The following is a 104,343-nucleotide window of genomic DNA, read 5'->3' on the forward strand; positions in this document are numbered from 1 at the left end:
ACCAAGACTGAACCATAATGTAAACTATGGACTTGGGTGATAATGATGTGTCCATGTAGGTTCATGATTGTAACAAATGTACCACTTTGGTGGGGGATGTTGATAGTGGTGGAATCTGGGTGGGGAGCAGGAGCTATATGGGAACTCTGTGCTTTTTGTTCAATTGTACTGTGAATCTAAAACTTCTCTAACAAATGGAAGTCTATTTTAATAAAATTTTTAATGTTTATTTATTTTTGAGAGAGAGACAGACAGACTGAGTGTGAGCAGGGGAGGGGCAGAGAGAGACAGAGACACAGAATCCCAAGCAGGCTCCAAGCTCTGAGCTGTCAGCACAGAGGCTGACACAGGGCTTGAACTCAAGAGCCCCGAGACCATGACCTGAGCCAAAGTCAGACGCTTAACTGACTGAGCTACCCAGGCACCCCCAAAAGAAAAGTGGGAAGTCAGTAATATTTTTCATAAATAAAGGGAGGAGGAAGGAAGGGCACAAAGACAAAGGACATACAGGGATACTATAAGTGAACTAAATCCTCATGTATTGGGGCAAAAATCAATAGATAATGTCTAAACTGATAAATCAACAAATGTCCACATAAGTACATTATTTAGCTATATGGAAATAACAACTAGAAGAAATAGCTATAAAGGTTAGAAGTGGTTGTCATGCCAACTAAACATATGAAGATGCTCTCCTAATAAGACACTGCAAATATCAAAGTACGGAGACACCAGCAAAGGTCTGAAAGGTTGGTTTTTATTTAAATAGAATTGAGGAGGGTGAGAAGAAAGGAACCCTTGAGTACGAAGGTGGTGGGCAAGTACATCCATACAATCTTTTTGGAGGACAGTTTGTCATTAGCTACCAACACTATAAGAGCACATACTTTTGACTCAGGAATCCTTACAGATAGAGGCACTCATGTGCAGGGAAACATTAGAACAAGGTTCTTTGCTACTTCATTGTAATGTCAAAAAGTTGGCGTCACTCTCACTATCCCTGAGTAGGGGCTGGTTAAATCTATCATGATCCATCCCTATCAGGGGATATTGTACAGTCTCCTAAGTTAATAAAGCAGTTGTTGATGTACTTATGTGTTAGATCTTCGAGATTCACTGTGAGGCAAAAAGCAAGGTGCATAGCAATGTAACAGGTCACCATTTCTGTTGTTAAAGTATATTTATATTATATGCTGACATATGCAAAGCATATCTCTGGAAGGGGATGTAATAAATTGGTAAGAATGGTTGCGTTTGGGGAGAGGAGCCAAGTGGTATTTTTGGAAGTGTTTACCTCATGCCTATATTACCTATTCAAATAAATGTGGGGAAAAAAGTGATTGCCTCTAGAGAACTGAATGGGGGTGGGAAGGGTGGGAGGGGGGGTGGTGGATTTTAATTACACATATAATAAGAGATATATAATATGCATATTATATATAATATTGATATAATATAGAATATTGATTTACAAACGTTTTCACTACCAAGAAAGAGAGGCAGAGAGAGAGAAAGAGAGGCAGTCTCTGTTGATGTAAGGGTCAAGTGGGGGCAAGCAGCCACTCCTGACCATGGCATGTCCCCGAGCATGCCCCATGACGAGGACCAGCAGCTTCCTTTAGTTTTCAGTACCCCCCCCCCCTTATGTGGCTTCTCTCTGTCCTGCCGGGTTTGAAGCATCCAAGTAACTGGTGACCCAGTTCCCAGGAAACCTCCCATGCTGCCCTTTTGTGAGGGTCCTGGGGGCTGTGGGGCTCTTGGCAGATGCCACATTTGTGTGCACAGAGAGAAGCTGATTCACCTCGTAGCAGGGAGAAAGGGACACATCAGAATGCAATGAGCTGTCCAGCTGAGGGGTGGCACCCCTCTCCCCACGGGTCTGGGCTGCAGGGCACTGTGCTCTGGGTGGGGGCAGGAAGGCTGCTCAGTCTCCCTTCACCCCTGCCTCAATTATCTATTGTTGCATAATGAACCACCCCAGAATATGCAGGCTTAAAATAACAATTTATTATTATCTTTTTTAAAAAATGTTTATTCACTTTTGAGAGAGAGAAAGAGCACAACTGGAGAAGGGGCAGATAGAGAAACACACAATGTGAAGCAGGCTCTAGGCTCTGAGCTGTCAGCACAGAGCCTGACGTGGGGCTCGAACCCACAGACTGGGAGATGATGCCCTGAGCTGAAATCAGAGGCTTGACCAACTGAGCCACCCAGGTGACCCCAAATGGACGAGGTCATTCTGCCAAACAAAGTCAACTGCTGGATTTGAGCCAAGGGTTTCTGAGGGCAAGTTCCCATCTGGAGACAATGAAAAATGTGCTCCTCAGAACAGGACTTCATTTACACCTAATATCTACATTCCAGACTGGGGCCTGGACAGGATGATTGCCCAGGAAGATAATGGAGTCATTAATCTCTGCCCAAGACTGGGCTCCCCCTGCCAACTTCCCATCTGGATAATTAAATCAATTGGCAGTCCCATGTCAGGTCTCCATGGAGTCTGCGGGGCAGAAGGACAGAGCACCTCTGGCTGCCGCACTTGGCGTCTCCAGAGGGATAGGTTCCTGGGTGACTTTAGGACAAGCCAGCTGAGCCCAGGCTGGGGTTCTTGGCCCTGACTTGCTAGGTTCAGGACTCAGGCAAATATGGACGTGTTGGCATGTCAGTGGTTGGGAACAGTTGTCTGAGCTTCTGTGTTTGTGTGGTTGCCCACGGGGCCCTTCTATTCTAACTTTACCCTAAACATTGGTTCCTTTACACCACAAGAGTTCTGCACCCCACAGCTGGTCCATCTCTCCCCCCCAACTTTTTTCCCTCCTCCATAACTAGCACCAAGATGTTTCAGGGGAATGCCCTCCAATCTTTTTTAAGTTTTTATTTATTGTTAGTAATCTCTGCACCCAACGTGGGACTCGAACTCACAACCCAGAGATCAAGAGTCCCTTGCTCTTCCGAGTGAGCCAGCCAGGCGCCCCGAGAAGATAAGCTTTTAATCAACTTGGCCCTCACTACCCAGAGCACAGCCCAGCCTCGGCATCACCTGGGAGCTTGTTGGAAAAGCAGAATCTCAGGCCCCATCCCAGATTTACTGAGCCAGAATTTCCGTTTCAACAAGATCTCTGGTGATTTAAACACATTAGTTCTCAACCCTGGCTGGGCATTAGAAACACCTGAAGAGAGTTTCCCATAATACCAATACCTAGGATCCTTTGCTGAAATTTCGATTCGGCTGATCTGGAATACGGCCTGGACATCACTATTTTTTACGGTATAACATACATTTAGTAAAATACACTAACTTCAGGTGAATAGCTTAGTATTTTTTACACACGTGTACATACCCACGTAACCACCCGGATAATAACATAACATTTCCCAGAGCACCCCACAAAGTTCCATTTTGTCCCTTCAAGGTAGGGTGATGGGCCGTCCCAGTTTGTCCAGGACTGAGGGGTTTTTCCGGGACATGGGACTCTCAGTAGCAAAACAGAGTCCCGGGGAAAATCAGGACAAGTTGCTCACACTCCTTCCAGGTCTATACTCCAGCCCGCCTCCAGAGGGAAACATTATCCTGCGTTTTATCTAGCAGGATGTTTAAGCATCCCCCCAGATGACTTTAATGTGCAGCCAGGGCTGACCCAGCAACAGAAACACGTGGGGACCCTGTGAAATTATTGCTGGGCCTTTTACTCCTACACTTTCTAACTCCGTAGGTCTGGAGTGGAGCCAAGAATTTGCATTTCTAACAAGTTTCCCAGGTGATGCTGATGCTACTGCTCTAAGTGCCTTCCTTTGAGAGCTACAGGTCTAAGCCAAGCACAGGAATTCTCCCCTTGCCATCCGGGTTTAGGCTTGAACACATTACACACTTCTGGCCAACGGGCACGAGGAGAAGACTTCCCAGCGCTTCTGGGATGCACTCAGGTAGTCTGTTAAAACGGTACCCCTGGATTGTGCAAATCCCTAGCCCTGGGATGAGGGTGGGGGTGTGGGGGTGTGGGTCCTAGGTAATATTTTTTCACCGATGGAGAGATGCATGGAAGGGGATGCTCTCTTCTTTTGAAAGTCCAGCAGCGTCTGGGCATGGCCCCTGGAGCTGCCTCATGACCTTGAAACAACAAGCCTGAGGACTAAACACAAACCAAGCAGGGTAGGGGAGAGGAAGGGGGAGAGAGCCTGAGTCCTCGAAGAGACTGCTGAACTACAGGGTCGACCAATCTTATACGACCTTCTCAGGAATGTCTTTCCTTTTGGTTTCAGTCACATATAATTGGGTTCTCTCTGATTTGTGGTCAAAAGCATGTAATACCCTGCTGTTCAATTTGTGGTCCAACAATCAGCAGCATTGGCATCCCCGGGAAGCTTGTTGGTTTCAAATGATGTCTAATGCCCTTTATTCAAAGCGAAACAGTGCAAGCAGCGGGGCACTGTTCCTAAGGGATTAGGGGCAAGCTCGAGTTTTATAGAGCTTAGAAGAGGCAATGGCAACTCGAAACAGAAGGGTGATGGGCTAGGAGGTCCTATTTCTAGGGTGTGGTAAGCTAACTAAAGCAGAGTTGAAGGATATGGCTGGTGCGTGTTAGATTTCTTGACAGGTGCTTCCTGTAAGTGCAGGCTGGCTTCGGGCCGGATTCGTGACCTGGGCTGGGCCAGTAGGACAGCCTCCATTCTTGTAGGGGGTCCTGATACACGAATTAACTTTACTTCAAGAAATGCAGACTCTTGGGCCCCACCACAGACTTACTGAGCCAGAATCTGCATTTTCACAAGATGTCCACAGTCGGGTCTGAGAAGCACTGCTCTAACTATCAGCAGCACACAGGCTTTGGATTTTCTGCACCCTTCTACGGGCCACCTCCCCCAACTGATCGCTGCATGAAACCACGTCATTGCTGATAATCATATGAAAAGATGCCGTGGCACTGCCTACAGGAGCCCTCTAACTGAGCTTCCTTTGTGACTCATTGGTCAGAACTAGACTACATGCTTCAGCTGCCAGGGAGGCTTGGAAGGCGGGTGCCTGGCTTCATTTCTCTCTATTGTGGGAGACAGGCTCTGCCTGCAAAGACCCAAAGGAGTTGAAAACTTACGTTCACACAAAGACCTGCACAAGGATGTTTATAGCAGTTTTATTCATAATTGGCAAAGCTTGAAAGCACCCAAGATGTCACTCAGTTGATGAATTGCTAAACTGTGGTACACCCAGACAGTGGCATATTTTTCACTGCCAAAAAGAAATGAGCTCTCAAGCCACGAAAAGACATGGAGGGAACTTTGAATGTATATTGCTAAGCCAAAGAAGCCCATCTCAAAACATTGCTGGATGATACTAACTATATGTATGTAGCATACTGTATGATTCTAATTATACGACATTCTGGAAAAGGTAAAAATATGGACACAATGAAAAGATCAGTGGTTGCAAGCGGTGGGGTGAGGAGAGAGGTGGATAGGCAGAGCACAGAGGATTTTTAGTGAAAATACTCTGTGTGATACAATAATGTTGGACATACAGTCAACCCTTGAAAAATGCAGGGGATAGGGGCACTGACCCTCTGCACAGTCGTAAATCTCTGGATAACTTTTGACTCCCCCAAAACTGAACTACTAATAGCCTGTGTGAACCAGAAGCCTTACTAATAAAACAATTGATTGGCACTTACTTTGTATATGTATTATATATGTATTCTTACAATAAAGTAAGATAAAGAAAAGAAAATATTATTAAGAAAATCATAAGATGGGGTGCCTGGGTGGCTCAGTTAAGTGTCAGACTCTTGATTTCAGCTCTCACGATCTCACAGTTCACGGATTCAAGCCCTAAATCAGGCTCTGCACTGACAGTGTGGAGCCTGCTTAAGATTCTCTCTCTCTCTCTCTCTCTCTCTCTCTCTCTCTCTGTCTCTCAAAATAAATTAAAAAAAAAAAGAAAATCATAAGACGGGCACCTGGGTGTCTCAGTCAGTTAAGCATCCAACTCTTAGTTTCAACTCAGGTCATGATCTCACAGTTCATGAGTTCGAAGCCCACATTGGGCTCTGTGCTGACAGTGGGGAGCCTGCTTGAGATTCTCTGTCTCCCTCTCTCCGTGCCCCTTGCCCACTCACACTTGCTCTCAAAAATAAATAAATAAACATTTTTTAAAAATCATAAGAAAACCATGGCTTGCTCAGCCAGTGGAGCTTGCAACTCTTGATCTCGGGGTTGTAAGTTCAAGCCCATGTTGGGTGTAGTGATCACTTAAAAGTAAATTTAAAAAAAAAAGTAAGAAAATTGGGGCACCTGGTTGGCTCAGTCAGTTAAGGGTCTGACTCTTGATTTCGGCTCAGGGCATCATCTCACGGTTCGTGAGTTCGAGCCCCGTGTTGGGCTCTGCACTGTGTCAGCGCAGAGCCTCCTTAGAATTTTCTCTCTCTCTCTCTCTCTCTCTCTCTCTCTCTCTCTCTCTCTCTCTCCCCCTCTCTCTTTGCCCCTCCCCCACTCATGCTCTCTCTGTTTCTCTCTCTCTCAAAATAAATAAAGTACATCTCTTAATAAATAAAAGAAAATCATAAAGAAGAGAAAATACATTTGCAGTACCATACTGTAAAAAATTCATGTATAAGCTGATCAGGCAGTTCAAACCCATGTTGTTCAAGAGTCAACTGTATGTCATTACACTTTTGTCCAAACGCATAGAATGTACAACACCAACAGAGAACTCTAAAGTAAACTACAGACTTTAGGTGATTATGATGTGTCGGTGTAGGTGCATGAGAGGCTGTGCATGAGTGGGGGCAGAGGGCATATGGGATATCTCTGCATTTTCCTCTCAATTTTGTTGTAAACCAAAAACTGCTCTAAAATATTATCCTCTTTAAAATAGCCCCCCCCCAAAATACATATAGTATGTACAAGTACATAAAAGACCTAGAAAGATATACAATAAGGTTTAACAGTGGAGTTTCTGAGTTACATAATAGTGTTTTATTTATTTTTGTTCTACATTTATGGCTTTCTATTATGCCCTTATTCTGCTCTGATAACAATGAAAGGGTTTTTTTTAACTTTTTATTTAAAAACATTTTTTTGGTTAATGTTTATTTACTTTTGAGAGAGAGAGACAGAGTGCGAATGGGGAGGGGCAGAGAGAGAAGGAGATGCAGAATCTGAAGGAGGCTCCAGGCTCTGAGCTGTCAGCACAGAGCCCAACTCGGGGCTCGAACTCATGAACTGCAGGATCATGACCTGAGCTAAAGTTGGGCACTTAACTGTCTGAACCACCCAGTGGCCCCTAAACTTTTTATTTTGACATAATTATAGACTCACAGGAAGCTGCAAGATAGTACATAGACTATCGTGTATCCTTCACCTAACTTCCCCCAAGAGTGCTATCCTGTATAATTGTAGTAGGATATAAAAATGAGGGAATCAACTTTGTTACAATACGTTTAACTAGACCACAGACCTCATTCTGTTGTCACCATTTTTTTGTATCTTTATTTGTGTATGCGTGTACACAAGTATTATTCTATATGTTTTTATTCCGTGATAAATAGATTCATATATTCATGTAACCACCACAAACAAGATACAAAGGAATTCCATTGTGGTATCCACTTGGGATTACACTCCTCTTCCCAGTCCCTATACCCAGGCAACCACTAATCTGTTCTCCACCTCTGTAATTTGGTCATTTCAAGAATGTAATATAAATGATCATACATATGCAATCTTTTGAAATTGACTTTTGTCAATAAGCATAATACCCTTGAGATCAGTCTAGGTTGTTGCATGTTATCATAGTTCATAATAAATATTTTTTAATGTTTATTTATTTTGAGGTGGGGAGGGGCAGAGAGAGAAGGAGAGAGAATCCCAAGCAGTCTCTGTGCTGTAAGGGGGCTCCTGGGTGGCTCAGTGGGTTAAGCCTCTGACTTCGGCTCAGGTCATGATCTCACAGTTCATGAGTTCAAGCCCTGCGTCGGGCTCTGTGCTAACAGCTCAGAGCCTGGAGCCTGCTTGGGATTCTGTGCCTCCCTTTCTCTCTGCCCCTCCCCCACTCTCTCTCTCTCTCTCTCAAAAATATAAAAACATTAAAAAAAAAAAAAGCCTGATGCAGGGCTCGAACACACGAATTGTGAGATCATGACCTGAGCCAAAATCAAGAGTCAAACATTTAACCAACTGAGCCACACAGATGCCCCTTTAATAAGAATATATTTGAGTATATATCCCACCTGAACTCTAATATATATGTTTTTTATTAATTGTTTTAATTCCAGCATAGTTAACATAGTGTATATTAGCTTCAGGTGTACAATATAGCAATTCAACAATTCTTTTTTTTTAATGTTTATTTTTGAGAGAGAGAGAGAGAGAGAGAGAGAGAGAAACAGAGCACAAAAGGGGGAGAGGCAGAGAGAGAGGGAGACACATAACCCGAAGCAGGCTCCAAGCTCCGAGCTGTCAGCACGGAGCCCAACGTGGGGCTCGAACCCACAAACTACGAGATCATGACCTGAGCCCAAGTCAGCCGCTTAACCAACTGAGCTACCCAGGCGTCCTTTTTTTTTTTTTTTTAAGTAAGCTCCACACCCATCATGGGACTTGGACTCACAACCCTGATATCAAGAGTTGCACTCTACTGAGTGAGCCAGCCAGGCGCCCCCGATTCAACAATTCTATGCATTACTCAGTGCTCATCATAAATCTACTCTTTAATCCCCATCACTTATTTCACCCATCCCCCCCTCCCCTCTGGTAACCATCAGTTTGTTCTCTATAGTTAAGAGCCTGTTTCTTCGTTTGTCTCTCTCTCTCTTTTTTTTCCTTTGCTCTTTTGTTTCTTAAATTCCACATATGAGTGAAATCGTATGGTATTTGTCTTTCTCTGACTGACTTATTTTACTTAGCATTATATTCTCTAGCTCCATCCGTGTTGTTGCAAATGGCAAGATTTCATTCTTATTTGTGGCTGGATAATATTCCATTGTATATATGTATATATATATGTAGATATACAGTATTATTTACAGTAGCCAAATTATATATATATATATATATATATATATATATATACCTTCTTTATCCATTCATCAATCAATGGACACTTGGGCTGTTTCCTAATTTGGCTACTGTAAATAATACTGCAATAAACATAGAGTGCATATATTCCTTTGAATTCATGTTTTTGTATTTTGGGGTACACTGTAGTATGATTACTGGATCATTTTTAACTTTTTGAGGAACCTCCATGCTGTTTTCCACAGTGGGTGCACTAGTTTGCCTTCCCACCAACAATGCAAGAGGGTTCTCCTTTCTCCACATCCTCTCCCAACACCTGTTATTTCTTGTATTGTTGATTTCAGCCATTCTGACAAGTGTGAGGTGATACCTCATTGTAGTTTTGATTTGTATTTCCCTGATGATGAGTGATGTTGAGCATCTTGTATCCATTGGCCATCTGGATGTGTTCTTTAGAGAGAGGTCTGTTAATGTCTTCTGCCCGTTTTTTAATTGAATTATTTGTTTTCTGGGTGTTGATTAACATATATGGTTTTAATTCGTGTGTTGTGTGTGTGTGTGTGTGTGTGTGTCCCTGTTTCCAAATGTGAGGATAGGATTTGGAAACCACATGTTTGGTTTTATCCCGCATGATAGTCTAGCCTGAAAAATTAACCAGGGAGTTGGTGACTTGGCTGTGAGCTATTTTAGGGCAGAAACTGACGGATAATTATCCTTCTTGTTGCCTCTTTGGCTCAGCTCAATGATTTGGTCCTGAAATGATTCTAATCAAGCACCTGGGGGAGGGAGTGCAAGTATTCACTAGGAGCTGGCTCCTCAAAACACATCATATAAAACTAGCATCAGTTTGTGTGTATGTTTTTAATAGGGTCATTACACTGGCAGGCATAGAAAGTACATTTAACAACATTGCCTGCAATTGTTGTGGGAAAATGCTAGAAATGAGAGCAGATTATGGTCTGTGCCAAAGGTAGACATGGTGCCTGGAAGGAGCAATCTGCAAGGATCTCTGGGAGACCACTGGCAAAGAGGTTATTTTGGAGTCCTTGGGTTCAAATCCCAGCTCTGCCTCTGTACCAGTCATAGCCCCTTGGAAAGAGAACAATTCCGGCAGACTCTATTTAGAGAATACCGCAAGTGTGTGTGCAGAATATAAGGAAACTACCAGGGCTAGTGAGGAACGCTGGAGCTGGAAATAGAAGGGGGCACCCCCTACGGGGGTGAAGGAGCCAGGGAAAGAGAAGCTACCATAACCCGGAAGAAGAGTTAGATGGAGAAGCACCCTGCAGGGTGAGGCCAGGGGAATGGCCAGCTCAACTTCAATTACCACTCCCCCTTCCAATCTCCTATTGAAGCTCCCAGCACGGGCTCTGGCTGTCCATGCTCCAGGAGCACTGAGCAAGGTAGACTAGGGTGAGGAGGCAAGGGAAGACCTTGGCAGAGCCATTAACTACCTGTTTGGCTTAGGTAAATCACTCCCCCTCTCTGGAGAAAATGGAGAAAGCTCCATTTTCTCATCCATAAAGTCGGGATGATAATATTACCTCCTTTGTAGAATTGAGGTAGGGACTAAATTATAACATGTGAAGTACCTAGTGTGGAGCCCGGCAGGACATTTCAATAAATGACAATTACAGGTGATGGTCATGACAAGAATGACTTGAGTAGGGAGTAATGGGGCTTAGAGAGAGGTATGCTCTCTATGCATCAGGTACTATGACAAATACCACCCCACTCCGTACATAGCTCCTCTTGCTGTAAAATCATCGGGTCAACCTAGGCAGAGCCAAAATTGATGTCAGAACTCCAGACGGCACCAACTGCCACTTTAACATTGGAGAGAAAAAAGAAAAGCTCTCACCTGCTAGGACCACCCCCAACCCAAGCCTTCCCATCTGCAAACTGTGGCCCCGTGGTACAGGTCTGTTTTAGCAAGAGGACCATTTGTTTAAATGAGCCTGCCAAGTGAGAGGATCCAGATTCCTCCTTTTCTCTCTTTTTAAAAAAGCCACAGATATAAATAAGCCCAAGATGGTCTGTTTCTGCCATGACTAGCAGATAAAAGAAAAGACAGTCACCTTCTAAATAGACCAGCAATTAATTAACATTGGGAACTTGGGAAGAATTGATTGGGGGACCCGTCCAATGGGTGGGCCACGGGGCCTGCCAATTCCATCCACCCAGGCTTTGAAGCCAGTTTAGAAACTGTTGGGAAAACCCGAAAAACCCAATTCCCACCCCCTCCCACCCACACCAGACAATCTTGAAGGAAAATACCCAAGTTGACGGAGAAATGAGTTACTCGGAACATACAAAGTCCATCAAATCTTCATCTTAAAGAGTAGATGCCATGTTCCCAAGCCAGGTGCCCCCAAGGAATTAGGTTGACAGATTCAGCAAATAGAAATATGGAATGCCTGGGGTTCCTGGGTAGCTCAGTCGGTTAAGCCACTGACTCTTGATTTCGGCTCAGGTCATGATCTCACAGGTTCATGGGATGATGCCTCACATCAGGATCTGCACTGACAGTGCGGAAACTGCTTGGGATTCTCTCTGTTTCCCTCTCTCTCTGCCCCTCCCCTGTGCATGTGCTCTAGCTCTCTCTTGCTCTCTCAAAATAAATACATAAAGTTCAAAAAAAAAATACAGAATGCCCAGTCAAGTGTGAATTTCAGATAAACAACGAACAATTTTAACTGTGTCCCAAATATTGCATGGGATGCACTTACACTAAAAGATTATTTGTTATTTATCTGAAATTCACATTTAACAGGGCATCAGGTGCTTTATCGGGCTCAGGAATGATGAGGGCGGTCCTGAAGGGACACAGCCCAAACCGAGCCTGTGGACACAGGCTCAAACTGGCAGCCTCCTGAACATCTGAGGCCCATACATGTGCATTTTCTAAGTCTTCGCAGTTAGTAAAATTGGAATCGGTTGAGAACAGTTTAAGGATTTCTGGCTTCCTTTAAGAATGGGAAGCTCCAGCCGTGCTGCTACTAGCCACCCTCCTATGATAACATAATGGGGACAGAAGGGAACGTGGGAAAGTGAAAACTGATCACTGATGTGTTAGATTGAAGGGATTGTGGGTACACTTGTTTCTGGCTGGTTTGTTGCATGGGTCTAGTGGTGGCACCATTAGTAGCCCACGTTTCAGGCCTGGGGAATGTGCCCTTTCTCAGGCTTCGCTGCTGCACTCGACCCCAGAAGTGCTAGCTGCACGATCTGAAAAGCTCGCCCATCTGCAAGGCCACTACCAGGCCATCTTCCTTCTTCCCAGCACAAGGGTGGAGGCTTTGCTCCCACCAGTTGGAGACATATGTGCCCACAGTGCCGCCTAGAGACACAGGCTGGAGTTGCAAGTCCTGGAAGGCACCCCTCTCCATCTTCCCTGGCAATTGTGTAGCCATAATTAGAAATGAGGTAGACAAAATCTAGAAGGAGAAAAGAGGAAGATTAAAAGAAACTAAAAAATAACAAGCGTGTGAGAAGTTCTTTCCATGTTCCAAGCAGAGTTATGTGTTCTTTTATGCCTCGAAAGATCCCCAAAGGCTGGATACCATCCATGTTCCTACTTTGCAAATGAAGAAACTGAGGCTCAGAGATGTGAATCATTTGCTCAAAGCTGCATGGTTGGGGCGCCTGGGTGGCGCAGTCGGTTAAGCGTCCGACTTCAGCCAGGTCACGATCTCGCGGTCCGTGAGTTCGAGCCCCGCGTCAGGCTCTGGGCTGATGGCTCAGAGCCTGGAGCCTGTTTCCGATTCTGTGTCTCCCTCTCTCTCTGCCCCTCCCCCGTTCATGCTCTGTCTCTCTCTGTCCCAAAAATAAATAAACGTTGAAAAAAAAATTTAAAAAAAAAGCTGCATGGTTAATAAAGGGCAGAGCTATGATTCAAACCCAAGAAATGCAAGTCTACAGCCCATGTTCTTTGTTAATATATATGTTTTTAATGTTTATTTATTTTGAGAGGGAGGGAGAACACTCATGCATGTGGAAGCAGGAATGGGACAGAGAGAGAGAGAGGGACAGAGGATCTGAAGCAGGCTCCATGCCGACAGCAAAGAGCCTGAATTCGGGGCTCAAACTCACGAACCATGAGATCATTACCTGAGTCGAAATCTAGAGTCAGATGCTTAACTGAGTGAGCCACCCAGGTGCCCCTGTTGTTAATATTTTTTAATATTATCATACAATAAGGTTGACTTTAGTTTTTCTTCTGGTGCACAGTTCTACAAACTTTGACATATGTATAGGGGCAACTGGTTTTGACTCAATTTTGGCTCAGGTCATGGTTTCACTGAGTTCAAGCCCTGCATCAGCTCCACAATGACAGTGCAGAACCCGCTTGGTATTCTCTCTCTCTCCCTCTCTCTGCCACTCCCTGCCCCCCCCCACTCAGAATAAATAAACTTTAAAAATGTATAAAGTCATGTTACCACCACCACAATAAGGATACCCCAAAACTTCCTTGTGCTATTCCTTTATATTCACATCCCCTACTCATCCTAACTCTGGCAACCACTGTTCCCCATCACTAAAGTTTTTTCTTTCCAAGAATATCAAATAAATAGAATCATGCAGTATGTAACCATTTGAGGCTAGTTTCCCTCACTCTGCATATCTTGGGATTCATCCAAATTGTTACCTGTATCACAAGTTTATTCCTTTTTACTTGGGTGAAGATGGTTATAACTAATTGAACATTTAACCTGTGCCAAGGCTATACTAAGCATTTTGACATTATCTCATTTGATCCTCACAGATTCTGAAGAGGAAGGTAATGTTATACCCATTTTATAGATGGGAGATTGGTAGAAGTCACAGGCTGTATGCCAGGGGTCAGGACTAGTCCCAGACTCAGAACCAGTTATAAAATTGCTCTGTTCCCGGACAACAAAAAGTGAGGTGTGGGGGAGACAATACCATCTCCTTGCTGGAATTCTGCAAGATGATCTGTGGGTCCTTATCTTTCCCCACAGCCTCCCAGAAATGCTTGTGATTCCATTAATGCAGCTAGTGAGGTTCTCAAGCAAAAGCCCTTGCAAGACAGTAGAGCATAGAAACTAGGGGCCCAGGATGGAGTTCAAATCCTAGCTGTCACTCCCAAGGTGTGTAACCTCAAGTAAGCTGGTAAACCTCCCTGAGCCTCAGTTTTCCTGTCTTTAAAATGGGATAGTAAAAATAAAAATAAAATGGGGTAATAACAAGCAGGGTTGGGATATAGATTAAATAATAATTAACAAAATATCACACATGATAAGCACTCAACGAACACATTTATCCCTGTAGTACCCTAACACAGACCTCCCATCTCAGTGTGGCAGGAAGATTTGTTTATTCACTAGATATGTATTGCGTCCCTACTATTTTCCAGGCCTTGGGCTAAATGCTTTGCAGACATGAGTTTAGTGAACCTTACAAATTATCGGAAGTAGATATTGTTATGAACCCCTATTTCACACATGAGGAAACTGAGGCTTGTAGAGGTGAAGTTATTTGCCAGACCCCTCTGCTAGGACAAAGAAGTAAAATAAGACTGAAGCATCAACTGTTTGGTGGGACTGAAGCTAGGGAGACAGGATGCAGAATTCGGGTATCCGAGACCTACCATTGGCCCTGGAGCTCAGGGAAGCAGTGACAGCAAACCCAAGAAACAAGGTGGGTGGGAGATCTCTCAGGAGCTTCTTTGGTCCCTAGCTGGCAGGCATTTGGGGCCACTTCTTCCAACAAGGAAACCCAGCAAAAGCATTTGAACTTTTAAGAGCCAAAAATTGACTCTTTCCTACATCCATTAGGCGGCATACGAGCTATCGGCTGCACTTAAGAGCCAGACGGACAGGGCTCGAATCCTGGCTCTGCCACTCTTACCAGCTGTGTTGACCTTGGGCAAGTTGTTTCACCTGAGACCATTCCTTCAATTGTCAAATGAGGTTAATAACACAGCCTGCCTCACAGGGTTGTTGGAAGAATATTTTATTACATGTAAAGAACTGTAATTAACACATAGTGAGGGCTCAGTAAATGTTAGCCGTGGTTACTATGATTATTACTGCAGGGGCCGGTACCTAAGAGGGAAGCAGACCATGGTGAGACCTGTGGTGACCTGGAAAGCACAAGGGCATCCCTGCCCAAAGGGATGGATGTTATTCAGCCACAGTCATTATTACCAGGTAGGAAAACGAGTCCACAATGACCAGACCTTCCAATTTTCCACTCAAAGCCACACTGGCCTCCTTTCTACTCTCAACACAGCAACCAACAGGCATGTTTTTGCCTCAAGGCCTTTGCACTGGCCTGCAATGTACTATCCCACTGATATTCACACAACTTACCCTCTGATCTAGTTCAGCTCTGTACCCAAATGTCCACCTTGACATTTCCATTCTTATCCCTTTTCCCCACTGTAATGGGTTTTCTCTATTGTATTCATCATTAAATAACAGGCTACTATTTTTTTTTAATTTTTTACTTTGAGAGGGCGAGAATGCGCGAGGGTGGGGCAGAGAGGTGGGGAGAAAGACAGGCTCCACACTGTCAGCAAACCCCGACACAGGGCTCCATCCCACGAACCACAAGATCGTGACCTGAGCTGAAACCAAGAGTTCAACCAACTAAGCCACACAGGCACCCCAACATACTATTATTTTTTATTCTTCTTTCCTCCATTGGCAAGTTCATTTTCCACATTGGCAATAACACCCCCCCCACACACACACACACAATTTATATTCTCACACCTAGAACAGAGCCTGGCACATGGTAGGTACTCAATACTTATGGAATGGATTATGTCTTCATGCTGCCAGTTTGTGAGTGATAATTCAATGACCAAAGGAATCATTTGGCCATTTTTGCCTTATTGAGCACCTACTATATGCAAGGAATAGGTCTGGAAACTGCAGAGGATAAGAACAGAAAACCCTCCTGTTCTAGTAGAAGGCAATAAATTGGAGAGGAAAAAGGAGGGGCGCTTTGGAATCAAACACATCAGTTGGTGACCCAATTCTGTCTCTTGTATAGAGCTGGGGAACTGACTCTTTGAGCGTCACTCCCCCACCTGTACAATTGGGGTAAGAATCATGCCAGTTTTCTCCTCACTGGGCTGTTGTGATGAGTAACAAAGTGTGCATGTCAAGTGCTTTAGCACAGTCCAGCCAAAAGGCGAAGTGTGTGATTCATTCTTTCATTTAACAAATACTTAGTGAGTGGCCTACCACATGCCAGGGACTGTGCCACTTGCTGTGGAGGGGCTACAAAGGGCAAGTTGCTACTTACATGGAGTTCTGGTTTAATAGGGGCGGGGGTGAGGGAACACTGACAATACACTATATACACATACTATGTGTGTATATATATATATATATATATATACACACACATACTATATCATATATATATACACACACTATATATTTTAAAAATGTCACATATGCATAGGTACTATTTATTAGGCAGTAGTAATATGAAAATAAAATACAGGGTAAAGGAATAGAAAGGGAACAGATTATTTTAGATAGGTCCCCAGAGAGGGTGACATTGAATAAACAGCTGATTGAGACAAGGGAGCGAACCAGGCAAAGATACGAAGAGGCTAGGATTGGTCACTCCAGGCGGAGGGAACATCAAGTCCAAATATTTTGAAATAGGAGTGATCCTTAAGTGGAAGGAAGTTTGATGGCTGAGACAAAGGGATGGGAGGTCAGAAATCAAGGAAGATGGTGCGGGCTGCTGACTGGCTTCTACTCTGCGTGAGGTGGGGACGCTGGACGTGGAGTGATTCTTTGGTTTTCAAGATCACTCCAGCTGCGGAACAGATCTTAAGGGGGAGTGGTAGTAGAAAGGACAGTAATGAAAGCTTGGAGGATGGTTTGAATCAGCAGTGACACAAACAGATGGTAAGAGGGGCAAACTTCAGATGTAATCTGAAGGCAGAAACCAATAGGATTCACACAAGCGAAATGTCAAGGGTTAATTCCCAAGGTTTTCAGCCTGAGCAACTAGACTGAAGGTGTTGCCAATACCTGGGATAGGACTGTGGGAGGGGCAGTGGGGAGGGATCAGTTCAGCTTTTGAAGTTTAAATTGAATACAGGAAGGGGAACACAAGTCTGGAAATGTAGCTTGGGGACCAGTTTCTAATGTGCTGACAAGAAATTCAGGAAGGTCAGCTGGCTGAATTCAGGGACTTAATCTTAGAATTTGTCTGGGGAAGGATCTGCTCCCCAATTCAGTCCGTGGCTGGAGTCCACCTTGTTGCATAGATGTTTCACAGGAGAGCTTGCTTCAACAAAGCAAGCAAGCCGAAGACAGATATGAAGGGAACTAGCCAGAGAATTAGCAAATCAGGAATCTAATCTCGTGACCTACCCTCTTCTGTGGTTTTCTAGTCACTGGAATCACTAGGTCCAACACACTCAAGGAGAGGTGATCACCGGAGTCAATACCAAGAGCTAGTTTATAAGGCACAATATAAATGGCCCAGTGTGGAATGCCATCTTTCTCAGGTTAGACTCTTAGGACATTTGTTACAATTATTGGGCAAGGGGAAGAAACACTAGGAGGAGACAAAGGAGAAGGAAAATTGGCCAGTCTGGTATTTTCCAAATCAAGTATAGCCCCAATCCCATTTACTAATCTCATTAAGTCACTTATAAAGCAAAGAATCTACTTGTCCAAGTTTGGGATCTGCCCTCCATTTGCTCTGACCCTGGAGTTTGACCCCTGTAGACATTTTGTTAATTACCCCTGGGTTCAAGGTTTATCTGTTAACCAACTATAAGAGCATTTTTACTTGAAGAATTTTATTTTCTTACTCCAGATTGGGAAGATACAAGTTGGAAATTTTACCACAGTTCAACAATAATTCTTTATTCTTCAAAATGCACACAGGCCCTTAGACAGTCTTCAGGTTACACAAAAGCCTTGTGAGACTGATTCATCCAGAACTATTAATTATCCTTTCTCAGAAAAGCACAAGGTCAAGGCCAATCTTTTTCGAGGCTTGTATTCAAACTCCAGTTGAGAAAATCCTTAAAAAAAAAAAAAAAAGATTACAATCAGTAATACTGACATGTAATTCTGATACAAAATGCTCCTTGTTTAGGATATGAGACATCTGGTTAAGACTTCAGGAACTAGGTGGATGTACAAATAAGTACCAAACATTCTAGAAGCAAGCTGCCATGTTCAAGAGGAGGTCCATGTAGCAAGGATTTTCTTACAAAAAAGAATCCCAATTGAAACATGACCTGGAGCTTCCTGCTTTTTTGTATTTTCTGCCAAGACAGACAGAATTAACTTCATTTTTTCCCCTTCTTCCAAGACCTAGCAGTACCAATAGGTTAACAGTCTTCCTCAATTCTCCCCTCCCACTTGGGAAATGGGTTCCTAGGTTATTCCCTAGCGGGCAAATGCAACACCACTATTGGGGGGGGAAGCACATTTAACCTTCTTACAAGGGGACTGACAAATAATGCCATTTGCAGAAACCTCACCTGTTATGGGACAGACTTGAAACAAGCAGATCAGTCTACATCAATCGACTTACTGCCCTGTGCCTCACAGGGCTCCGGACCTGTAAGAAGTTAGCAGATAAAACCAAGATAAAGGACCCAATTCCTTGGAGGAAAAAAGCAGAGCAAGCTCAAACCCCACTAAAAACAAAACCCACATAGAAGGATAGAGATAGAAGTTATCTCTGGGGCCAAAGCATCAGACAAAACACTGGCTAATGGTTCAGTTAGATCAACAGGGTCGATCTGATGGGGAAAAAAGTTATGTCATCAGCTGCAATGACCAAATTTGAGTTAGAACAGAACACGAGGAGGACAATCCCCACATTTAAAATTAAAGTGAAAGTAGGGGTGCCTGGATGGCTTAGTTGGAAGAGTATGCAACTCTTGATTTCAGTGTCCTGAGTTTGAGCTGCATGCTGGGTGTAGAGATCACTTACAATTTAAAAGAAAAGCAGTTACTACCTCTCCCTTCTCCAGATCCTGTGTCTACTCAGCCACGTGGACATCACTTCCCACTTCTGGTCCACTTGGAAGCCTGCTTTCTGCCAACAGTAAATCTGAGATGAAAAAAAACCAGGAGGTCCCAATCAGCTAGATGCCCAAGGGTGTGGGGAATAGAGGAGCTGCTCCAACTGGCATATCAGACAAAAACTGGCTTAGAAAAGTTAGATCAACATGGTCGATCTGTTGGGGAAAAAAGTTCAGTCATCATATATGCCAGTAGGGAGCTCTTGTTCTCGCAGAAAAAGGACTGAACAAGGAATATTTGCTTGATCTACTTCTAACACCTGCATAGTCAACGTTTGAGCACACCTGTATTCTGTTGGCAGTAACAACTAAGATAGACACCCCTGCTTTCTGAGGGTGTACTTACAGAAACACTCTGGGACTGCAAGTTTTAAGAAAAATCTGTCCCCCCAGTTAAGTCCTGCCCTTAAGAGGTCATTCCTGGACTCAAGTGAATTTAAAGGGTACACAGTGCAAGATTAGCTTGAGCGTCTAGGTCAACACACTTCGCTTTTCTTTAAAAATAAAAAAAAAAATCCTTACGTGGGGCATCGATCTGGCTGGCTGGGTTGGTAGAGCATGTGACTCGATCTTGGAGTCGGAAATCCAAGCTACACAAAGGGTGTAGAGACTACTTAGAATTTTAAAGTCTCTCGTAACTACACCCCCACCCCCGCACTGCCTCCTGCCAGTCTCTCCCTTGCAGTGTATTCCATCTCCCTTGTTCTGCCTTAGGTGAACCCTTTTACCACCAGCACACACAGCCTCGGCCTCCACCGCACCAGGCTGCCCCATGATCGTGTTATCCATCCACTTGGAAATCTAAGTGCACACAACGGTGTATCACAAAAACGAAAACCAAAAAACCCACATCACATGTGAAGGAATGGGACCCAAAAATGTGCTTTCAGGAGCACTAAGGCATTTAACAATGAGCTAGGGGCCCCGGGGTGGCTCAGTCAGGATTCTCTTACCCCCTCTCTCTTGGTCTCACCTCCGCTCCCACGTACTCTCAAAATAAGCCTTAAAAAATTAGCATCTATTCACCTTAAAGAGACCATTCCTTGGATCGTCTGGGTGGCTCAGTCAGTTGAGCCTCTTAACTCCTGATTTCTGCTCAGGCCATGATCTTACAATTCATGAGATCAAGTCGCTCATCTGGCTCTGCACTCAGGGGAATGCTCTCTCAAAATAAACATTAAGACAGAGAGAGGGACCTGGGTGGCTCAGTCCATTGAGCATCCTACTTTGGCTCAGGTCACGACTCACAGTTTGTGAGTTCCAGTCCCGCATGGAGCTCACTGCAATGGGCGCGGAGCCCGCTTCAGATCCTGTCTTCTCTGTTGCTCCTCCCCCACTCACGCTCTGTCAAAAATTAAAATCTTCATTTCTTTCCCCCCAAGTCTGCTTAGCAGGTGAAAAGGCTCCCCACAGCACGCATTTCCTACAATAGGCCAGGAGACCTATGCTTACCCCAAGTCAGGAGACCGAAGGCTGGAGACGTCTACGTGGGGGTCTCTTGGAGGCCCAGCAGCGAGTGCCTCCCTCCTCCAAGATCCATTCGGTACCCTCTGATCGCGCCAACCTGCGAACCAAAAAAGGGGCATCAATCGACATCCTTCCCACGGTTGGAAAAGAACATGGCCGGGCCTCGTGAGGCTGGTGTATCAGAACTAACTGGCAAGTGTTCAAAGACATCACCATTGTCGATCTGATGGGGAAAAAAGCGAAGTCATCATTTACACCAGCCAAGGACTCCTCAGGTCCGCAGGCAGGCGCGGATTTTTCCCAGTTTAAACTCGTCTCCTCAAAGCCTTAAGGCCCATTTAAGGTCAGTAGAGAGAGACCGGGCAGGGGCGACAGCAAAGAGGAAAAAGGAGGAACAGAGATCTCGAAGAGAAAACAACAGGATCTCCACTCACCACACACAGTAGCAAACCCGAGTTTCCGGGCCCAGACTTCATCGGATGGGTCGGATGAGGTACGACCCAACACAAGACAGAAGAACCAGGGCCAAAGACGCAAAGGAACGAGAAACGCCCTAGACCTCTCTTATATAACCAGAGGAGGCTCTCGCGCCTGCGCACTGTGCCGGTGGCACTTCCCGTTCCCTCCCGCGCCACGCGGGGCTCTCTGGGAAATGTAGTCTCGGAGTCGCCGGGGCGAAGGCTATCTTATGGTTGTCAAGGCCGCCCTAGCCCCGCCCCCTTCCCGGTACACTCCGGGCCACAAGGGCTCGTCGGCCTCGCCGCCATGTCGCGCTTCACACGCACCAAGCCACCCGGCGGGTTCCCCCTCCTCCGGGGCGGGCTCAGGCCTGCGACGGCCCTGGGCGCTGTTAACCCGCCCTCCTCAGTCCCCTCCCCTCAGCCGCGCCCGCCCGAGCCCGCCGGCCCCGCCGCCGTGGGGAGCTGAGGCGACACCAGTCCGTCCACCCGCCCCTGCCGGGCCTGAGGGCGGAGGCGCCGGCAGAGCATCAGGGCCCGGCCCCCTCGTTCGCAGCCCAGAGGTCCCCTCCTCCTCCTCCTCTTCCTCCTTTTCTTCCTCCTCCTCCTCTTCCTCCTTCTCCTCCCCCCCCCCCCCCGCTCAACTCCACTGTTTCCCCTCTTCCTCCTCCCCTCCTCTCGGCCCCTCGCCCCGCCCAGTGTCTGCGGGGGGAAAGGAAACCGAAAGTGCGCGGCGCCGGGCGGGGCCGCGGACCAGCCTGGGCCGGAGTCCGAGCACCAGTCGCGGCGGCGGCGGTGGCTGCGAGAAGAAGCGCCGGAGCCGGGTGAGTGACCTCCCCCCCCCCGTCCCGCGCCCCGGCCCCGAACCTGCTTCTGCCCGCCGCGAGCCCCGGCGCCCGCGCCGCCCCGCCACTACATCTGCCGCCACGAGCCCCGGCGCCCGCCTCAGCGTCCCCGCCGCCTCCTCAGCCCCTAGTGCCCCCTACCTGCCTCAGCATCCCCGCCGCCCCCTCAGGACGCCGTCCCATCACCCACCTCAGAGCCCCACGTGCGTCCCTCAGAGCCTCACCACCCCCTCGGCGCCCCCGTCGCCACCTCTGCCTCCGGCCCCATCAGCTAGTTCCGCCTCCCACCCCCATGTCTGCCCTCATTTTCTGCCCCGGCCGCCCCCTTCGTCTTCCTGTGTCCTCCCCGGCCACCGCCTCCTTCACCCTCAGCACCTGGGTTCCTCATCCCCATTTCCAACACCGGCCTCCCCCCCCCCCCCCCCCACATCGGGGCTCAGCCAGACCTTCTTGAAGCCCCCCTACCTCCCTGCCATTTCTGCCCCAGCCTAGCCACTTCCCGGTCCTAACCCTAACCTCCCCCGACCCCATAATATCTCCATCAGAAACTCCTGGGCTCCTGGTTGCCGGTGACCCCTCCGTCCCTCCTTCTATCCTCTGGGGACCCTGGAGAATCCGCCTGATAACCCACCTCCGGCCTCTGGTTTCAGCCTCCTCCATCCTCCCTCCTACCCCCCCCCCCCCCCCCCATTACCCTTCTCTGATATGACCCCTCTACCACCTTGACCATCACTGATTTTCTTCTTCCTGCCCTTTTAGGCCTTGATTCCCAAAGAAACTCACTTTAGTCTGCTTTTTTTCGTAGCATTTCCTGTTCTCTCTGCTCCTCCCTTTTTCTTTTTTCCCATTTCTTTTACCCCTTTTCAGAAAATTTGAGTTTCTATTTTAGTATTTTTCAACCAGAGGAGAAGGCATTTTCTCCTCAGAATTTTTTTTTTTTAATTAAAACACACACACACACACCCAAAATACTGAATGCACTTGAGAGCTGGGTTTGGTAAGATGAGAGAAGAGATTCACCCAAAATATTCCCGGCAGGAAGGAAAAGGACTCCTTTTTCTGAAGAGGATAAAAGCTACTCCTCATATAATGCCAAATCTATTCACAGTTTCCAACTATGAATATTTTAAAAGTCAGTTACAGGGACAGTCTCAAAAATCCCTTTGCTGGGGACTCTGAGTCACCCACTCATTCCCTAGCCTCGGCTCATATGATATGTATGAGTTGCATTGAGAAGTTCCCTTAAAGGGGCTTCCTCTTCCTCTTACAGGATCACTGTCAAAAATCTTTAAGAAGAAAGGAGAAGGAAAAAACTGCAGATTTCTAGCTGGTCCTGGGGAAACAGCATTCTGTAGATGCTAAGCCTCTGGTTATTGAAATATGTAATTTTTTCTCTTTGGTTCAGTAGAACAGAGGGCTTAATCGGTTTGGCTGCATTCCAAACGATAGGATAAGGGATAACTGCTCACTAATTATTTACAAACTGTAGAATACTGTAAGCTATAGAGTTCTGTACAACATAACTGTTGGATGGCATGGTGAATACATGGTTTTTGGATTAACAAAAATGTACTTCTTTCTTCCCTGGCAACAATATTTGTCTGCTTCGTGGGAGAGGAAAATGAAACCTAGCAACCGATTAAGTAACTTGGCTAAAGACATAAACCAAACAGTAGTTCTGAATGGGAATTGATGACACTCCCTCTGCCCCAACGAAGTGCAAGGATAAGAGGGAGGGAGGAATTTGAAATCACCTAAATGGTGAATTTAACATTTTATATCATACTGGGCATTCACAGAGTTGAACACTTGTGCCTGTGATTAAATCTGTGTTTAACTGTTAGTTTACAAATCATTAAGATGTGGAAGCAGGAGGATTGGCTTGATGCTGTTTTGGGTATTTTTCTGCTAGCTGCTGTGTTTCAGGGGCCTTGATCTCTCTCAATCTGTGCAGATTTCCAGATAACCGAAAATAACCTGAGCGTGGAGGAATTCAGGTAACTCAGACATGGAGGACAGAAGACCTTGTTTGGAGGCCAGGCCAAGAAATCCCTATACTAACCACAGAGGTGAGCAAGATTTTCTACTTAATGGGAAGGAAATTGAATTCCTGTGAATGAGCAGACCCGCCTAAGACTAACAGCCTCTCTCAAGTAAAGAATGGCTTATTCCTTAGCCACAGCATGAATGACTGAAAAATAGACAACCCTCTCCTTTTCCTAAGAGCTGATGAATGGGTATAGTTCATATTAACAAAGACAGTGATAAGGTGTCTGAATTGGAAATAATTTTTAGAGCAGTACTACCCAAAAGAAACATAATGCAAGCCAGAAATGTAATTTTTCATTTTCTAGTAGCATCATTTAAAAAAGTAAAAAGATGGGGGTGCCTGGGTGGCTCAGTTGGTTAAGTGTCCCAACTCTTGGTTTTGGCTTGGATCATGATCCTGTGGTTTGTGAGTTCAAGCCCCGCATCTGGCTTTGTGCTGACATCATGGAGCCTGCTTGGGAGTCTCTGTCTCCCTCTCTCTCTGCCCCTTCCCTACTCATGCTATTGCTCTCTCAAACATAAATAAATAAACATTTTTAAAAAAGCAAAAAGAAACACATGAAATCCATTTTAAAAATTTAATAGTAATTTGTTTAACATGTGTTTAAATGAGTATATCCAAATAATGTCATTTATTGTAGTAACTGAATACAAACATTTTATTGTCAAGTACTTTAATAATTTCAGTATTTTTACTTCCCTAAATACTCAAACATTATCATTTTTTTAAAGATTTTATTTTTAAGTAATCTCTACACCCAAGGTGGGACTCTAACTGATGACACCCCCCCCACCCCCCCTCCCCGACATGAAGAGTCGCCTGTTAGAACTGAGCCAGCCAGGCGCTCTTCAAATATTATCATTTTAAGGTGTTATCAGTATAAAGAAACTTTAATGCGATGTTTACCCTATTTTTGGTATTCAGTGTTCAAAGTTACACATCTTAATTCAGGCTAACCATGTCTAAGATTCTTAATAACCATACATGGCTAATGGATATGTATTTAATTTAATGGCATATGTCTAGAATCCTAGTCACCAAAGTAAAGCTCATTCCAAAAACATTACTCTACTGCTATGATTTTTCTATTTGCTTAGAACTTTCAAACAAAACCAAATGGATTCCTGTTTTTCCCTAAGTTTACAACATGTCATCTGAGTTTTAGCTGTAGAATAAATGAGGAAGAACTGTAGAATTTTATTTTATGAGCTGTGTGACTATTCAAAGAATGAGAAACAATACCAATTTTAATTCTTCAAAACATCAAGTCTTTGGGTCAGATTGAAATATTAGAAGGACTTTCTTTTGATATTTTGAGAGTTTGAAAAGTAAATAAGGTAACACTTATAAAATTTAGACTTCAGTAATACAGGGTTTATATTTTGCCAAATGTTCCTTTATGTTGTCACCTCAAAATTTTCTCTGCAAAGTACAAAACAAGGAAAAGTGCACATAAATAGATTTAGCATCTAATGTCATGAAATGGTACAGTCATCTTGAATATGATGTGCATTCATAACATTTTTATTCTCACATCATTGTACACAATCTTACTTTGTATTTAAAAGCTCCAAGTAATTCTGCCAAGTTGGGTCAGCTCCATCAATTTTATAGGAAACGAAAGTGAAAGACAGTGGGCTCTTGGTTAATTTGGCCAAATTTACTTCTGAAAGTTGTGGCAAATTAAGGAAGACAAGTTCAGCTTCATCCACAGGGTGATGTTAGCTTTCATGTGTGGACTTGATATATCTCCTCCTTCCCCCAACAACTTCTTATCTGAGGGCTGGGAGTAAATAATACTATGTGGATGAACTTGTGCTTCAGAAAGGAGAAAAACTTGAGTTTCATTTTTCAGTTTCCTAAAACAAATTTGAGTTTCCTTTTTCAGTTTCATTCTCAATGTATTAACTAGCTCAAAAACATCTTGGTAAAGGAAACCCCACCTTCCCCCTTGCCATCTGATGCTGGACAAATTTCAAGAAGCATTTCTCCTGTAATTTTATCCCACTTGATGCCTGTGTTGCCTGTAACATAATTGTTTAGTGGCAGATCCAGTGGCCTGGAAATCAATAGAGTATTCCCAATGGAAAAGTATTTCTAGTGCTACTAGTAATAACATTAATGAGAACTTTTTACATGTTGGGTATACTATTAAGCATCTTACAAACGTTTAGTCTTTACACCTACATAGATACTTAGGCTTAAAGAAAGTATTTGACTTGTTCAAGGTTATACAGTGAGGAAGTGGCAAGGACAAGATTTGAATCAGGACTGTTTTGCTCTGAAATTCATGCTTTGGCTATTATTTGGTACTGGCAGAAGACTCAGAAGCAATGAGCTGATCTTTTTGACCCTCTGAAATAATCTCAGCTCATGAAGGATTAAATGAGATACTCCAAGTATTTATCCTCTAACACAGATTAGGCACTCAACAAATGTTTCTTTTTTTTTTTTTTAAGTTTATGTATTTAAGTAATCTCTATACCCACCGTGAGGCGTGAACTCACAACCCCAAGGTCAAGAGTTGCATGCTCTTCTGACTGAGCGAGCCAGGCGCCCCAACAAATGTTTATTCTTTTTCCCTTTTGCACCCTTTGAAAAAACAATGTTTTCATAGTATGTGCTGCAACCACAGTAATCTATTTTACATTTATTACATGATTTCATAGGAAGTCTTTTTTCTCTGCAAAGAAAACCTAAGTTCCTTTGTTGTTTTGGAAAATGAGAGTATGTCCCTTGTTGTTCTGTTAGATTTCCTTGTACCTTGACTTTTGTGCTTACCCAGTATTCCCATTGTGTTTAGGGCCTGTGGATGGAGAATTACCACCAAGAGCTAGAAATCAGGCCAATAACTCACCAGTGAATGCTCTCAGAGGAGGGGCTAACCAGCCTGGAAGGCAGCCTAGGGCCACCAACCATGCTGTTCCTGTACGGCAAAGAGAAGAAAGGTTTGGGGCTATGGGCAGGAATCCACATCAGGGAAGGAGAAACCATGAGGGGCGCACTAGTGATGAACCTAGAGGCCAAAGACGTGGTCAGGAAAATGATGCTAGGCGGAGAAATGGCAACCAGGAGGGAAGGAACCACAGACCACCGTGGTCCGATGAAAACTTCCAGCAGTGGCGAACCCCACACCAGAAGCCTGCAGAACAGCCACAGCAAGTGAAGAAACTGGGCTACAAATTCCTAGAAAGTCTTCTGCAGAAAGACCCTTCTGAGGTGGTCATCACTCTTGCCACAAGTTTAGGACTGAAAGAGCTCCTGTCTCATTCTTTTATGAAATCCAACTTCCTTGAGCTCATCTGCCAGGTTCTTAGGAAGGCTTGCAGTTCCAAAATGGACCGCCAGAGTGTTCTCCATGTCCTGGGCATACTGAAGAACTCCAAATTCCTCAAAGTCTGCCTACCAACTTATGTGGTAGGAATGGTCACTGAACCCATCCCGGACATTCGAAACCAGTATCCAGAACACATTAGCAACATCATCTCTCTCCTCCAGGACCTTGTAAGTGTCTTCCCCGCCAGCTCTGTGCAGGAAACCTCCATGCTCATTTCCCTCCTGCCAGCTTCTCTTAACGCTTTGAGAGCCTCTGGGGTTGACATAGAAGAGGAGACAGAGAAGAACCTGGAAAAGGTGCAGACCATCATCGAACATCTGCAGGAAAAGAGGCGAGAGGGCACTTTAAGGGTGGATACCTACACTCTAGTGCAGCCTGAGGCAGAGGACCATGTTGAGAGCTACAGGACCATGCCCATTTACCCTACTTACAATGAAGTGCACTTGGATGAGAGGCCATTCCTTCGTCCCAACATCATTACCGGAAAATACGACAGCACTGCTATCTATCTGGATACCCACTTCCGACTCCTGAGAGAAGATTTTGTTAGACCCCTACGTGAAGGCATTTTGGAACTTCTCCAAAGCTTTGAAGACCAAGGCCTCAGGAAGAGAAAATTTGATGACATTCGAATCTACTTCGATACCAGGATTATCACCCCCGTGTGTTCCTCATCAGGCATTGTCTACAAGGTGCAGTTTGACACAAAACCACTGAAGTTTGTTCGCTGGCAGAATTCCAAGCGGTTGCTCTATGGATCTTTGGTGTGCATGTCCAAGGACAACTTTGAAACATTTCTTTTTGCCACCGTGTCTAATCGGGAGCAGGAAGATCTCTGCCGAGGAATTGTCCAGCTCTCTTTCAATGAGCAGAGCCAACAGCTGCTAGCGGAGGTCCAGCCCTCTGACTCTTTCCTTATGGTGGAGACAACTGCATACTTTGAGGCCTATAGGCATGTCCTGGAAGGACTTCAGGAGGTCCAGGAGGAGGATGTCCCCTTCCAGAGGAACATTGTGGAATGTGACTCTTACGTGAGGGAGCCAAGGTACTTGCTAATGGGGGGCAGATATGATTTCACTCCCTTGATGAAGAATCCCTCAGCCACTGAGGATTCTCTGAGGAATGCCGAAGGCTTAAGATATCCCAGAGTGAATGTCTTAGACCCTAGCCAGTGGCCCTCAAAAGAAGCCCTGAAGCTGGATGACTCCCAAATGGAAGCCTTGCAGTTTGCTCTCACAAGGGAACTGGCTATTATTCAAGGACCTCCTGGAACAGGTAAGAGAATTTTTCAGATCACGTGACCTCTTCCCTATGAGATAGGCAAGGGAGGCTTGTCTCTAGGTTTCTGGAGTGTCTTGATTAGAAACATTCTCCTGAAATGGGCATCAAACCTACTTACAAAGTAGCTGTTCATTGGTATGCATGGTAATAAAAGTCACTAGGTTAGAGAAGACTGCTGAGGGGTCAAATTTAGGAAGATGCATGACCTTTGCTTCATCAAAGGCTATGTTAATTTTTATTTAATTTTATATTACTTTAAATTAAATAATATCAAATAACATAATATTAGCACTGTGTGCCAAGTAGCATTTTACTACTTGCTAGTAGTGTTGTGTCTACTGATTGCATCCTCACAACAGCTCTGTGAAGTAGAAACCATTCTATTTTACAGATGAAAAACTAAGACAAAGAGGTTGAATAATATGTTGAAGTTCATAAAGGTGGTAAGTGATAGACCTAGGACTTGAACTCAGGCACTGACTCTATAGAGTCCTGCCTCTTGTAACTACTACACCATACTTCTCATGGAAATATGCCTCTCTGCACCCTCATCCCCATATGCCACTCTAATCCTACTTTGTGGTGATAATTGCTGTTGTTTGATGTGTATCTTTCCAGATGTTCTCAAAGGTGACCATTGATCTATCTCTGTGTCTGTATTCTTATGTTTACATACATGCACTCATACTTTTTTCTTTCAATAACATAAATGGTCAGTTATTTTTATAACATGTTACAGACATTTTTTACATTCGTTACACTCCAGTCACATTTAGAAATGTGTCTCACTGTTTTTACTATGCCTGCATTCACTGTAAGGAGTGAGTGTACCATGATGTTTTTTGTTTGTCTGTTTGTTTGTTTTGTCATTACATAGAGTGCTTTGGTAAGTGTCCATCATCTATATATCTATGTATCTGGTATGTGTTTATCTTTAGGTATTCTTATTATTTCCTAAAGTGGGAATTCACATTAATAGTTATAGTGTGTACTGCTAAATTATCCTCCATAAAGGATACACACACATGCAAAAAAAACACTGGAAAGAGCTCTTTAAAAAACACTAATAAGGCTATTGACTGGCTGGCTCAGTTAGTAGAGCACGTGACCCTTGATTTCAGGGTTCTGAGTTCGAGCCCCATCTTGGGTGTAGAGTTTACTTAAAATCTTTAGAAAAATAAAAAACACTGATAAAGTAATAGCAACTCACAATAAAAAGTTACATAACCTGGGACACCTGAGTGGCTCAGTTATTAAGCTTCCAACTTTGGCTCAGGTCAGGATCTAACGTCTGTGAGTTCGAGCCCAGCGTCGGGCTCTGTGCTGACTGCTCAGAGCCTACAGCCTCCTTCAGATTCTGTCTCCCTCTCTCTCTGCCTCTTCTCCATTTGCTGGCTCACTCTCTCTCAAAAATAAACGTTAAAAAAAAAAAAGTTATGTAACTGAATGGAAACTTTTTTCTGATAAGAAACACCTATATAATGGAAAAATATGCATAATTAAAGAGATGCTTTCAAGGCTTAAAAAAGAAAAAAAGGATGTACCAGTTTACACTCTCACCAAGAATGAACTAGTGTTCCCATTTCCTTATATCTTCTCCAGTATTGTGTGTTATCTCAATGTTTTTTGCTGATCAGCAGGTTTTGCTGATCTGTGAGGTTAAAAATTTTGAACCATTATTTTTTATGTTTTAGTAAAAATGGTTCAAAAAATTTTTTTAAATCTCTCTTCCCACCATTCCACTCAGTTCCTTTCCCTAAAACAATGTTATCTTCCTGTTGATCCTTCCAGAGGTATTCTGTAAATATTCAAGCAAATGCTTGAATTGAATATATTTATTGTACTTTATGATTTTCTTTCTATTTATTTATTGTAAATTTTTTAAAGTTTATTTTGACAGAGAACTGGGGAGGGCAGGGAAGAGCGAGGGACAGAGGATCTGAAGTGACCTCTGTGCTGACAGCAGAGAACCCAATGTGGGGCTTGAACTCAGGAACTGTGAGATCATGACCTGAGTTGAAGTCAGACACTTAACCAACTGAGCCACCCAGGCACCCCTCTTTTTGTTTGTTTTTTTTAAGATTTTATTTTTAAGTAATCTCTCTACCCAACATGGGCTTGTTTGAACCCACAACCCCAAGACCAGGAGTTGTGTGCTCCACTGACTGAGCTAGCCAGGCACCCCACCCCTTACTTTTTTTTTAACCCATTACGCTAGAAATCATCTTGTACATGTTGCTTGGTCCGTTTAGAAAATATCTTGGTGTTCCTTTCATATTGGTACATAAGTAGTAACTCTTGTTTATGATTGCATAATATTCCATACAGTGGAATAACGTCTTTAACCAGTCCCGTGTGGAAAGATTTATTAGTACAAACAATATTTCAGTGAATAGCCTTGTTTGTGAATCATTTCATATACAAACAGAACATATGCAGAAGAGAAATTTCCTAACCTGATCAAAGAATATATAACTGTGTAATTTTAATAGATATTGCCAAATCACTCCCTGGAAATGTATATCACGGGGGTTAATTTGTATTTTTTTCATTAAGAATGAGATTAAAAGGGCACCTGGGTGGCTCAGTCAGTTGAGCATCCAACATTTTTTTTTTCTTTTTAACGTTTCTTTACTTTTGAGAGAGACAGAGTGAGGGAGACACAGAATCCAAAGCGGGCTGCAGGCTCCAGGCTCTGAGCTGTCAGTGCAGAGCCCAGCGTGGGGTTCAAACTCATGAACCGTGAGACCAATGATCTGAGCCGAAGTCAGTTGCATAACCAACTGAGCCACACAGGCGCTCTAAGCATCCAATTCTTCATTTCAGCTCACGTCATGATCCCCCAGGGTCGTGTGATGGAGCCCTGCGTGAAGCTCCTTAAGCCCTGCTTAAGATTCTTTCTCTCTCCCTCTGCCCCTCTCACCCACTCGTAGTCTCTTGCTCTTTCTCTCTTAAAAAAAAAAAAAAAAATTTTTTTTTTTTAAAAGAATGAAATTAAATATCCTTTTGTCAGTTTATTGGCTATTTATATTACTACTTCTGTGGATTGGGTTCTTTTTGAATGACTTCTTACTGCTTTGGAGGAGCTTTTTGTATATTCAAAATCTACATGTTGCAGTTAATTTCCCTTAATGTTATCACTTGAATTAGGACTCATTAGTTCCAAGTGTAGTAATAATTTCAGGCTAGCTTAAGCCACACACATAAATGCTTACTAGGGAGGAACTGGTGAATATGAGGGGGAAGTAGTAAAGGGGGTCCTTTTTGAGGTGGGAATCCCAAAAAGTATCTATTCTAAGGGGAAGGAAGGAGACAAAGTAAATATTAAATTATAAAGATTTTCTTTCCTTCTGAGGTATCCTTATTCATCCAGTCCTGCAACTAGAAACCTAATTTTCCTTTTCTGTTCCCCACCCTAGCCAAACCATTATCAAGTTCCAGTCAATGTTACCTCTGAAACTTCTCCCCTGTCTGCCTATTTATCTCCCGTCTCCCACTGAAGTCAAGCCTTAGCCTGGAATATGGCAGAAACCTCCCAACCCTATCCCTGTTCCTTCTTGCCCAGTCTTAACTCAGTTTTCACTTCCCCAGAGAAGTCTCTTCTAACCTCTGACTAGGCCAGAATCCCAGTTATCTGGGTTTTTTGGTACTGGGTATTTCTCATTTCCCACATTTATGATTTTACATTTGTTTCTGTGATTAATTATCTTTCTCTTCTACAAGTCTGTAAGTTCCAGGAAAATAAGAACCATAGTTGTTATGCTCACTATGGTATTTCTTGCATCTAACCCAGTGCCTGACACCTGTTAGGCACTCAATACTTACTTGAAGGGGAAAAAGGTGACTAAGCCATCCAGGCACCCCTGTGGAGCACAAGATTCTTGCTCTCAGGGTCGTGAGTTCAAATCCCATGTTGGGTGTGGAGCCTACTTCATTTAAAAAAAAAAAAAAAAAGCCCAAATGAAGGGAAAAAAGGAAGGAAGAAATTGTTGTTATTTATCTTGCTATACTGAAATCTTTGATTTTCTTGTATTGCTACCTCACTCACCTTTGATTTTTTGAAAACAGTGGCTAACTTCTCAGCCTGACACAGTGTAAGGATTTAGCTATTTGTAGACATAATTAATTAATTATTGGCCATTTACTAATGAGCCCATAACTCTAACTTGAATGTTGATTTCTCTGAGTTTTTCCCTCCTTTCACAAAGGCAAGTCTGTGGTATATTGAAAGCATTTCTAAATAATTTGCTAGATGAGAGTTAGCAAGTAGACAGTAAACAACTGGCTAAAAAATACCTTACAGTTGTGAAAAAATATCTTAAAGCTGCAAAAACCAGAAGGGATTCTTTTTATGTGCTGATAGCTATCTCCAAGGTACATTAGGTGAAAAAGCAAGATGTAGAGTAGTGAAAATAGTCTGCAGCTATTTGCATTGAAAAAAAAAGGGAAGGCTAGAGAAAGACTATATTTATTTTTTGTTTGCATTTGCATAGAATGACTAACTCTGGAAAGTTACACGAGAAACTGGTAATACTGGTTTGCTTCCCAGAGAGGAACTGGATGACTGGGAGAAGAGCAGGGACACTTGAAAATACTCATTTGTGCTTCTTGGATTTTTAAACCATCTCAGTGTATGACTTCAGATTTTTTTAAATAATAATTTGCTGTAAGTAATTAATTACTCCTTCTAGAAAGTCTTTATTTTTTTTTTTTAACTCTCCTTTTTCTTTCTTTTTTAGGCAAAACCTACGTTGGTCTAAAAATCGTTCAGGCACTTCTAACCAATGAGCCTGTCTGGCAAATTAGCGTCCAGAAATTCCCCATCTTGGTTGTATGTTATACTAATCATGCTTTGGACCAGTTTCTGGAAGGTAATTCTAGGCAAAATTGTTCTCTATCAAGACATTTATAGTTGAACCATCACCAACTTCGGTAGCTTAAATTTTATTGCTATTTGAACTAAACCTGTAGTCCTATCCATGACCTGCAGGCTCTGTCTGGTCTGCTCCACCCAACTCTGAACCTTATCTCCTTCCTCTTCCCTTGTTCTTCCTAACTCCAACAACACTGATTGTCTGCAGTTCCTTGAATTCCTCCAGCTTCTCCCTTGGGCCATGCTGTTCCCCCATCTCTAGAAGACACTTTTTCTCTCTGCATCTTGACTTCATCTGTCATCTAGCCTGGTTGACTCCAACTCATTCTTTAGGTCTCCCCTTAAATCTCTCTTCAGGTGTATTTTTCCAGTTGCCCCCAGACAAAGTTAAGCCTCCTTTTGTATTTTTTCTTCAGAGACTTACTACATATGTAACAATTTATTGTATGAGTTTCTACCCTAGACCATAAACACTGTGTGGGTTGGTCCTTTTTCTTGCTATATTTATGGATTCTAGCACTCAAAAAAATACTAATTGTATTAATGAATGAATAAATATATGTTTTTCCTTTTCCTTGAATATTATTTTCCATATCTTCCTTTCACCCAGATTAAATATTTTTTATTCTTGGAGTCTCAGTTTAAATATTAGATTACCCCACCCAAACTAGGTAAGTTGCCCTCTTATATATTTACAGCATCATGTACTTACAGTACTTACTGTACTTATTGCTATTATGAGAAATTGTTTAACGTGTATCTTCTGTGCCAGAGTGTGAGACCTGAGAACAAATTAGGAATAGAGTCTGTGCTTTACCTGCTATATCTTAACCTAGCACATGCCTGGCACATAGTGACCAGTTGGTAAATACCTGTAGAGTGAATAACAGAACATTTACTAAGTGCTTAACTTTCAAATCACAGATGAAGAACTGAAGCCTCAAGTTTAGAAACTTGCCCCAGTTTACATAGCAATAGTGGTGAAGTCAAGGTTTGGGTTCCCAGATATCTGATTCTAAACCTATGTTCTGAGGTGCCTGGGTGGTTCCATTGGTTGAGCTCTTGATTTCAGCTCAGGTCATGGTCTCACGGTTGTGAGATCGAGCCCTGCATTGGGCTCCGTGCTGAATGTGAGACCTGCTTGAGATTCTTTCTCTCTCCTTCTGTCCCTCTCCCCAGCTTGCTTTCGCTCACTCTCTCAAAAAAATAAAGCCTGTGTTCATAAGTACACATTTTACTGCTCTGCAGGTCATATCATCTCTGAGGGCTTTTTGGTCATTAATAGGGTGGATTCCTGTAGGTACCAGTTTGTTCCCTAAGGAACCAGCTGAGATAACATCCAAAACACAGACACCTCTCACCTGAGGGAATCCAGCATAGCTCCTCTCACCTCTGCTATGCTCCACTTTGCTCCATAGGCATCTACAAGTGTCAAAAGACCAGCATCGTGCGGGTAGGTGGAAGGAGCAACAGTGAAATCCTGAAGCAGTTCACCCTGAGGGAGCTGAGGAACAAGCGGGAATTCCGTCGCAACCTCCCCATGCACCTCCGGAGGGCCTACATGAGTGTGAGTCCCAGCTTTGGATATCTGAGATAGTTCATGGTAGAAATAGACTAGGTAGCAGTGGCTTTCTGGGTAGGCAGTCCAGAGGAAATAGGTGCTCCACAAAGTGGTGAAGGACTCAGTTCCTTCCAGCATTCCATCTGTTAATCCCATGGTGTGACCTTTGCCCTCAAAATCAAGATGGAAAAAGGGCAGAAAGGAGCATACCACCCCTCCCAGCCCCTGCCAGGACCTTTTAAGGCTACTCCCCCCGCAAACCACCAACAGCCCTATTTACAGCCCATTGGCCAGCGTAATGTCATCTTCTAGCTGGGCAGCAGTGTACCCAAGCAAAACTCTGAGTCCCTATTACCAAGAAGAAGAGAAGTAGTCTCCACAACAGTATCCTTAGCCTGTTTTTCTGTTGTGTTATTTGTTCCTTTTTCTTACTGGTTGGTAGGAGTCTGTTAGACATTTTAGATAGTAACCCTTCAGTTTTAAGATTATTTAAATTAAGACTTTTTTGACTGGTCTATTTATTTCTTCTCTCTTCTTGCTGTTCCTGTTTTAGCTTTGTTTTCTCTCATGGCAGAAACTGAGTTTAGGGGATGATCTCACTTGCTTATCATTTCTTTCCCTCTGTTCTTGGCAGATTGTGACACAAATGAAGGAGTCAGAGCAAGAGCTGCATGAAGGGGCCCAGACCCTGGAGTGTACCATGCGTGGTGTACTCCGGGAACAGCACCTGGAGAAGTACATCTCCCCCCAGCATTGGAAAAGCCTGATGAATGGACCAGTACAGGTAGGGGTCATCCTGGGGGCTGTAAGCATTTCTCTTGCCTCAGTACTTGGAAGCAGTCTCTAGCAGAAGCAACAATGCGAAGCATTAGCTGTTAGGATAATCTGATGCTGCCATAATGTGAGAAGTCCCTTTTCATGAGGAGAGGTGCTGAGTATACTAGTCAAGAGCAAGACTCTGGAGTTAGCATGCTGGATGTGAATTCTGATTTTGCACTTGGCAAGTTACTTAATTGTTCTGTGCCTGCTTCCTTTTTTATAGAGTGGGGATAATAATAACATTAAGTTGAACCATATGAAATTGCTAATATTTGTAAGTTTGACTTGCAGAAATGGCAGTTTGTAACAGATCAATGTAATTGGTATAGGACTATTATTTGGATAAACAAGTTAGTATTTATAAACCACTTAATTAGTGTGCTATAAGAGATTGTTCTATAAAGCAAAATCTTAAGGCAACCCAGCCCCTATAGAGAGCCTGGAAGTCAGGTTTAGTGACCTTAGTGACCTAAGGTCACATAGACTGTGTGCCATGGCCAGTATGATCCCCAACAGTCAACAGTCTCTCAGCAGTCTCTCAACAGTCAAACGGGTAATAATGCCTGCGTTCGAAGGATGTTCTAAGTAGTAACTGACACAATTCCTGTAAAGTGGTTGGCCAGGAACCCATTGAAATGGTAGCTCTGTTATCATTGAGTTGGTGATTTCTCGGGTTACCCAGAAGCCTGAAGGGGTCAGTCAGTCAATCTATAAATGACTAAAGCAAGCTGGGTGTGAGACATTGGAAAGTAGAGAGGACTTGGCAGACTGGAAAAGAAATGGTAGCAACCCACTCTTAGCCATTTGTTGCCATCTCAGATGCAGGCTCATTGCTGCCATAGATCCTGATTTTGTCAAGAGCAGAAATTTTTATTTTTAAAATTCTCTACAAGTCGTATTTAATGATCCCGTTGCCCAAGGGTTGCCAGCTTGCAGCCTCTGAATTTTAAGAGAACTACTTTTGATCCTTCTCAGAAACCTTTCCTTTACACTGGTTGTCATGGAATTCTCATGACTGATAATTAATTCCTTCCTCAGGATAGTGAATGGATTTGCTTCCAGGGCTGGAAGCATTCCATGATGCTGGAGTGGCTGGGCCTGGGTGTCGGTTCTTTCACCCAAAGTGTTGCTCCAGCAGGACCTGAAAATACAGGTAAGAGTGCATGTCTACCAAGAATCACATCTTAAGGTGGAAAATGGTAAAGACCGGAGACTAAAACTTGAAAGTGATACCTAGAATATATAAAGAGCTGTAATCAATTAGAGAAAGACAATAGCTTGATAGTAAAGTAAATAAAAGACACTTAACAAGCACATCACAAAATAGGAAATAGTAATGGTCAATAAACATATGGAAAGGACTCATTAGAAAAGAGCTAATAAAACCACAATGAGATGCTCTTACACATCGGATTGCCAAACATTTTCAAGTTTGCTATATTGACAAGAAGGTGGAGCAGTAGGAACTGTGATACACTGCTAGCGGAGATATTAATTGGTACACCACTTTCAAATAACAGAAAAATAGAAAACTCAAATACTCATCAATATTTGTACAGCACATGGATCAGTTACTGTCCATTCAGATCATGAAATACTGTACAACAGTGAAAAGGAATGAATTACAGCATATATGGCAACATGAATCTCAAAAACGGGCTGAATGAAAAAGCAAGGTGTAGGAAAATACATTATAATATTCCATTTATGTAGAGCTCAAGAAATGAAAAAAAAAGCCAAAATTAGATGTGTGTTGTTTAGAGATGTGTATGCATTATGTATATAGTAAGGTTATTTCAAAAAGCTAGGGAAGGGAATGAGCAATACAAATTCAGGTTAGACAGGCCCACAAGTGTCTTCAAGAAATTGGGGATTTTCTCCTTAAATTGGGTGGGACGTACCTAGTTGTTCATTTTTTTTTTTCTTAATGTTTTTATTTTAGAGAGAGGGCATGAGCGGGGGCGGGAGTGGGGGCAGAGAGAAGGAGACACAGAATCTGAAGCATGCTCCAGGTTCTGAGCTGTCAGCACAGCGCCCAACACAGGGCTCAAACCCACAAACTGTAAGATCATGACCTGAACCAAAGTCGGGTGCTTAACCAGCTGAGCCACTGAGGCAACCCTGGATGTTCATTTTATGTATTTTTATTATCCTTTAAATTGCCCATTTACATCATATATCTTCCTTTGTGTATTTGACATAAGTGAAACCTTTCTTAAAAAGGGATATGTTTATATGATATTTAAAAATATAACAAAAAAGTATATAAGGAAACCTAAGTCTCCCTCCCCTAACACTCATTTCTCCCAGTTTCCCCTGCTAGAAGTAACCACTTAAACCCCTTGAGAATGTTTTCGTACATCTAAGTTCTTATAAGTGTCCCCTTCCATTCTTTGGCTTCAAGAGTTTCACCCCTGTCTTGCCTGCTTTCCTCTTAGCCCAGGCAGAAGGGGAGGAGGAGGAAGAAGAAGGAGAAGAGGAGGGTTCACTGATTGAGATTGCCGAGGAGGCTGACCTAATTCAAGCAGACCGGGTGATTGAGGAGGAAGAGGTGGTTAGACTTCGTCGGCGGAAGAAGGAAGAGAATGGGGCAGTCCAGGAGTTGGCTAAAGTGCTTCTGGCCATGAGGCTCGATAACTATGGCCCCGGGACAGCAGCTGGTCAGGAGCAAACTGGAGGAGAGTGGGAGGTAAGCTCACTTCCTCATGGCCTCTGGAAGCCCTGACAGAATGGGAAATGGGAGTTCAGTTATTACTGCCAGATGGTGGGGGTTAAACTCTCCTGAAACAGGCCTGAGAACATCTGTTCTGACTAGAACTGCAGCCCCTTATTTTCACCCATTTCTGTTATAGCAGCATATTCACCTTGTCCTCACAAGGTATTCACCTTGTCCTCACTATGGTATAAGATGGGTCCAGTTCCCAAGAGTATAAAAATTATGACCCTTCAAAGGGGCGCTGGCAAGAAATTCCAACTTAGAAAAACAGGAAGCAGGTGGCCAAATGGCTTCTCTTGAACTTTCAGAAAAATGCACCACATATGGGTCAGATCAAACACTTACAGTCTCAGTGCTTGATGCTTTCATGGATATTATCTTCTCAAGTACGAATGAATCTATGAAAAATACATTAAGATTTTAGAGAATTCAAGTAAAGCAGAATGAAGCAAGCCTTACAGGCTGGAGGGAATACTCATCCTTTATTCACCCTGGAATTTGATATTTCTCTTAAAGCCAGAATAATGTGAATGCCCAGACTTTCCCTCTGGTCATTCCTTTGGTAGAACCAAGTGGTCCTCCAAATTTACCATTCATTACTATGACGGTAGAGTACTGGATACTCAAAATAGCATTTTCTAAACTCATGATTTAAGAGACTTTCAAAGTCAACTTTGGATGCAATTTTCCCTGGTCTGCTAGCTTCTAACTTGATCTTCTAGTTCAAATCTGATCCTAATACTTGGAATTATGGGTTGGGCATCTCTCTGCCACGTGGCCTCAGGGGGAGTTGATTGGTTTGGTTTGGAACTAAGGGGAGGTTCATAACATTGTGACATCCATCTTTCATGCCAGTCCTTAGTGACAGAGCCAGGGGAGAGCACTTTCTCCTAACTGGTGCCTTTCACCCTCTTGTGAAAGGTACTGCCTCGATATGATGGCATTAAGACCATCTTAGCAGGCCCTGTACAGCGTTTAACAAGAAAGACCTACCTGTATGTATGAAAGACCATAACATGTTTTAGGAATGAGAAATAGAATGTTGTCAAAGGACATTCAGTGATAACAAGTGTCAGTACTATTCTAAGTGCTTTCATGTATTTATTCCTTTAGTCAAGTCCGCAACCCTGCAAAGATGTATTGTTATTATTCCTCGTTTTGTAGCAGGCGATGCTGAGGTACATAAAGGTTGAGTAACTTACTCTAGAGGTAGATGGGGCTTTGAACCCAGGCAGACTGGATGCAGAGCCCCCATTTAGCCACTTTGCAATGGATACGTGTTGGAAGAGTTTGAGACATTCAAGGAAGTTCTTCCGAGGTGGCAGCCCCTTTTTAATGTGCTCTGGTCTCGACCTTGGTCTTAGAACTGAGCCAATTTCTGCTCAGATGGTAACCCTGGCTGTTAATGATGTCCACAGACTCAGCGCAGCCAGAAAAAGAAAATGAAAAAGAAAGTGAAGGTTGAACTTCGCAAACTCAACACCATGACTGAGGCTGAGGCCAGTGAAATCCAAGATGTTTGGCAGCTGGACCTGAATTCTCGCTGGCAGCTATATAGGTATTATGCCCATTGCCTCCTCCCCCCAACCCCCAACCAGTGCATGTGATTACCCCAAAGGGTTCCTTTTCTGTTCCTGCAACATAACCCCCCATCCCTCCACCCCAACCTTCAACAGTGTTAACTAATGATGGGTTGCATACCCCCAGTGAACTGAGTGCTAGGGGTGCAGACGTGGGATAAAATAGACACTTGGCTCTACCTTTAAATGGAGTGTAGAGTTTATCCAGGGAGACAAATTAGTTAATTCCACAAATAAAAAGTTAACAAATGGGCATAACCGCTAAGAAATAAAAGAACAATGAGTGCTAAGAATAAGAACACGGGATTTGAGCTGGTCTGAGGTATCCAGGAAAGTGACAAGGCAAGATGTGAAGGATTAGTAGACATTAGCAAGACCAGCAGGGAATGGGGAGCAGATGAAATTATGGGGACCACATACATAAAGGCCTTGATGTGGAAAGGAGTATGTCTATTTGAGAAATTGAAAGAAGGCAGCCAGCATAGCTGTGGCTCAGAGAAATGGAAAGTGAGGTCAGAGAGGTGGGAGGGGCCTAACTGCAGGGACTCATGGGGCAAAGGTGAGGAGCCAGGATTATCAAAAGCCACTTTTCAAAAAGTACCGAAAAGCTCTTGGAACATTCTGTAGCAGAGTAGTGATGTGGTCTGCTTTACTTGTAAAACGAGACTGGAGAATTAGGGAAGGGGACTCAGAGATGTGCCAAGGAGAATTTGTGAGAAATTCTTGAAGCTTTTGAAGTCCCTTACTCTCTTCTCAATAATTAACCCGTATTCTTTATTCTACTCTCCTCCTTAGCTCCTAGCCACCTATGTACATCTCTCTGTACTTCCTTTTGTTGGGCATTTTGGAATCTTGGTTCCCTGCAAACCTAGGTCTCTCCTTCCTCTCCCTCTGTGGCCCGTAAGCTCCTCAAGGGTCTCGGTTCCACCTCATACACACTGCAGGGGGTTCCTCCACCATCTTAAAGGGCACACATCTTCTTTCTCTGGTTCTTCACATTCTCCAGGCTGTGGCTACAGATGTACCAGGCCGACACCCGCCGAAAAATCCTCAACTATGAGCGCCAGTACCGCACGTCAGCAGAGAGAATGGCTGAGCTGAGGCTCCAGGAAGACCTGCACATCCTGAAAGATGCCCAGGTTGTAGGAATGACAACCACAGGTAAGAAAGCATGGGGAAGTTTATCAGATCCAGCCGTTCACTCCTGGTGCCAAGCTCTTATCAGATTATCTAGGATAGGTGAAGAGAAGCTTCTTTAGGAGGTTAGAGGGAAAGGCCATGAAAAGCTATTGAAAGTGAGTTATGTTTAGGGAACTCATGATGAAATGCACCCACTTGTCCCTGCTGCATTCGATAACCTGACAATGACCAACATGGGTGTTGGTGGTCTGGAGACCACTCATTAGCACTTAATCTCATTCAGTGGCCACCACGGCCCTGGATGGATATGAGGACTCAGTTTTCACAGACTCAGATTCCAGCCTCCAGTGCATCAGCTTAGAGGAGCCTCTTCTCTCTTGACTCCAGGCGCTGCCAAATACCGTCAGATCCTGCAGAAGGTAGAGCCTCGGATTGTCATTGTGGAAGAGGCTGCTGAAGTCCTTGAGGCCCACACCATTGCTACATTGAGCAAAGCTTGCCAGCACCTCATTCTGATTGGGGACCACCAGCAGGTAGGGCAGGTGCCCCTGGAAGATGAAGAGAGAGGGCTCTTGGAGGGTTGCACTCAGACAGAAGACCCTGGCCTCTCTGCTTCACAGTCCTCAAACTTATTAGTAGCTCTCTGTGATTCTTTTCCTCACCTCCCACATTCAATCTAAGAGCAGGTGCTCTTAGATATCGGGTATATTTGAGAGATAGTATCATTCATTTCATAATGACCTTTCAAGTGGACTATTAAAACAGCCTCCTTCTTGTTCCCCTACTTTGATTTTTGCTGTCCTCTAATCTATTCTTTGTAAAGGGGCCAAAGTGAATTTTTTTTAAAAAAGTAAGTCAGATCATGACACTGTATAGCTTAAAACCCTCCAGTGGTTTCCCATTGACTTAATACAAAAATCAAGCTTCTTAAAGTAGCCTAGAGAGGCAAATATTCTCAGGTTCAGCCTGCTTCTCTGACTTCTCATATCACCATCATTTGCTCACTGTGTTCCCACCACCTGCCCTCCTTCCTGCTCCCTCATACCTTGCTTTTCAGATGATAGGGAACTTCCTCCATGCTGGCATCAACTCAGGTGTCACTCTTTAGGGAGGCCTATTTAAGGAACCACCACTCCTGGACACTCCATCACATCACCCTTATTTTCTTGCCTTCATGTCCTTGTCACTCTTTATCCTTAGCCTGTCAGTACCTAGAGCAGTGCCTGGCATATAGAAGGCACTTGAAAAACATTTGATGGGTAGGTTGGTGGTTAAGTGAGTATATGATTAGATGGATAAAATAAGTCAGTAGAGAGTCCTCAAACATGTTTGTTTTCTCAGCTGCGTCCCAGCGCCAATGTGTATGATCTAGCCAAGAATTTCAACCTTGAGGTGTCCCTCTTTGAACGACTGGTGAAAGTAAACATTCCCTTCGTCCGTCTAAATTACCAGGTAAGAAGCTGGCCCTCTCTTATTACATACCACATGTTCAGGAGAAGTCTCCTGGGAGCCTGCCAGTTGCCAGCAAGAAAGGTCTCATAAAAATAAAACTGGCTTAGGGGCGCCTGGATGGCTCAGTTGGTTAAGCATCCGACTCCGGCTCAGGTCATGATTTCAGTTCGTGAGTTCGAACCCCGCATTGGGCTCTGTGCTGCTAGCTCAGACCCTGGAGCCTGCTTCGGATTCTGTATCTCCCTCTCTGCTCCTCCCCCACTCATGCTCTCTCTCTCCTTCAAAAATAAATAAAAACATTAAAAAAATTTTTTTTGCAAATAAAAAATAAAACTGGCTTAGTAATTCAATGACTGTTAGACTTTTTTTCTTTTCTGTTTTAAAATACCACAAGATGAGCTGAGTTTGCGTTGGGTGAAAGAGCTGTTTACAGTCTGCTCTTTTCTCCTTATTCTTTCACATTACCTCCAGATTTTCCACCAGCAACCTAGTCTTTAGAAAACTGTCCCTTTATTCTCTGCCCATGTTTCTTTCTTTTCTAAGTAGGCTCTACACCCTATGTGAGGCTTGAACTCACAACCCTGAGATCAAGAGTCACACACTATACCAACTTGAGCCAGCCAGGCACTCTCTTTCTGCCCATGTTTCTAATGACCTGTATGTCTTATTTCAGCACCGCATGCGCCCTGAAATTGCCCGGCTTTTGACCCCCTACATTTACCAGGATCTGGAGAATCATCCCTCTGTTCTCAAATATGAGAAGATAAAGGTGAGTCTGTCCTATTTGATCTTTCTGTGATGTATCAACAACCAAGGAGGCTGCATTACCTTAGGATGAAAAAGAGTTTTCAGGAGGATCTAGAGCCAACTTTTTTAAAAGCTCGTCACTAAGTAGAAATGGTGTAGAAGTTGAGAGATACAGACGTGGGTTTTGAATCCCAGCTCTGCAGCTGTGTAACTGTTTAGCAAGTGATACACCAATTCTGAATGTCCTGATCTTCTGTACAGTGAGAATAATGGGTACTGCCTCGTTACATTATTGTCTTGAGGGAGATAATGTGTGTAAAGCAATCAGCACAGTGGAGTGCTTGTAAGTTAGCTGCTCACTCAACATCATCATAACTTCTGCCTGTTTGCTGAACCGTAATAGTTGGATTATGGATGGCTGTTGGAAATTATAATATTAAATGTATTAAAAGTTAAAATAGACAAATTCTGTATCCATTTTCCTACTTGCCGTGGTCCCAAAAGAAAACATACAGTAGTGACTGACACCAGAATTAAAGATTATGGTACAAAGTATACAAAAAGCCTCGCTAAGTCTCTCCCCGGAATAGGGTCAGTGGCCAGTACATCTGAAAATAGGAAGAACTGCATGAGTGAACCTTCTGACATACCATTTCTTTTCCTTTCTAGGGGGTCGCTTCCAACCTTTTCTTTGTAGAACACAACTTTCCTGAACAGGAAATCCAAGAAGGCAAAAGCCACCAGAACCAGCATGAGGCTCGCTTCGTGGTAGAATTGTGCAAGTACTTCCTGTGCCAGGAGTACCTCCCCTCCCAGATCACCATCCTCACCACCTACACGGGGCAGCTATTCTGCCTGCGCAAACTCATGCCAGCCAAGACATTTGCTGGCGTCAAGGTCCATGTAGTTGACAAATACCAAGGGGAAGAGAATGACATCATCCTCCTCTCATTAGTGCGGAGCAACCAGGAGGGCAAGGTGGGTTTTCTCCAGATATCCAACCGCATCTGTGTGGCCTTGTCCCGTGCCAAGAAGGGTATGTACTGCATCGGAAACATGCAGATGCTAGCCAAGGTGCCCTTGTGGAGCAAGATCATCCATACCCTTCGAGAGAACAATCAAATAGGCCGCACACTCCAGCTGTGCTGCCAGAACCATCCTGATACCCACACCTTAGTATCCAAAGCTTCTGATTTCCAAAAAGTGCCCGAAGGAGGCTGCAGCCTACCCTGTGAGTTCCGGCTGGGCTGTGGACATGTCTGCACCCGTGCCTGCCACCCCTATGATTCCTCACACAAGGAGTTCCAATGCATGAAGCCATGCCAGAAGGTTATCTGTCAAGACGGGCACCGGTGCCCTCTTGTTTGCTTCCAGGAGTGTCAGCCTTGTCAGGTGAAGGTGCGCAAAATCATTCCTCGGTGCGGTCACGAACAAATGGTTCCTTGTTCCATGCCTGAGTCAGATTTTTGCTGCCAAGAACCTTGCCCCAAGGTTCTGAAATGTGGGCACAGATGTAGCCATCCCTGTGGTGAAGACTGTGTGCGGTTTTGCTCAGAAATGGTCACCGTAAAACTCAAGTGTGGGCACAGCCAGCAGGTGAAATGTGGTAATGTGGAAGACCTCGTGTATGACCTGCCAGTCAAGTGCACCACCAAGTGTGGCACGATCTTGGACTGTGGGCATCCTTGTGCTGGGACCTGCCACAGCTGCTTCGAAGGGCGCTTTCATGAGCGCTGTCAGCAGCCCTGCAAGCGCCTGCTCATCTGCTCACACAAGTGCCAGGAGCCGTGCATCGGCGAGTGCCCACCCTGCCAACGGACCTGTCAGAACCGCTGTGTCCACAGCCAGTGCAAGAAGAAGTGTGGGGAACTGTGCAGCCCCTGCGTAGAGCCCTGTGTCTGGCGCTGCCAGCACTACCAGTGCACCAAACTCTGCTCTGAGCCCTGCGACCGACCCCCATGCTACGTGCCTTGTACTAAGCTGCTGGCCTGTGGCCACCCCTGCATCGGTTTGTGTGGGGAACCGTGCCCCAAGAAGTGCCGTGTCTGCCACCAGGAAGAAGTCACCCAGATCTTCTTTGGCTTTGAAGATGAGCCTGATGCCCGCTTTGTGCAGCTAGAAGACTGCAGCCACATCTTTGAGGTGCAAGCCCTGGACTTCTACATGAATGAGCAGAAAGATGATGAAGTTGCCATCAAGTTGAAAGTGTGCCCTATCTGCCAGGTGCCCATCCGCAAAAACCTGAGGTATGGAACCAGCATCAAACGGCGGCTGGAAGAGATTGAAATCGTCAAGGAAAAGATTCAGGGCTCAGCAGGGGAAATTGCAACCAGCCAGGAACGACTTAGGGCCCTCCTGGAGAGCAAGAGCCTCCTCCACCAGCTGCTTCCTACAGACTTTTTGATGTTAAAGGAGAAGCTGGCCCAGAAGAATCTGTCAGTGAAGGACCTGGGCCTTGTTGAGAATTACATCAGCTTCTACGACCGCTTGGCTGGCCTGTCAGACTCTCTGAAAAAGGTGCATGTCTTAGAACAAGAGAGAGTGAGGAGTCGACTAGAGCAGGTCCATGACTGGCTAGCCAAGAAGCGTTTGAGCTTTACCAGCCAGGAATTGGATGACCTCCAGAGTGAAATCCAGAGGCTCACATACCTGGTGAACCTCCTGTCCCGCTGCAAGATAGCAGAGGGGAAGCTGAGAGGTAGCACAGCAGAAGAGGTCTACAGTGTCCGGAAGATCCTTGAGAGAACATGTAAGTTCACCCAGGAGGATGAAAAGTTTGTGCAGAAAAAGATGGAAGCTCTGAAAACCATTCTTCCCTGCTCTGGCCTGGGCATCTCAGAGGAAGAACGAGTGCAGATAGTCAATGCTATGGGTTATCCTCGGGGCCACTGGTTCAAGTGCCCCAATGGTCACATCTACGTGATTAGCGATTGTGGGGGAGCCATGCAGAGGGGCACATGTCCTGACTGCAAGGAGGTGATCGGGGGCATAAATCATACTCTGGAAAGGAGCAATCAGCTTGCTTCTGAGATGGATGGAGCCCAGCACCCTGCCTGGTCTGACACGGCCAACAACTTGATGAACTTTGAGGAGATCCGGAGGATGATGTAGGAAGATGGTGCACCGCTGCCTTGTGCCTAGCCACCACCTGGCTGGGATCGGCTCCCTTACGAAGGAACCGAAGTTTGTTTTTTATTATTGTCCTTTAGTCTTAGTACCTATTTAAGGATCCACTTTTAGGGATTGCCCACGTTTGTTTCTAGATTTCCCCTGCGCTAGAATAAGCACTTTACCTCCAGAACTGAGAGCAAAGTTAACAGATACCTTCTTTTTTTCTCCTGCAAGTTAGTGGACAGGCTCTCTGGAGCATGTTTGGGGCTTCCACCTAGGGCTACCTACTGGTATCTCTGGGTCCTGACTCAGATATTTTTTCTGCAGTGCTCCGGGGGCACAGAGTATGAACTCAAGTGAAGCAGACTCATTCTAATTGCCAGGCCCTAACTTGTAGACTAACTTTAATTCCAATAAACAGAGGCCCAGAGGAGTTGTTTATGAACTGCTTATCCTTTCAAGGAGCACAAAAATCCCTCCCACTCTCCTCCTGGGGCATCCTCACTCCCGGAGATGGAGGCATGTGATAAGACAAAGACTTCCGTGACTAACCCTGACCCAGTTACATATTCACAGAGTGGGAAAGTGCGACTCCCCACAGCTGGGGGCTCTGCAGCAGGCCCAGGCTGACTAAGGAGTGATCCCTCATACCCTCTCCTGTGACTGGCACTTTGGAATGGTGGTTTCTTTGCCTGCAGGAGTTCAGTAGCAGTGCTGGTTCCCCAAGGCCCTGAATGGAACTAAACCAGCAGCACCTATCCAAAGTGTGACCTGTTGTCCCAACACTACTACAGCTTTTGCCTGGGCAGGGTTAGCATGCCAGCAGCTTCTGCAGGCCTCAGACCCCTGCCAGAAGCCAGCCCCCAGGCCTGCTGCTGCCTGCATACATATTCCCTCAGTCCAGTGTTCCTAGAACAGACACTTAGGCATCTCAGGTCTTTCTAATGTTGGTGAGAAAAATATCCTTTTCCTATGTATGCATTTCCTTTTTTGTCTTTACTATGCACTTTAGCCTATAAAGCCAATTAATAAAAATGATGATTGAGAAAATCAGTGGTCCATGTTTGTCAACTTCTAGAAACAGCTCAGGCAGCCTGAGACCATGAGGATGGGGATGGAGCCACTGCCTACGAGGAGGCCAGTCTGGTTTCTGTGGTACGGAGTTTTTATTTAGCTGGTGAGTCCTCTGTACTTACAGTAAAAAGAATTTTTTGTTGTTGTTGTATAAGAGCATAACTTGAAGTTTGCTTCCCCAGAGGCAACCCTGTTAACAGCTTCATGAGTCCTCCCAGAGGTAAGCTATACATATGCAATGTATGTAACTCTTAAAAAAAAGTACGCAGCTCTGCACTTGGCTTTTTTTAACCCAACAACTTAGCTTGGGGACCTTTCTGTAAGCATATACATATGAGGAGCCTGAACCCTACTCCATCATGCATGTGTGCCATTATTTACTAGAATGAAACCCTCTGCTGGTGACTGTTAGGTGCAGTCTAAGTGAATAGCTTCGAACACACTTTTAATCTCAAGGGTATGTGCTACTGGTAACTATTAAAATTTCTGAGCTGGTGGTGGGGAGGTGTATACTCCTTGAAATTATATAGGACAGAGTACAAACATACAATTTTGTTAAGGGGGATCCCTTCACTCTCATTATCAAAGGAACCTATGATTGAGAAAGGATGAGAACCTCTGTTCTACAGGGTAAAAGCTGGTTTTTGCAACAAAGAGCTAACTCATCCCTTCGGTCCCTTTGAGCTTCCATCTCCAGTAGCACTTCCACAGCACAGTCTGTCAGAGTATGGGTTCAGGTAGACCCTGGTTTCAAAAACCTGAATTCCCAACAGTGTAACTCTGGAAAGTTACTCCCTTGGCTTCTTTATCTGCAAAATGGGGCTAACTACCTCGCTCACAGGGTGTAGTGAATTTAAGGAGACCGTGCTCCGTACACAGAACGTCTGGTACATGGCAGATGGTCACTAAATGATAGCTTTTAGGTCTTAGGACACATCAAGAGAACTTCTAGCAAGAACATCCTCCACATCCACTCCTCTATAAGCATATAAGATGCATAGGAAGTATATGGGGTAGACTATATTGAGGGAAGAGACAGGAATAAAATCTACAATTCAGATCGGTTTATTCTCTCCCAAAATATACTTCCTCTATGGGGGGGGGGGTGTGTGTATAGTATATATTATATATACACACGTACACACATACATTTTTAACGTGTAACTTTTTAAGTTGTATTTAATCTCTATGCCCAACACAGGGCTCAAACTCCCAACCCCGAGATCAAGAGTCACATGCCCTCTCAGCTGAGCCAACCAGGTACTCCCCCATCTGGTATCTCTGTGTGAAAGTTAATCAGTAAGAAGTGAGCCTTGGCTGACTCACAAGGGTGCTTAGGAAATAGCTCTACATATCACCACCACTCCCAACCTTTTTTTCTTTTTTAATGTACAAATGACACACTAAATTTTTAAAAGTTTTTTTTACAAATGGAGAAAAGAGACCAAGCCAGGATGACTTCCCATAAGGAAGAGATCTAAGGGCTGCCCCACGAACTCCAGGCCACCACAGCTACTTCCTCCTCTTGTACCTACAAAGAAAATCAGCAGAGTGAAGACTAGCTCCCAAAGACAGAAACAAGGTGGAGCTTTCCCATGAAAGGTTTGTTCTCCAATCCCAGTCATAACCTCTGGCCCTCCAAAACTGCAAATATTACCTGGATTTAGATTTAAAGTTTCCTCCTCGTCTTTGGTGGTGCAAGCCCAACTGTTTCCTTTCTTCAAAGGAGGGGCTGTGGGTTCAAGAAGGTAAGATGCTGAAATGGCTGCTGGAAAGACAGATGATGTCCCAAAACCCCTACCGCCTGCTCCCACATGAGGCATCACTAATGCATCATTTTCAGGGCCTGAGGTTCTACACGTAGTGTTTTCCCCTGATTAAATATGGGACTGTGGAATTTAGGGCGCAGCTCCAAAAAAAGACTCCCTTCTCATGCATATAAAACTAATTGGGGCACCTGGGTGGCTCACTTGGTTAAGCCTCTGACTTCAGCTCAGGTCATCATCTCACAGTTTGTGGGTTTGAGCCTCGTGTCGGGCTCTGTGCTGACAGCTCAGAGCCTGGAGCTGTTTTGGATTCTGTGTCTCCCCCTCTCTCTGCCCCTCCCCTGCTCACACTCAGCACTCTGTCTCTCTCTCAAAAATTAAACATTTTTAAAAACTAAAACATTTAAAAAACAAAACAAAACTGGAGCACTGGCTTGGCTCAGTCAGTTAAGCGTCCGACTCTTGGTTTTGGCTCAGGTCATGATCTCATGGTTCACGAGTTTGAGCCCCAGATCAGGCTTTGCGCTGACAGTGCGGAGCCTGCTTGGGATTCTCTCCCTCTCTCTTTCTGCCCCTCCCTTGCTCGCTTGCTCTCTCTCCCTCAAAATAAACTTAAAAAAAATTTTTTTTTTAGTTTTACAAAAATAAACTACTTGGGAAGCTTAATCTATCCCCATCCTGGGGTGGGGTGTGTATAACACATTCCTATGAGTAAAAAGGGATTCTCTGCTATTCTATTTCTGAACCAGAAATGTGCTGTTTCTCCTCCAAGGTAGGAGGGCCTTAATTCTTTCCTCCTATTCTCACTCTGGGATCCAGAGATGGGCTGTGGAGAGGGGAAGGTGTCAGACAAGAGCCCTTAAAATTAAGTATTATAAAGCTACAGGTATATGGGAATTGGGGAGCACAGAAGGAGGAAGAAGGTGTATAGCTTTAATCATAATATGAAGAACCCCATGATGACTTAAAACCCTACCCGGCTCGATACTGTTTCAAGGCCTTCTTGCTTGTGTTAGTAAGTTCTTCATCAAATACAGATTTCTTCAGCTGCTTTTGTTTCTTGGCTGTGCAGAGAAAGAACAGGTTACATATGTCCTCTTTGGCCTAAGCTCCCAAATCCAATCCTTAAGCTCAGGGTAATGGTTCCAAATTCAGTGAATGCTCTGGTCTGGTGATTTACTGACATGGAAACAAGACATCAATCAGGTCCCAGCAAAAAAGAGATGAGGAATTCAGAAGTGCCACATCTGAAGAACCACTCCAAAGGACGACTGCAGAATCCCAAAGTAAAAACCACTGAAATGTGAAATGGGCTGAAAGACTGACTTCACTTCTTTCTACCCTGACCCACTCCTCCAAGTAGCAGTTTGTAAGGACATAGGCTCCAGTCAGAAATGCCTGGGTTCAAATCCTAGCTGTCCCCACTAATCATGGGGTCGCTTCCCCACTTGGGAACCCAAAACTGGACAGCTGTACACACTGGTGCACACTCATTACTCAAAAACTACAGGGTCTTATCATCCCTCCAATTTTCTCCCTGACCACAAGTACAAGTTTCAGGGAGAAGCCTCCTACCAGGCAGTCCCATCTGCCTACCGGGGACTCTTGCTGGCTCCTCTTCCGGCATTGCTCGGGCCCTCTTGGCTCTGCGATTCCTCTTGGCCAGCCGCTCAGCAAACATCTGTGCCTTAAGGATTTCAAACTGGGACCTTTCTTCTGCCTGGAAAGAAGGATGATGTGAGTATGGAACAGACCAGGAAGCCCTGACACATGCCACTGGGCAGGGACTCAACTCCGAAGGGAAAGCCACTCACTGTCATCTCCCCCTTTTTCTTGGCATCCTTCATAAACTTCTTCCTCTTCTTCTTTCCTCTTAAGGCCAAGTCAAACTCCTGCAGAGCCTTGGCAACTAGGATGAGGAGACAACATGAGATTTCCGGTACTCTTTTGTATCTTTTTTTTTTTTTTTTAAAGAAATTTATTTTTTCCTCTTAACGTTTATTTATTTTTGAGACAGAGAGAGACAGAACATGAACTGGGGAGGGGCAGAGAGAGGGAGACACAGAATCTGAAACAGGCTCCAGGCTCTGAGCTGTCAGCACAGAGCCCGACGCGGGGCTCGAACTCACGGACTTTCCACAATATAACTATTTTTAACACAGAACTTAACGTACACACACTTTAATTTTTTGTCCCATCAAATATAGGTAGTATTTCTTAAACTGCGGATACAACCTCTTAGCAGGGTAAGTTTTCAATCCCTAACAAAATAATAAATACACCCTCTGACCTACAGTTTCACTTTCAGGGATTTATCCTGCAAATCAAATATACTTGCTTAATTGTGAAAGGGCATTTGTACAGTTATTCACTACATGTTTACAACAGCAAGAAATTACAAACAACCTCAGTGTCCCTCAACAGTAAACTATTATATAAATAAATTATAATTTTATATAAATTATATTATATAAATTTTATATAAATTATAATATATAAAATTATAATCTACCCACGTGATGGAACACCGTGCACCCATTAAAAAAAAAAGTTAACTAGGTACGTACCTGTATAAAATACAAGCTACAAAATCAAGTGGAAAAAGCAAGGCATATGGGGTACCTGGGTGGTTAAGTGTCAGTTGGTTAAGTGTTCTGACTCTTGGTTTCGGCTCAGGTCATGATTTCATAGTTTGTGGGTTTGAGCCCCGCGTCATGCTCTGTGCTGACAGCACACAGCCTGCTTGGACTCTTTTTCTCCCTTTCTCTCTGCCCCTCCCCCACTCTGTCTCTCTTGTCAAAATAAATAAAATGAAAGAAAGAAAGAAAGAAAGAAAGAAAGAAAGAAAGAAAGAGAAAAGAAAAGAAAAGAAAGAAAAGAAAGAAACGAGAAAGAAAAGAAACTAGGTGTAGAAAAATCTGAATTAATTTGTGTGATAAAAAGGGGGGAGTGTAGTGAATACATACAAATATCTTCCCGATCTACTTTTTTTAAATTGTGGCAAAAAGGACAGAACACAAAATTTGCCCTTTTATGCATTCTACATCTACAATTCAGTAGCACTAATTACATTCACAGTGTTGCACAACCATCACCGTGATGTTTCTGTAACTCTTTCATCATCCCAAATGAAAGCTCTGTAACCATTAATAACCCCCTCCCCACAACCCCTGGTAATCTCTATTCTACTTTCTGCATTTATGGATTTGCCTCTCTAGGTACCTCATATAAGCAGAATCACAGATATCTTTCCTTCTGCGTATGGATCATTTCACTTGGCACGTATTCAAGGTTCACCCTTGCAGCACGTATCAGGCTGTACCACGTACTGTCGTTTTGTGTATCTGTTCATCTGCTGACAGACACAGGTTGCTTCTAACCCTTGGCTATGGTGAATCATGCTTTAATGGATACTGGCATAGAAGTATCCATTTGAGTCCCTGTTCTCAGTTCTTTTGGGAATAGACCTAGCAATGGCATTGCTGGGTTCCAGGATAATTCTGTGGTTAGCTTTTTGAGGGACCTCTCCAACATACTTTTTTCCTTCTTTCTCTCTTCCTTGGTCTGGAACCAACTCCTCTCAGGCTCGTGGTTCAGCACCTCTTTCCCCTTCTCCAGGAGCCGTTTTGCTGTGTTGATCTGTGGAAACAGCAAAAAGATGGCTGCCGTGAAACCTACATCTGAGGATACGTAACATGGCAGCTGCAAGAAGCCGCTGCCTGCAAATGTCTGGGGCTCCGATAACATTTGGCAGACACAGCATTTCGGAAGGGCAGAGCCGGCAGGGGCTGCGGGCTCTGCTCTGTGGTCGGCTTTCTGCACTGTACTGCGGGCCACAGCCCTCCACGCGGCCACACCTGGACTTCCGACTGCTGCAACTCTTTCTCCTCAGCCTCGAGCTGCAGAACCGCATACACGTCCTTCTCCATTTTCTCAATCTTGTCCCGGAACTTGAGGATGACATCTCAAGGGAAGGGAACAAAACAATTTTTTAGCTGAGGATAAGTACTGTGTAACTCGTGAAAACAATATAAATGTGTATTTAGTGACAACAGAAAATGGGGATTTTTTACATGTTATTTCTCTGCTTAACAACACCCCCCTCCCCCGCCCCCCACAAAGAGCCTGTTGCTCTTGGAATAATCCAAACTCCTAAGCGTGGCCCCTACCTACCTCTCTGAGCACCTATCTCCACCCTGCTCACTGTGCCCTGGGCCCTCTGGCTCTTCCTTCACTTTAATTTGCACACCAAGTCTGCTGCTTCAGAGGCTTTGCCCTGTTTTCCTCTGCTGGGCACACAGTCTCCAGAGCACTCACGGCTGCCTCGTTCTCCTGATTCAGGACTCAGCACAAATGCCATCTGTTCAGAGGCCTTTCCTAAACAGCTTTCAAAAGTAGCATCTCTCCTCCTGTCATGCTAGATCACATCTATGATTTATTGTCTTTTTTCCACCAGAGTCTCAGCTGTTTTGCTTTCTGCTATATCCCTGATACCTAGAATAAACAGCACGAGGCACTTGGTAGTCCCAGGAACTGTTAGCTGACAGAATGAATGACGTGAAAATGAAAACAAGAGGAAAAAGACATCGTGAATGGAATAAAGGTCTCAAAGGATGTGGCCCAAATGCTAACGGTAAGCTCTTCCACTTACTGTTTTCTAATACTGAATATATATTATTTTTATAACTTTAAAAAACAATTTTTAGAAAGGATGTGCTTTATATGACCCCTACAGAGGAGAAGGAAAAGCATGAAAGATATCTAAAACATAGAAGTGCTGCCCTCTGTCCCCCTGTGAAAGGAAGGAGGGTGATTAGTAGGGATTTTACCCCAAAATGAAGCCTTCTCTTCCCAAAAGATGGAAAATAACCTAAGAGTGGGGCACTCAGGGCACAAGTCTGTCATTATTCCCTTTCACATAGAGAGAGACCAAAGCCCAGAGAGGCAAGGTGAGACCGGCCCAGGATCACTCAGCAAGGAAGGGGCAGGACTGGGATTCAAACCTGACTCCTGACCGCAAGGCACCTGCTCTCACCTATTACCCTCTACCCCCAGCTCTGTCCCACAGAGTCCGATCTAGGACCCTGCCCTGCCCACCCCAACCACCCTGAGCTGCTGCAGTGGTGCCTGCTCACCTTGGGGAAGTATCCGGGCCTTCACAGGGGCTTTGGCGGCTTTTACGATCTCCTTCAGCATCTTCCGCTCCTCTTCTCCCACCAGAGACACTGAGCGCCCAGCCCTGCCAGCCCGCGCCGTTCGCCCCACTCGGTGGACATAATGCTTGATGGTGTTGGGCATCGTGAAGTTGATTACCTGGAAGGTCAAAGTCAGACCTGGGAGTTGGAGGGAAAGGGGACACAAGGAGGCACAAAGACTCCCACCAAAAATTCAAGGAAGATACGAGCTGCTCACCGTTTTGACCCCCTCGATGTCAAGTCCACGGGCTGCCACATCTGTGGCCACAAGGATGTCAATCTGTTCGTCCTTAAAGCGCCTGGAAATAGCCACAAACAGATGTTCACTTGGATACTTAAGCCCAAAAACGCTTGCAGGAGCCTGAGCCAGCAGAGAGAACACCAATCCCTTTGGAGTCAAGCAGCAGAGTATAGATGGTCAGAGTGACCATCTGGACAAGATCCTAAACGTCAGACCATCTAATACTTCACACAACACCTTAAACATCCTGTAACACAGAACAAATGTAGTTTTGTTTATACCACCTTAAGCCCCAACTCTACAAATACGAAAGTCAGGAACCACAGAGCTAGATTATAGGAAGTAGCAGATGCAAATGTCTTCCGCGTTCAAGACAGCCTTTCTTTATAAAAATAACTTGCAGCTGCCTATGATCTATGGGGATAGGTGGAGAATTCTAAAGGTTTCTCCCTGCCTACCAGCATGACTCCATTCTATGAGAATTAAACAAGAAAACACATGGAAAAACAAAGGGCAAGGGCACAGCAAAGTAAATGATGAGGAAATGGCGGCTGGCTTTGATTCCAAATCCCATTCTATCAGACCCAGGTATGCCCACTGCTCTGGAAAACCTATAAAGAACAAGACACATGCTATGTCCTCCCAAGTCAGAATTTCCTGCTGTGGCCTCCTCAGCAGTTCCCACACTCTATCCTAGGGCACGAGTGTCATCTGAGGGACTACAAGGAGTTCTGAATGCGTCTGAGACAACCTTACAGCAGTGAGACTAAAATCTTTGAAGTAGGGAGTCGTGCTATCTGCATTCCATGCTACTGCTCTAACGTAACCTCTGTGTGGGATTTTCCCCCTTTCAAATGAGAGCCCTTTCTGAAGGATGGAGGGGAGCCTCAGGCCCCCGAAGTTTACCGGAGGGCCTCCAGCCGCTGTGTCTGTGACAGGTTGCCATGGAGCTCGCCCACCTGCAGCCCCATGAGCCCCAGGAGGATGTGCATGCGGTGGGCCTGCTTCTTGGTCTGGGTGAACAGCATCACGTGGTCAGTGAAGGTTCTTGTCAACAGAGCTGGAGAGGAGAGAAGAGTGAGCTGGAAGCCACCTCCAATACATACTCCCCACTCCCTCACCTATGAAGTGGCTGCTGTGCCTGGCACTGGAGAAGACAGGCTCACGTTCCAGGGCAGAGAAGAGAAGCCAATTCCCAAGTGTGATAAATGCTGTGGGAGAGTGAAAGCAAGACAGGGAGGCAGCTTTAGGGCTGGCCTCTCTAAAGAGGTGATACTAGGCTGAATGACAAAGTACAAGATTTGGGGGAAGATTTCAGGCAGAGGAAAGAGCAAATGTAAAGGCCCCGAGGCAAGACAAACTTGGTTTCAACGAAAGCAGGAGAGCATGGCTGGGCATCATGAGCAAAGGCACCAAGGCTGAGGACTCCAGGCAGGCAGGGGCCAGGTCCCAGAGGGCCATACGGGACTTGCTAGGGAGTGTAGATTGTGGTCTAAGTGCGATGGGGAGACACCAGAGGGTTGTAAATAGGGAGGTAACGTGAGCAAATGTTCACTAGTAAATGATCACTTTAAATGATCAGCAGTGTGGAGAAAGGGTTACCAAGGAACAAGAGTGGGAGTAGGAGCCAAGTACAAGGCCACTGCCAACAATTCAGGCAAGAGAAGCAGTAGCTTGAACCAAGGGCCAGAGGGGTGGTGGTGGGGGAAATAGCTATGTATTCAGCAGGACCGAAAGAGGACTGGACAGCAGGAAAGAGGTGAGGTGACAGAAAAAGGGAAGGAAGGACCTGTGGCCCACGTGGCAGAGCAAATAAATAAACAGAAGTACCATGCAACAGGTCAGGGGATCCTGAGAGAGGAGGTGTCAGGAAACACCCCACCGCTAGAGTGGGCCACCCACAAGGCCAAGGGAATCTGGCACATTGGGCTTTCACCTGCCACGATGGCTTCCCGGTCCCCTTCCCGATTCGGCCGGATCCGGACAAACTCCTGCCTCAGGAAGGGGGCCACATCCGTGTTGCTGTTCACAAATATTCGGACGGGATTCTTCAAGGAGACAGAAGCCAGATCTTTTACCTGCCCAGCACAAAGACAGGAATGCTCACTGGCCTGCCAGGAGGCAGGGAGGTGGGGAGAGGAGGAGGCAGTGGAGGCAAGCCATGTTTGCCCCAGGCCCCCCGCTGCAGCCCAGGCAGGGTCCTCTGCACCCCTCCGTTCACCCCACCAAGCAGAATTCCTGAGGCCCACCTCGTCCGTCATAGTGGCTGAGAAAAGCATCGTCTGGCGGTGGTGGGAACACATCCGGATGATCTCCTTCATCTGTTCCTCAAAGTACTCGTCCAGCATCCTGATACGCAGGGAGAAGGAATCAAGAGAAATGGACTGAGCTTGCATCTGTTGCAGTGATGTTGTAACTGGTTACGTTGCAGGCTCATTTATTGACTTATGAATTAGTACTGTTGGTTTAGCTGTTCACCAAGATTCACTAAGAACTATCATCTGGCCACGTTTGTTTTTATCTTTTTTTTTTTTGCAGAGCTATTTATAAGTTGCAGACATCACCACACCTTGACCCTAACTATCTCAGTGCACAATCCCTAAGGACCTTCTCCTACATAATCATAATGTCGTTATCACACCCAAAACGTTGAAGTGTTTGAGTAGTGTCTAAACTACAGTCCATATTGAAATATCCCTAACTATCTCCAAAATGTCATTTTATAGCTGTCTTTTTATGTTTTCAGTGCAGGAACCAAAGTTCCTACACTGCATTGGCTGTCATGTTTCTTTGGTCTCCCTTCATCCAGAAAAGTCTCCTCAAGCTTTTTCACATTCTGTCTTTGTCTGATTATTTCCCAGTGACCTGATTCAATAACTCATCGCTGCGAGAACGTGCAGGGATGCGGCTGTGCACCTCCCTCTCCATCTGGAGACAGACAGTCACTGACGTGAGTTTGATCACATGATTAAGGTGGGACCTGCCAGTTCTCTTCACTGTAAAGGAACCTTTTTCTTCTTGTAGATAATATTAATCAGTATAGGATTACATTAACTCCAATTTGTTCAACTGACCAAATCCTCTACAGTGTTTCTCCCTCCAGCTCAGGCTCCAGTCAAGAATCAGGTACCACATTTAGCTGTCATGGTCCTTGGTTGCCTTAATAAGACCCTTCCACAGCCTTTCTTGGTCTTCTGGGACATTAACATTTAAAAAAAACTTTTTTAACATTTATTTATTTTGAGAGAGAGACACAGAGTGTGTACACGCACAAGAGCAGGGGAGGGCGGGAGAAGAGGGGGGAGGGAGGGAGGGGGAAGAGAGAGAGAGAGAGAGAGAGAGAGAGAGAGAGAGAGAATCCCAAGCAGGCACTGCACTGTCAGCACAGAGCCTACCGCAGGGCTCAAACTCATAAACTGCAAGCAAAAAAAAGATCATGACCTGAGCCAAAATCAAGACTCAGACGTTTTAACTGACTGAGCCACCCAGGCGCCTCTAGACATTAACACTTTTTAATACAATTCTTCCCCTTCAAAACCTAAATCAGATCATGTTCCCTTTGCTTAGAAAGATCTCCTTTACCTCCCTCAGGACTCAAGAATGGTTCATTTGCTCAGGGGGATTTAATCCATTATTCAATAAACACTTACCAAGCATCTGCTAGATACCAGACACAATCCTGGACGTAGAGCAACAAGCTCTTCACAAATATGTTCCAGGGGAGAGGAGGGACACAACCACCACGGAACCATTCGGGTGACAATGTAGGAGGTAGGAAAGGTGTAACGCCTCAGAGAATGGAAGACAGAAGTGTTAGAGGGGCCAGCAAAGGCTCTTCCAGTAAGTAACAGCTGGAAGAGAAACCTGAGGAACTAAAGGTTCAGTCCAAGCTGAGAGGACAGCAAGTGCAGAAGCCCCTTCATGGGCTGACAGGACTTCCCAATGGCTGCTTTGTGGGTGGACGATGAGGACACAGATGATGCGAAGAATTCTTCCCAGGACAACTGGAAGACAGGCCTGCCAAGCACTGAGATGGGAAGAGAGAGGAAGGGGCATATGGGGTCAGAAGTTCAGTTCAGGACCTGTTTAGTTTGGAGATGCTTCAACTGGAGAGGAAACCTGAACAGGCGCCTCATTCCCCTGCCTCCACCTCAATCATTAGTCCGGTTCATTGAGGTTCATTCTGTTTGGTCATGAAGGAAAGAGGTAAGCAGATGGGAGCCATATGAGAGAAAGGGAGGGAGGGAGAGAGGGGGAGAGAGAGAGAGAGAGAGAGAGAGAGAGAGAGAGAGAGAGAAAGGAGGGAGGGAGGGGGTCCCCTATCTCAGTAACAGACTGTTGAATCCTCACCGTGCACCTGCCACTTCACCTGTATTACTCCTTGAATCCTCAACACCATGAGGAGGGTATTATTCTTAAAATTTTTTTTAATGTTTTTATTTATTCTTGAGAGACAGAGAGAGAGAGAGAGAGAAACAGCATGAGCAGGGGAGGGGCAGAGAGGAGACAGAATCCAAAGCAAACTCCAGGCTCTGAGCTGTCAGCACAGAGCCCCACGAGGTTCTCAAACCCACAAACCGCGAGACCTTGACCTGAGCCGAAGTCGGACGCTCACTGACTGAGGCACCCAGGCGCCCCTTGGTGGGTATTTATTCTTATCCCTCACTTATATTTCCAAATCTCAGGAAGTGGCAAAGCCAGAATCTGATCTATCCTCCCTCTTCACTGTCACATTATAGAGAGAGAAAAAAAGCAAAATAATCCAGGCTAATGAGGAAGAGGTCCAAATGTGAGCAGCTAAACTGGCATCGCACACATGGCTATGGCAAGATCCATGCAGAATAATGTGGTGGCCACAGGACCTCAGAGCACCTGGGGCCTCACCATTCCAGGTGTACCTGTCAGCCTCATCCAGGATGAGCACCTCGATACTGCTCAGGTGGAAGGAAGGGCAGTTGTGGAGGTGATCGATGAGCCGGCCTGGGGTGGCGATGAGGATGTCAGGCGCTGCCCTAAGAGCTGCTTCCTGAGACTTCACATCCAGGCCCCCTGCAGAGAAGAGCCCCCCCCACACACACACACACGTGGTCAATTCGGTCAGTGGTTCATCGGTATTGACTGGGCCCTGCCACCTGCCATGTCTCATCCCAGATGCAGGGGAAAGAGCAGAGGACAAGACTGGCAAAGGCCCTGCTCGTGTGGATTTAAAAGACACTGGGAGAGGCAGATCATTACATTACAATCGTGCTAAGTGTGAAAAAAGATGATGACAGGAAGACACTTCAGAATAGGTGGATTCAAACACACAAGGACTGACAGAAACAGCTGCTGTGAAAACTAATGCTTTCTACATTACCTCCGACTTCCCCCTGCACAGGGAAGGGAACTGTTAAAGAACAGTTATCACATAACATCATCAGAAATAATTCTGCCCCAAATATTTGATTCTTTATTCATACAAACCAAAAATTACATCCTAAATTGGTTTAGTACCAAGAAAATTTTTTTGCCCCAAATCTTGGAAGTTTCATTTTTTAAGGCTGGTTAAGTCTCAGTTAAGCACCCCCCACTATCTACTTTGACAACACCTCGTCTGCTTTTTCAGTGGGTTTAATCGTAGGAAGGCTTTCCCACCCGCCACCACGTCACAGTCTCTCAGGGACAGCCAGACACTCACCCACAGCCAGGCAGGTGGTAATGTTGCAGAACTGAGCCAGCTGCTTGGTTACAGAGTGCACCTGGATGCCCAGTTCTCGGGTAGGAACCAGCACGAGCACGCGGGTGACAGGAGCCTGGCGGGGTTTGTAGATCAGACGCTCCAAGACAGGTAGGGCAAAGGCAGCAGTTTTACCTGTGGGAAAAGGTAGCAGCAAAGCAGTGAGGGGAGCTTCAGTCCCTTCAAGATTCAGGTATTCACCTGAGCCCAGAAAACCTACGTATCTGTTCAGGAGGAAATGAAGCAAATTTTTTTTTCATAAAGATTTTTTTCTGGTTTTAAACCACAGCATCCATGTAAACAATCTGAGAAGTACAAAAACAAATATGAAAATAATAAAAATCACCCACAATTCAGCCAACCAGAGATAAAGCACCAACATAATGGTATCTATATTACCAATATTCTTCTGAATGGACAGAAATATAAAAAGACAAATTTAATGCAATAACACTATATATTCTGTTCAGTAATCCCCGTTTAAAAAAAGCACCGTGTTAACGGTGCCTGGCTGGCTCAGTTGGCAGAATATGCAGCCCTTGATCTCAGGATCGTGAGTTAAGAGACTCATGATGGGGGTAGAGATTACTTAAAAAAAAATGTATTTCCTGTTTCTTTAAATACGTTTATTTTAATGGTTGCATAATATTCTATCACATGACTATTTCTACTCTATAATTAACTGTACTGATATGAAACACCGTGATGAACATGTTTTATAAAATCCTTACTCCCATTAAAGCAGCGACAAGAAGTCATGGTCACAAAGATACCCTAATAGGATATTCACAGGTCACAGATTTCAGGGGAGTCTGGTGAAGGTCATGTTATTTATACATAAGCCCCAGTCACAGGAGTGAAGATTTTATGAAAGGAGTGTTCATCACAACCTTGTATATTAGTGCAGTTAATTGCAGAGTAAAAATAGTTACATAATAGAATACTATGCAACCATTTTTTAAAAATGAAGAGTATTTTAAAAAATAAGAAAATGTAGGAGCGCCTGAGTGGCTCAGTCAATTAAGCGCTGGACTCCTGATCTTGGCTCAGGTCATGATCTTGCAGTTCCTGGGGTCGAGACACGCATCGGGCTCTCACAGAGTGGAGCCTGCTTGGGATTCTTTCTCTCCCTGTCTCTCTCTATCCCTCCCCTGCTCTCACTCTCAAAATAAATAAATAAACATTTTTTAAAAATAAGAAAATATAATGTTGAGGGTTTTTTTTAAAAGGAAATTAATAAACAGAATATACAGTGTTACTGCATTACAGTTTATATTTATATATATATTTTTAATATTTAGTCATTTTTGAGAGAGAGAATGTGAGCAGAGGAGGGGCAGAGAGAGAGAGAGAAGGGGCAGAGAGAGGGGAACAGAGGATCCAAAGCGAGCTCCTTGCTGACAGCAGTGAGCCCAACACGGGGCTCGAACTCATGAACCGTGAGATCATGACCTGAGCTGAAGTTGGACGTTCAACCGACTGAGCCACCCAGGTGCCCCTGTGTTTGCATATTTAGCAAAGGTGGCCCTTGGGTAAATCAACATAGACCCTTGCTGCAGGCTGAACACCCTCCTTCTGCCTCTTCCTCTTACCTGTCCCAGTGGCCGCACAGGCACAGATATCCTTCCCCAACAGACCCACAGGTATGCATGCCTTCTGAATCGGGGTGGGCTGCTTGAAGCCCATGGCTGTAATGGCCTGAACAGAAAAGACAGGGTCACACAGGAGGGGGAGGAGGAGTCCCAACATGAAACAAGCAGGTGGTGACTGCTTCAATCCCTCCCATTCATTCCGCATTTATCAAGTGCCTACTGTGTGGGAGGCCTGTTCTAAGCATGGAGGACACAGCACTACACCAAAGAAATAAAAACCCCACCTTGGCAATCTTACAATCTGGTAGGAAAAAAAAGACCCGAAAGAAACACATGCCACATGGAGATAAATGCTATGGAGAAAACTACAGCAGACAAGGGGGTCTGGGAGGAGGACAATTTACAGTAGGATCAGGGAATGTCTCACTGAGCAAAGGACACTGAGTAGAACCCTGAAGGAGGTGAGGAGCACCCCAATAAGATTACTGAAAAAATCTTCCAGGCAGAGGGAGCAGGAAGTGCCAAGACCCTGAGAAGAAGACACCTAACCTTTTTGAGGGCCAGTGAGGAGGCCAAAGACTGAGGAGACATATCAGAGGAGACCAGAAGGGGCAGAGCCTTACAAGCCAAAAGGGAACTTTTTGTTTAAGAGGGTTCTTTGGCAGTTGTGTGGACAAAAGAATTCAGGGAGGGAAAGAGCCCAGTTTAGGGCCAGGAGCCTAGTTAAGGGTGACTGCAATAATCCCATGGTTGCTAAAAGAAGCCAATACCTTCAGCAGAGGGCGAGAAAGGTTCATGTCCTGGAAGGAGAGGTTTTCATCATACTGGGATGCATCTTCAAAAAATCCTCCCGCTTCCTACACCAGGAAATCAAAAGATGGACCAAGAATTCAGCAAAATGGGCCTAAGAAAACTAACTGGCCTCAAAAATCCAGTCAGGATGCAAAAATAAGCTGCACGCTATTGTCCACGCTCATACGCACCTGTCCTTTCTTCTTCTTCCGCTCCTTTACTTTGAGTGTATCTGTGGAGAAAAACAGAGCTGACAATCAGGGCTTGTGCTTACTGAGCATGTACAGTCTGCTAGATGCGGTCCTAAGTGCTTTATGTGGATACCTCACTGAATCTACCCAACAGCCTGAGGGAGCTACTGTCATTAGCCTCGGTTCACAGGTGAGGACACCAAGCAGCAAACCGGGCAAGTTCCAGAGACCACCGTGCAGTATTATCATATTTTAGCACTCGTTTCTGCAAGAAATAATTACAGAGCACCCATTTCATGGTGGGGCCCATCTGAGGTGGGATGTGGGGGACCTATCACCCCAAATAGGTCTGAATCTTAGAGGTGCCAGCAGCTGTGTGGGGCTGGGGATGGGGAAAAGGGTACAGTCTGCCTGCAAAGTACGACAACCATAACAAAATCCCAAGAAAAAAGAGAAGCTAGAAGGAGTTTAACAAGGAGATCTTAAATGGAACTGTGTAGAAGAACATAGGAAATCCTACAGAGTAAAGGCAGACCCTTTCCAACTTCCTGTCCCCCGTTCTGACATCGCCTCTGTAGCATCCACCTGCTTTGGTGAGGATGTTCTCATCAGCTGATGAGTAATCAGTCTCTGAGTCTTCATCTTCTGGGCCTTCCTCATCCTTCCCTTCAAGGTCTTCCTGCTCCTCCAGTTCAGAGCCCTCCTTTGCTTCCTTCTCCTTCTCTGACTTCCCAGACTTGGCTTCTTTATCCTGGAAAAAATATTTTAATAAAGCAAGGCAACTACAAAACTTCAGGAAATCCAGAACCTCTGAAGAGCAATCTTATGCTCTCCAGCCTGGGCAGAACTCTATGTGGATTCTTAAGGAATATTAACCACAGACAAAGAGAAGCCTGTCTGCACCAGACATTCTCCAGTTCATACTTAAAGAAAAATGGTGGGGTTGTGTTGAGGGTAAAGCTCAGGGCTTAACTACACACAGAAGTACCTGCTCTGTTTTCTCACCTCTGTTTTCCTTTTCTTGCGAACTTTCTCAATCTTCTCATCTAATGTAGTAGCTGCCCTCTGCTGATAAAAATAGACAAAAAAGAAACACACATATGGGAAAGAGACAAAGCAAGATTTCTCTGAGGGTTGGGTCTCAAATGTTACTACAGAAAAGGCTTGTCTGGGGCGCCTGGGTGGCTCAGTCGGTTAAGCAGCCGACTTCGGCTCAGGTCATGATCTCGCGGTCCGTGAGTTCGAGCCCCGCGTCGCGCTCTGTGCTGACAGCTCAGAGCCTGGAGCCTGTTTCAGATTCTGTGTCTCCCTCTCTCTCTGACCCTCCCCCGTTCATGCTCTGTCTCTCTCTGTCTCAAAAATAAATAAACGTTAAAAAAAAAAAAAAAAAAAGAAAGAAAAGGCTTGTCTGTCCTTGGACAGATTAATCAATCTGCAGATTATTCACAACAAGAACAACAACAAAACATAACAAATAGTCAACTGTGAAAAATCCTGACCTGGAACCAAGAACATCTATATTTTAGAAGGTGTTTACTATTTACAACAATATAATTACCAAGAGAGGTCACATTTGTATCTGAATGCTACTTAGAAAAACCTTCCCCATGCCAATCAGACAGAATTTATTTGTGATTTTTTTCCCCTTTTCAGTATGTTTTTAGAGAATACCTTTCCTAATGAAGGAAATAAGGTATTTCTGATACATTAAAAATAAGATATTTCTGATACAGATTCTGATCATCTGTAGATCAATTCATGTGTTTGTAACTAGTCTGTAATACACCTATTTTGCAATATTTTACACGTTTGTTTTAGTCAAGACTATGGGTTATTTGTGACTGCTTCTCCCCACCCCACGTGTTTATTTCCAAGAATTCCAGTGTCTGTTGAATGTAAGCAAGTGGCAAAAGGCAGTGAGGTCCAGGCTAGACTCTGAAACCTACTGTCCAACTCTACCAGACCTGGAACTGCCTATCTCTGTCAGTTCTCACCTTCTTCTTGAGCTGGCTCATGACATCAGCCATGGCCCAGCTGCCATCGTATGCCCCCTCCTTCTCAGTGAAAACAAAGTCAGGGTTGAAATCGGCACTACGGTTCTTCTGCAAGGCTTTCTGCTTTCTGCCCAGTACAATGGGCCCCTGGGAAGAGGGAGAAACAGAGTGACTATGGTACTGAGATGAAAGAGTATAGAACAGGAATCTACAATTGTGGCAGATTTTAACACAGCTCTCTCAGTAACTGATAGGTTAAGCAGACAAAAATTAAGTGTCTGTAGAAAACCTGAAGAGTACAATAAGCTTCTTTCCAGTGAACATGTACAGAACACTGCACCCACCATTATAGAATGTGTATTCGGAACAAACATGGAATAGGTACAAAAACTGATCACATAGGAGGCTTTTAAGCAAATCTTCAAAGTTCCTTTTTTTTTTTTTTTAATTTTTTTTTTTTTTAACGTTTTTATTTATTTTTGAGACAGAGAGAGAGCATGAACAGGGGAGGGCCAGCAAGAGGGAGACACAGAATCTGAAACAGGCTCCAGGCTCTGAGCTGTCAGCACAGAGCCCGACGCTGGGCTTGAACTCACGGACCGAGAGATCATGACCTGAGCCGAAGTCAGCCGCTTAACCGACTGAGCCACCCAGGCGCCCCGAAATCTTCAAAGTTTCAAAGAATCAATATTACACAGATTATTTTCTCTTGCTGCAATTCAATTAAGTTAGAAATCAGTAACAAGGGGCGCCTGAATGTCTCAGTCAGTTGAGCGTCTGATTCTTGCTTTTGGCTCAGGTCATGACCCCATGGTCATTGTATCAAGCCCTACATCTGGCTCTGTGCCGAGCATGGAGCCTTCTTAAGATTCTCTCTCTCCCTCTGCCCCCTCCCCCACTCATGCTTTCTCTACAATTAAAAAACATTTTTTTAATCAATAACAAAAAACCCATACATGTGAAAACTGGAAAGGGAGGAAGACTGGCTGAACTATGGCTTCCAAGAACTAAAAAGTGCTATGCTGACTTTTTTCCTTACTTGAGTTAAATAATTTCATGAGAACTCTCACGCTAAACTTTGTCAGTAGTAATGATTGCATATCATTTCTTGGATACTCAGTTTAACTATCGATAGCTGTGTAGCACTTCATATATCAACTTTGGCGTCATCATTTTATGATAGTTTTACATTCAAGAAATAAAAAGATACTGGCTGCTAAGCAGAGAACACCCTGGGGGAAGAGGGTGCAAGAGAGGTGGCAAGAAAAGAGCTGGAGATCAAATATGTTAGGATGCTAGGTCCCCAAGCACAAGGTCTCAGTAGCATGGACTACGGTGGGAGCAGTGTGGTTGGAGAAAGGGGGAGAAGCTTAAGAGAGATTCTTGAGCTAGCCTGCACAAGACTGGAGGGGGGTGAGGAGGAAGCTGTCAAGGTTGACACCCAGGTTTCTGGCTTGAGATGGAGCAGATTGAAAAGGTGAGGGAGACCAGAGTTCAACTTTGGTGCTGAATTTGTTGAGGCCCCGGGTCACTCAAGTGGAGGTGTCTGTAGGCAGATGAGGCCACCATGGGGCAAACACCCAGGTTGGATCTTTCAAGGGTGAGCATCTTTTTCATGACACGATTCCTCTTTTAACTGCCATAGTGCTTAAAGTCTGTAACCGTCCCACCCAACATGAGCTTCAGGAGAATGGTGTCCTTGCCCATCTTGTTCACTGCTGTGTCCCGAACGCTTAACACTAGGTGTAGCACACGTAAGTGTTCAATAAATACTGGCTTAATGAACGAATCCCTGATCAGGAATTAGGCCTGGCCTCGCCCCTGGGTCTCTACTACGCAGGGCGTGGATTCAACATGAGGTCAGTGATGGACACTGAGTTCACCAAGACGACACAGCACGCTGCCGGCACCGGAGCGGAGGTGATGAAAAGTTAGTGGCGAGCAAACTGAAGAAGATTTTGGGGCCCCCTTCCAGGGACACTTGCCGGTCTGGCAGGAGGCCGCCGAGGAGTTGAGGGCAGGGGCCTGAAGAAGCATGGAGAAAGGAAGCAGTAACAGAAATATGAATGCGCGCCGCAGCGCCCCGAACCCAGATAGGCTCATACCTCCTCCTCCTCGTCCGCGGAGTCAGACTCAGGCTCCACCGGCACGTCGTCATCTTCGCCTATGGTCCCGATTAAACCCAACTCTGCCAGCATGCTGCCGCAGCACCACTTCCGTAAACCAGCTCGCGCGCAGGCCGGCCCTTAACTTGCCCAAGACCTCCTCGTCGTCACTGCGCATGTGCCGACCTCACTTCCGCTTGGGGGCAGGCCCCGTGGCGCTCCCTTCCCCCATCGCGGAGTGCGCACGCGGCAATCTGGGAGGTAACTTGGGGTGACGGGTGTTGGGTGACGGGCTAGGCGGGGCTGGGCTTCGGTGAAGTCCTTTGTCTTGCTTGGTTCGCCGGTCGAAGTGTGCGCGGTGCGAGGTGGTGCGCCGGCCTAGCCCACTCTGTGCGTGTGTATTTACGGACAGTTGTGGAAGAATGTACAGTGAACTCTTAGCGGGGAATGCCACTGCCTACTAGAATTCATGTGTTTTTATTTTCCTCTTAGATTTTTTTCCACATTAACATTTATCTTCATAAAGAAAAAAAGTTAAAAAGAATAGCTAACACACAGTGCTAGCGGGGGAGGGGCAGAGAGAGAGGGAGATACAGAATCTAAAGCAGGCTCCAGGATCTGAGCTGTCAGCACAGAGTCCGACTCAGGGCTGGAACCTGAGCTGAAGTCCGACTTAGCCACCCAGACACCCCAGATAGCTAACACATAGAAGTTACGGTGTGCCGAGAACTGATTAGAACTGATTACGGTACTTTTACGTGCATTAACTAATTTAGTCCTCATAGCAACCCTAGCAGAAGGTACCATTATTATCGACATTTTACACACGGGGAAAATGAGGCACAGAGAGGTCCCAAGGTCACAGAGCCAAGATTACAACCGAGGCAGTGGCTCCAGAGTCTGGGAAGTAGGTCCCAGAGCTTACCAGGAACTTTTCCTCCTTTTTGCGTGTGGAAATCCTACTGGTAAATGCAGCTCATTGATTGCCTGTTCACTGATTGCCTCCTTTAGGCAACTTGCCCTACACATCTGCTGGAACGGGTACTTCTCCCAGACTACCTATCCTTGGTAGCTATTTGCTTCTTCCATATCAACACCAATTGTTTAGTTATCTTTTCCGTGTGTGTATGCGATTTTTACCATTAAAAAAAAACCTTTTAATGTTAATTTTTGAGAGAGAGAGAGAGAGAGAGAGAGAGAGAGAGAGCGCGTGAGCAGGGAAGTTGGCCCAGAGGGAGGGAGAGGGAGACGCAAAATCCCAAGCAGGCTCCAGGCTCCGAGCTATCAGCACACGGCCCAATGTGGGGCTTGAACTCAACAAACTGAACTGGGAGATCATGACCTGAGCTCAAGTCCCACACTTAACCGTCTGAGCCACCCAGTCTCCCTGATTTTTACCATTTTTAAGTGTACAGTTCAGTGCTATATGTTTACAGAATTTTTTCATGAATGCAAATGAACCCATTCTTCTCTCTCCCCAGTTCTTCATAACCTCTCACCTACTTTCTGTCTCTATGAATTTGCCTATTCTAGGTATTTCATGTAAGTTGAACTACACAATATTTATGCTTTTATGTCTGGCTTATTTCACTGAACGGTGTTTTCAGGGTTCATCCATGTATTGTAGCAGGTGTCAGAACATCACCGTGGCTGATGTTCTGTTGCATGTATATACCACATTTTGTTTATTCATCAGCTGATGGGCACTTGGGTTGCTTCCACCTTTTGGCTATTGTGAATACTGCTTCAATGAACAGTGACATACAAGGGTATATTTGAGTCTCTGTTTTCATTTCTTTTGGGTATATATCTAAGAGTGAAATTGCTGGGTAATACGATAATTCTAATGTTTAGCTTTTTGAGGAACCACTAGCACCACATTGAGTGTTATTTACCTATAGATCTTAATGGAAGATCTACCTCTCATAAGCACATAGACATAAAGCTTTTTATACAGTTACATGGGCCTTTTTGGCCTCCTGAAGTTCATGCACTCATCCCAAGTGAAATCCCTGTTCCAGACAATGGACAGCAGAGGCTTGATCTGATTCACTTTCTGTCCACTTCTATTCACTTCTGCTGCCATCATCTCATTCAAGTCACCACCTTCTCTCAACTGGATATCTGCAACAGCAGACTGGTCTCCCTGATTCTACTCTTGCCTCTTTTCAGTCCATTCTGCACACAACAGAGAGATCTTTTACAAACCCAAATCATATTGCCTTGCTCCCCTGCTTGAACACTACATTACACTTAGAATAAAATCCTGATTCCTTTTGAGCAACATGATCTAGCTCTTGCCTAACCCACCTGCTTCTACTGTTACTTTCCCCCTTGTTTCCTGTACTCCAGCCACGTTGCCCTTCCTATTACCCATATAAGCCAGTCTCATTCCCACTCGAGGACCTTTGTCTGACTATTCCCTCTACCCAGAATGCTGTTCCCTTCAATCAATTCGTGACTGCCTCATTCCCATCCTCAGATTTCAGCTCAGATAGAGAGTCCAATGACCACCCTGTATACCAGCAATACCCATCTTACAGTCGTGCCCTATCCCATCCTTCTTATTTCCCTCCTAGCACTTAGCACTCTTGGAGATCATTTTATTTGTTAACTTGGTGAACTTGTTTACAGTCTGTCTTATTAGATGTGAGCTCCAGCAGGGTGAGGGCCTTGTCTATCTTGTTCACTGCAGTATCTGTAGTGCTTAGTATAGTGCTTAGCACATAGTAGGCACTCAGGAAATGCCAGATGAATAAACAAGTAGATGAGTGTCCTTATGTGTTTTTGAATCATTTTTAGATGTATATCAAGTCTGTATGCCAATGTTTGCTCAACTCAACTAGACCTTATATCAGCTCTGGCTCCTTCCTCATTACCTGAGGGGGGAACCATGTCCAACTCATCCTTGTACCTTGGAGCACTACTGCAAGTTCACCATCTGTAACAAAGGACCAACATTTTAAATGTCCAATCCAGGGGTGCCTGGCTGGTTCAGTGGTAGAGCGTGAGACTCTTGATCTCAGGGTTGTGAGTTTGAACTCCATGTTGAGTATGGAGATTACTTAAAAATAAAATCTTAAAGGGGTACCTGGGGGGCTCAGTTGGTTAACTGTCCGACTCTTGGTTTTGGCTCAGGTCATGATCTCATGGTTCATGACTTCAAGCCCCACATCAGGCTCTGTGCTGACAGTGCAGAGCCTGCTTGAGATTCTCTCTCCTTCTCTCTCTGCCCCTATTGCTCTCTTGCTCTCTCTCTCTCTCTCTCTCTCTCTCAAAATTATAAGTAAACTTAAAAAAATAAATAAAATATTTAAAAAATAAGTAAAAATTAATTAAAAATTAATTAACAATCCATTGCAGACTGGTACTTATGTGACATATAATGAAATTTTATATTTTATAGCAATGTCAGTTTGCTAGAAGACTTTCTAAAATCTTATTCTCAATTTCTGTACTTGTATTGTCCTGAGTAGGTAATAAACAGATTATAAATGGGCATCAGGTACAGTCCATATTTTGAGTCTTACTGTCTTAGAGCTCAGCACAACACATGGTAGATGTCAGTGTTTAGAGCGTTGACTCGAATTCTTAGAAACCCAAGACAACATCACACTGGATTAAAAGCAAAGAGGGACATGGACTTTGTTTACTACAAAACATCAAATAATGCCAATTGTAGAGCAGTGCTGTCCATTGGAGAACTTTCTTTCTTAATTAATTAATTAGTTAATTTAGAGAGTGAGAGAGAGCAGAGAGAGGGAGACAGACGATCTGAAGTAGACTCAGAGGGCCCAATGCAGGGCTCAAACTCACGAACTGTGAGATCATGACCTGACCCGAGGTCAGACACTTAACCTACTGAGCCACCCAGGTTCGTTCTTTCTCTTTCTTTCTTTCTCTCTTTCTCTCTCTCTCTCTCTCTCTCTCTCTCTCTCTCTCTCTCTCTCTCTCTCTTTCTCTCTTTCTTTCTTTCTGTAGGCTCCATGCCCAGCACAAAGCCCATATGAGGCTTGGACCCACTACCGTGAGATCAAGACCTGAACTGAGATCAAGAGTCAGATGCTTAACCAACTGAGCCACCAGGCACCCAGGTCCACTGGAATATTCTGCAGCAATTAAAATGTCATATCTGTCCTTCCCAATATGGCAGCCACTAGCCAAATGTGGCTGTTGAGCACATTATAATATAGCTAGTTGAGGAATGGAATTTTCCATTTTTATTTTAATTAAGTTAAATAGCTACTTGTGGCTAGAGGCAAATACTTTTGATAGTGCATCTGTGTCAAGTTATATCTTTCTCAAATGACTTTATTTTATTTATTTAGAGAGAGTGCACAGCTGGGGAGGGACAGAGAGAGGGAGAGAGAGAATCCCAAGCAGGCTCCTCAGTGTCCACACAGAGCCTGACATGGGGCTCGAATTCATGAACCATGAGATCATGACCTGAGCTGAAATCAAGAGTCGGAGGCTTAACCAACTAAGCCACCCAGGTGCCCCTCAGGTTATATCTTTGAAAACTCAGTCCTCTGTCTCCTTTAGAATCTGATATCCAATCAATTTCCAAGATCTATCTTATTCCACTGCCTAAATACTGGTCCAGTGAGACCTTCCCCCATTCTCCAGTTCAATGGATGACAACACCATTCAAGAAGTCTTACATACTTGATTTCTCCCTCTCCTTCAATATTCTCTCCAACCTCCCGTATCTTCATATCCTCTCAGTATTAATTCATCTTACAGCTCCCTTTACTTCTCCCCATCTCTACCATCGCCATTATCTCACCTGGATAGTAACCTCATAACCAACTTCCCTGCATCCAGTCTGGTTCACCATTCCCATCCCCACTGCTCTGCTGAAAATCCTTGAGTGACTTCCATTGTTTTTTAGGATAAAACAAACGTCCTCCTCTGGTGCCTATAAGCCCTTCTTTGGTCTAGCCCCATTCCCACTCCCAACCAACCCTTAAGTAGGTCAGATCTCCTCCTCCTCCTCCTCCTCCTCCTCCTCCTCCTCCTTTAATTGCACTGTCATGATCAGTGCAATTCTTTGAAGCATCAGACACAAGTTCAACTTTACTTTCATTTGTAGTGAGCTGATTTTTGATCTCTCCCACTAGATTATCAGCTCCACGAAGACCAAGAGTGGGTCTGTTTTTGCTCAACATTTTATTCTACCACCTAGCAAGATGATAACATTTGTTACCAAGGCAGGTTAGCAGAGTGACTGAGTTCACAGCTTGTGACACTAGCTCTCTAGGTTCAAATCCTGGCTCCACCTCTTATTAGCTGTGACTTTGGGAAGTTATCTTCTCTGTGTATCAGTTTTCTCGTCTGTAAAATGGCAAGAGAATAACACCTACTTTTTTTTTTAAGTTTTATTATTTATTTATTTTGAGAGAGAGAGAGAGAGAGAGCGAGCGAGCAATTGGGGGGAGGGGCAGAAAGAAAAGGAAAGAGAGAATCGCAAGCAGGCTCTGCACCAGCAGTGCTGGACCCACTGCAGGGCTCAAACTCACGAACTGTGTGATCATGACCTGAGCTGAAACCAAGAGTCAGACACTCAACCAACTGTTATTTGGTGCCCCAAATAACACCTACCTCTTAAGAGTTAAAATTATTTTAAAATTTATTTTAGAGAGAGAGAGAGAGAGCGAGCGAGCAGTGGGAGAGATGGGTAGAAGGAGAGAGAGAGAGCATCCCAGGCAGGCTCCATGCTCAGCATGGACCCTGATTCTGGGCTTGATCCCACAACCTGGGGATCATGAGCGGAGCTGAAATCAAGAATCAGACGCTTACCCAACTGAGCCACCCAAGCGCCCCACCTCTTAAGAGCTTTGGATTACATGACTTAAAACAGCACTTGGCCTTTGGAAGCACTTAATGTCAATTACTATTAAATGAATGCTTTCCAAAAGTTTGTGTTATACCACTTGGCCTTTATGAAAGACCTGTGTTAGTGCTGTGCTGTGCTGTGCTGACTGAAAGAAAGCAGAAGAGGATGTTTGCTTAAAAAAAAAAAAAAAGCAAAGGCAAAAATAGCTTTGCTGTTACTGAAGCAGTGCCACAGCCTGAGTGGCCCCACCAAGCCCCTTCCCTGGGAACTACACTCGGCATCTTAGCATCAAACCACTATAGCTTTGTGATTTTTTTTTTTAATTTTGAGAGCGAGAGAGAGAGCCAGCACATGTGCATGTGCATGTGAGCAGGAGAGGGGCAAGAGGGAGAGAGAGCATCTTAAGTACGCACCATGCTTAGCACACAGCCGGACATGAGGCTCTATCCTGTGACCCTGGGATCATGTCCCTGTGATCATAACCTGAGCCTAAATCAAGAATCAGACACTCAGCTGACTGAGCCACCCAAGTGCCCCAAACCACCATAGCTTTGAAATGTGTCTGAGCATCCATACTTTTATCTCAATTTATTTTGTGCATCTATTACCAAGATGTGTCCTAAAGTATCAGAAAAGCCTAAGAGGTTGTTTTTGGGGGTCTGGACCACTCACAAAAATCCATATAAATTAACAGTAATTGCTCCTTCGCTTTAAGATATTTCAGCTTACAGTAGGAATGCTCTACTTTCGAATAGCGGAGGAAACCTGTACATGGACTTTGCTATCAGCCTCCCTGTTAGGATCCGCCAGTAGGGGGCGCATGGGGGAGACGAGGGCTGGAGGAGGTAGAAAGGACCTGCTCTATTTGCCTCCTGTTCCTGCGAGTGTCACTCCCAACAGCTCCTCTTCGCCCTAGAATGGCCGATCATTCCAGTTTCCAGTAGATTCTAGTTTGCAGTTTTTTACTGTTCTTTTTAACACTCACAGAAACCAGTTTCAGTGTATCCGCTCAGAGCACCAGCAAAGCTGAGCCGTGATGCCTCCTCCACGGGGACTTTGGATCCCAGCCCCGTGAGAACTTTCTCTGGGTTCAGAGACACTGGCCGCTTAGTGCTTCTCTGCTGCAAAGGTCCCCGCTTCTCGAAACTTGTTAGTGTTGGTGTTTCCAGCCTCTTCCCTTTGTCCCCCCAGCTCATGGCTGTTCCTTGCAATTACTACTTCCATAATACTTAGTGTTCCTTCTTGCCTTTTACGTTGCTAACACCTGGTATGTTACTCTTTAAATACGTTCACAAACTCTTTGATTTCCTACCTTCAAGAGGGAGAGCTGAATCCCCTCCCTTGAGTGTAGGCTGTACTCAGTGATTTTCTTCTAAAGAACAGAATGTGGTGACGATGTTGAAGTTCATAAAAAATTAAGTGGCTATACTTAGTGATTTCTTAAATACCTGCTCTGGGAGAAATTAGCTGCTGTGTGTTGAGGACACCAGCAGCCTATACAAAGGCCCACATAATGAGTAAATGAGATCTCCTGCTAACAGCCGGTAAGAAACTGAGGCCTCTGTCTTGTGAGGAAGATATCCTGAAAATAGATCATCCAGCCCCGGTCAGGCCTTCACATGACTGTAGCCCCTGCTGATATTGTGACCACAACTTCCTGGGAGACCCTGAGCCACAACCCTGTAGCTGCACCAATTTCTGAAATCCTCACCTGTATAAACTGCAAGGTACCAGATGCTTGTTTTTTATTATTTTTTTTTTTTTATTTTAGAAAGAGTGCATGAGAGTGTGCACAAGCAGACAAGCAGCATGCAAGCACGTGAGCAGAGGAAGGGAAGGTGTTTTTTTTTTTTTCAGATTTCACATACAAGTGAGATCATATGATATTTTCTTTCTCTGACTTATTTCACTTAGCATAATGCCCTCAAGGTCCATCCATGTTGTTGCAAATGGCAAAATTTCCTTTCATGTGGCTGAATAATATTCCATTGTGTATATACACCACATTTTCTTTTCTTTATTTAAGTTTTCTTTTGTACCACATTTTTTTATCCATTTATACATTGGTGGACACTTAGATTGATTCTATGTGTTGGCTATTGTTAACAATGCTGCTATGAATATGGGGGAACAGATATCTTTTCATGTTAGCATTTTCATTTCCTTTGGATAAATACCCAGAAGTGGAATTGCTGAATCATATGGTAGTTCTTTTCATTTTTTGAGGAACTTCCACACTGTTTTCCACAGCAGCTGCACCAATTTACATTCCCACCAACAGTGCATGAGAGTTCCCTTTTCTCCACACCCTCCCCAATGTTTGTTATTTCTTGTCTTTTTGATTAAAGTCATTCTAAGAGGTGTGAGGTGATATCTCATTGTGGTTTTTATTTGCATTTCCCTGATGATTAGTGACGTTGACTGCCATTTCATGTATCTGTTGGCTATCTGTATGTTTCTTCGGAAAAATATCTATCCAGATCCTCTGCCCGTTTTTAAATCAGGCTGTTTGTGGGGGTTTTGTTTTTGTTTTTGTTTTTTGCTATTGAGTTATATGAATTCTTTATGTATTTTGGATATTAACTCCTTATCAGATATATAATTTGAAAATATTTTCTCCCATTCAGTAGGTGGCCTTTTCATTTTGTCAGTGGTTTCCCCTGCTGGGCAGAAGCTTTTTTTTTTTTTTCTAAGTTTTTGTTTATTTACTTTGAGACAGACAAGTGGGGTAGGGGCAGAGAGTGAGGAGGACAGAGGATTCAAAGTGGGCTCTGTGCTGACAGCAGGGAGCCCAATGTGGGGCTCGAACTCATAAACCGTGAGACCATGACCTGAGCCGAAGTCAGACACTTAACTGACTAAAGCACCCAGGTGCCCCTGGACAGAAGCTTTTTAGATTGGTGTAGTCCCACTTTTTTTTTTTTTTTTTTGCCTTTGTTGCCTTTGCTTTTAACGTCAAATCTAAAAAATCATCACCAAGACCAATGTCAAGGAGCTTACTGGTTATTTTCTTTTAGGAGTTTTATGGTTTCAGGCCTTAACCATTCAAGTCTTTAATTCATTGTGAGTTAATTTTTGTGTATGGCATGAGATAGTGGTCCAGTTTCATTTTTTTTTGTATGTGGTTGTCCTGTTTTCCCAACATTATTTATTGAAGAGACTGTTGATTCCCCATTGTATATCCTTGGCTCCTTTGCTGTACGTTAATTGATCACATACATCTGGATTTATCTCTGGGCTTTCTGTTCCATTGAGCTATGTGTCTGTTTTTATGCCACACCATACTTTGTAACATAGTTTAAAATCAGGAAGCATGATGCCTCCAACTTTGTTCTTTCTCAATATTGCTGTGGTTATTTGGAGTCTTGAATAATATTTTTTAATGTTTATTTTTGATAGAGAGACAGAATATGAGCAGGAGCGGGGCACAGAGAGGGAGGGAGACACAGAATCCCAAGCAGGCTCCAGGCTCTGAGCTGTCAGAACAGAGCCCAACGTGGGGCTTGAACCCACAGACTGCGAGATCATGACCTGAGCTGAAGTTGGATGCTTAACCGGCTGAGCCACCCAGGCACCCCAAATAATTCTTTACATTAAATTTTTTCTGTTAAAATAACTACTATAGTTTCTGTCTCATAACTGAACTTTGACATACAAGCCAAAAGTAATCCAGACAAGTACACACAATCATATGTACATCAAAGCACTGTTTCTAGTGAAAAATTTGTAAATGATCCAAATGTGTATCAGCAAAGAAATCATTCAGGGGCACCTGGGTGGCTCAGTTGGTTAAGTGTCTCTTTTTTTTTTTTTTTTTAATGTTTATTTATTTCTGAGAGAGAGAGAGACAGAGTACAAGCAGGGGAGGGGCAGAGAGAGAGGGAGACATGGAATCCAAAGCAGGCTCCAGGCTCTGAGCTGTCAGCACAGAGCCTAACACGAGGCTCGAACTCACAAACCTCGAGATCATGACCTGAGCTGAAGTCAGACGCTTAGCTGACTGAGCCACTCAGGCGCCCCAAGTGCCTAACTGTTAATGTCAGCTCAGGTCTTGATCTCAGGGTCATGAGTTCAAGCCCACATTGGGCTCTATGCTGGATGCAGAGCATACAAGAAAGAGAGAAAGAGAGAAAGAGAGAAAGAGAGAAAGAAAGAAAGAAAGAAAGAAAGAAAGAAAGAAAGAAAGAAAGAAAGAAAGAAAGAAAGGAGGGAGGGAGGAAGGAAGAGGAAGGAAGGAAGAGAGGGAGGGAGGGAGGAAGAAAGACAGAAAGAAAGAAAGAAAAAGAAAAAAAAAACAGAAGATATAGTTCACTCAATTGTGTCACATTCCTACAATGGAAAACTGTAGCCATTAAAATGTATGTAGCTTCATGTATGCTGACAAAGAATTATCTAAAATATCTTAAGAAATCAGATTATAAATGCTTTTTTATTTTAGACTTTTTAAAAAGTAATCTCTACACCCAACATGGGGCTCGAACCTACAACCTCAAGATCAAGAGCTGCATGCTCGGCTGACTGAGCCAACCAGGCACCCCAAGAAAGCATCACATATGGTAAGATGGAATCTGATGGGTGAACTATTAAGAAAATAATCAGATTTTGTGCTTTTTGCTGCCGTGGACTTACCAACTGAAAGAAGGGGAAGCTAAACTTCAGGCCCATCAAGGAAGGTGAAATTGAAGAGACCAGAGGTATTTGTCATCGAGGTTATGAGAAGAAGGTTTTGAGAAGAATGCTTCTGTGGCGATACAGATTCCTTAACACAGGAAAGGGGTATAGGCTATTTAAGTTGAATACAAACAACTAAACCAATCCCAGAGAGTTCTTTATGGGGCAGTGTGATGGTTAATTTCATGTCAACTTGACTGGACCATAAGATGCCCAGATATTTGGTCAAACATTATCTTGGGTGTTTCTCTAAGTGTGTTTTTGGATGAGATTAACATTTAGGGGCACCTGAGTGGCTCAGTCAGTTGAGCATCTGACTCCTGATTTCAGCTCAGGCCATGATATCAAGGTTCATGGGATCGAGCCCCACCTCGGGCTCTGCACTGGCAGTGTGGAGCCTACTTGGGATTCTCTCTCTCCCTTTCTCTCTGACTCTCCCCCACTCATGCTTTCTCTCTTTCTCTCTCTCTCAAAATAAATAAACAAGCATTAAAAAAATTTTTTTAAATAAAAGAGAGAGATTAACATTTAAATCATTAGGCTGAGTAAAAGATTGACCTCCATAAGGTGAGAGAGCCTCATCCAAGCAGTCGAAGGCCTGATTAGAATAAAAGACTGACTCTTCACTGAGTAAGAAAGTATTCTTCCTGTCTGATGGCCTTTTTTGAACTGGAATCAACACTTCCTGATTCTACGGCAACTCCCAACCTTCAGACTTGAACTGGGACATTGGCTCTACAAATTTTGGATTTGCCCGCTCCATAATTGCATGAGCCAATTCCATGCAATCTCTCTCTCTCTCTCTCTCTCTCTCTCTCTCTCTCTCTCTCTCTCACCCTCCCTCTGTCTCTTTCTCTATTTCCGTATCTACATAGATATCTCCCTATATAGCTATAGATATCTCTAGAGGAATGAGATAGGTTGATAATCTCCAGACCTGAAGGTTATATCCAGAAACAGTGGCCAAATCACTCCACAGATCTCCTTTGTTCAAGACACTACTGCTGCTTCTAAACATTGTGATTTATCCTCTGCCCATAAGACCAGAGGCCACTGCAGCCTCTGAAGCTGAGAGTTTCTCCTGCCATGCTGGCTAGAGTGGATTCCAACCGTGGCTCTCTGCTTCCTATTGAAGACTGGCACTGATGCTTCTGATTGGCGGAGTCTAGGTCATAGACTAGCTAGGTCACTCTAGCTGCAGAGACCCTGAGAAAGTCATTATCTAGTCTCAGTCTTAGAGAAGCATGAATTGATAAGATGGGATGTTCCCCAACACTGGAAGGGGAAGGAGTCCAAGGATGTTGAGCAGCCATTATTATAACAAATATTCATGGCAGCTAGCCTGGAAGGGCAGAAGGTGTTGAATTTCTGAATAGTTAAGACCTACACCTCTCACTCCTGTAGCACCCTGGGAAGCAGCAAGGCTCTTGAGAGTAGTCCATGCTTGGACAGACTTGGTGCAAAGGAAATGGTTGCTAAGAGGAGTGCCATCTAACTCTAATAGGACATGGTTTTGGACTCAGTCTCTGAGCAAATCAGCAGTGATCATTGAGCAGAAAACTAAAGGGCCTATCCCAATTTTCTTTATTCCTTTTTTTTTAATGTTTATTAATTTTTCAGAGAGAGAGCATGAGCATGGAAAGGGCAGAGGGAGAGGGGAACAGAGGATCCAAAGCAGGCTCTGAGCTGACAGCAGTGAGCCGGAGGCAGGGCTCCAACTCACGAACTGTAAGATCATGACCTAAGCCGAAGTCGGACGCTTAATTGACTGAGTGACCCAGGTGCCTCCCCAATTTTATTGTATTATGGGAAGCTGGGTTGTTATTATTTTGTTTTGTTTAGGTGATTCCAAGAGATGGGAAAGAGCCCCCCAAAAGAGTTGACATTAGATTTACTGCCAGACTTGGTGAATGTATACTGAATCAAAGAAATTCAAAGTTGATTTCTCTTTTGATAAAAGGGCAGATAGGTTGACCCAGACTCCTTCTATCCTCTTGGTCCACATCATCATCACATGGCTTCTACTACACTGTCCAAAATGGCTGCTGAAACTCCAGCCATCAGGCCTCATTCCAGCAAACATGAAGGAAGGGGCAGGGAAAGAAGAACTCATATTCTCTCCTTAATCACACTTCCTGGAAGTCATACAGACAACTTCTGCTTCCATCTCATGGCCAGGACCTACTCTGTGGGCAAAGAGAATGGCAAATATAGATTTTATTCTGAGCAGCCATAGACCCAACTAAACATCTAGAGTTTTACTGCTAAGGAAAAAGTGGATAAGCTATTGAGAAAATAGGAAATTTCTGTTACAGTCAAGAGGCACATAACACTAAAATGTTAGCCACAATTATATCTGGAAGGTGAAATTATAGATGATTTTTAGTTGCTTCTTTTAATTTTCCCTAATGTGTGCTTTTTGTTAAGTTTATTTATTTATTTTGAGAGAGAGTGGGGGAGGGGCTGGGAGAGAGGAAGGGAGAGAGACTTCCAAGCAGGCTCCGCACTGTCAGCACAGAGCCCAAAGAGGGGCTCAAACTGAACTCACAAACTGTGAGATCACCACCTGAGATGGATTGAGCACCCAGGCGCTCCTCCCTAATACTTGATTTTTAAAAAATTTTTTTTTAAATTTTTTTCTAACGTTTATTTATTTTTGAGACAGAGAGAGACAGAGCATGAACAGGGGAGGGGCAGAGAGAGAGGGAAACACAGAATCTGAAACAGGCTCCAGGCTCTGAGCTGTCAGCACAGAGCCCGACACGGGGCTCGAACTCACGGACCGTGAGATCATGACCTGAGCCAAAGTCGGACACTTAACCGACCAAGCCACCCAGGCGCCCTAAAAAAAATTTTTTTAACATTTATTCATTTTTGAGAGTGAGAGAGACAGAGCATGAGCCGGGGAGGGGCAGAAAGAGAGGGAGACACAGAATCCGAAGCAGGCTCCAGGCTTTGCCAGACGTGGCCTCAAACTCAGGAACCACAAGATCATGACCTGAGCCGAAGTCGGACGCTTAATCGACTGAGCCACCCAGGCGCCCCATCTAATACTTGATTTTTAAAAACACTAACCATATATTTAAAACTAATCAGAGGGGGAAGGGGTGCCTGGGTGGCTCAGTCAGTTAAGCATCTGACTTCGGCTCAGGTCATGATCTCACAGTTTGTGAGTTCAAACCCTGCATCAGGCCCTGTGCGGACAGCTCAGAGCCTGGAGCCTGCTTCTGATTCTGTGTCTTCCTCTCTCTCTGCCCCTCTCCCGCTCATGCTCTGTCTCTGTCTCTCTCTCAAAAATAAATAAGCATTTAAAAAACTAATCAGAGGGCAAAAAAGTATTGCCACTCTTTCCAATCTGAAGGGAAAAATACAATATGAATAAAATAAATGATAAAATGATGTATCAGATCTAAGGCGATTTTTAAAGAAACACCTGTGTTCGCAGGAGGGCTAGTACAATGTTCCCAAGGAAATAAAACTTCTCTGAAAATGCAGCTTCCTTTAGCAACCCAATCATGATTCTTTCCACCTACAGATAAGATCTTGTCCTTCCCAGCATGCCGCAAGGATCTGTTTGGACTTGTCTTGGCACAAAGTATGTTTAGCATTGACTTACATCCTGGTACCACGTGACTACATTCCGTGAGTGTTGAGCATCTCCCTGGATCATGAATGCTGCTCCAAGGGTTGCAGCTTTGTTATTAGATGGTGCCAAATCCAGGCTGTCTTTACATCTTAATTCCCCTGTGTGATTTGCAAATGATAAGATCCTGGTAGATGTAGAAACCTTGACAACCTTGCCCAAGAATGAGCAAGACACATGTGAGATGCTTGGTGGTCAAAGATGTCAAGAGCTTTGGAGATTTGCTGCACTTGTCTAAAATACATATTTTTTAAAATGTTTATTTATTTTGAGAGAGAGAGAGAGAAAGGGCAAGGCATGTGAGCAGGGGAGAGGCAGAGAGAGAGAGGGAGAGAGAGATTCCCAACATGGGGCTCAATCCCACGACTGGCTGCAGGATCATGGCCTGAGCCAATATCAAGAGTCGGACATATGCAACTGACTGAGGCAATTTCATCTAATTCCTTATCTCTTCTCCAAACCTGAGTCTAAGAAGCTCAGGCTGGAAAAAAAGACTTATTTTCCTTCTGGGAGGGAGGCGCCTGATATCAACACCAGAACTTGAGCTGTGTTTAGGAGAACTCAGTCTTCCCATCCAATTCAGCACAGAGTTTCTAACTGACTTTATTCTCAGGGAGTCAAGATGGATGTTAATAATTAATATTGAGCAATATTCTACTACCAAACAGTGGCACCGACTTAAGGTCAGCTTACTAACATAATATTTTCATATGTTCTGGAACAAAAACAGACACTGGGGATAATGCCATCTCGTTCCCTTTGCTGTGTTCAGGGTTAACCATTCTCATGAATTTGAACCTTCATGTAACCTTCCTGTTGGTGCTATTATATCCCCATTTTACAGATAGAGAAAATGAGGCACAGGGAGATAAAGGAATTTGCCCAAGGTCACACCTTTAGTAGGTAATAGAACCAATACAGACAGGTGATAAGTGAGATGAAGGAAAGACTGCAGGTTGGTAAGAGGGAGTGGGACATGTGGTCAGGATAGTCAGCTGTGGAGAGGTGACCATGTTCCAAAGCTGAGAACCAAAGATGGGGCAAGAGGCACTCAGCGAGATTTCTAGGAAGAAAGAATAGGTGCACAGGCTCCAAAGTGGGAACAGATTTGGACAAAATGGCTGCCACGCTAGCTGCTATCTTGGACCAGGAGGGTGAGGATAGCAGACCAGTAGGTAGAAGGAGCACGCATTACTAAGGTCTTTATGGAACAAAAATCTCATATAGGTCTTGAACTACCAACCTAGACTTCATTTATGAATGAAGCCAAATGATCTTCTGTGTTGTTTAAACCCTGTTTTGTTTTGTTGTCACATGCAACCACATCTAATCCTAATTGATTCATTGTCCCTTCCTTCTGTGCATTCAAATAAAATGTATGCATCTGTACAAATTCACTGTATTGATTTTATTATACCTGTCTCATTTTTGTTTCTACCCTATAATGTCTTCATCTTTTTTCTTTTTTTAAGTAGGCTTCACAGCCAGTGCAGAGCCCATTGCAGGACTTGAACTCACGACCCTGAGATCAAGACCTGTGCTGAGATCAAGAGCTGGACGGTTAACTGAGCCACCCAGGTGCTCCTGTCTTAATCTTTCTTAAAACAAGTTATAGTCATGGTGCAATTTTGCTTTTGGCTGTGGTCTTAATTAGAAGTCATTTTATTGTAAGAAACAGATGACTATTGAAATCAGATTAGAGGCATCAGGTGTGGGGCATCTGGCTGTTCAGTTGGTGGAACGTGCAACTCTTAATCTCAGGGTTGTGAGTTCGAGCCCCAAGATGGATATAGAGATTACTTAAAAATAAAATTTAGAGGGGCGGCTGGGTGGCGCAGTCGGTTAAGCGTCCGACTTCAGCCAGGTCACGATCTCGCGGTCCGTGAGTTCGAGCCCTGCGTCGGGCTCTGGGCTGATGGCTCAGAGCCTGGAGCCTGTTTCCGATTCTATGTCTCCCTCTCTCTCTGCCCCTCCCCCGTTCATGCTCTGTCTCTCTCTGTCCCAAAAATAAATAAACGTTGAAAAAATAAATAAATAAAATTTAGAAAGAAAGAAAGAAAGAAAGAAAGAAAGAAAGAAAGAAAGAAAGAAAGAAAGAAAAGGCATCAGGTGTCTCAAGGAAATATTGGCAATATAAGCCTTCTTGAGCACTTATGTTTTTTTAAATGTATTTTTAATTTTTTTAATGTTTGTTTATTTTTGAAGAGAGAGAGAGAGAGAGAGGGCGAGCATGAGCAGGGAAGGGGCAGAGAAAGAGGAGACACATAATCTAAAGCAGGCTCCAGGCTCTGAGCTGTCAGCACAGAGCCCAATGTGGGGCTTGAACTCACAAGTTGTGAGATCATGACCCGAGCTGAAGTCAGATGCTTAACCAACTGAGCCACCCAGGTGCCCTTTGAGCACTTATGTTTTAAACATTATTCTATGATTTATGCACATTGACTCATTTAAGTCTCACAATAGCCTTATGAAGGACATCAATACCCTAATTTTTGTAAGTTTTATTTAGATACAATTCATATACCATGTTTCCCAGCCACTTAAAGCAACATCACCAAAATCAATTTTAGAACATTTTCATCAAATGAAAGCCCAAGAGAAGCCCCATACTCTTTAACTATCATCCCCAATTTTCACACACACACACACTCAGCCCTAGGCAACCATGAATCTACTTTTTGTCTCCATGTATTTGCCTGTTCTAGAAAATTTATGTAAATGGAATTATACACTATGTGACTAGTTTCTTTCTCGTAACATGTTTTCCAGGAGCATCCATGTTATAGCATGCACAGTACTCCATTCTTTTATATGTGGCTAAATAATATTCCATTATATGATATGCCACATTTTGTTCATTTATCAGATGATGGGCATTCAGGTTGTTTCCTTTTTTTTTTTTTTTTTTTTTGGCTATCGTGAATGATGTTGCTATGAACATACATGAACCCATTTGGGGGAAGACATATTTATTTAAATTTCTTGGGTACTACGAGTGAAATTATTGGCTCATATGTTTTATTTTTTATATTTTTTAATTTTTTGATGTTTATTTCTGAGACAGAGCATGAGTGGGGGAGGGGCAGAGTGAGAGGGAGACACAGAATCCAAAGCAGGCTCCAGGCTCTGAGCTGTCAGCACAGAGCCCGACGTGGGGCTTGAACTCACAAACCTCAAGATCGTGACCTGAGCTGAAGTCAGTTGCTCAACCGACTGAGCCACCCCGGTGCCCCTTGGCTCATATGTTTTAACTCTATGTTTAAATTTGGGGGGCACTGCCAAACTCGTCAAAACAACATCAGGAGCATCAGACTGGGAAGTCTGCTTATTATAATTACTCATAGGCCCAGGCTTCACCTCAATGTGAAATTTGATCATTACTGAAGCAGCAAGAAGGGGATTATGGCAACAAGTGAACTGCTTCTTAGATCATTTGCCCAGAAATGACACATTTCCCTTCTGTTCACCTTTCATTGGTCAAATTAAGTCATATAGCCACACCCAGTGTCAAGGGGGGCAGGAAAGTACCATCTTACCTAACATGCAGAGAGGGGAAAGAACTAGAAACATTTATAGAAGGATCCTATCACTGCAGTGAAGACTTAGGGAAGGCCCTTATGAGGGGATGACGTCTACTCTGAGACCTGAAAGATCAGAAAGAGCCTGTTTGAGTTTATCAGGGCAAAGAGATACTCAACATCACCAATCAGTAAGGAAATGTAATGTAATTAAATATAAATAAAATAATGTAAATTAAATTAAAAAATAAAAATAATGTAAATAAAAACCACGAGGAACTATCACTTCACACCCACTAAGATGGCTACACAATTGACCCTGAACAACACAGGTTTGAACTGCCTGAGTCCACTTATACATGGATTTTTTTTCCACAAATACAGTAGAGTACCACATATGTATTTTCTCTTTCTTCTTTATCTTTTTTAAATTTTTTGTTTATGTTTATTTATTTTTGAGAGATAGAGAAAGACAGAGCATGAGCAGGGGAGGAGCAGGGAGAAAGGGAGACACAGAATCCGAAGCAGGCTCCAGGCTCTGAGCTATCAGCACATAGCCTGATGCAGGGCTCGAACCCATGAACCATGAGATCATGACCTGAGCCGAAGTTGGAAGTTCAACTGAATGAGCCACCCTCTTCTTCTTTTTTTAAACATAAGCTCTACACCCAACGTGGGGCTTGAACTTGCGACCCTGAGATCAAGAGTCCCATGCTTTACCAACTGAGTTAGCCAGGAGCCCCTATTTTCTCTTTCTTATGATTTTCTTAATAACATTTTCTTTTCTCCAGTTTACTTTATTGTAAGAATGCAGTGTATATATAACATACAGAATATGTACTAAGTAACTATGTTATCAGTAAGACTTCCAGTCAATAGTAGGCTATGAGTAGTTATGCTTTGGTGGAGCCAAAAATTATGTGCAGATTTTCAACTGTGTGTGTGGGGTCACTGTCCCTAATGTTCAAGGGTCAACTATAATAAAAAAAAAATAGATAATAACAACTGTTGGCAAGAGTGCAGAGAAATTGAAACCTTCATGTGCTGTTGGTGGGAATGTGAAATGTTGCAGCCACTTTGGAAAACAGTTTGGCGTTTCCTCAAAAAGTTAAACATAGAGTTACCATATGACCCCCAAATTCCACCTCTAGGTATATGCCCAAGAGAATTAAAAACATATAGCCACACAAAAACTTGTACCTGAATGTTCATGGTTGCATTACTCATGATAGCCCAAAATAGAAACAACACAAATGTCTATCATTTGAATAAACAAAATGTGATGTATGTATACTATATACTATACATTTTAATTTATTTTTTAAAGGCATCTCTACATCCAATGTGGGTCTTGAACTCACAATGCTGAGATCAAGAGTCGCACACTCCATCAACTGAACCAGCCAGGTGCCCCATTATATATGTGTTACTTATACAGGAATATTAATTGCCAATTAAAAAAAATAAAGTACTTGGGAATGCAGGCTGCTGCAGCCACTCTGGAAAAGAGTATGGAGGTTCCTCAAAAAACTAAAAATACAACTACCCTACAACCCAGCAATTGCACTACTAGGTATTTATCCAAGAGATACAGGTGTGCTGTTTTGAAGGGACACATGCACCCCCATGTTTATAGCAGTACTATCAACAGTAGCCAAAGTATGGAAAGAGCCCAAATGTCCATTGATGGATGAAGGGATAAAGAAGATGTGGTATATATATATACAATGGAGTATTACTCGGCAATCAAAAAGAGTGAAATCTTGCCATCTGCAACTACATGGATGGAACTGGAGAGTATTATGCTAAGTGAAATTAGTCAGAGAAAGACAAAAATCATATGACTTCCTTCATATGAGGACTTTAAGAGACAAAACAGATGAACATAAGGGAAGGGACACAAAAATAATATAAAAAGAGGGAGGGGGCAAAACAGAAGAGACTCAAAAATATGGAGAACAGAGGGTTACTGGAGGGGTTGTGGGAGGGGCGATGGGCTAAATTGGTAAGGGACACTAAGGAATCTACTCCTGAAATCATTGTTGCACTATATGCTAACTAATTTAGATGTAAATTTAAAAAAATAAAAAAATAAAACAAGTTATAAAAAAAATAAAGTACTGACACACACCACAATATGGATGGACCTGGAAAACTTTATGCTAAGTGAAAGAAGCCAGCCACGTATTTTATGATTCTATTTGTATAAAAGGGCCAGCATAGGCAAATGCCCAGAGACAGAAAGCAAATTAGTGGTTGTCAGTGGCTAGGGAGAGGAAAGAATGGATGTTAATGCATTTGTTTTCGGGATGATGAAATTGTTCTAGAATTAGATAGTGGTGATGGTCATACAACTTTAAGAATATACTAAAACCTGCTAAATTGTATACTGTATTTTTTTAAGTTTATTTATTTATTTATTTAGAGAGAAAGAAAGAGGAAAAGTTGGGAGGGGCAGAGAGAAAGGGAGAGAGAGAATCCCAAGGAGGCTCTGTGTTGTCAATGTAGATCCCAACACGGGGCTCCATCCCACAGACTGTGAGATCATGACCTGAGCCGAGATCAAGAGTCGGACGATCAACCAGCTGAGCCACCAGGGCACCCTTGAATTGTACACTTTAAAAGGGTGAATTTTTTTTTAAAGGAGCGAATTTTATGGTAGGTGAATTGCATCCCAATTAAAGATAGATAGATAGATAGATAGATAGATAGATAGATAGATAGAGTAATAAATTATAACCCACTGAATAAGAGAAAAATAAAGAAATTGGAAGTGTGATAGGAATAGGACATTTACCTAGTTTCAAAGTACCTTTTTACAAAATACCTAATAAGTAAAAGGAAAAAGAGTAAGTATACAGATGTGAAGACTGGCAGACGTTACCTTAATCAAATGAGCAAAGCGAACACCATTAGCAAAGGGACAGATCACAATCATGTGCCACCTGACTGGATGTAATGAGAACACAGCATCGTTGGTGTTTGATTTTTGTGCCAAAGATGCATAACCTGAATCTGCGAAGAAACCTCTGCTAAACCCAAACGGAAGAATATGGCGCAAAATAACTGGCCTTCGACCTTCAAAACTGTCAAGGACAAGAAAGTTGAGGAAAGACCAAAGAACTGCTCCAGATTGAAAGAGACTAAAGAGACAGAACAACTTAAATGCAAAGATCTCTTCACTGCAAAGGACATTATTGGACAAACCCGTGAAACTTGATGAGTTGGCTGAGGATTGAACAATGGTATTCTGTCATGTTAATTTTCTTATTTTGATGGTTGTATTACGAAGAAATCCCTTGTAGGAAATACACGCTAAGGTATTTGAAGGTGATGAGGTCACAAGTCAGCATTTAGTCTCAAATGGTTCAGCACAAAAAAAAAAACCCAAAAAACAAAAACACCTATCAGAGCCGTATTTATGACCTGTTTGTAAGTTTGAGGTTGTTTATTTATTTATTATTTTTAAAGGAAGTATATATTTTTCAAAATGTTTATTTATTTTTGAGAGAGAGAGAGAGAGGCAGAGAGAGAACGAGACAGAGAATCACAAGCAGGCTCTACACTGTCAGTACAGAGCCTGATGAGGGGCTCAAACTCATGAACCATGAGAACCTGAGGTGAAATCAAGAGTCAGTCACCTAACCAACTGAGCCACTCAGGCACCCCAAGTTTGAGATTGTTTTAAAAAATTCATATACTAATTCCCAATGAGGTTTCTTGTTTTTGTTTTTTTTAAGCTTATTTATTTATTTTGGGGAGCAGGGGAAAGAGAAAAAGAAAATTCCAAGCAGGCTCCGCACTGACAGTGTGGAGCCTAACACAGGGCTCACACTCACAAACCATGAGATCATGACCTGAGTCGAAATCAAGAGTCAGATGCTTAACCCTCTGAGCCACCCAGGTGCCCCTCCAAAGAAGTTTCATACTTTCTCAATTAACTATATTTTCTTCATTTCACAATCTTCCTTATAATCCTAGAGTATAAATGATATCTACAATTTATTTGGCACAAAATTCATACGTGTGTGACAACATTCATAAAAACCCTTGTAAACTGTTGTATCACTTAGAGCTCAGAAACCAGCACTGCTTAACTCAAGCGGGAAAAGTTATTGACTAGAAGGACATGAGATACATGGCCAGCTCTTTTGGAAACAGCTCCTTCACTTAATACATGTGTGTTGATCTTGGGCAACTGACTTAATTACTCTGTGCCTCAGTTTATGCATTCATAAAATGGAGGAAATTATAGTACCTACCACATAAGATAGTTGAGGGGGTTAAATAAATTAATACATATAAAGCACTTACAACAGTGCCTGACATATCATTAGTGCTTTGTAAAGGTTATTTATTATTATTAATTGACTTGTCCAAAGAAGCCAATGAGTGGCCAATGCAGGATTTGAATCCAAGTCCATTTGAGACCAAAACCTGAGCTCCTTACCATGACAATCCTTTATCACAACGTCAACTGGGCCACAATTCTCCCTCTTTTCTCCTAAATGCTGGTGAAATCCAAGAGCTGTTCCTTCTCCCATCCCACTAGCAATTACTTCCTTTTGCATTCTCCTAGGGTTTATAAACAAAAACTTGTCAAGCCGGCTGGTCCCTATGAGAATCGCAGTTAGTGCCCACACCCTGCAAAAGCTTTTGCTTTACTGGTTTACTTTGTTTGCTTTGGGTAATGCTATTCTTTTAAATATAGAGGGCATTCTATCTAAGTAATACTGTCCATAGTCTTTGATCTGGGCATGCAACGGCTGCAGCTGTGAGGTAATATGCTTGGTTCATGCAGTGTCTGTCTGCCTTGTAACTAAGCATTATCCTTCCTTCTCATATGTGATGGAAAATACGGGGTCAACATCTGAAAGAGTAGTGAAGTTTCCTGGAAGGTGTTGTATTTTTTTTTAAGTTTATTTATTTATTTTGAGAGAGAGAGAGGGAGAGAAGCAGAGAGAGGGGGAGAGAGAGAATCCCAAGCAGGCTCTGCACTGTCAGTGTGGAGACTGATGTGGGGCTCAAACTCACGAACCATGAGATCATGACCTGAGCCGAAATCAAAAGGCGGATGCTTCACCAACTGAGCCACCCAGGTGACCCTGGAAGGTGGTGTATTAATCATGCTTTAAAAAAAAAAATTGGTATTTTGTGTTTCGACATCTTAAAAACTTGTCAGTAGGAGAGCCTGCTCCCCCCAGGGCTACTCCTTAGAGACACAGAGCAAAGGGCTCAGCAGCACATCCCTTATATGCAAGCCAACCAATCTCTAGTGTGTGGCTCTTGTTGTCCTTCTCAAACTAGCACACAACAAGCCAGTGTTTCCTCTGCCCTAAATCATCCCAGGGCCAGGTACAGGCAACTAGAGAGCACCCCTGCAGCCCAGAGCCCATTGGCATTATTCAAACTGGACAGTCCTAAACCCAGCCTTTCCCCTCTTTCCTGTCTTCTGCCACCAGGTGCCAACAACACTTGCTGCTTCCCCTGTGACTCCACGTGGCACATGGGTATCCCCCTCTAGGACCTGTGAGTACAGTAAACTTCTTCCTTGAAGAAGAAGAGCATTGTTCTCGTTTCTTCTTATGGCCACACCAACTTTACCATTCTATCTCCAACATACATTCTTAGAACAGCTATTATAAATTTTTTCTAAAAAATATATTTGATTTATATTGTGAAAACACTACTAATGCCTGTTAATTATACTTAAATAAAAATACATAGTACAAAACACTGTTAGACTATAAAGAAAATTTGAGAAAGGCAAAAGATAACACCTATATCATACCATTTCAATAAAACCATCACTCTCCTTTTCCAGTCTGCCTTCTAACTTTGCTCCATATGCATTCCTCTTTTTATATGATTAACAAGAAAATATTAATGATCTATACTAATTACTGTGCTCAGATTTGTAAAACACTTTTTTAAAAACTTTTTTTTAAGTTTATTTATTTATTTTGAGAGAGAGAGAGAGATAGAGCGCACACACACGAGAGAATCCCAAGCAAGATCCATGCTGTCAGCACAGGCCTGATGCAGAGCTTGATCCCATGAGCCACGAGATCATGACCTGAGCCAAATCAAGAGTCAGACACCCAACCTACTAAGCCACCCAGGCATCCCTAAAACAATTTCTTCTGTCTCATTTTAAGACCTTAAAGAGAAAAGGAGTGATCAGAGAAACAGGATAGAAACTAGCAGAGAGTAGTGTCCAGATGCCCAGGAAGGAGAATATTCTAGAAGAGAGTGATGGGCCATGTCAAATGCTAGTGGAAGATCCAGCAACAAGAGATGTGAACATGCTCACTGGACTTAGTAATGTCTTAACAAAGTGTTGGTAAACCTTTCAGTAAGTTTGGCTGTGAGAAGGGAAGGAAGGAAATGGGATGGAGCTGGAGATACAATGAAATTAAGACATTTGCCTGTTTGGGTTTTGTTTTTCAGATAAGAAAGACTTGAGAATGTTTAAATAAAAATTGGAAGAATATAGTTGAGAGCTAAAGCTTAGATATCCAGAAGAGAAAATGAATCCTTGGGAGTGTAAGGTTTATATGAAGCAGAGGAGGAGATAAGGATTGGTTTGGATAGGAGAGACACCAACCATTCCTACGGGAACAGCAAGAAGCTTGTTTCAGATATAGGTGGGTTGTTGTTTTTGTTTTGGGAAGATGAGTGAATTTTTCAAATAGATACTGGGTGGCTCAGTTGGTTAAGTATCCAACTTTGGTTCAGGTCATGATCTCACGGTTTGTGGGTTCGAGCCCTGGGTCTGGCTCTGTGCTGACAGCTCAGAGCCTGGAGCCTACTTTGGATTTTGTGCCCCTCTCTCTCTGCCCCACCCCTGCTTGCTCTCTCTCTCTCTCAAAAATAAGTTAAAAAAAAAAAACATTAAACAAATTTAAAAAAATAGACACTGACAAAGCAAATAGGTGGAATTTTGATCAACAGGCACAATCAAAATACAGATGGTCATGGGAATTTAGGGTACTGGAAAGAGTGTTTTTGAAATGATGGGCCATAACATTTTGCTGAATATAGAAAGATATGAAAGGTGGAGAAAGTTGATGGAAGGAGAGAAACTAGATGGGTAAATAGATTGGAGTTCTGATTAGCTAGAAGAATAGTCTTAGTGAGTCATGGAACACAGAAGTTGGAAGTGTTGTGGCCAGAATGTAGAATGATATTTTGGATATATTTCTTTTTGATGTCAAGACCCAGTATATAGTCATAAGGAGGGATGACTGAGGTAGGATGGAGGAGAAGGTCACTGAAAAAGAGAAAGTCCTACAACTAAATGACCAGGATCTTGGATTGGCTGTTCGTATGAATGTTGAGGTCACCAGGATGATAAGTGGAGAATATGTGAGCCACGTGCTAAAACATGGTGTAAAGGAGTACCTGGGCATTCAGTCGGTTAGGCATTCAACTCTTGATTTCGGCCCAGGACATGATCTCATGACAGTCTGTGGGATTGAGCCCCACATCGGGCTCTGTGCTGACAGTGTGGAGCCTGCTTGGGATTCTCTCTCTCTCCCTTTCTCTCTGCCCCTCCTCTGTTCTGCATGCACTCTCTCTCTCAAAATAAACTGAAAGAAAGAAAGAAAGAAAGAAAGAAAGAAAGAAAGAAAGAAAGAGAAAGAAAGAAAGAAAGAAAGAAAGAAAGAAAGAAAGAAAGAAAGAAAGAAAGAAAGAAAGAAAGAAAGAAAAATGGGATACCTGGGTGGCTCAGTCAGTTAAGCTTCCAACTTTGGCTCAGGTCATGATCTCATGGTTCGTGAGTTTGAGCCCCACTTTGGGCTCTCTGCTATCAGCACAGAGCCCACGTTGGATCCTCTGCCCCCGCCCCCTCTCTCGGCCCCTCCCCCCTCATTCTCTCTCTCTCTCTCTCTCTCTCAAATAAATAAATACTTTTATTTTTTTTAATTTTTTTTAATGTTTATTTATTTTTGAGACAGAGAGAGACAGAGCATGAACAGGGGAGGTTCAGAGAGAGAGGGAGACACAGAATCTGAAGCAGGCTCCAGGCTCTGAGCTGTCAGCACGGAGCCTGACGCGGGGCTCGAACTCACGGACTGTGAGATCATGACCTGAGCCAAAGTCGGACGCTTAACTGACTGAGCCACCCAGGCGCCCCATAAATAAATGCTTTTGAAAGAAAGAGAAAAAGAAAGAAAGAAAGAAAGAAAGGAAGAAAGAAAGAAAGAAAGAAAGAAAAAGAAAGAGAGAAAGAAAGAAAGAAAGAAAGAAAGAAAGAAAGAAAGAAAGAAAGAAAGAAAGAAAGAAAGAAAAAGAAAGAAGGAAGAAAAAATGTGGTAGGTAAAACCAGTGGGGAGGCAACAACAGGGTCATATTTCTCCTGAACTCCCTTCTTGAATTTCCAGATATCTAACCAGTATCTCCACTTGGATGTCTAATAAATATCTTAAAATTAACAATGTGGTCAAGCCTAGAAGTAGGGGGACTAGAAAAGTCATTTTTTAGGCACATTGTTGCCCTAAAAATGAAGTTGGGGTTTTAAGGCAATACAAAAATGGGAAAATGGATATCATTAGACAACAAATGGTCTCTCCCACATTGTGTAACACTCATTTACCAGATTATTATCACAGTGAAAATTCAGGTAGCCTCAAAAGTTAAGGGGAATATCCAAAAAATATAAAGAACTCTTAAAATTCAGAACTGTAAGACAACACAATTTTAAAGTGAGGAAAGGACTTGAATAGACATTTCCTCAAAGACAATATACAAATGGCCTAAAAGTATGTGAAAAGATGCTTGATATCATTAGTTATTAGGAAAATGTAAATCAAAATCATAATGAGATACCACTTCACACTCACTAGGATAGCTATAATTTTAAAAATGGAAAATAACAATCATTGGCAAAGATGAGGAGAAATTAGAACCCTTGTACATCACCAGAGGGAATGTAAAACGGTTCAGCTGTGGAAGACAGCTTGGCAGTTCCTAAAGGAGGTAAACATGGAGTAACCACGTGACTCAGCAATTCGACCCCTAAATATACACCCAAAAGAATGGAAACAGAATTTGAAAACAAATTCTTTTACATGAATGTTCATAGAGGCACTATTCAAATAACCAAAGGTGGAAACAGCCCAAACATCCATAAACAGAGAAGCGGATAAACAAATTGTGATATGTATATAAGGGAATATTATTTGGCTATAAAAAGGAATGAAGTACTGGGGCACCTGGGTGGCTCAGTCAGTTAAGCATCAGATTCTTGATCCTCAGCTCAGGTCATAATCTCACGGTTTGTGAGATGCAGCCCCAAGTTGGGCTCTGCGCTGACAGCATGAAGCCTCCTTGGGATTCTCTCCTCTCCCTCTCTGTCTGTCCCTCCCCTACTCTCTCTCTTTCTCTCTCAAAACAAATAAGTAAATAAACATTAAAAAAAGGAATGAATACCGATACATGCTGCAACGTGGATGAACCTTAAAAACATTATGTTATGTGGGAGAAGTCAAACATTAAAGGTCACATACTATATGATTCCGTTTGTATGAAATATCCAGAATAGGTAGATACACAGAAACAAAAAGCAGATAGATGGCCTTCAGAGTTTTGTGGGGGAGGGAGGATTGGGGAGCAACTGCTTAATGGATATAAGGTTTCCCTCTGGAATGATGAAAATGTTTTGGAACTACATAGAGGTGGTGGTAGCTCAACACTGTGAAATGACTAAATGCCACTAAATTGTTCACTGTAAAATGGTTAATTGTATGTTATATGGATTTCAGCTCAATTTTAGTAAAAAGAAAAAAATTAAGTGAAATAGTTTTAGTATTAGGAATGATAGAAAAGTCATTTATCAAGATATAGCAAATTTTCAAAAATATTTATTTATACTATTTTTAAAATGTTTATTTATTTTGAGAGAAAGAGAGAGAGAGAGAGAGAGAACAAGTAGGGAGGGGCCCAGAGAGAGGGAGAGAGAGAATCCCAAGCAGGCTCCATGCTGTCAGTGCAGAGCCTGATTCAGGGCTCAGTCTCACGAACTGTGAGATCATGACCTGAGCTGAAATCAAGAGTCAGACGCTTAGCCCACTAAGCCACCCAGATTCCCAGACACGGCAAATTTTTTAACTGATGAAAGCAATACATGATTATGTATTATGATTATACACACGATTATACATGATTATGTATAGAGGTATAGAGTATAGAGTAATTCAAACACAGAACAAAATGTAAGTGCCAAATTTTTTTTCCGCCATGTAAATACAAGTCTATGTTAGGAAAACAATTTTGTGGTTTTTGACAGCTAGAGTTTGAAAACCCAGTGATAAAGGAATTTTTCTCTACCACTATCAAGAAGAAAGAGAAAGAGGAGACAGAAAATGAAGAAGGAGATGGGGGCACTTCGCTGTCTCAGTCAGAAGAGCATTCGACTCTTGATCTTGAGGTCATGAGTTTGAAACCCACATTGGGTGTAGAGATTACTTAAATAAAAATTTTTTAAAGGAGGAGGAAGAGAGACAGCAGACAGAGGAGGTGAGGGAGTAAGAAAAAAGTTGGTTTTCTAACTAAGTGTAAAATACTAAGAAACAGATTTTTTCCCCCTGATATGAGAAAGAAAAACTCTGTGTTCTGAAAGACAATGATTTCTAACCCAGAATTAGACCCAGCCAAATTATCTAGGAAGTGTGAAGATAGAATAAAGACGTTTCCGGATATGCAAAGTCTCAAAAATTTCTTTTCTAAGTCTTTTTCTCAGAAAGTGAGTGGAGCATGAGGGAGAAAACCATGGAAAAGGAACTCATGGAATACGAGAAACAGGAGATCAGCCCAGGAAAGAGGCAAGAGCAAATGCCTGTGCCACAGCTGCCCAGCAGACCTGGAGAGAAATCAGTCCCAAACAGAGCAGGAGAACAGAGAACAGCCAGGTAGGGGAATGTCGCCAAGAAAATAAACAAGTAAATAAAAAGAAATGGGTAGACTATCTGATGTGTTTGAATCTCTTGAGAGGAAATTTCGGTTTCTGTCAGAGATTTTGTGGATCAATTGGTGATAAATACACAGAAAGTGAAGTGTAGCCAATTTGTTGTACAGATGGGAACTGTGGGTGTAGGAAGAAAAGAAGTTTATTCTTGGAATTGTTCTTCCCCCATGCACTTGAATGAAGTCTAGGGCAAGTCTCATGGCTTTTTTAGTCACTCTCAGGTAATAAAATTGTCTCAGTCACTGAAAACCTCCAAACAGCCTCAGTTCAGTAACTTAAAAGTCCACTCTTGTGCATTAAGCTGAACCGTATGAAATTGCCATTTTTGTGAGTCGAAAATGATTGAATGTTTTCATCTGATTCACTCTAATAAGAGTCAAAATTTCCAAATTAGATTAAAATAAAATCATCTCAGGGCGCCTGGGTGGCTCAGTTGGTTAAGTGTCCGACATTTGGTTTAAGCTCAGGTCACAATCCCAGGGTTTGTACTATTGAGCCCCCACATCGAGCTTCTCATTGACCGAGTGGAGCCTCCTTGGGATTCTCTCTCCTTCACTCTCTGCCCTTCACCCACTCACACACGCACGCTCTCCCTCAAAATAAATCAATAAAATAAGATAAAATAAAAATAAATACATAAATCAAATCAAATCAAATCAAATCAAATCAAATCAAATCATCTCTCCCTCTGCCACAGAAGCCTGCTTTGGACTGGCCACCTGAGGTAAGAAAGGGAGGCCTGGTAGGCTTCTCTATTTCCCCACAAAGCTTTCCACCATCCTCTTCCACCAGGAGACTGTCTCTGGTTCCTCTGGGATAGAAGGGGGCTGTGGAAGCAGGAGGGAGGAATCAGTGTGGCACTCTCTGACCTTGGCAGAGATTCACAATGGACACTTCCTCTCCTGGAGTGCTTTTGGCTTGTGTGATTCTTCCAAGGTGCTCCTCCAACCCCCTGCCCTGAGCTCTGCTCCATGGGTGGGGCCTCACTCAACAAAAAGGCCCCTTGATTTTATGACCACTTATAATTCTGCCCTGAGCCCCAGGCATTCGGCCTCCTTTACCTCACACCTTGGGACCAACCTCTAAGACCAGATCCAAACTAGTGTTTCCCCAGCACGGCCCAGTCTGGTCCTCAGGATAGTGTCTTGCACCCTGGAACAGCACCTCCACTTCTCTCTGCCACTATCAGAGTTGCTAGCCAGCCACGGCCCCTTCATTTATACTTCTCAGGCATGAGTCAGGCACCACCTACTGTGTCACCTCAGGTTCAGGAGACACATCAAGCTCATCAGGAGGTCTGGCTGAAGTGCTTTTTTTTAAGCTTGAGGTGAAGAAAAAAAACATCCTTCTCCCACAAACAGGCAGAGGTGTACTCACAGCTCGTCAATGCTCTCCAAACATTTTCTGTGATCTTGGGAAATTTCAACCTCAGCCCCTCATGCTCTTAAATGGGTAGGGGACCAAACGTAACAAAGCCAGGTTTTGTTTTTGTTTTTTTTTTTTTAATGTAATAGGCCTTATTTTTTTAGGGCAGTTTTAGGTTTGCAGCAAAACTAGAATACAGCAGAAGGTACAGAAAATTCTCACATACCCCCTAGCCCCCACACACGCACTGCTTACTCCACTATAAACATTTTCCACCAGAGGGTACATTTGTTACAGTCCATGAATCTACATGGACACATCATTATCACCCAAGTTCATAGTTTACATTAGGGCTTACTGTTGGTTTTGTACATTCTATGGGTTTGGATAAAGGTATAATGACATGTATCCACCATTATAGTATCATGTAGAGTAGTTTCATTGCTCTAAAACTCCTCTGTGCTCTGCTTATACATCCCTCCGCCTAAAACCCTGGGGGCCACTGATCTTTAATTGTCTCCATAGTTTTACCTTTTCTAGAATGGCGTATAGTTGGAATTACACATTATTTAGCCTTTTTAGATTGGCTTTTTTCACTTAGTAATGTGCATTTAAGTTTCCTCCAGTGTTTTCATGGCCTGATCACTCATTTCTTTTTAGTGCTGAATGATATTCCATTGTCTGGATGTAGTACAGTTTATTTATCTTTTCAGCTACTGAAGGATATCTTGGTTGCTTCCAAGTTTTGGCAATTATGAATAAAGCTGCTATAACCAGTTTTTAGTCACCTCTTTAGTCACAAGTCCTGCCTAGGCGGACTTACATTGAAATAGGGAAGCATCAGCTGAAACTGAGACTGAAATAGTTTCCTGTCTACATCCTGTTACACAAGAAAATGAAACACCAAGGCAACTTATAACTTCAGGGGAAAAATTATACAGGCATCATAATAGTTATACAAGTAATCATAATACTCTGCATGGCTTAGTGGTGACTACTACTTATATAGTCTTAATAATATAAATATTAAATATTGATTGAGTCCATAATTATGATAGAAAGATACTGGAATTGGGGCGCCTGGGTGGCGCAGTCGGTTAAGCGTCCGACTTCAGCCAGGTCACGATCTCGCGGTCCGTGAGTTCGAGCCCCGCGTCGGGCTCTGGGCTGATGGCTCAGAGCCTGGAGCCTGTTTCCGATTCTGTGTCTCCCTCTCTCTCTGCCCCTCCCCCGTTCATGCTCTGTCTCTCTCTGTCCCAAAAATAAATAAACGTTGAAAAAAAAAAAATTAAAAAAAAAAAAGAAAGATACTGGAATGGAGAAAGGGAGTTTTTGTGTTGGAGCGGGTAGGAACAGGACTAAGAGAACCAAATTCTCATCTTCCATGAGAATCAACAGATCTAAATGGGAGAATCAAGAAAAGCTGTGTAGACATATCTTTTAGAAATATGAAGGAAGTGGGGCACCTGGTGGTTTAGTCAGCTAAGTGTCTGACTCTTGGTTTCGGCTCAGGTCATCATCTCACAATTTCGTGAGTTCGAGCCCCACATGGGGCTCTGTGCTGACAGTGCAGAGTCTGCTTGGGATTCTCTTTCTCTCCCTCTCTCTCTGCCTCTCCCCTGCTCAGGCTGACTCTGTCTCTCTCAAAATAAATAAATAAACTTAAAAAAAGAAATATGAAAGAAGAGGGGTGCCTGGCTGGCTCATTTGGAAGAACATGTGACTCTTGATCTCAAGGTCATGGGTTCAAGCCCCATGTTGGGCAGAAAGATTACTAAAAAATAATAAAATACTAAAAAAAAGAAATATGTAGAAATATACCTGAAGAAAAGAGTTGAAAGTGAGTGGATTGGAGTATTGATTTTCATGATAAGCTTCTTAAAACTATTTGTCTCTTTAAACTATGGGCACATATTACTTTAAGAAGCTTAATTAAAAAAAATTTTTTTAACATTTTAATTATCATTGAGAGATAGACAGAGCATGAGCATGGGAGGGGCAGAGAGAGGGGTAGACACAGAATCCGAAGCAGACTCCAGGCTCTGTACTGATAGTTCAGAGCTGTCAGCACAGAGCCCCATGCAGGGCTTAAACCCACGAACCATGAGATCATGACCTGAGCCGAAGTTGGATGCTTAACTGACTGAGCTACCCAGGTGCCCACTTTTATTCATTTTTCTATTGAGTTTTAATCTTTTTGTAATTCATGGGACCTGTATATGTTATAAAATTTGCCTTTCTGTGCTTGAGATGCAATTTTTATTCCAGTTTGTGACTTGTTTCTTTATTTCCCATGATTATATTTTATTTTCATGAAGTTAAATGTATCAATCTTTTCCTTTAAGTCTTCTGAATTTTGTGTTATAGTAAACGGGTCTTCTTCACTTCTCCCAGGGATTCTTTTGGTACTTTTATGGTTTCCTTCTTTCCATTTAAATCCTTGATCCATTTGCAGGGCATCTGGTTGGCTTAGTCAGTAGAGCGTCTGACTTTGGCTCAGGTCATGATCTCACAGTTCATGAGTTCAAGCCCTGCATCGGGCTCTGTGCTGACAGCTCAGAGCCTGGAACCTGCTTCAGATTCTGTGTCTCCCTCTCTCTCTGTCCCTCTCCTGCTCATATTCTCTCTCTCTCTCTCTCTCTCTCTCTCTCTCTCAAAAATAAAAAACATTAAATCCTTGATCCATTTGATATTTTTTCCAGGTATAAGATAAAGTATGGATTCAACTCTTTTTTCCCCACAGATACTTTGTAGTTGTCCCAAATCTTTTATTGCATGATATCTGTCTTATCTCTATCAATTTGAAATAACACCTTTATTGAATACTAAATGCCTACTTATGTTTGGGTCTATTTGGGAATTTCTCTTCTCTTCTGATTTGTGGAACTAATTAGGCACTAGTACCTAACAGTTTCTGTCTTTTTTTTAAGTATGCTCTGTGCCCAACATGGGTCTTACACTCACGACCCCAAGATCAAGAGTCACATGCTCCACTGACTGAGCCAGCCAGGCGCCCCCCTAACAGTTTTAATTAGTAAGACATGATAATATGTTTATTATTTGGGCAGGAATTTTCAGAAATGTTTTCTTGTTAAATTTTCCATAAGAATTTTAGACATGGCTCATCTAGTTCCAAAACAGAATCTTGTTTGTTTTTTTATTAGGATCTCATTGAATGTCTGATATCTTTAAAAAAAAATTTTTTTAATTGTTATTTATTTTTGACAGAGAGAGAGAGACAGCATGAGTGAGAGAGGGGCAGAGAGAGAGGGAGACACAGAATCTGAAGCAGGCTCCAGGTTCCAAGCTGTCAGCACAGAGCCCAACGTGGGGCTTGAACTCACAGACCGTGAGATCATGACCTGAGCCGAAGTTGGACGCTCAACCGACTGAGCCACGCGGGTGCCCCAGAGTGTCTGATATCTTGATGCAGTCTTGCTAGTGAAGAACATAAATTACATATTTTTAAGTCTTTTTCTTCATCCTTCTGTAGAATTTAAATCTTCTTTTCATATACAGGGCTCCTGGGTGGCTCAGTCGGTTGAGTGTCCGACTTCAGCTCAGGTCATGATCTCGCAGTCTGTGAGTTCGAACCCCGCGTCAGGCTCTGTGCTGACAGCTCAGAACCTGGAGCTTGCTTCGGATTCTGTGTCTCTCTCTCTGCCCCTCTCGCTCATGCTCTGTCTCTCTCTGTCTCTCAATAATAAATAAACATTAAAAAAATAAAAAAAATAAATCTTCTCTTTATATAGATTGTGCATTGTTATTGTAAAATTTATTCCTAGGAATTTTCTTTTTTTTTTCTTGCTTTGTAAATGCTGTTTTCCATTACATCTTCTAAGATATAATCTTCTCCCCTTAAGATGCTGAAATAGCCCTAGGGGAGCAGTCTACCTCAAATAATCTTGAGAATTACTCATCCAGACCAGCAAGTAGTTCTCAACCTTGTTTCTCCTTGCAACATAGTCTACGGTGATTTTGACATATACTAATCAATCCTCAGGTGTTCCTTGTTCTTTAGGGACTCCAGCAGAGTTGAGAGACTGTGGTTCTTCAGCAGCTTATGGAAATATATGTGTACCAGGCACTGTCTTAGGGGCCAGGGACACACCGTGGTGACCAAGATAGCTTGAGTCTGTGCCCTCATGGAAGTTGCACATAATGCTAGCCAAATAGAGCAAACTCATCAGATAATTGAATAATTATAAGGGTAGAAAGTTCTGCTAATGGGCCATGAGAGTAGAGCAGAGGTAGTTCCCAGGTGTTAACATCCGTTAACATCCACACCCGAGGCTTCAATTACCTTTCAAATGCTACCCATTCATACGTTAGGTGTCCAGTTCTGACTCTCCTCTGAGCTTCAGACATGCCATTTGCACTTCCTCATCAGGAAGTAGAGTCTAAGTCTCCTCCCTTTGTATCTGGACAGGCTTACATCTCATTTGTAGCTAGTAAACTACAGTGGACGTGACTGTATATGACATCCAGGGCTAGGCCACACAAGGCAAATGCAGCTTTGCCTTGTTCTCTGGAGCACTAACTCGGAAAGCCTCCAGCTACTGTGTAAACAGTCTGACAGCCCTGAGGCTGCCATGCTGTGAGGAAGCCCAAAGCAGCCCATGCAGAGACCACGTGGACAGTCTCTAAGGCTCCATGAAGAGGGAGAGGCCCAGCCAGCCTCCAGGTGCTGCATGTGGTCCAGCTCTACATCAGAAACCCCTAAGTTAGAAAAGCCTAGGCAAACTCTTTCTGAATTCCTGACCCACATATCTGTGAGAGATGATAAAATCATCACTGTTATTTTAAGCCACTAAATTTGTAAGTGATTTGTTTGTAGCAATAGAAACCAGAATATGGGCCACGTGGCTTTGTATATCTTTTCTTCCTAATTAGAATCCTTCCTGCACCCCTTTTGCCTAGTTACCATCTACATATGCTGCAGATATTTGCTGAAGCTACAATACTTTAGTATGCTCTGTCCCTAAACCTTGAAACTTGGGTTCATAACACCCTCATAACACCATGTACCTTTCTTTAAAGTTTATTTATTTACTTTGTGAGAGAGAGAGAGAGAGCTGGGGAGGGCTAGAGAGAGAGGGAGAGAGGGAGAGAGGGAGAGAGGGAGAGAGGGAGAGGGAGAGGGAGAGAGAGAGAGAGAGAGAGAGAGAGAGAGAGAGAGAATCCCAAGCAGGCTCCACACTGCCAGCATGGAGCCCGATGAGGGGCTCAAACTCATAAACCATGAGATCATGACCTGAGCTGAAATCTATAGTCGGATGTTTAAGCAACTGAGCCACCCTGGCATCCCATCTTGCCTTCCTGTAGTCATCACAGTTGCATTTGGAGTTCTTTGACCAGGGTCTGTCTTTCTGACAAATGTTCAGCTCCACAGGCCAGCATTCAGTCCATACCGTTACACAGTAGGCCAGGCATTGCAAACTTAAATGTCCACAGGAACAGGAAAATAACATAAATGAGAGACATGGGCAGGGTGGGGACTGCAGTGAGATGAAAAGAATGTGCCCATGTATAGAGTGCAGTTGCCACTCTGCAGGCTGTGTGCAGCCAAATCTGCTTCATTTTTAAAGAGATGATATAAAAAAAAGAAAAAGAAAGAAAGAATAAAGAGATGATACAACCCATATTATTATGTATTAGAATGATAGCAACTAATTAAAACTAAAACACAGAAGAAAGAAAAACAACAGCTGAAGATTTAATACTCATTGGTTTTTTTGGGGGGAGGGGAGGCTGTTTTTGTTTTTCCATCAGGTCAGCAAAGAGCAAGCATGGGGCTAGAGATTGGTCAGATAATACACATGACATGACCCTTTCAGGTTTGGTTGGTCCCCAGCCACCTGACCATAGGAGTGTTCTTAATACTCCTTGTTTTTTGAGAATGACTCTGAACTCATTTTGTGTAATCAAGGAATTTTATTTAACTGAGGCATAGGTTAGCTGTGGGGCTGGCTGGGTTCAGGGGTGGGTCATTTAGATTTGTTTTCTCTCTTTGTACCTGGAGACTGTGAGTCAAATTCTCTTCTAAGGGCCTGCAGACTTCTTGACTCTTGCCAAACAATAAAAGAATTATTTACTTTTCTTTAAGATAACATTGGAAATAAGAAATTGTGACCATTAAGTAAATTACATTAAATTCTGTGTGTTCCTGCCTAGAAGATAAATTATAGGTATTTGTAATAAGGAATGGGAACAGGTAAATCTCATAAAAACCCTGTGAGAAGTTAATTTTTATTTAAAAATTATACTTTGTATTATTTATGATCTATCAAAAAATAGAAAAAGAAGGGGTACCTGGGTAGCTCAATTGGTTAAGCACCCAACTCCTGATTTTTGGCTCAGGTTATGATCTCACAGTCATGGGATTGGGCTCCATGCTGATCATGGAGACTGCTTGACAGTCCTCTCCCTATTCTCCTCTCCCCTTCTCTCTCGAAAGAAAGAAAGAAGGAAGGAAGGAAGGAAGGAAGGAAGGAAGGAAGGAAAGAAAGAAAGAAAGAAAGAAAGAAAGAGAAAAAGAAAAAGAGGTATCAATCCATGAAAAAAACATAGAGGAAACTTGGCATATTACTAAGTGAAAGAAGCCAATCTGAAAAGGCTACAGAATGCATGACTCCAACTATATGACATTTCTGGAAGAGGCAAAAACTATAGGGATAGGACAAAGATAAGTGATTGCAAGGGGTAAGAGGAGGAAAAGGGAGGCAGTACCCTAAGAACACGTGACCCTCAGAATGACACGTGATCAGTCACTGGCAAGAGCAGATAGTAGCCTAGGCTGCTCAGTGCGGCACACCTAGAATTTCACAACGCTAAAGAGAGTCCTAGCATTCTTAAGATGGGAAGATGAGACAGCGTATCAAGCTCTCTAACCAATTCTTATGTCCACTGGTTAAGTCAGAAAATTGTTCCTATTTACTAAGAGGGAAACTGAGGTCCAGCTGTATTACGGTCCAAGTTGTGGAATAAAATCCAAAGTCCTGGATTAGGAAAAAAAAATAGCGGGATCTCCCTCTGAATATATGGGAAGAAGGGAAATAAACTGAGACTGGAAGTCATTCGCACCATCACTTAGGTCCCCATGGGTGATAGTAAAATGGGTAAGAACATCCTCTTCTACCTTTACATCTTTGAAGAGATTGTCTGATTGTGCAGGGACCTCAGCTTTG

General features: G+C 43.6%; 2 protein-coding genes, 3 long non-coding RNA genes and 3 other non-coding genes across 11 annotated transcripts; 3 read left to right on the forward strand and 5 right to left on the reverse strand.

The window, feature by feature from the left end:
• Nucleotides 1–17,792: 17,792 nt before the first annotated feature.
• LOC115509994 lies at nt 17,793–21,563 on the reverse strand. Of its 3 annotated transcripts, none has more exons than XR_003967561.1 (6): nt 20,953–21,563; nt 20,504–20,615; nt 19,574–19,641; nt 18,961–19,080; nt 18,503–18,582; nt 17,793–18,037 (listed from the first exon to the last, which is right to left on the reverse strand). It is a non-coding gene; the product is annotated as an uncharacterized LOC115509994 (long non-coding RNA). The 3 variants fall into 3 exon arrangements; XR_003967559.1 differs by having other exon boundaries at nt 18,986–19,080; nt 20,953–21,558; XR_003967560.1 differs by lacking the exon at nt 19,574–19,641 and having other exon boundaries at nt 18,986–19,080; nt 20,953–21,554.
• On the reverse strand, nt 18,711–18,804 carry LOC115511380. Its single transcript, XR_003968041.1, has one exon. It is a non-coding gene; the product is annotated as a small nucleolar SNORD12/SNORD106 (small nucleolar RNA).
• On the reverse strand, nt 19,155–19,245 carry LOC115511379. Its single transcript, XR_003968040.1, has one exon. It is a non-coding gene; the product is annotated as a small nucleolar SNORD12/SNORD106 (small nucleolar RNA).
• Nucleotides 20,689–20,779, reverse strand: LOC115511378. The gene has a single exon (XR_003968039.1). It is a non-coding gene; the product is annotated as a small nucleolar SNORD12/SNORD106 (small nucleolar RNA).
• A 60-nt stretch (nt 21,564–21,623) lies between the features above and the next one.
• On the forward strand, nt 21,624–47,541 carry ZNFX1 (zinc finger NFX1-type containing 1). Its single transcript, XM_030309435.1, has 14 exons — nt 21,624–21,800; nt 23,776–23,890; nt 26,675–28,483; nt 33,229–33,360; nt 34,781–34,929; nt 35,558–35,707; nt 36,781–36,895; nt 38,181–38,431; nt 39,877–40,016; nt 41,045–41,199; nt 41,566–41,711; nt 42,520–42,630; nt 43,304–43,399; nt 44,047–47,541. Exons 2-14 carry the CDS (start codon nt 23,830–23,832, stop codon nt 46,486–46,488), a joined length of 5,757 nt encoding a protein of 1,918 aa, XP_030165295.1. The 5' UTR covers nt 21,624–21,800; nt 23,776–23,829; the 3' UTR covers nt 46,489–47,541.
• A 1,183-nt stretch (nt 47,542–48,724) lies between these two features.
• Nucleotides 48,725–67,334, reverse strand: DDX27 (DEAD-box helicase 27). Of its 2 annotated transcripts, none has more exons than XM_030309437.2 (21): nt 67,155–67,334; nt 65,050–65,196; nt 64,061–64,123; nt 63,641–63,806; nt 63,056–63,096; nt 62,843–62,929; nt 62,073–62,178; nt 60,442–60,615; nt 59,663–59,813; nt 57,014–57,113; nt 56,701–56,842; nt 55,671–55,824; nt 54,741–54,822; nt 54,464–54,641; nt 53,186–53,292; nt 52,865–52,967; nt 51,143–51,237; nt 50,925–51,048; nt 50,305–50,392; nt 49,220–49,294; nt 48,725–49,093 (listed from the first exon to the last, which is right to left on the reverse strand). In XM_030309437.2, the coding sequence occupies exons 1-21, from the start codon at nt 67,245–67,247 to the stop codon at nt 49,075–49,077; spliced, it is 2,295 nt and encodes a 764-aa protein (XP_030165297.1). In that variant the 5' UTR covers nt 67,248–67,334; the 3' UTR covers nt 48,725–49,074. The 2 variants fall into 2 exon arrangements, with proteins under 2 accessions (XP_030165297.1, XP_030165298.1); XM_030309438.1 differs by having other exon boundaries at nt 48,776–49,093; nt 64,061–64,120; nt 67,155–67,261.
• On the forward strand, nt 53,288–67,160 carry LOC115509995. The gene is made up of 3 exons (XR_003967562.2): nt 53,288–53,961; nt 54,384–57,714; nt 66,850–67,160. It is a non-coding gene; the product is annotated as an uncharacterized LOC115509995 (long non-coding RNA).
• Nucleotides 67,335–82,844: 15,510 nt separating the features above from the next.
• On the forward strand, nt 82,845–96,070 carry LOC115509996. The gene is made up of 3 exons (XR_003967563.1): nt 82,845–82,882; nt 90,285–90,351; nt 95,555–96,070. It is a non-coding gene; the product is annotated as an uncharacterized LOC115509996 (long non-coding RNA).
• Nucleotides 96,071–104,343: the final 8,273 nt, after the last annotated feature.

Source organism: Lynx canadensis, chromosome A3, assembly GCF_007474595.2.
Source record: "Lynx canadensis isolate LIC74 chromosome A3, mLynCan4.pri.v2, whole genome shotgun sequence".
In the NCBI taxonomy this organism is placed as follows: Eukaryota; Metazoa; Chordata; class Mammalia; order Carnivora; family Felidae; genus Lynx; species Lynx canadensis.

What these genes read in the sequence shown, in the direction of transcription:
- DDX27 (XM_030309437.2), bottom strand. Translation starts at nt 67,247, where the DNA reads ATGCTGGCAGAGTTGGGTTTAATCGGGACCATAGGCGAAGATGACGAC. An exon ending in CTGTGCGGCCACTGGGACAG is followed by an intron (nt 60,616 to 62,072) that starts GTAAGAGGAAGA and finishes CTTTTCCCACAG; the next exon opens with GTAAAACTGCTGCCTTTGCC. An exon ending in ATCCTGGATGAGGCTGACAG is followed by an intron (nt 57,114 to 59,662) that starts GTACACCTGGAA and finishes CCTGCGTATCAG; the next exon opens with GATGCTGGACGAGTACTTTG.
- ZNFX1 (XM_030309435.1), top strand. Translation starts at nt 23,830, where the DNA reads ATGGAGGACAGAAGACCTTGTTTGGAGGCCAGGCCAAGAAATCCCTAT. An exon ending in AAACTGGAGGAGAGTGGGAG is followed by an intron (nt 38,432 to 39,876) that starts GTAAGCTCACTT and finishes TGATGTCCACAG; the next exon opens with ACTCAGCGCAGCCAGAAAAA. An exon ending in TGTAGGAATGACAACCACAG is followed by an intron (nt 41,200 to 41,565) that starts GTAAGAAAGCAT and finishes TCTTGACTCCAG; the next exon opens with GCGCTGCCAAATACCGTCAG.